General features: G+C 37.1%; 1 protein-coding gene and 1 pseudogene across 4 annotated transcripts; both read right to left on the bottom strand.

Annotated features, from left to right (window-relative positions):
* Positions 1–53,875: 53,875 nt before the first annotated feature.
* Positions 53,876–114,497, bottom strand: TMEM144 (transmembrane protein 144). Of its 4 annotated transcripts, XR_006380930.1 has the most exons (14): positions 114,176–114,497; positions 109,317–109,488; positions 107,011–107,133; positions 104,552–104,651; positions 102,854–102,934; positions 94,086–94,167; positions 92,112–92,188; positions 89,926–90,044; positions 87,049–87,168; positions 85,701–85,798; positions 82,498–82,551; positions 75,498–75,704; positions 55,502–55,576; positions 53,876–54,637 (listed from the first exon to the last, which is right to left on the bottom strand). XR_006380930.1 is itself a non-coding variant. In XM_044224707.1 (13 exons), the coding sequence occupies exons 2-12, from the start codon at positions 109,423–109,425 to the stop codon at positions 75,621–75,623; spliced, it is 1,047 nt and encodes a 348-aa protein (XP_044080642.1). In that variant the 5' UTR covers positions 109,426–109,488; positions 114,176–114,497; the 3' UTR covers positions 62,851–62,889; positions 75,590–75,620. The 4 variants fall into 4 exon arrangements, 2 of the variants coding, with proteins under 2 accessions (XP_044080642.1, XP_044080641.1); XM_044224707.1 differs by lacking the exons at positions 53,876–54,637; positions 55,502–55,576 and adding an exon at positions 62,851–62,889 and having other exon boundaries at positions 75,590–75,704; XR_006380931.1 differs by lacking the exons at positions 92,112–92,188; positions 94,086–94,167.
* On the bottom strand, positions 98,215–99,654 carry LOC122889508 (annotated as a pseudogene).
* Positions 114,498–140,819: the final 26,322 nt, after the last annotated feature.

The raw sequence follows: 140,819 nt of genomic DNA, 5'->3' as shown, positions 1-140,819 counted from the left end.
ATAAAAATAGTCCTCCAGTGAGATAGCAATAAGTAGTTTTGAAGGAAAACAATAAAATTTAAAAGTCAGTCTTTAAAATTCAAAGAGCAGGAAGACAGAATAAAACCTTTTTTATAAAATCAGGTTTATTTTCTACTTAATAGAGTCCAAGTAAGCCTTGGACTTTAAGCAAGCAAGCAAGTAAGTCTATCTACCAGCTTCTTCTTGTCTGTTTGTTTCTGATCTCTATTACAAAATCTTGGTTAAAATATACTACAGTATATTTCTTTAATATAGCTATTTCGGATGATCCATTCTTCAGGTTTATCTATACACTTCATGTCAGGAAGTCATGAGAGGTATACAACTATCCTATAGTCTTTTTTCTTCCATTTGATTCAGATTTTATAACTTAAGGTTTTCATGCTGAAATTAAAAAAATTGATATAAGATTTTCCATTTTCCTCTGTTCTTTGCTAGTAAAAAGTCTCATTGCTTAATGACTCATTTACTTTTTTCCATTTTTTTTCTAAAGTTATATGTCCTATAGATTACATTGTTTTTCCTAACTAAGGTATTTAAATATTAACTTCTAAAGATATATCATTTCTACCCAATGAGAGAAAGGAATCAGTGATCCCACTTCCAGATGGAATTTATTTAAGGAAAGCCAAACATTACTGTTAAAATCATTTAAAATATTAGAAGGGGCGAGAAGAATAAATGAAACAAGATGGGACTGGGAGGGAGACAAACCATAAGTGACTCTTAATCTCACAAAACAAACTGAGGGTTGCTTGGGGGAGGGGGGTTTGGGTGAAGGGGGGTGGGGTTATGGACATTGGGGAGGGTATGTGCTTTGGTGAGTGCTGTGAAGTGTGCAAACCTGGTGATTCACAGACCTGTACACCTGGGGATAAAAATATATGTTTATAAAAAATAAAAAAATTAAAAAAAATAAATATAATATGAGGAGGGGCACTTGAGTGGGTCAGTTATTAAGCCTCTGTCTTCAGCTCAGGTCATGATCGCAGGATTCTGGGATCCAGCCCCGCATCGTGCTCTCTACTTGGTGGGAAGTTTGCTTCTCCCTCTTCTACTCCCCCTGCTGTGTCCCCTATCTACCTGTGTTTCTCTCTGTCAAATAAATAAATAAATAAATAAATAAAATTAAAAAATATATATATGAGTAAACCTGCTACACATACAATTTTGGAGCGAGGAAAGGGAAATAAAGATTTAGGATGTTTGTTTTAGGTATTGAAAGCATACAGGGGGACAAATAGGTTAGGTTCTAAGTTCGTGAATACTGGGGTATGCTGAATAGGACAATCTGATAATAAACAGTAATTGAGTCATTTATTCATGATATACAAACAGTGTGGAGGTAGAAGAACAGGAATGGATGAGAATGTAATTCTTAGTGTCAGAATACACAAAAGGAAAATTAACAATAAGATTTGTATAAAGAAAAGATAACTTTATACCAGCCCCTCCAGGGAGCGAGAAGTCAAGATGAGAAATGGAACAAGATCAAAAAGGAATTAAAAACATAAGCTTATTTAGCAAGTATACCAAAGATCAAAGGAATATCAATTTAGAAATTTGCCAAGATTGTCTAAGCAAATGTCATTTAATAAGTATGAAATTGTATAAAATTCTAAATGGCATTATTGTTAACATGTATAGATAGTTGGAATGATTATAGTACCTTTAGCACATTATTATTGCATATTGTATGCTTTTGTTAAAAGTTAAAGATAATGCTTAATTTCTCCTATTATAGGTTTATATCAGTTCAGTTCTACCAAAGATGACAGAATTACTTTTGGGTTCCAGGTATTACAATGGCATTAGAAATACAAAACACTGTTGAGAAAAATTAAGGAAGACCTGAATAAATGGCAGGAGATACTATGTTCATGGGTTGGAGAGATTCAATATTTTTAAGATGTCACTCCACTGTTCTCACACAATGATCTACAGGTTCAAGGCAATTTCAATCAAAATCCCAGCAGACATTTTTGTAGAAATTGATAAGCTAATTCTGAAATTTGTATTGAAATGCAAAAGACTAGAATGGGTCAAACCATGTTGGAAAGAATAATAAAGTTGGAAGACATACATTATGGGACTTCAAAACTTGTTATAAATCTGTAGTAATCAAGACACTCTACTAATGGTGTAAAAATAGATGTATTATGGAACATAATAAAGATTTCAGAAATAGACTCACATATATGTAGTTGAGTTTTGACAAAGGTGCCATGGCAATTTTGCTGTAAAAAAATTTTTTTAAATATATACTTTTGAAATGATTAAATATCCACATGCAAATGAATGAAATTTTATCTGTATGTTGTACAAGATACAAAACTTAACTCTAAATGAGTTATAGACTTAAATATAAAGCCTATACCTATAAAATTTCTAGGAGAAAATTTTGTGATCTTGGATTTAGTGGCTATGACATCAAAGATGGTAACCAAATATTTCTTAGATACAACAAAAGTACCATCCATAAAAATACAAATTAATAAATTGGATGTAATCAAAAGTGGGTTTTTCTGCTCTCCAAAATACACCATTAATAGCAGGAAAATAAGCCACAGACTAGGAAAAATATTTGCAATACACATATCTAATGAAGTACTTCTACCCAGAATATTAAAATACGTTCAACACAGTAATAAGGAAACAAGCACTCCAAAAGAAATAGTCAAAAAGTTTAAGAGACTTTATTAAAGATTTATGGATGGCAAATTATCAAATGAAAAGATGCTCACTATCATGTAAATGAAAACCCATTGAGATAGCATTCTATAGTCACCAGGATTTCTATAATTAAAGACTCTTCTTATCATCTGTTGGCAAGGGTAGAACAATTAGGACTTTCATAAACTCCTTTGGGGATGGAAAATGGTACAACCATGTAGGAGAATAGGCAATTTTTTAAAAAGTTAAACATACCCTTACCTTATAATCTGGCCATTCCACCTCTGAGTATTTATGTGAGAGTGATGAAAGCTTATGTTCATATAAATACTTGAAGACAAACGGTCATAGCAGGTTTATTTGTAATAGCCAAAAACTGCAAACAGCTCAAATGTTCATCAACTGGTGAATGGATAAACCAGTTGTTGTGTATCTGTACAATAGAAAATACTCAGCAATAATACTGGTTCACACAACAAATGGATGAATCTGGAGATTATTATTATTTTTTTAGGATTCTATTTATTTATTTGACAGAGAAAGACACCGCGAGAGAGGGAACACAAGCAGGGAGAGTGAGAGAGGGAGAAGCAGGCCTCCCATTGAGCAAGGAGCCCAAAGTGGGGCTTGATCCTAGGACCCTGGGATCAAGACCTGAGCTGAAGGCAGATGCTTAATTACTGAGCCACCTAGGCCCCCCTCTGGAGGTCATTATTATAAGGAAAGAATCCAGACAAAAAAGACATCATATTTCATGATTCTATTTATATAAAATTTTAGTAAATACAAACTAACCTGTGACCGAAAATGGATCACTAGTTGTGTGAAGATAGAGGAAAAGCCACTGGAGTGGAACAAGAGAGTAGGATTACCAATGGGGCACTGGGAATATTTTGGGAGTCACATATTCTTTATAGTGGTGATGTTAAGACATATGAACTGTGCACTTTAAACACCTTAATAAAGCTGATTTAAAGCAAAGAAAGAATATTAGAATTATCTTTGATGTAAATAAATATTTTGTTTCTCAGATTATAAATGGGTAAATTACAATCCTATATTTTACTTAATAAAAAACCTGTTAAAGGAAACTCCTCATCCCTTTGATATAATGTTGACAGAGTCACCAAATTGGGTGTCTAAGAAAATATCTAGTTCTAGTTTTAAAACTCTTTACCCAGATATATGTTTTCACAAGGAAAAAAAAAATCTCCTGTTTGGTTTTTTGGAGAAAAACAAATTCTGGAGGGGAAAGGAGCCTGGGTAGTGCTCTTACTCTGCGTGCTCACCAAAACCGGGCAAATCTGGCAGAAACAATTTAAAGATGTTTTTGGTTATGACGATCAGAACTCAGCCAATATGTCATTCTGACTCTTTCTGAGTCTTTGAGAAACTTAAAGAAATATAGACTGTTTTGTGGGAAGACTCTAAATTACTTTGTCTCATGAGAGTCTTATGTCATGGGAACATGGCCAAGTCCTAGTCCAATACTGACTCAGAGAGAGAGAGAGGAGAGAGAGAGGCTTTCTCAAACATTTTAAAACCTTCAAAAATAAAATAAAAAAAGTCTTCCTCCCCACATCACACACCCAAACACAGACATCTGGGGTAGGAGTGGGGTGGGACTACTTCTTAAAAGAGAACAGCAAAGCTAAGTCGTAGTACCACAATCAAGTTTGCTGCGGGCAGAACCCGTTATTATCCAATTTTAACATAATGGAGCAAGAGATTCTACAGACAAAAGACATGGGATGCCAACAATGACACTCTAAAATAATTAGTGTGAAAAATTGAAGAAACAAAGGAAATTAAATGCAAAGATGTTTGGCATTCTAGCCAAGGGGAAAAGGAAAAAGGCTCCGCAAGTCTTAAGCTTACGGATGGCTAATATCCCTAAGTGTTAGCAGGATCCTAAATGAATACAAATACAGCATCTCTCCATATTTGAACTAATCTGTTTTGGAAAATTTAAGCTGGTTTATCTGTTACATTACACTCACCGTGAATTTTTTCCCTTACTTTTAATGTCTATGAAATATGTTTGGGTTGGCAGATTGCTGTTGTCATACATTGGGATGATTCAAACCATTCCTTAGCCTTCTGACAAGTTATGATCTAGCGTGAGATACATGAGAGTATGCACAGAATAACAGAGAAGAGGCAAAGGATAATGACACAGAAGAGAGAGAAACTAATAATGCAAAAGTAATGACTCTATAACGTGTCAGAACAGCATTGGTCTGTGTGATAGTCTGACTAAGCAGGTGTTGAAAGCATTTTGTGAAAGGTCCTCAAAAAATAATATGATAATTTAGAAAGAAGCTATGTGAATTTCCCCATGAATAATCTGGTAACCTAGAAAGAATCTGTATGAGTTTCCCCACACATGTATGTTTCATTTCATTTTTGAAATATTTTTTGCTTGATGTTATTTTTATTTTGAACTGCATGTGGTTTGATGTCATCCTTCAAATGTTTGTATTCTCTGAAGTTTTAAAATTTTCTTGTTAGAAGCTTATCCTTGCAGGAGCTAATGGAATAGGAAAAGAGAAAAAAATTGATTGAACCTAAAGTAATAAAGTTGTTTTACAGAGACAATAGAAGAGTGTGGGCAAGAAAAATTTATATGGTTGATAGAACCTAAAGCAATAAAGTTGATGGTGGTAGAAGTCACTGGGGATTTTTGGCTCTGTAGTAGCTAATGACCTCAGTATTTCCAGCACCATGAAGATCTTGTGCTTGATTTAAATTTAATTAATTGAACACTTGATTTATATTTTTATCAAATGGTCTATTTTCTTTAAAAAAAGAATATGTATAATAAGCACAAAGAGAATGGAGTGAAAAGTTATTATTCCACTATTTCTAGACTGTCCGTTCCCTGCTCCTCAAACACTAGAAGCTCTTTCTCTGTGTAGCCTGGAAAGTTTTACCTTTTAGTGCTCGAATCTAAATATTTTGACTATTAGCAGATTTTTCCCTGATTGTTTTCACAAAGAGTGTAAATCAAATCATTGGTCATGGCGACCCTGCTTATGTGACATTTATGCACATTTTATTTTCTGTTTCATAGCAACAGGTGATGGAGGCAATAAAAATTAAGTTGGGTAAAATGTTTTATGTTGAATAACAATCCATTTTTATGTGGAATATATCCTGTCATGGATGTAAGCATTTTAGAATGACGTCTGTTTTTCTTTTTTTTTTTTTTTTTCTCCCTTGAAACAAATTGAGAAAAAGTATTTTACAACGTCTTTGTCTAGCTTGGAGAATTGCATTTTTGCAGTTGTCTTTTCATTAGTAGCATGCATGCGAAGTGAATACTATTTGTGTACACACATATTTTTAATAGAGCCATTTGTGCCATATGACTTTCCTGTAAGTCACAACATTATTAAGAAGAATTAAAACCTGAAGAATGTGTAAATCCACTGAAGTTTTTATGCTCAATTAAACCAAACAATTACCAAGTTACCAATCCTCAGACTTCTTCCTTGGCTCCAAATACCATCCACACCCCGATGACTCTGACCTGTACCTTTGTTCTCAGACTTCCAGGAATCTCTTACATACAACTATCTACACAACATCTCTAGTTAGAATTGGAAGGAGCACTTAAAAACTTACATGTCCAAAAATGACTCTTAACTTTCCCCTTAAAGTTTCCCCCATTTCTATTTATGGCAACTTGTCTATCCAGATTCTTAAACCACAAACCTTAGAGTCAACCTGGACTCTTTTTTCTTTTTCCTTATATCAAGAAGTCAACCCAGACATGAAAGTGAGCTTTCAAGTCATATCTTGAGTCTGCCCACTTTTCACCATTTGTAGGGCAGTGTTCTAACTGCTCCGCCTACCCCCCAACCTTGCCCCATCTTCCATTTGGATTCTTCTTCTTCTTCTTCTTTTTTTTTTTTTTTTGTTTTAAAGATTTTATTTATTTATTTGACAGATAGAGAGATCACAAGCAGGCAGAGAAGCAGACAGAGACAGAGAAGGAAGCAGGCTTCTTACTGAGCAGAGAGCCCGATGTGGACCTCGATCCCACAACCTGAGCTGAAAGCAGAGGCTTAATGACTGAGCCACCCAGGCACCCGTTCCATTTGGATTTTTGCAATACCTTAATGGTCTTCCCCATATCCACCCTTGATCTCACAGTCTGCTCTTCATATAGCAGTCCCAGTCATATTCAATGCTTACAACCCCAAGGCCTCCCATTCATCACAGATGGCTTCCAAGATCCTGTAAGATCTGCCTTCCCAAAACTTTGTGACCTCATATCTATATCTCTTTGATATTTCATGCCAGCCTTCTTGCTATCTTTTGATTCTGCTACGGAACATTGTATATGCTGTTTCCACTGCCTGCAAAGTTCGCCTGCACATAGCTACATGGATTGCTGCCTCCCTTCCTTGACATCTCTGCTCAAATGTCACGTTGTCACAGAGTCCTCCCTGAACACTATAAAATGTTAACTTTTCCTCACTGTCCTTCTCGATCTCACACACACACATTGCTTAATATTCAACAGAACACCACCACCTGACATGATTTTAAATCTCTTTATCGTCTGACTCTCCTTTCTAGGTTGTAAGATAATTGAGACCAAGCAAGGTCTTGTCTTTTTGTATGCAATGTGTTGGAGGCTCACTCACTCACCCTGCTTGACCAGCAGCAGTGGCTTTGGGTTCAGTTACCCAGTTATGCTTGTGGGACCCAATAGGCTATCATGGCACAGACTCAGTCAGCTTTGCAAAATACACACAGGAGATGATGGGAGGCAGGCATCAAGAGTGTCTGTCATCAGTAGGAATTCCTACCATAGCCCTGGACCTTCCTGTCTACTTTCTCAAGTGGAAGCTCGGGTTTGTGGAGACCACATTAATAGGTGCAAGTACCACCCTTGCTTAGAAGGCCATGTCCCATAATAATTGTTGTATTTGTTCCATGAGAGTATTTTCTAACAATCCATGAGAAACAGTTCACCCATTACCAGAACAATAATGTCAGGGAAGCCCTAATGCCACATCCTCCCACTAGATAATTACAGTTCACTCCTGTCCTATCAGGAATCATTTTTGCCATGAGTAATGCTGATTAGTAACAGAGTTAGCAATTACCATTTCCAGGAGATAGTGTTATATTGTTAAGCTGTGGTGATTTTCCCATGGAAAGGGAGAAGCACTTATTTTTTATCATACTGTGATGCATAATAGGCACCCAACACATATTTGTTGAATAAATGAATGAACGAATCAATCAATAAATCAATGAAATAATAAATTAGAGAGCATGAGACCAGAGGGGAAAACTTCAAGATATGGTTAAGAAAATTAAAGGTCAAACTATGGCCTGGGAAAAATTTTTTGCAAAACATGTATCTGACAAAGGATTCATATTCAAAATATATACATAGCTTCTACAACTCAATAATAAGAAGCCCAAAAAGTTCAACTTAAAAAGTGGTTAAGAGATTTGAACAGATACTTTATCAAAGCAGATACACAAATGGCAAATAATCACATGAAAAGATGTGAAATATCATTAGCCATGCAAATTTAAACCACAAGGGGAAAATTCCGCACACTCGCTAAAATTATAAAATTTAAAAAGCTTGGAATTCTAAGTGTTAGCAAGTATGTAGAGAAACCTACTGTCATACATAGGAGTTCAAAATAGTTCAGTTATTTGGCAATACATTTTGGTAGTTCCTTATAAAGTTAATGACACATTTACCATATGACCCAAAAAACTCACTTCTGTGTATTTACTTAAGTGACATGAAAATATTTGTCTGCACAAACATTTATATGTAAATGCTCATAGCAATTTTATTCATAGTATTCATCATAATAGCTCCAAATTAGAAACTACCCAAATGTCTATTCATTGATGACTGGGTTAACAAATGTGATAAATTTACATAATGGAATACTACTCAGGAATAAAAAGGAACCAACTATTGATACAGTTATCAACCTGCATGAATCTTAAAAATACTATGCTAAGTGAAAGAAGTCAGTTGCAAAAGACTACATATTTTGTGATTTCACTGATATGTTTTGGGAAAGGCACCATGTAGTGACAGAAAGCAGACCAGTAATTACAGAGTTTGGGGTAGTAGGAGGGGATTGACTATAAAGAGGCTCAAGGGAATGCTTTGTGATGATGGAAATTCATGCTATGTTCACTTACACCTGCAAAGCAGACATTGAGAAGGAATAGGGAATAAGGTAATAAGAAAACATACTCCCTTGGTGGATTATAATTTGTGTAGGAAATGATATTATGAAGTAAATAATAATAAGCTTTATATAAAAATTTAAACTCTGGTCATAAGAATTTTGCTACAATTAATAATTTACAATTGCTTTCACTGCTTACTGTCCAACTGTTCATTGTTGATATGGACTTTTGTATAGTATAAAGAAATAGGAGGGTCTAGATTCTTTGCACTCCACAGTGCATGATTTGTGATGATCAAATAATAGCCTAAATACTTCACATAATAGCCATTTGTGATGATCAAGTAATAGCCTAATTACTTCAAAGAATAAACATTTACTTTTCCCTATGAATTATGAACTGAGGAATATACTCTCACACAAAGTCCACTCAATATTTTTTTTTCCAATTTATTTATTTTCAGAAAAACAGTATTCATTATTTTTTCACCACTCCCAGTGCTCCATGCAAGCTGTGCCCTCTATAATACCCACCACCTGGTACCCCAACCTCCCACCCCCCCGCCACTTCAAACCCCTCAGATTGTTTTTCAGAGTCCATAGTCTCTCATGGTTCATCTCCCCTTCCAATTTACCCAAAAGCACATACCCTCCCCAATGTCCATAACCCTACCCCCCTTCTCCCAACCCCCCTCCCCCCAGCAACCCACAGTTTGTTTCGTGAGATTAAGAGTCACTTATGGTTTGTCTCCCTCCCTATCCCATCTTGTTTCATGGATTCTTCTCCTACCCACTTAAGCCCCCATGTTGTATCACCACTCCCTCATATCAGGGAGATCATATGATAGTTGTCTTTCTCCGCTTGACTTATTTCGCTAAGCATGATACGCTCTAGTTCCATCCATGTTGTCGCAAATGGCAAGATTTCGTTTCTTTTGATGGCTGCATAGTATTCCATTGTGTATATATACCACATCTTCTTGATCCATTCATCTGTTGATGGACAGCTAGGTTCTTTCCATAGTTTGGCTATTGTGGACATTGCTGCTATAAACATTCGGGTGCACGTGCCCCTTTGGATCACTACGTTTGTATCTTTAGGGTAAATTCCCAGTAGTGCAATTGCTGGGTCATAGGGCAGTTCTATTTTCAACATTTTGAGGAACCTCCATGCTGTTTTCCAGAGTGGTTGCACCAGCTTGCATTCCCACCAACAGTGTAGAAGGGTTCCCCTTTCTCCGCATCCTCGCCAGCATCTGTCATTTCCTGACTTGTTGATTTTAGCCATTCTGACTGGTGTGAGGTGATATCTCATTGTGGTTTTGATTTGTATTTCCCTGATGCCGAGTGATATGGAGCACTTTTTCATGTGTCTGTTGGCCATCTGGATGTCTTCTTTGCAGAAACGTCTGTTCATGTCCTCTGCCCATTTCTTGATTGGATTATTTTTTCTTTGGGTGTTGAGTTTGCTAAGTTCTTTATAGATTTGGGACACTAGTCCTTTATCTGATATGTCATTTGCAAATATCTTCTCCCATTCTGTCAGTTGTCTTTTGGTTTTGTTAACTGTTTCCTTTGCTGTGCAAAAGCTTTTGATTTTGATGAAATCCCAAAAGTTCATTTTTGCCCTTGCTTCCCTTGCCTTTGGTGATGTTCCTAGGAAGATGTTGCTGCGGCTGAGGTCGAAGAGGTTGCTGCCTCACTCAATATTTTTTTTGAGTTGTTTATTTCATTTGTGGGTCCTAAATTTATACAGTATAAGTAATTTTAATTTAATGACATATGTATAAGAAAGGAATGCATTCAAAAAAAAAGAAAGGAATGCATTTGAATATGTATTCAACATATTAAGATTTTCCCCATCCATAAATTTTATTTTGACCTTATTTAATTTATTCTGACTGACATTTAGTTTCTATTCACTACATTAATAAAAAAAGAGGAAAAAATCCAATAATCTTTACACATGCAGAAAAACTATTTGATAAATTTCAATACCTATTTTTGACTTAAAAATAAATCCCTGGGGAGTCTGGGTGGCTCAGTCAGTTAAATATCTTTTTCAGCTCAGGTCATGATCTCAGAGTCCAGGAATTGAGTCCCACATTGGGCTCCATGCTCAGCAGAGAGTTTGCTTCTCACCCTCCCTCTGCCCCTGCCTCTCCACTTATACTCTTTCTCTCTCAAATACATACATACCTACATACATAAATGAAAAAAAATCTTAAAAAAATGAATCCCTTGAGAAACTAGGGTTTAATGGGGGACTCCCTTAACTTACAAAAACCTACAAGAAATAACACACTTTATGGTATAGTGATAAAAGCTTTACCCCTGCAACTGAGAAGGGGGAAACAATGCCTAATATACTACCTATTTATTTTCAACTCTTAATTGGTGGTGCTCCCCAATGCCAGCCCTCAGATATTGGGATATTTCAGGGCCTAGCAATATCTCTAGATCTCTGATGATACTACTTCTGCATCTCCCAGGAAGAGCAATCTTCTCTACTGCAAAATACCCTCGGATTTATCTTGAAAAGTAGAACATTTGCAGATAATACAACCCAGCAATTTCACTTCTAGGTATGCTATGGGGAAAATTTTGTACATATGCACCAGGAAAAATTAGAAGAAAGTTCATGGCAGCGCAGATCATGATATATATTTTTTTCTATTATGAAAATGATAGTTTTTAACAGAATTGATTAATAAATTGTGGAAGTTTTACATAGTAAAACATGAAGTCATGAAAATAAATAAAATTAAATAACCATCTAAGTGATTTATGAATGTTTAAGGTTGAATGCATGCATATATTTGTGATAAAAATTTTAAAAATTAAGGGAAATACAAAATTTAAGATACAAAGATAAGATAAATACAAAATTTAAGATACTGATTGGCGCTGATCCAGACAGGAAGCAGGGAAATGGGATGAGGAGAAATACATGAGTACAGGCAAATAACGTTTTATTTCTTGGTTGGGGGATGGGTTCATTGAAGTTCATTATACTGTTTTATAATGTATAGACTTTATGCATATATATATTCTTTCTAGGTACCAAGTCTGTATACCAAATGACTGCATCTTTTATTACAAATGATAGTAAATTGGGGAAAAAGGTTTGCTGTGGTGATGACTCCCTTGCTAGTATGGTACATGGCCACTCAAGTGCTGTGTCTTATTTTATTTCACAGATGAAGATCAACTAAAATGCCTCAAAACTACCAGCTGCCTCTTCTTACTTTTATGGGTAATACAAAGGCACCCAAAAAGAAAAAAAAAAAATTATAAGACCTGATTGAGGTCTTGGCAGACTTCTGTCATCAGATTACCATAGGTTACCAGCCACTGTATGGATGGGCTTCTTTTGGGTAAGACATCCAGTGAGCTGTGATTCCATCACAGGCCATGAGCTGAAGAAGCTTGTGGACTGTCAGGCATTCTGTGGCTTCTCTAGAAAAGAGAGTACAATCGGCTAGCAGCTTGTTCTGTCTATCCAGAGCTCGGAATGATCTCATCTAGCAAATATTAAGGCACAAAGTTCTAAACAGCGTGCCCTTTTCACAAGAGGGCAATTTGAATTTCAATATAATGTTTCTTGAGGTTTAGAGCTTCCACTTACTTTCAAAACATTTCTTGTAAATATAAAAGTTTTCTGGCCTTAAAATTTTATAGTATCTGAAAGCTAGAGTTGACTGATGTAATATTTGTGTTTTTCCTCAGACTGTTCTGGATAGTTTAATTCACAGCTGCAACTGGTACCTTGCCTTAGTCAAGATTTTAAAATCTTGTCTTTAGGATAAAACTGCTCACATGTAACTAAATAAGCTTGAGTGTAAACATTCATTTATTTAAAATTTAAGAGTTATAATTTACTTCTTTTTTTTAATAGAGAAAGCAATTTAGGAGAATCATTTGGTATTGCCTTTGTTTAGCAAATTATCTATTGTGTTATGATTTTGCAACAGCTAGAGTAAAACCTTCAAAACAGATAAAGGATAAAAAAATTATTTTTCTTATATTTTTCCTCATTTTCTTCCTTATTATATGTACTAAATATTCTAGAGTTTGAAGGTTAGTAAAAGCATTGCGGCCATTTGAGGAAAATCAGGTGGCTCAAATAAAATCCTTATTTGTTTCTGAAAGCACATATATTCCAATTGTTATCATGTAACTAAGAATAAATAAAAAATCACACAAATGTTAAAAATGCCCTGGATAGAATTAAAAATTCAGAATTTTAAAATATCAACCTTCTACTTAACTGGTGACTGGAATGGACTTATCTTACCACTTGGAAAAATGTTTTAATCTCAACTGGCTTTACCCAATGATAAATATTTCACAACATTGCAAATCACTTAGAATCTATAGTATGGATCGTTGCTTAAAAGTTGTAATCATTTTTTAAAAAGTTGTAATCATTTAAAAACTTTATCGATGATATGATTTTCAGCTTTTACTTCTACAAGGGCTATAGTCTCCTTTAAGAAGAAACACATAGGAGCGCCCAGGTGGCTCAGTGGGTTAAGCCGCTACTTCGGCTCAGGTCATGATCTCAGGGTCCTGGGATCGAGCCCCACATCGAGCCCCTTCTCTCTCTCTGCCTGCCTCTCTGCCTACTTGTGATCTCTGTCTGTCGAATAAATAAGTAAAATCGTAAAAAAAAAAAAAAAAAAAAAAAGAAGAAACACATAGTTAACTATAATACTAAGCTATGACCAGCTTGGCAAAAACTGTAAACATTTCCTGATCAAGCATACAGTCTAGCTTCAGTTTAGAAAGCGAATTATTAGTGATGTCATACAAAGTCTGAGGTGTGCAACCTGACCCAGGATGCGGGTCATAGAATCACGAAGGATCTTCACTAAGATGTTTTATTTTAGGCTTATGTTTATCCTGCAGCGCTTGCATGCTAAAAGAGGAAACTGACTTCTGTATGTAACAGTGCCATGCTCAGGACCAACACAGGGTAATGGCCTCAGGATACATTAGGACAGAATAAAAACAGCCATAAGGCCTCATCTGGCACATGCTGTCTTGATCCTGTGGTTTTTTGGTGTGTGTGTATTAAAGTCTTCTGAGTTCTTCTTTTTCTTTTTTTTTTTTTTTGGTACCAATTTGTGACTTTGTGCAATTAACCAGGACATAAAGATCTTTGACTTGTAGACTGGACCAGCATTGACAATAATACTTACTTTATTAAAATTTATACATATTTAGGTGAAAGGATTGGCCCGATTTTTTTGGTTCAACAGCTCAGTGGATTTGTTAGTGACATTATGACCCGTCCAGCCATATTCATCTCTGTTGTCCTTTAGGACAACAAGCAGATGTCAGGTCTGTCCCATGGATCCCTTGGTGTCTCCCGGTAATGAAGCCTGGCTGTAAGCCCGAGTTATTGCTACGTATTGTGCAATCTGAACACATGCATGGGAAAGGACTCAGTCTTATTAGAACCAGACTGAAGTGATGTGCCAGGAATTGTTTCCAGGTTTTAAAAGTCCCAATAAAGTGCAGTAAATAATAGATCAAAGGCATTAAAAAATCTGGTGGCTGTTGATAAACTGCACCAAGTTCCTTAAGGAATTTCTTAACTAAAATGTTTAGATATTGTAGAAATGGTTATTTAGTGATGTCATCATCAAGGGAAAAGGAAAGCTACAAAAGCTGTAAAAGTTAATAAAGTCACCTTGAATGAAATCTCTGGCCCAACAAACCCACTGAACTCTAACGAGGTAGGATGAAACAGCAGAATTAATGGCAGGTATCCTGAGACCATATTTAACAGTAAGAAAAGGAAAAAAGCAGTAAGAATTTTCTTCCTTTAGCTTACACTTGAATGGTTACATCAAAAGACCCAACGAGGAAGTCATGCCTGTGGTTCCTTTTTGGTACTCATCAAATAACACCATGAAAAACCATCTTCCTGTTCGGACGATGGTGCTGCTGGAGAAGTACGGAAAGGGCAAGAACAGGCTTGACTTCCTTGCCATTCATACCACTACTCTTGCCAGTTCCCCTGTTGCCCTTGAATGCAAGGAAGCTGGTGTCATTTGAGAGCAGGGAGTCAGACAAAAGCGAATTGGTTAATATGGGGTTTAATTCATGAAACAGACTCAGAACAATATACCCCCAATAAGTGATGGCAGCCTCATGAAAGCACAGTTGAATTTCTATTGAATTGCCATCCCTGTGTAGTTAGTCAAGGGGAGGGGAACGAGGGTATTATGGACACTGTGTTTTACAGCACAACGTTCTATGTGAGTAATTTTAAGGAGTGAAAGAGGACAAAACTAATGTTTGCAGAGAGGGTGGCACCTTACAGTTTTTCCTCCATTCTGTGATGGAGCCCATGATATCCTGTTTTTAGTAATGAGGAAATTCAGGCTGAGAGAGCCAAAGTACTTTGTCAAAGGTTATGTTTCTGATCAATGACAAAACTGAAATGACAAAGTCTATCTGTCTCCTAATATTTGTGTTATTCTGGACTAAGACCAGCAACAGAATCACCTTTGGAGATTTGAAAATATATGCATGCCTGATAATATCCTTTATGGATTTGAAAGGAGACAGGAGAAATAATTGATAAAATTTAAACGTGGACTATAGATTAGATAACTAATTTATCAATATTAAATTTTCTGATTTTGGTAATTGTACTATGAAAATTATATCCGTGTTTTTGAGAAATACACACTTAAATATGTGCCTATAGATAGATATTCTATATCTATATACAGAGATATTCTATATCTCTATGTAGAGATAGATGAACAAATCAATAGAGACAATGACAAAACAAATGAGGGATATATAAATAATTCTGGGTATGAAACATTGTATTTTGTGAAAATACTGACAATAATACCTTTCGTCCCATAGTTCTTTTACTAGGATGAGGGTGTATTCTCTCCTCCCCACTTGAATTTGGGTGGGCTAGATGGTAGAAGGCAATAGAGCTCCTGCCTCCTTCTCCTGCCTGCCCACTTTTAGACCTGAGGAAGCTCAAGCAACCCATCTGAAAGCCTGTGTGGAGAGGCCCCCCTAGCTGGGACCTCGGCACTGGCTGAGCCCTGATCTCCTAGCAACGCTGATTTGCCAGTCAAAGAAGAACCATCTTGCTCTAATGGCTCTAACCAGGACCTCTGCTGGTGCTGCACCAGGCAGAGCCAAGCCTTCCCTCTGACACCTGCCAAAGGTCAGGTCTGTGAGATTAAAATACAGCTTTTTTTTTTTTTTAAGTCACTGCTTTTTGAAATGTTTACTCTGTAGCAATAAATCACAAGAACTCTGAGTAAAGAGTATATGGCAGTTTGTACTATTCTTGTAGCTTTCTCATAAGTTTACAACGATATCAAAACCAAAGTTCAAAGTCCACATACTCAGCCTCTGCCTTCAGAGGTTTAGTGCATGGAGGCACGTATATTTTGAAACAACTAAACAAACCAAAACCAAACCAAAGGACTTCTCAGGAGATTCTGATAGATGTCTTTATTTATAAACCACCAGTCTAGTTGGAAAGGAGCAAATTCAGAACTATGATAAAAAATTATGTTAAGTTTCAAAATTAGGCAAATAAAGTTATGCTAGAATATAGTAAGAACTTTAATAAATTAATCATGTATATACACAGATGACTGGGATTTTTTTTTTTTTAGTTATTACCTGAACCTTTTTAAAAAATGTGATATTTCCTTCATTATTTGAAGTTTGAGGCCATTCTAATGAATATTTTTAGGTTCTTTCAAGACTAAATTTTTTCCTGTAAGGCTGTCAGGCTATGATTTTTTTTTTTCTTCTATTCTTTGTGTGAACTTGACATACTGAACATCTCTGTGGTGAAAATTTGGAGAACATCGGTATATTCTTGTTTTGACCTTTACCTTAACAAAGGTGACCAGCAATCTAGATCATATTAAAGTGACGTTTCACATTTTGAAATTTATATAGATTCATGTCCATATCCAAGTGGTTGAACTTCTTGAGTCTACCATGAATGTCCTCCTAAGCAAGTCACACGGAGGAGCAGGGGTTGTGTCATTTGTATCAACAAAGGACTTCCATGCAGTGGCTGAGTTAGAGAAATGATGTTCTTTGCCAAAGAAACAGGTCAGGACCCTAGACAAGCAGACTGAAGCAGGCATCCAGGGTTGACCTGGCATTGAGCAAAACCTGAAGCAGATATAGAAGCCCTTTCATATTGACCAGGAAAACACATATGAGAGTTGGGCAAGGTGGCCCTACCTTAGTGGGTATGCTCACACCGAGCGCTATACATTCATACTCCACATACCAGTTGAGAATGGCATCTTAATATACTGTCAGATTTATTTATCTTTGTGTAGGGGCCTCTATTATTTCTTCTCTTTATGAATGGCACAACAATCTATCCAGTATTTCAAGCCAAAATCAGAGAGAAACCCCCCTGGATTTCTCTTCTGTTCTTTATTTCCAAATCAGATTTCCGAGTCATTTGTTCTCACCTAAAAACGCTTATTGTTTTCCTCCACTCATCTTCATCCCCACCCTCGATGCTTTAGCTTGGGTCCTTGTGATCGATCACAAGGACTATAGTAGCTCCTAACTGATCTCCTGACTCTTAGTATTGACACCTTCTGATTCACCCATTTCTCGTTCCTGCCTGTCTCATTTAATACAAATAAACCACTATATATTACTCTTTTTTCTTAATAGATTTTTTTTTTTCTTTTAGAAAGAGAGAGAATGAACAAGCGCAGGAGGGGAAGAGGGAGAGGGAGAATCCTAAGCAGGCTCCATGCTCAGCTTGGAGTCCAACATGGGGCTTGATCCCATGACCCTGAGATCATGATTGAAGTTGATAGTAAGAGTCGGTGGCTTAACCAATTAAGCCACCCAGGTGTCCCACGTATTACTCTTGATCAAAGTTTTTCAGTACTTTTCATCATGTGCAGATTCAATTTCAGGTCTTTTTAAGGAATCACATGGTCCTTCTCAATATGCTCTTGTCTACCTTTTTAATTTAATCTCTTGCCACTTTCTCTTGAATTTAATGCTTCATCTCTACAAACCTACTTATATTCCTGAATATTATGTTCTCTTAGACTCCTATGCCCTTGAGCAAACTCTTCTCTGCCAAGAATACCCTCTCTGTGTTTGTGTCCTGCCTACCTGGCAATTTCCTGTTAATGCTTCAAGTCTCAATCCAAATGCCATCTTGTGGGTGCAGTTGTTAGTATTATCTCCATTAGAGCAATGATCATATTCATTCCACATCCAACACGTGTTTATTGAGCCAATGCTGTATGCTTGGCTATTGTTAGGCATTTGGGATAGAGAATTAAATAAGAATATAAAAAAATTTCTGCTCCGAGGAGGTGCGTTCTGCCACAATGGTTAATTTGCCCTCCATCTCCTCATGAGTCAATATATAACTTGAGAGCAGGGCATTCATTTTAAGGATCTTTGTATCCTCTGCACCAAGCACAGTATCCATCCCATAGCAGGAACTGAATAACATTTTATTATTGTTTAATGATTAACCTGATACTAGTTTCCAAAGGATACTTTGAATGAAGGAGAAAAGCAGTAGGTGTCAGAAGACAAACTCCTTTTCAAAATCCTTGTTTCACATTTTCCTCTTAACACGAGGGTAATGAAATAGTCCAATGATCTTGTGCCCTATGCAATTTCCCTATGATGCTTTTTTCTTTCTTTGCTATTGTTTTATTATTTGTTTTAGGAGATATTGTTTTATCTCCTTTCCTGAGCAGTCCAGGTATCCTGCTGCTATTTCTAGGATGAAGGGGTTACTTCTAAGTAGAGATGATCCCAGGAAAGTCGTGAGGGAATGAAGATTCCATCTCCCCTGTCCTCAGACTCTCCTTTATTCCAGGCAGACACTTTTTTAGAGACCCAGGATACCCTCTTTCTCCATTGCTACACTTCTTTTCAGGGAAGGTGCAGACATGACGGTATCATGTGATTACTTACCTCTTAGTGAGACTCTGAATATGTGAGAGTATATCAGCTCCTCCACTGAATTTGTCTTGATTCTAGTGGACAAATGGAAAGTTGCCCTTCTAAGAGAATTTCAACTAATAAGACATATTTTTGTTGAATAAAACTTTACCCTCCCTCTCTGAAACCACAAAAGAAAAATGTTTATATGCATATTATTATGTCCTCCTTGTTCCTTGTTTTTGGTGGTCACCCTTGGCAAATTCAAATATGAGTTGGTGGTACTTCTAAAGCCCGGAACTGAAAAAGCGTGTTCCATGCCCACCCTGAAATACGCAGACATATACACATAAAGTGGAGATCTGGATGCAGTTAGCACTCAGCTACTGGAAGGGGGAGGCTGGGCAGTGGTCCTGGAAATGGTTACTATAATGCTTTCTTTCTAGGAAAGCATACACAGGTTTGATTTCACTGAAATGATTCTAAATATCTTGAGAACAGAAAGATTTTCTCCTTGAACAGAACTACCGTGGGTTTATTGTTTCAGAGTTTCAGGTTGTAATGGTCCCATCCAGGGTAGAATTACTTGAAGGAAATGGCCGTAAAATCCTTTTAGTTCTTTTATTTACTAATGCAGTTTTATACCATTCAATCCACTGAGCTGCAGCTTAACAGAAACCATCACAGAGCTCCTACCATATAAAACAATAGCTATTGAAATCCTACCCGTGGAGCTCCTGATACCGTTCTGTGTTGAGAAACATTTTATTCTTTGGGTTCTCTGTGTTTTATTCGAAGCAAGTACACTGATTTCAAATATTAAAAAAACATACTTAAAAATATGTCTTTTTTGGCTCAGTGGACATAATCATGCTGAGAAAGTTGAGTTAATACCTGGAGCGGATTTACCTGGTACAACACAAGCTTATAGTTCGTACATGGAGAGGGTTATTTTAGTATCCTGTGACCTTAAAAATAATTGGAAATAAATATTTCATAGTCAGCCACTCATTGGCCCGGCATATATTGAGTACCCACCACGTATGCAGTAAGGTCTTTGTTACTGTCTAGATATTCAATGGCAAACAGAGCAGTCCCGTCCCCACCCTCACAGAGTTTACAAAGAGAGGGCAGGTTAAGACAGAAAAAGATGGCTCACAAACAGGTAGATAAGCACATGTTGTAATTATTGCTAGGAGAAAGACATGGACCAAATGATTATAGTTGATTCTAATTTACATTGAGTACATATAAATACAATCAAGGTCTTTTATTTAAACCCCCAAATGACTTTCTGTCACATTTAAAATCAAGTTCAGAGGGCTCACTGATACATAGAAGGCACTGCGTGGTTTTGTTGTAGCTCATCTGTCCAGTTTCCAGTTGTAACCCCCTTCTACCTCTCTCACATAATCTATTCACATGGGTCTTCATTCTATTGCTTCCTATTCCAAGCTTGATTTCTCTTCAGGGTCTATGGTCCTGTGTGATTTTTTTTTTTTTTTTTCTGGAATGCTTTTGCCTTAGATTTTCTCATGGCTAACTTCTTCCTGATGTGCCTTAGATAATAAGCCTTCTACAGAAAGTTGTTCCCTAATTATCCATTCAAATAGCCCCTTACTTCCACCTATTTTTTTTCACCATCACAATACCTTAGACTTAGATCACAGAGTTATTTGACATTCTTGGGGTGTGTGTGTGTGTGTGTGTATTCCTTTGTTGACTTGTTTATTTTGTGTCTTACCCACTGGAAGGTAAGCTCTGTGAGGTAAGTGAGACCTCAACACTCATCCCAGAACTTAGAGTTGGTCATGGGGAAGTTTTTAGTACTCTGTCTAGAAGCACCTCTGAGTCCATCCATGCTAAATATAGCTGAATCCATTCCAGTGATTTTCTGAGGTTTGCTGTCCAGCTTGAATCAACAGTTGGGGGGAGATTCAGCTTCTGATTTGTATCTATTGACCAATCACAGACACACATTCAAGTGGCCCACTTTCAAGTTATAGGGTGTTTTACCCAGAAGAGTTAAAGGAGTACCTTCAAAGTTTAATGTTAAGATACAGAAAAATATTTTATAGGAAAAAAATGTGGTGCTCCACTCTTAATCAGGACTACTATTTCCTCTAAAAAATTTCTTAATTTTTTCACATAATGGCTGATATTAACAACAACAGCAGCAAATGTTTCATTTTAATTGCAAAAGCATTTGTGTAAATGGTGGCTTCCTTAAGTTAGTATTATATAGCAGTAGCTAAGCTACATTTGGGAACATTTTTCTGGAATGTCAGCACATCTGTAGTGCATCTTTAAACTGATTGAAGTCAAAACAAAGAAGCTAATTTAAAACATTTTTAAAGTCTTTGTTGACACACAGTAGTACATTAGTCTTGGGTTTACAGTGAAGTGATTCAACTTCTCCATGCATTATACTATGCTCACCAAAAGTGTAGCTACCATCTAGCGCCATACAACTCTATTACAATACATTGGCCAAATTCCCTATGCTGTGTTTTTTATTTTCATGACTTACTCATTTCACAACCAGAAGCCTATATCTCACTCTCCCCTTTACCCATTTTGCCCATCCCCCTATCCCTCTCCCCTCTGGCAACCATCGGTTTGTTCTCTGTATTTATAGATCTGATTCTGTTTTTTGTCTGTTTGAGAAAACTAATTTTGGAAGATGAGTCTCCAGTTTCCTCATACACCCTTATTGTTTTATTTGATCTTAGTATTTTCAGAAAACTAAAGAAGAGCTAGAGAATTAACTTCTACAAAGAATAAAAACAATGGTATTAAAACCAAGGGACACTTGGGCCCATGGGAATCCAAACTTATTGACTCTCTCAACTCTTTTTTAAAGGGGAAACCAGTAATGCCCACTTGATGTTATATGGAGGGAGAGCTCCCACTAGTCTTCTTCCTTAGTTTTCAGTACCACAGAGAAGTCTATGTTCAGCGGGTATGACTGTATATCTCAGCTTTAGACAACTTAACAGTGCCAGGGAGCATATCAATGCAGCTGTAGGAAGAAGACCAGCAGTCCCTGAAATTAACACCCTTAGTCTTTATGCACTGTGGCGGCCTGTTTTGTCTTGATCAGCTGCCATTTTGGGCCTGCGCTGACAAGGCTCTGTGGAGATAAAGCAATGTTGGGTGGTGTCTTTTGTGTTAACAGGTGAGGACAGAGAAGGCTCAGGTGGAGTGCTGAAGGGCATTGGAAGGATTCTCCATGTGAGAAAGATATTTTCAATATATTAGGGAGCTCCAGCAATGAGGCTTATTTTTATTAACTTTTTATCAAAGACTTTAGTCACATAAATAAAATAAAATAAATAGAAAAAATAAATAAAGCTTGCAGCCTTCCTGTTGAGATCAGGAACACGACAAGGATGCCCACTCTCACCACTCTTGTTCAACATAGTATTAGAAGTCCTAGCAACAGCAATCAGACAACAAAGAGAAATAAAAGGTATTCAAACTGGCAATGAAGAAGTCAAACTCTCTCTCTTCACAGATGACATGATTCTTTATATGGAAAACCCAAAAGACTCCACCCCCAAACTACTAGAACTCATAACAGCAATTCAGTAACGTGGCAGGATACAAAGTCAATGTGCAGAAATCAGTGGCTTTCTTATACACTAACAATGAAAATACAGAAAGGGAAATTAGAGAATCGATTCCATTTACTATAGCACCAAGAACCATAAGATACCTAGGAATAAACCTAACCAAAGAGGTAAAGGATCTGTACTTGAGGAACTACAGAACACTCATGAAGGAAATTGAAGACGACACAAATAGATGGAAGACCATTCCATGCTCTTGGATCGGAAGAATAAACATGGTTAAAATGTCTATACTGCCTAGAGCAATCTATACTTTTAATGCCACTCTGACCAAAATTCCACCAGTATTCTACAAAGAGCTGGAGCAAATAATCCAGAAATTTGTATGGAATCAGAAGAGACCCCGAATCGCTAAGGAAATGTTGAAAAATGAAAAAGTAAATAAAAAGAAAAAATAAAAAGAAATTAGTTTTTTTTTTTTCTTTTTTTTTTTACCATAAGATAGTATAACACCTGCACTTTAACTGTAAATGTGTTTGGCATAAATAGACTTTTTATTTCTTCCCCTCAAATAAGATTTTGACCAGTAACAACTATGGGTTTGTTAAGGGAAAATAAGGTAATAATGAGAATCCTTTTACTTCTATAGGTAGCATCCATCAGCTACTCAAAAACTGACAAATTAGTATCAACTAAAGAAAAATGTCTTATTGCTTGTCATTTATGTAAGTTTTCTTATTGCTTATTAATTCTGCTTCACCAAGTTGCCAGAGGGATGCTGACATTGCCCTTTTATTTTCTTCTTAGGTACAAGGCATTGACAGAGTACTTTTCATTGTTATGACATCCTGAGCAGATATAGGAAATCCTTCTCAAGTTTCAATACATAAAAATTCCAAATAAAATATAATAACAGCAAAAACAAAAAAAAAAACTTTAAATATATACTTGAGCTCCACAGAAAGGGACTCCTCAGGTAAATGAATGGAGAGGGAATTGAAACTCCGTTCAGGGCGTTAGATGTGACATGTGGGCCTGACAAGAGAATGGGGACTCAAAGTGGGCTCTGTGTCTGCAGCAGGCTGGAGCTGAACTCCTCACATGACTCAGAACACCAAGAAAAAAAAAATGCACACAAAGTTGGTCCTAGACATGTGAGACCTAAGGGCTCAAAATTTAACCCTCAAAATTGTTCAGCAGGATTCTTCTCCAACCCAGGGAACATTGGAAAATTAACTCCTCCTCCATATCTAGCTAAAAATGATAAGCAACAAGTAGAAACAAGTGCCATGAAGAGTCAGAGAATGCAATAAGTGAGAGACTTTGCCTCTCACTTATTGCACAAATATTGTAGACATAAAACACCTGAGAGACCATACATTGCATGCCAGCAATAGCCCATCAATATATAAAACAATAGGTCACCTTGGAAACAAATTGAAAAAGAATATTTAGGAATAATAAAATTCACAGAAACTGAAGCTTTAAAAGTGCAACTAATTCAGTGAACAGTGTAATCATTGAATTGGAAAAGTTAATGGAAAGACTGATAAAAATAGGGAAAAATTAAGCATACAGAGATAAAGAGGTGAAAAATATGAAAGAGATGCTAAGATCTGTAGAGGATAAAATAAAAAGACACACCAACATATGCTGATAAAATTCCAGGAAAAAAAAAGAGAGAGAATACGACAGAGCTTAGTATTAAAAGAGATAATGGCTCAGAAGAATTTCTTGGAACTGAAGACAGCTCTCAGATTGAAGAAGTACACCAAGATCCAACAGGAAAGAGAAAAATAAATTACACCCAGAAAAACCACAGCAAAATTGCAGAATATCAAGAAGAGAAAAACTTAATCAGAAAGAGAAAAGCCAGCTAACTTCTAAAGGAACAATGATTACATTGGCAACAGATTTCTCAGCAGCGGCAATCAGAGCTACAAAAACAGTGAGATCATAGTTTCAATGTTCTGATGTAAAATCTTTGTCAACCTAGAACTCTATATAGGTCAACTATGACCCAAGAGTGAAGGCAAAATCAAGACATTTTGGGTATTTACCCCAAAGATACAGATGTCGTGAAAAGAAGGGCCATCTGTACCCCAATGTTTATAGTAGCAATGGTCACAGTCGCCAAACTATGGAAAGAACCAAGATGCCCTTCAACGGATGAATGGATAAGGAAGATGTGGTCCATATACACTATGGAGTATTATGCCTCCATCAGAAAGGATGAATACCCAACTTTTGTAGCAACATGGACGGGACTGGAAGAGATTATGCTGAGTGAAATAAGTCAAGCAGAGAGAGTCAATTATCATATGGTTTCACTTATTTGTGGAGCATAACAAATAGCATGGAGGACAAGGGGCGTTAGAGAGGAGTAGGGAATTTGGGTAAATTGGAAGGGGAGGTGAACCATGAGAGACTATGGACTCTGAAAAACAGTCTGAGGGGTTTGAAGTGGCGGGAGGGTGGGAGGTTGGGGTACCAGGTGGTGGGTATTATAGAGGGCACGGCTTGCATGGAGCACTGGGTGTGGTGAAAAAATAATGAATACTGTTTTTCTGAAAATAAATAAATTGGAAAATAAAATAAAATAAAATTCTCTTCCTGTAAAAATAAAAAAAAAATAAAAAAATTTAAAAAAAAAGACATTTTGAGCCATATAAAGATGGAGAAGACATGCTTCCCAGGCACAGGCATCAGCCTGTTATTGGTACTCTTCTTGAGAAGTTCAGGTATTTCAAGATAGATGTGGAGTAACAAGAGTGGGTGACATGGATTTGGTGGACGGGTGTTGGCCATCCCTTAATCTCTCTTTTTAGAGTTCCTTCCAGGATGAAGAGGCTAAAGGGGCATTCTTTTTTTAAAGATCTTTTTTACTTATTTGAAATAGACTGAGAGAATGATCGAGAGAGAGAGAGAGCGAGAGAGCAAGCGGGCGAACACACAATACGGGGAGGGTGCAGTGGTGGGCGGGGGCTGCGGCAGGGAGAGGCAGAGGGAGAAGCCGACTCCCTGCTGAGCAGGGAGCCCAATGTGGGGCTCCATCCCAGGACCCTGGGATCATGACCTAAGCCAAAGGCAGATGCTTAACCGACTGAACCGCCCAGGAACCCCCCATAGTAACATTCTTATACATCATCTATATTTCCCAGGCTCCTTGCAATTAGATTCCGGCAGTGATTTATGCTCATTCAGATGTACTCAAACAGGACCTGTGTTTGCTGTTTGTTTTGTCTCTGTTGGCAAGCTGAGCTGTGAAACTTTCATCCCCGTACTGGCTGGAGTGCTAGCAGAGGCCCCAGGGACCACAAGCTACTTTTTTTCATCCATATAGACAGAGAGTGTAGAGAACACCCATTTTTTGGGATGTAGTTGGAGCAGTTGGACTTGGCTCTCAAGACATATAGTAACAGAGTTGCAGGGATTTCTGTTTGTGGTGGCTGTGTGTGTGGTGTTTTCCTCATTGAAGGGAAAGATTGTAGCTGGGAAAGGACAGTTCTGGAGCAAGTGACTTTCTGTAAGTGGAAGAGGTAGCAAGTCTTAGTAATCCAGATGTGAAGTGTGGTCATCGTGTGGGCTGCAGTGCTGTGCCCAGGTCCTTTCTATTCACTAACACTCCCACGTCTCGACTGTCCTGAGTGTTGGCAGTCAGGAGCTCATAGCTACTCTTCTCTAAAGAAATGCCCTAGATGATGGGATCCAGGTTACCTGGAAATTTATGCATCATCCTCCAAGGGCGGTCCCCAGACAATATCTGAAAAGCAATAGAGCACAAAAGCCTGGTCTTCTTACTGCAAGCAGGGGGAGCGCTATGGTGATTTATACTCTGGAGTTTCCCCGTGAGATCAAGCTGATAACAGCTTGATAACATTTACAGAGACTTTCACTTGTGGTGGATTGGGATGGGATAGAGATGTAAAAAGACGCACTAGATAGTGTAATTAAGGATTCGAGAGGGTTGGGGAGAATAGTACCTGTAAGGACTGTGAAATTGGAGGTCTACTGCTAACTGCAAATCATTTATTGCTGGCGAGAAGTGGCAGGCTTAGATATATTAATTAACAACCTCAGGTTCAGTGTGATGTTCAAAAAACCTTTTTGACAATATGTTAAGAGACGTTCATCTTCTATAACCAGAGGGCCGTGTAAAACATGGATATGGGACTGAACTGTGCTATTGGAAAAGACTTTAGAGGAGGTTGAATTTTCAGCTTGAGTTAGTCTCCTATGTCAAATTCAGGGCTGTGCTCTGGGAGCAATGGGACCCCAGGACTTGAGATGGGTAGACTTAAATAGGTGCACTCGAGAATCTTGAATCCATAGATTCCCTCAAACCCTTTGCAAAAGAGGCCCATTTTCCTCGTATTTCAGGGCGAAGACCATTAACACAGTGCTTGTTCTCAGCATTCATCCTTTTATCCACTCCTGACTGCTAAAACAATAACCAGAGTCAAATCCAGCACAGTGTCGAGAGGGAAGTGATGGGTCTTCATCAGAATCAAAGATTAGAAACCAAATGAACAGCAGGACTTGGTTAGTTTTTATTGGCAGGAACCAGGAAACTATGAAGAATGTCTTGGGAGCCCCTGATAGATACACAGGAGTTTATCTATATGGGAGATCCTTCCATGGCACAGATTTCAACACTCTGCCATAAGCACTTGGAATCTTCAAGATTGGCACCCAAAACCTGGAAAACTTTGAGCTGCACTGAAAGAAGTAAGAGGACGGAACTGCTCTGGCAGATGGGGCAGGAAGGGATGGGTAGAGAGAAGTAGGAATGTGATTATTTATCCTCAGGAAGACTTGGAAGATACCATGCTCACCAAGTCAATAGGAAATCCACTGAAGAAGGGGAAGCCAGCTTCACTGAGAAGATCAGTGGTGCTTGTTTTCTCCAGGTTAGAACTTATTCCTCCGAATGCATCTATTTTTCAATATATAGTATCTTAGCAGGGGTCATAGCTACTACCAAGAGTTTCATTATAATTTAGATTAGCCAATTAACTGAAAAGGAAAAAATTCCTTGATAAAGCTGCTGCATTTGGCAATAGTTTCCATTTCCAGTAATATTTAAACCTCTTTCAAAAAAAATTAAAATTTTCCTCAAAAATTGGTATATTTTTATCATCTTAGGAAATTACAATGATAATTATTATTGTTTATTCTCATTCATTGCATTCTAAAAATGTAACTGAATAGTCTTTAGCTCAAACTTTGTATCTCAAGAGAAATAAATTGCTTAATTCTTCTTCTTCCTTTTTTTTTTTTTAACTAAGATTTTATTCATTTATTTGGGAGATAGAGACAGCACAAAGGGAGAGTGAGAGGGAGAAGCAGACTCCCTGCTGTGCAGGGAGCCTGATGTAGGACTCAATTCCAAGACCCTGGGATCATAACCTGAGCCAAAGGCAGTTGTGTAATGGATTGAGCCACCCAGACATCCATAAATTTCTTAGTTCTTAACAGAATTTCATGGATGGCCTCAAACTTAAGACAACTGCCTCAGTTTGACTAAACTATTTTTTCAAATAGACTGTCCTGGTTTTAAAGCTATCAATGAAGTGTTTTTGGAAAGAATATTTTCCCTAAAGTTTCAAGTAAATCCCTCATCCTTCCAAGACATCTTCCTAGTGGCCCAAAAGGAAATTATTTTTTATAAAACAAGATTAGGAAAATTCTGTTAGTGGACCAATTCCAAAGGAACCCGTACCTTCCCTCAGGAAATCTGAATTATATTTGGGGCACTTGCTACAGTAATGTACTACTATCATTTTTTTAAGATAATGACACAAATAAGTGAAGCAAAGTGATCTGACCTGATACATCAGCCCTGGACAGCAGTGGGACACTGCCTGGGCTCACAGTGCCCCTTAGCTCCTGGAACATGCTGTGGCTGCTCCCCTGAGTACAGGGTGGGGATGTTCTATCACATGACATCCAATGTGGTGCCTCTTACAGGGTAAGGAGTCAACACTGGTGCTTTCCATCTAATATAGAGAAATGTTCAGGAGTGACATTGGTCTCTAGGTCAGTGTAGTTGACCATTTATGTTTGGGACTTTATTTCATTTCATGCCAAGAGTGAAGTAACACTGGAAAATAAAGTGCTTTTTGCCATGTCTGGTTTGATTTGTGTAAATTAATAAATTTTTTAAAGCCATTACCTTTTTTCTCTGTGTGGACGAGGTTTTGATGTTTGCCCCTCACACAGGTTCCTCTAAAAGCTGAACATAATTTTAGACCTTAAGCATTTCAACATATGGAACTAAATTAGGTATCTTTAATGTAGTTGTGAAACCTTACTCAATTCACATCTAAATGGGTGCAGCATTTGGACATCTTTCTCCTCTTTGATTGAATTGAAACTGGTTTTTTTTTTTTTTAAGCCTAAAAAAGCCTTGAGAGACTGGAAGAAACTTATCCAATGGCTCAATAGATTCTGATTATGATGTGTTTTATCATCTCATAGTTATCTTAAAATATAATAATGGAGAAATCAGAGTTTTATGACAGGCTATGGGGAATTTCAACAACATGTTTGCATTTATTATTACTACTTCACAGTAAATACTACACTGAAGTCTGCAGAAGCCCTTGTTCTCTGAAAACCATACCACCACCTTCACTGCCAACACAACAGAAAGCACCATTGACTCTTGCTGCTTTCACTGTATCAGTGGAAACCCAAAGCAAAATATCCTTTGTACTACATATCTAATGTTTTTGCTCCCTGAAAATTACCAGGTTGCTTATTTTTGCAAGTTGTGTTCCATAAATTTTCAGAATCTGTAGACAAGAACTAATTTTCTTGTAAAAAAAAAAAACCCACAAAAACGAAAACTTTTCTGAAAGGATTATTTCATACATACCTTTCTTTAAATTCTAGTCTAGATTGAAAACAGAACTCATATAATCCCCTTTTTAAAAAGGTCACAAACACCGTTCCAAAAGGAAGACTTTAAACTGTTTCAACCTTATGAAACGTAAGCTATTTGAACTTTTAAAACTAAAATGTTTAATTTCCGTAATATCTATCAAAGCTATAATATATAAACTTAGAGTGACTGCAATACGTCACTGGTTTGCTGTGAAAACTAGAAACCAACTTGGCCTTCCCTTACCAAACTGTTTATATTTGTTATGGGATTATGGATTTACTCAATATAAAAGTATTTGATATAGAACATATCTATTCACACACACAGTAATAAGTTGAAACTGATGAGATGCTCAAGCTCATTACATCACGTGCCCTCCTTAATGCCTATCACCCATTTTCCCTATTCCCCCCGCCCCCAACCTCCCCTCTAGCAACCCTCAGTTTATTTCCTGGAGTTCAGCAACCCTTATGGTTAACTACTTGGCAGGTCTCTGCAGTTGTCCATTAGTTGTCTCATGGATACAAAAGTCTTTTCCTCACCAAGGGAGTATGCTGTCATCACGGTTGGATCTGGGAGGGGGCTAAGGTACTAGAGGTAGATCCATGCCAGGGTCTAATCCCAGAGTTCAAACCCCCAGCACAGAGGAGTGGTAGGACTTTCCTGTGCCCATGTGTTGGGATAAAATACCTTATGCAAATTTTATAGATTTGCAAATTAGGCAACACCAATGAGTTGAAGGTGATGAGATGCCCAGGCCAATATATCCCTGGAAAAGTCAGTGTTTTTATAAAGACTGCAACTTCTTTATCTGTATTTTTTTAAAAGATTTTATTTATTTATTTGTCAGAGAGAGTGCACAAGCAGGGGGAACCACAGGCAGAGAGAGAAGCAGGCTCCCCGCTGAGCAAGGAGCCCAACAGGACCTGGGGATCGTGACCTGAGCCGAAGGCAGACACTTAACGGACTGATCCACCCAGGTTCCCTCTTTACTTGTTGTCTTAAGAAAACTCAGACACTGACCTCAGTGAGTTTTAATGATCAGACTTTAATAACAGTTTTGTGAATGCTTGTCTTCTATTATAGGATTTGGCTCAAATGCCAGCTCTGCCACCACTAACAGTTCATTAGCAATTAGACACCGAATCTCTCTGAACTTCAATTTCCTATCTGCAAAATGAGAGGTTTAGAATAGATTAGATAATCCCTAAAGCTGCTTCTGGCTCTATTTCTCATTTTCTCACTTCCTAGCAGCAGCCACTATGATACATGATTCTTCAGGAACAGCACTGAACACATATCATTCCTTCCTACTTCAAACTCTTTCCTCCCAGTGAACTCTGTGGTCCCAGATTCCCTGGTTTTTCTTGATGCCTCTTTTCCTTCTCTGCCTCCTTCACTTTTTTTCCTTAACCCTCAAGTTTTGGCATTTTCTACAATTCATGGTATTATCCTTCTTTCTTACCCTATAACTACTCTCCTTGTGTGGTCTCATAAATTTTAGGCTATCCCTAGTTGTGTGCTGTGGACGCTACAAGTGTTTATCTAACTACCTGCTGTGCATTATCTTACTTCACATCAGCTCAAATCAGCGCGTCCTAAACAAATTCACCACTCGCCATTCTTTTTAAAGTAATAAGCTCTTTATTTAAATTCAATTTAGTTAACATTATTAGTTTCACAGATAGAATTCAGTGATTCGTCTGTTGCATAAAACACCCAAGGTTCATTCCAACAAGTGCCTTCCTTAATGCCCATCACCCAGTTACCCCATGTCTCTCCTTTCCCCTCCCTTCCAGTAACCCTCAGTTTGTTTCCTAGAGCTCAGCCTCTCTATGGTTTGCCTTCCCCTCTAACTTGATCTTATTTTATTTTTCCTTCCCTTTGCCTATGATCATCTGTTTGGTTTCCTAAATTCCACATGAGTGAAATCATATGGTATTTGTCTTTCTCTGACTGACTAATTTCACCTAGCATAATATCTTCTAGGTCCATTCACATCATTGCAAACGGCCACCTGCCATTCTAAATTTCTTCCTGTTTGTTAATGTAGCCATCACTCCCCTAAGTCATTCCTGTACTGAGCTTTGGTCCTCTCCTTCCTTCACTATTTCCATCTATCAGCTAACTCTTGAGCATTCCATTCTTCGCTGCCCTCATTCAGGATCTCTCAAAGTGAAGAGCTACCCCACCCTCCTTCTGCTCTCCTTGTCTGGGGTCTGGCTACATCATGCAGTTGGGGTTGAAGGCCTTCATTGAATTTTAATGAGCTGCAGTGTGGTACCCAGTTTGTGGCCCATAGACCCTTAGGAACATTTAAAAATTATGGTTAATGTTTGCAGAACTACGCTGGCTGCAACCTTTATTTTTTCAAATTTTTATTGAATTCTAGTTAGTTAACATATCATGTAATATTGGTTTCAGGAGTAGAATTTAGTGATTCATCGCTTATATATAATACCCAGTGCTCAACGCAGCAAGTGCCCTTCTTAATAACCATTGCAGTATTTGATTACAGACTGAACAAATAATATTTCTTACACATGTATCCATGACTATTTCCCAAAAGTTTATAGATACAGGTTATGATTAATAATATAAGTAATAAACTCCTAAATGTCAGTGAATTTGTAGTAACTTTCTGATTTTGTGTATTGTTAAATGCATATATGAATAGTAAAAGTATACTAATGATCACGTGGAAGCCCTAAATTCACCCATATTAAAAACGGGTGTTGATATTTGAGAAAGCTGGTAACCTTTGACTAAGAACCAAGCTTTTCAAAAGCGACTCACAGTTCTATGGCCAGACTCTATGGCTCTATGCTCATTTTCGTAGCTGCCCACCTGGTATTTTACAATCCAGGGACACCTAAGTCTTTGTGGTCTTTATTATACAACATGCTATTTGTTTTTTATGTGTCTTTGCCACTATAAACCCTTTCCCTGTTGTTTGACTTTTGTGGCTAAATTTTATTTTTTCCATTAAGACTTGAATCAAAGATTCTTTATCTAGGAAGTTTTTCTTTTATTTATTTATTTATTTATTTATTTTTACAGGAAGTTTTTCCTTATCTTAAGAACCTTCTCACTCCCAATTCTAGATGCATATCTCTGTCTTTATAACCAACAAGTTGTACTATACTTAAAAACTTAAGCATCCATTTTCCCACTGGATCATAAATTACTCGATGTCTCTACCATTATGCCTATATTGGTACCCCCAGACCTCTAGCCTTTTGCCTGCCATCAATATGCATTCAGTGCCAAGCCCCTCTAGACTTTTTTGAAACATTATTACCTGTTTCCTAATACATAATGTTTACAAGGTTATTGAAAAGATTTTAGCAGGAGACCTTCTACTATAAACTGCTGTGAGCCAACTGGGCCAAAATTATGACATTATTTTGGTAGATATTGGTAACCTCTAGAAGTTAAGGGTCACTGAGGGCTCCAGTTGTCCACAGTCTTGCTTACAGGTGAGGTATGATGACCCCTGTTGTCTCAGACCAAATTCCGTTACATATAGAAGTGTTTATTGTCAAAGAGGTAAAAAAAAGGGGCAAAGAGTCTGTAAGCTTGAAGTCTCAGCTTACCATCATCGTAGGCATTCTGTCAGGCACCGTGAATGAAAGTTTCATGAGGCAATTGCAACAGTATGGGGGCAGTTTTGTTCAGCCAAACTTCAAGTCAGATCAGGTGGCATGGTCTTTCAGAAAGGTTCTACAAAAGACTCAGAAGAGTCCTTCGGCTGAGAGAATGGCTTTGAGGATATTAGCTGTTAGCCTTGCTAAATCCTTCTCTTCTTCAGGAGTTGAGGTACCTGTATACTATTTTTAGTTGACCCACATCTTGACCATTTATTCTGCCAGTGGAGAAAAAGGTCTTATATTCCTTATGTTAAATAACAACCCCTTTAGCATTGGAGAAAAAGAGGGCTGAAACACTTCAGGGAGCTATCTGTGCAATGTGGGCTTCTGATTACTGTTTTTCAAATGCTAAGAAACTACTCTGAGTCCAAATTAAAACCTACATGCTCACATATTTATAGCCTATTGTCTGTGCTTAGACATTTTTAAAGTTTCACACAATAAAAGTTCCTTACAATAGATTATTATGAATGGCAACTACCAAAATCAGAAATCATTTTACATTTTAGTAAGCGAGGCACAAAGTAATTTAATGCAACATTATCTTTGCAGTTAATGTTATTTTAATAAAGGTTAGAAATGCACATGTTGGTTTGGTTTATAAAATAGACCAAAATGTCATTTTTAAAAAAGATTTTATTTATTTATTTGAAAGAAATAGAGAGAGCGAGCTAGTGATTAGGGAGGGACACAGTGGGGGGGGGAGAGAGAGAGAGAAAGAGAGATGTAGAGAGAGAGAGAAGCAGACTCTCTGCTGAATAGGAAGCCTAATGTGGGGTTTGATCCCAGGACCCTAGGATCATGACCTGAGCAAAAAGCAGGCACTTAACTGACTGAGCCACCCAGACATCCCCCAAAATGTCATTTTTAAAACCTCTGATGTCAATAATTAGTTTTAATGCCAGATATAATTTCCAGGTTCATGTTTAATAAAATTTACTTTGTATTATGAGAATGATCAGCAGAGCTCAATCTTTATGATCTCAGGATTGCATCTGATGGCTCTGAATTCAGAACGATGGGAAAAACCAAAACAAATGATTTCATGTAATTTGTAGAGATGGCTTGAACTGTACTTTTCCAGAGATGAAGGAGCTATAAATGGAAAAATCTCAGTTTTTTCCCCCCAGAATCACTTGGCTCTTCTTGACTATGATATTCTCTGCTGTGTGTCTCCTTTACCAGTCACATGAAACATTTTGCTTCTGATACCAAATGTGTGGAGGTTCCCTACTCGCCACCCCCCCCCCCCCCCCCCCGCCAAATAACAAACCAGTCTCTGTGAACTAGCTAAGTGTCCTACAATTCAACTCAATTCTGGCACTATCTACCCAGAGACAGCATCAGATTCCACAGGTTAAAGGCTCAGTCCTACAAGATCACCCCACCCTCAGCCCTACACAAGGACAACGCCAATTGCAAGCCCAAGTTGTCGCCTGTGCTTTTAGCCAACCAGCTACAGATCAGAAGTTCCAAAATCCTCTTCCTGGGCTCAGTTAATTTGTTAGAGCAAAACACTTACTTACATTTACCAGTTTATTAAAAGATATGACAAAATATACAGATAAACAACCAGATGAAGAGAAACATAGGGTGACATCTTGAAGGGTCCTGAGCACAGAAGCTTTTATTTCCATGGAGGTGAAGTACATTCCCCTCCCAGTGTGGATGTGCTCTCCAACCTGGAAACTCCCTGAAATGTCTACTAGTAAGTCCTTTCTCTGGAAAATGGGTAGAAGGGGGAGTGGAGCTGGAAATCCTAAGCTTCAGTGGCTTGGTTTTTCTGGTGCTTCCATCTTGGAGTCATCCAGAAGCCCACTCAGAGTGGCTTCATTATAACAAAAAAGTGCTCTTACTATTCTTATCACTTAGGAAATTGCAAGGACTCTAGGAACTCTGTTCCAGGAACTGTGGGCAGAGAAAATCTATATATAGATTTTCTCTTATCTCACAGAATCTCCCTGAGTTCACAGGTTTTTGGCTTCCAGAGAATGGCAAGGCAGGAGAGAATAGTTGACTGCCTGCTGTTTATGACTTGGCCCTATGATCACTCTCTTTTCTCTGCATTTTCCAGACTTTTTAAAAGAAGATTTTCCTTCCATTTAGACCAACCTACCCATAGTAGCATAGATCCATCCTTAATGGGGCAGATCACATCCTTTTCTTCTAGAAACCTTAACAGATCTCTCAAAAGAAGAAAAAAAAAAAAAAGACTTTCTTCATAAAGAAGAAAGTTTCTTTCCATAGCTCCATATTTTGGTCTCCATTATATTAGCACTACTTAAGTATACATCTTTCCCCCCTGCTTACTCTTCTTTTAAAATTTGACCTATGTCTTTTAAGACATAAGACTTAAAATAAGACCGATGTGTTATCTGCATGATCTTTGATACAGAATCAGAGAACAGTCTTTGCCCACTAAAGGTGTTCCACAAAGGATTCATAGATTAAATTGACAGAAGAGGTACACTGGTATATATTAAAGAAAAGACTCATTCTTCCCCCATCCACAAAAGTGTTTCACATTTTTGAGTCTTTATTCTTTATTGAATGCATAACTACTTGGTCATTACTTCCTGGACAATCTCATTTATTTTATTTTATTTTTAAAAAATTAAAAAAAATTTTAAAATAAACATATAAAGTATTTTTAGCCCCACGGGTACAGGTCTGTGAATCGTCAGGTTTATACACTTCACAGCACTCACCACAGAAACCCCCCCCCCGCCCCCGCTCCCAAGACAATCTCATTTTGAATCCAGAGCCTAGAATACTGTCTGGCTCTGTAAATAACAAACTTGCAATATATTTGTTGAATATTTAAAACATTAAACTCTAGTCTTTATTATTATTGTTTTTTAATCTTTACCAGACATTGAGAACTATTTAAAAATGACTTTCTTCCTATGAATTTCAAGTATAGCTATTGGAAATCTACAGAATCAAATAATTTTAAGAATAAGACATTGTTAACAAATGAAAATACTATATTGGGGGATGGCTTAATGGAGTCTGAAATAATGAGGTTTCCAGTAACTTTAAGATTTTGATACAGTGTTATGGTAGTGGAAAGGCTGGAAAGTGCGTGCAGAGAAATCTATATGCGCATTGCCCAAATTCCTTAATTGTTAGCCTTCTAGCACATTTCCCATTGTCATTCTTTCCCTTTTTCTCTTTGTGTATGTATATGTACATGTACATGTAATATGTATCAAAATTTCACTCTTTGATGTGTCTTGCCTTGAATTAAGTGTTACGGTCATGGCTGCCAAATGGTAATTTTTAAATTCCATCTTTCCTTCAATATTTATTGGTAAAGCTCTAAGGTAAAGTTTTTCCTCTAGTTTAGGTATTATTTATATCAATATGGATTCTTGTTTGTTAAGTTCTTTAATTCATTTACATCTTTATTTTATTCAGTTCTAAAATTTTATACATTTGGCCACTTAAAACCTCTTCAGATTGTCTCCTGGGTCTTTTTGGTAGGTTCTCATCATTCTCAAGAATTTCCTTATTCTCTGGCACAAGTTGGTCTAGGATCATCATGTACTTCCCCTGCTCAACCCCTGGATCAGCTATTTCTTTAAGAATGCCTGGTTCTGGGGCACCTGGGTGGCTCAGTGGGTTAAAGCCTCTGCCTTCAGCTCAAGTCAAGATCCCAGGGTCCTGGGATTGAGCCCCACATCGGGCTCTCTGGTAGGCGGGGAGCCTGCTTCCTCCTCTCTCTCTCTCTCTCTAACTGCCTTTCTGCCTACTTGTGATCTCTATCTGTCAAATAAACAAATGAAATCTTTAAAAAAAAATCCTGTTTTAACTTCCTAGTAGCTTGGTAATATATATTTCTTTGGGTGTCATGACTTATCAAGGGGGAGAAAAATGGCACAGCACATTTTTTCCCATCACTTAGGAAGTTCAGGTCATTTTACCTTTAGAAAGTAAAAGTTACAAGAACAGTTAAACTTTTCTTGCTTCGAAAGTAATTGCCAGTTCCAATTTATTCTACATTAATATGTGCAAAACTAACTACCAACTTAATAATAAACATTTGATAATTAAAATTGACAGGGAAGACTTGTCTGTTCCATTTTTATTTGTCGCTGTAACATCTATTTTCATAAGCGTGTTTCTATGAGAGACTGATACTTTGATGTGTTTGAAAAGTATAATTATGCTAAGGTGGTTCAAGGCATCTTTGACATCTGTTTAGACATACAAAAAATAGATTAGTTTTTCAAGTGAATATTTTTGGCAAAGGTAAACTCAGACTTTCCCAAAATGTATTTTCAAATTTTGCAAGCAAATGCTTGACTTTAATTACAGAAAGTGGAGTACATGTGAAAATTCTCTTGACTTTGTGCTCTTGTGACCTCCTTAACTCAGTGCAGGCCACTTGTCTCTCTCTGACTTTAATTCATCCCAAGACTCTGGAATGATCAGGGGTTTTATGAGTCCTACAGGATGGTCTCAGTGGCTCCTTGTATCTGCTTTTCTGCTGAGGCGGCTCTGACCAATATCCGCCTTAAGAATAGGAACCTGCCAGGTCTATTAACTGGATACTTCTCTTGCGTCCAGTGCTGAATCTTTTTTTAGTTTTTCCATCACTATAATAATATAAATGTCAGTAAACTTAGACTAAACATATTTTTAAAATATTTGGGCAGATTTCAGTGTGAAAAATTTATCTCTGAATTCCAGGGTAAATATGAAAGTTTGCATATGTAGCGGAAAAAAAACTTTTCCTCTACCCTCCTAGGCTCAGTAGCTTAGTCTATGAAATTGACAATAGGTAGATTAATAGGAGAACATATATACACATTCATTAATTTTAATATTATGTGCTTGGGGTATCGCAGGAAAACAAAAGTGAATTGGAAAAAAACAGTGATATTGGGGCTCTTATCTTTGTCTTAATAGACACAGGGGAAGGGAGGATATAGGCCACTGGGGAAGAGTAAATGCTTTTTAGGAAAGATGTAGGGCCCTTAGTGGAATAGATAAGAAGTATGATCATCTGGGCCAAAGTTCATCTATCTGGGTGTGGTGTCAACTTCTAGCATCCTCTCCTGTAATTAGAGGCATCTTCCCTGTTTGGTGAAACTCCTGGGGAAGAGATTATGACAACTGAGTTCCTCTTCAAGGTTCTGTCTTTAAACACCTACAAGGAGTTCGGAGAAATCTTTCTGCATTTGTTCTTTCTCAAGTGCCTTCAGCTCAAAGTAATCAATATATCAAAGTGGTATATTTTGGCCTGGCATCCTGAACATCTTCACATGTTGTGGGTATACATGAAGAGAATCTATCAATATATGGTATGTTTCGTCTGAAGAGATTTAAATATAGTATTATCCAATTTCCTCGCATTATAGATTTGTAGACAAAACGAAGATGTAGCTTTATTACACAACTCACAACTCATAATTTCTTTTCAGTAAAGTATAAAGTAACCCTCAAGTTCTAAATCAACTAACTTCAGAAACTGTTTTGCTATGTTTTGTAATGTTTTACCATGCAAGTAAGTACACATTTTCCTCTCTTCTATTGTTCTTCTTTGTTCAATTTTCTTCTCTTTTAATTAATTTTTAATGGCACTGTTAATTTCAATGGCATTCTTATTAATTTTACTTACCAATAACTTCAGTCTTTTTCTGCACTTTGGAATTTTGCTTTGTTCTATTATTCCTCATTATATTTTTTTCTTTATGCTACTTCAATCCTTTAAACTTTTTGGAACTTAAGAAACATTTTGCATGTCAGCGGAGGGGGTAGGAGAGAGTTTAAGCTTTGTTTTCTTACTTCCTGGATTGAGTGCAATTGAAACAATGTAGAAGCTAATATAAAAAGTTTAAATTAAGGTAATTTTAACTTAACATGTAAAAGCTCTGAAGACAATATATCCACCTGAAAGAAAACTGAACTAATACCAACAGTATTCCTCACAGAACTAGAACAAATAATCCTAACACTTGTATGGAACCACAAAAGACCTTGAATGTCCAAAGCAATCTTTTTCCCCCAAAACAATCTTGAAAAACAAAACAAAACAAAAACCCGAAGCTGGAGATACCAGAATTCCAGATTTTGTGTTATACTACACAGCTGTAGTAATCGAAACAGTATGGTACTGGCACAAAAATAGACACATATATCAGTGAAACAGGATAGAAGGCCCAGAAACAAACCCATGGTTATATGGTCAATTGCACCTTGACAAAAGAAGGATGAATACGTATTGTGAAAAAGACTGTCTCTTCAACATAGGATATTGAGAAAACTGAACAGCTATGTGCAAAAGATGAAACTGAGCCACTTTCTTACACCATACACCAAAATAAACTCAAAATGAAGTACCTACCTACATGTGGGACCTGAAACTATAAACATTCTAGAAGAGAGCACAGGCAGTAATTTCTTTGACATCAGCCATAGCAGCTTTTACCAGATATGCCTCCTGAGATGAGAGAAATAAAAGCACAAATGAACTACTGGAACCACATCAAAATAAAAGGCTTCTGCACAGCAAAGGAAATAATCAACAAAACCAAGAGACAGCCTACTCAATGGGAGAAGAGGTTTGCAAATGACATAACTGATAAAGGGTTAGTATCCAAAAATTTATAAAGCACTTCTACACCCCAATACCCCAAAAGCAAATAATCCAACTTAAAAAATAGAGAGAAGACATAAATAGACATTTCTTCAGACACATTAAAAGATGCTCAATGTCACTCATTGTCAGGGAAATGCAAATCAAAACTACAGTGAGATACCACCTCATACTCATCAGAATGGCTAAAATCAAAAATACAAGAGGGACGCCTGGGTGGCGCAGTTGGTTGGACGACTGCCTCCGGCTCAGGGCGTGATCCTGGAGTCCAGGGATCGAGTCCCACATCAGGCTCCCAGCTCTATGGGGAGTCTGCTTCGCTCTCTGACCTTCTCCTCGCTCATGCTCTCTCTCACTGTCTCTCTCTCTCAAATAAATAAATAAAATCTTTAAAAAAAAAAAAAATACAAGAAACAAGTGTTGGAAAGGATGTGGAGAAAAAGGAACCTTTGTGCTCTATTGATGGGAATGTAAACTCGTGCAGTCCCTGTGGAAAATACTTCAGGGGTTTTCAAAAAATTAAAAAAATTGAACTACCCTATGATCCAGTAATCACACTACTGGATATTTACCCAAAGAACATGAAAACACTAATTCAAAAGGATATACGATATTTACAATAACCAAATTTTGAAAGCAGTTCAAGTGTCCATTAATAAAGAAGATATGGTATATACATACACATAATGGAATATTAAGTCATAGAAAAGAATGAGATCTTGCCATTTGTAGCAACATGGATGGAGCTAGAGAGTAACAAATTAAACAAAATAAGTCAGTCAGAGGAAGACAAATACCATATACTTTCACTTACATGTAGAATTTGAGAAACAAAATGAAGGAACAAAGAGGGGAAAAATAATAGGCTCCTACCTACAAAGAACAAACAGAAGGTGACCAGAGGGGAGGTCAGTGAAGGAGTTGGTAACATAAGTGAAGGGGATTTACCATGAAGAGCACGATTAATATATAGAATTGTTGAATCACTATATTGTACATCTGAAACTAACATAACACTATTTTAACTATACTGAAATTAAAATAAAAAAAAAACTTAATAGAAAAACCGAACTGAGCTAAACACAAAATTCTGGTTAGCTCTAACCTACTCATTTTGAAAGCCTGATAGAAATTAAATCACATACGCTTTGTTGTTTGAAATACCTTTTTTCACCTCAGTAACTCAGGCTATATTGAATAAATCAAAATTCATAGAAATAAAACAATTGATGAAAATATTTAAAATGAAAATATAGCAATGACACATACTGTTACTGAGAAAACACTTAAAGATGTCAAGTTATTACTGAAGCAGTGCATAAAATTTTTAGTAAATTTGGTCTTAGAATAATAAAAAGGAATGACACACAATATTCTCATATTCAAAGCTTCAAAAGGAATTTAAAGGAAATTTTTGATGGCATTAAGGTTTAAAATGTAGACTTCCTTTTAGCCTTACCTCTCCCCTCAAACACTGAGCATGAATTTGTCTTTAGTTTCTAGCCAAAGGACAACTGCTTATCTTCCAACTTGCTTCAACTTCAACTTAATTATTGCCAGATATAATGGAGCTCAACTTATTATCCACAGTAATGTCCATTTTTTCGCAGTGTTTCTATACTGTGAATTGATAGTTGTAATGGCTTGTCTAAATGTTGACATACAACCTGCTTTGTGTTCAAACTCCTGAGAACAATTTAAAAAATATCAGAATTCATTCCACATAACAATGTTTTTTTCCAAAATTCTAGAAACAGAGCTACTTCTGTGAACGGTTTGGTATTTATCATCAGAGATGTTTCGCGGAAAGGAAATTACTTGGATTGGTTATAATCACACACAGTTAAAAGAAAAATGATCTTTCTTTCCACAATAAAAGACAATCATGTTTTGCTGAAATGAACACTATACATAGTAATGAACTATAGATCGGTAAGCCATAGTTCTAGAAAAATACTGAAAAATATAGGAAAATTATCATGCAGGGAATGTTGCGTGATAGCCTCTCCAAAGTCTAATTCACTCCTAACGAAAGCTGTATTAATTCTTTCAGACCAGTGCAATGCTGCAAATCAAGATTCAACAGTGTGTGGCTCTCAGCCCTACTCAAGAGATGCTCTTTTCTGGCGTCAACCTTCAGGACTCAGGGAGAGAAGGGAAAGAAAGATAACATGCAGGACTATAATCATGAAGAGTATGTGGTGGAGGTAAGAAAGAATATAGAACCTAGAGGAGTTGGTTAGAATGTTCTTGAAGTCGCTTGAGGTGTTACAGAGTGGCATGAATTGCATTGAATTCTTGTCCGCAAATTAATTTGTACTTTTCTAATTTGCAAAAATTAATGTGTTTCCAAATGTGTTTAATAGTGTCTGAGAGCATTCATAGATAAAAATACAAATGCTAAAAAAACGCATTTACACTTTTCAAAAATCAACAAATGTTTATTAGGTATCTGTTATATTCCGGTGATTTAAAAACATGCATACGAAAGATGCAGGTGTCTAGACGGTGGCTGTTTGAACTTAATTTGTACTGTGAGGGAAGTAACAAATTAGCAGAATGAATGAAGCATTGCTGGAGAGCAGTTAATTCCTCTGTAGTGCCTAGGTAAAGTTTTCTTCAGAAAAAATATCTCTATTTGAAATGATTTGAAATGGTCTTTGAAGACTGAATCAAGTTATGCAAAACAGCGAAGGAGCTACAGCAGTTAAGAATAGTCTATTGGTGTTGAAATACTGTTTATCTTTTCCTTTCATACACTTTAACAAGGGTTCTGAATTCAAATACCCACAGAATCTGCAAGGTAATTCATCAGGGACACCTATTCAAATCCTTTAAATATTTAATTCAATGAATATCCTGTTTTATTGTCTTTTAAATGTTTCTTCATAATAGTCGAAATGTTTTCAGGCAGTTTCTTTCTTTTTTTTTTTAATAGATTTTTATTTATTTATTTGACAGATCACAAGTAGGCAGAGAGGTAGGCAGAGAGAAAGGGGAGGAAGCAGGCTCCCCACTGAACAGAGAGCCCGATGTGGGGCTCGATCCCAGGACCCTGAGACCATGACCTGAGCCGAAGGCAGTGGCTTAATCCACTGAGCCACCCAGGTGCCCCTTCAGGCAGTTTCTTAAAGTTTGTTCATGATCAGGTCCTATAAAAAACAGAATCTACCATGACATCATCAGAAAATGTGTCCACTGTTGCTATCACCTTATTATTACATTCACTTTGCACTGCTTGCAGGAGATGGATGCACTCTACATTTTGGTTGGTCAATAGTGAGAATAAATCTCTAAAATATGCTGCTATATCAAGTAAGTCCCAGTCAAGTTTGTGACCTCTCCAGTCGAATGTTCTGCCCCGAAAACCTTGAATGTCTTGACATTGCAGCGGGCCAGTAAGGACTTTCTGTATAAAACACTGGAATGGGGCTGTTGGTAGATAATGCCAGTATCTATAAAAAGTGGAGGAAAAAGTTAGAATGCAGTGACCTATGCAAAACATGCTTGGTCATTTTAATAATACCAGGAAGAAACTAATTATTTTTCTTGAAATTTCATGGCTATCTTGGGTGGTAAGGGCTCTCTTTTATAGTCCAAGTAGCTTTGGTTTCCAGTGCAAAAGCTTGTATATGTGAATCAAACCATATTTTTAGAACCATTGTGGTTTTTAGTACTATTCTCTATATCATACGCTACCCTCAAATAGTGATGGTGCAAAGTTCAGTCACTGAAAATTACACATGTTCACGGAGCATGAATAAGGAGTATTACCACAATATATATTACCATTTTATATATTCATATCTATCTCTGTATTATCTACATGTTTCTCCATCAAAGATATATGATGCGCTTTTAATTTCTGTATTTATTCAGTACTTATTCATATTGTGCACTTCTAGATCAAAGTAGATTATTATTACTTAGAGCAATAATTGCATCAGTTCCCTTGGTACCAGTTCTTGCCCTTTCTCTAGCAATGTGAGGAGGACCCCATGGGCAGACCAGTGTGTGCAAAGGGAGGGATTTTTTGGTCATTACAGGAAGGGACCCTCAAAACTGGGAGCCTAGGCACTTATACAGGGGAAGTACAGTCTCTGAAGAGACAAAGAGAAACCCCATCTCCCTAATGTAAATAAATTCCATTTGGGAAGAAAAGAAAAGGTCTCTGGGTTCTTGCCTATGGAAATCTAAATAATTGTCTCCAGAGGGAAGATAAACATTTTAGAGTTTTTACTCCAGGTTTTTATAAGTGTCTAAATGAAAATTTGACTTTTTTTTTTTTTCAGAGAATCATTAAGCTAGATATTTAGATATTTCCCTCACTTACAAGTAGCCTCAAAAGTCGCCCACCTAAGGAGAATAAAGTCTAGTTTCCTTTCATAATGAGTATCTTTAGTGACAATGTGAGGAAAGACTTCACACTTCTGTAGGTGTAAATGGTTTCCTTGCTGGCGATTCCCATTTGTCTGGTTCCACTAAGGTCCCCTATTTGCTACTAGCATCCCTAGCGTGGATGCTTCAAATTGTGCAGGTTTGGACCTACTGAGTCTATCCTCTGCACCCTGGCTTAATGTAGTCTGTCCATGGCCTGGGGCATTGGCCCCTTAAATACCTCATTGGGAGGCCGAAGCCTACCCAGTCTCGAACCCTCCCAGCTCCTCTCAAAGCGCTCGCTTCTTCTTCTTCTTCTTCTTCTTCTTCTTCTTTTTTTTTAAAGATTTTATTTATTTATCTGACAGATCACAAGTAGGCAGAGACACAGGCAGAGAGGGAGGGAGAAGCAGGCTCCCCGCTGAGCAGAGAGCCTGATGCGGGGCTCGATCCCAGGACCTTCAGATCATGACCTGAGCTGAAGGCAGAGGCTTTAACCCACTGAGACACCCAGGCGCCCCATTCGCTTCTTTTTTTGAGGCTTATTCCTCTGTTGATGGATTTGTGGTCTTCTGTTCACAAGAGTTTCTTGCTTGTCTACCAGCCATTGGGCTTCTCATTAGTTAATCAATACATCAAAGACTAAAAGAAGAAAATGTTCTCACTTAAAATACAGAAGCAGTTAAGAGGCATGTTTTATGTGCTGGAGCTTGTGGTCAAACAGCTGTACAAATGAGCAGAAATGTAATGGAGACCACTATTCATCACTGTTGAGAAGAATGTCTCCAGAGGAAAACGGTAAGTAGTTTTTACCTGTGATTTTGAAATATTAAAAATGCGTTTCTCTTTGTGCCTCATCCTTTCCATATCCCATTTTGTTTCTCTCTTTTTAACATAAGTAGTGAAGGAGAAGAAACAAACTGCTAAACAAATACTATGAATATAGCTGCTCTTGATTTCTTTCCTGCTCTTCCTCTAAAACAAAACTCCTTTGAAAATACTCTTCTCCAAGTTCCTAAACCTATCATCAGGGAAACTACAGGTATCCTCAACTTTTTGAAAGTTCATGTTTTCCTATGTCACTTTTATAAAAGACCTAGATGGCAAACATGTTTTTGGCAACCAAAAGAAATCCAAGGGAATTTTAACTTTTACAAAAAAGAAAAAAAAAAAAAAGGAAAAACAGCATTTCGTGTGGGTTTTGCTCCAGCTTATAGAGGCAGCATGTGCCTGGAGCCCAAGCCCCGCCCCCCCCCCCAAGCTCCTTCCTTAGGAACGACACGCAGCCTCTCAGCCTCAAGCTGCCAGAGCTCAGAATCGTGTCTGTGAACATCCGTGCTTTATCTCCATTTTATTTTGTCCATTTGTTAGTAAGATGTGTTCTAAGGTATCTGAAAAGCTTAAGAATGGTAGTTTTTTGGGTCTGGGAGTGCTCAAACATTTTTCATATAAATTGATGGTGATTTCTTCTTCACTTTATGCCATTTTAATTTTTGGAAGTTTTCATCGGAACATTCTACTTTCTCATAGTAGGAAAGACCTGCATTTTATTTTATTTTTAAATTTAATTATTTAAAAGTTTTTATTTATTTATTAGAAAAAGAGAGACAGAGAGCACTGCAGAGTAAGCACAAGTTGGGCAGAAGGGCAGAGGGAGAGGCAGAAGTAAGCTCCCGCCTGCTCACCATGGCGTGCCATCCCAGGATGCCAGGATCATGGCCTGAGTCAGGGCAGCCACTTAATCCACTGAGCCACCCAGAGAGACCTGTGTTTTAATATGCTGTTAACACTGAGGAGGTTTACCTGATAGGATGATTGAGTAGCAGCTGCAAAGCAGTTTGGGTAGTTTTAGTTTTCGCTAATATCATTTGAGAGAATATAATGAGATGGCAGATAACTGAGATGGCAGATAAAATTTGACTTGATTTCTTTGATGTAGAGCATGTTTATAAATAAAGATAAACTCATAATGAGGAAAAATTTTTTTTAAAAAACCCTAGCATTTATCAAATACTTACTAAATACCAGGTGGTATGAGGTAGGTATTATACTTAATGCTCTACCATGAACAGAGGAATCCACAAAAAACAATAAAGGGAGAGAAAGAAGACCATCTCTTGAGAGTTTATCTACAAAATCAGAAAAAGTGTCCTAAAAAGAAAGAAGAGCACTAGACTTAGAAGACTCCTTTATAAAAAAAAAAAAAAAAACAAAAAAACTGAAGGTTAATATGCCTTTCTTTCTTTCTTTTTTTTTTTTTAAAGATTTTATTTTATTTGACAGAGAACACAAGTAGGCAGAGAAGCAGGCAGAGAGAGAGAGGAAGAGAAGCAGGCTCCCTGCTGAGCAGACAGCCTGATGTGGACCTCAGTCCCAGGACCCTGGGTTCATGACCTGAGGGGAAGGCAGAGGCTTTAACCCACTGAGCCACCCAGGTGCCCCTAATATGCCTTTCTTTATGTACTGTATCAATCAAAAGGTAAACTGATTAGTAATGGAGACTTAGGGGGGTATCTTTGGTTCAGGTGAGGCTCCCAGGGTCCTGGGATCCAGATGTGTTGCATTCTCTGCTGAGTAGGGAGCCTACTTCTCCCTCTCTTGATTGTGCACACACATGCTCTCTGTCAAATAAATAAAAACTTTGAAAGACAAAAAAAGTGATGGAGACTTGGAGGAAAAACAAAAAGTGGAGGCCAATTTTAAGAATGCCCATCTATGAATGAATCAGGAGCCCTCTGGACTGGAATAGTATGGCAACATGACAAATATAGCTATAGGGGAGAAAAGACGTTTCCTAGACCCTCTTGGGTTCTATGTCCAAGCCTCTCATTAAACTGACAAATGACAGACTAGTAGTAGAAAAGCAGTATTCGATGTTAATATTTGTACATGTACACAGAGCTTTCATAGCTAAGAAATGAGAACTCAAAGAAGCAGATGGGCCTGAGAGCTTCTATACCATTTTAATAAAGAGCATTATCTTGGGGAGATGTGGCAAGACAAAGAGAAAAGGTGTGTGCACTAGGGTCGGTACTGTGGGAAAGTACCTGGCAGGTATAGGGGAAGACTAAAGGAAGGTAAGGGTTACTTTAGTAGGCTTGTTCATATAGATGTTCATCTTGGTGTTATCTCCTCCTCTCCAGTCATGAGAATTGAGAAGAATATTCTCTTCTGGGAGAGGAAATACTTTCCACAGGAAATTTATGTCCCACTTTTTAGGTAGAAAGGAGAGATCAGAGAGCCTTTTTTTGCATCTGCTTTTCTTCAATTGCCTTAGGCTCAAAATAATATACCCAAGTGGCATTTTGGGGGTGGTATGTCGATCACAGACATATAGTGGAGAAAGATATGCCAGCTATGTTGTATGCCTAAATCAAACAACCAACCCACTTTCCTCATTCTGATTCCTCATTCAGCAAGAACCTTTCTGTCCAGTTGGCTTTCCATGTAGCGTACTTCCAGGGATAGAATACACCAGAGGGTTCACATGGCAGAGGCTCCCATTAAAACTAAAGTACAACAAGGTATACTTGTCTCTTCTGTGTAGGTAGGTTGACTCAGAATTGCTGAGGCCAGTCTGTCTAAGGTCCCGATGGCTTTTAGTTTCTGTGCTTTCAGGACTGAAATCCAGACTCCAACTGTTATAGAATCGCTGAGACCAATGCCATTTGTGGACACCTACAAGGTGGGGCAACTCGCTAGCATTGACCCAATGACACCCTCTTTCTACTATTTCATTCATTCTTTGAACTTCTGTAGGGACGATATTCTCCATTTTACAAATGAAGAACAAATTGAAACTTAAAAGCTATAGTATGATAAGATTTACGCAGGTGATATGTGGTAGGATTGGGATTTAACCCAGTTGTATAAAGTGTCAGAGCCTATTCTTATCAGTCATTATATCATGTACCCTTATAAGCAGTCCTGAGGTATCTAGAAGCAATAAGAAACTAAATCACTACAAATTATTATTCCATGTTCGACTTTGTCATACATGATTGTTGACCTTTCATATAGTATAAGGAAAGCTCAGTTGCTATGTATTATGAAACAAATAAAAGTAAATATCCATCAGAGACATAAAAATACTAAACAATATAAACACATGTGCATGATTTCATGTCTACTCCTGTTTCACATATGCAGCAAAGATACTCAGAATAACTATTAATTTGACTACTACTTAAATTTATATTTTCTAGGATAATGATGAAAGCAAAGCCTGTCTCTTAAGTATACTTGATTAGAACAGTATAGAGCATAATAGTATAGAACAGTATAGAACATAAAAATGAGCACTTAATGTTACAGTACATTAGTTTACACGATAATGCTTCCGTTTGCTTTATTTCCCTTGTTCCTCCAAATAACCATGTGCCAGACAGGGCTGATTTTTATTAAAATTTTTATTTTATATTATGAAAACAACTCTAAGTTGTGAAATAAAAGGTTTATTTCTTGTTAGAGGCATTTCAGGCAATAGCATAGTTGGTTTCATTAAGTATAATACATACTATGTTCCCCTGGTGATTATATACCCACAGGCAATATAAGGGAGTGGATGGATTTAAAGCAAGGAGCTAGACTAGCTGGGCTTGAACCCTGGCTCTGGCACTTACTAGCTCTATGTTCCTAGGCCTGCTGACCTCTTTGTGACTCAGCTGTTTAACCTGTAAAATGGAGGAAAAATTGATAGTAGCTATATTATAGGCTTATTGTGGGGATATGTGTTATATAAAAGCATTTGGCACACAGACTGGTACATGGGAAATATGCAAGGGTAACATGACCACTTGAATTGAAAAACCCAAGGCACATGCACCCTCATGTTTACAGCAGCATTATGAACAATGGAAATTGTGGAAAGAGCCCAAATGTCCATTGACTGATGGATGGATAAAGAAAAGGTGAGATTACATATATATATATGTATACATATATACACACACACACACACACACACACACACACACATACATATATTTATTTATTTATTTCTCAGCCATCAGAAAGAATGAAATCTTGCCATCTGCAACAGCATGGGTGGAAACAGAAGTATAGTGCTAAGTGAAATAATGTAGTTGGAAAGCCAAATACCATACCACTTCACTCACAAGTGGAATTTAAAAAGCAAAACTGATGAACATAGGGGAAGGGAAGGAAAAATAAAATAGGATAGAAACAGGAAGGGAGACAAACCATAACAGACTTAACTATAGAGAATAAACTGAGAGTTCCTGGAGGGGAGGGTGTTGGGAGCCTTGGGCTAAATGGGTGATGGGCATTAAGGAGAGCACTTGACGGGGTGAGCATTGGGTGTTTTGCGTGGGTGACGAATCACTGGATTCTACTCTTGAAACCCATGCTGCACTATATATCAACCAACTTGAATTTAAATAATTAAAAAAGAAAACCCTGCAGAAATGTATTGAGCATATATACTGAGCTTGCCTCACACTATGCACTTTCCCCCTTGATCTTGCTTTTGTCCCTCGTGCTTATGGATTTAGTAGGTCAAGTATGAACCCTATGTTGACCCATTCCCTGAGATGAGTAAGTTGTTTAGACCTGTGATGTCAAATATGATCATCAGCAGCCCCATATGGCTATTAAAATTAAATTTTACATTAATTGAAATAAAATAAAATTGAAAAATTCTGTTCCTTAGTCACACTAACCACATTTCAAAGGCTCTATATTCACATGTGGCTAGTGCTTACCTTACTGGATGATGCAGATACAGAACATTTCTAACTTTGCAGAAAGTTCTATTGTATAGCACTGAGGGAGAGTTTGGTAGTGTGCTAACTTTCTTGTAGCTAATATAAATAGCTTCTAACTTACAAATGAGATATATTCTGAAAGTTCATTTGCAAGTTGGTAGGGACTTTGAATAAAACTCCCTGTGGACCAATTACATTAATATTACAGAAACAGAAATCATATGAAGAGACAAATGGCTAAAAATCACAAGACAATGTTCAAGCGTATTTGAAATGGAAATGCAACAATGAGCTTAGTTTTGATTATCTGACTGGAAAGATTAAAATAAGGGTCAGGTACAATGCTGGTCAGTGTGCAGTAAGGCAAATGCACATAGGTATATTTTTGGTAGAACTTCTCTTTAAAACGATTTGGCAATACATATTAAAAGTCTTAAAATTGTTTATACTCTTTGGCCCTGTAATTTGCCTTCCAACATTTTAATATAAGAAAATAGAGATGCTTATATGATTCAGTACAAAGGTGCTCTTAACAGTATTAACTGTAGTAATAAATGGAAACAACCAATTGGGAGAGGGTTAGCTCAGTTATGACTTTGACATCTTGGAACACTGTATATTAATTAAAATGTTTTTGTGGCATATTTGACAATATAGGAAATATTCTTGTAGAAATAAATGAGAAAATGATATTTAATACTGTATAGTATGATCTAATAATTAATATATCTTTGGGAAGCACTTGAAAATTAACTAACCTATTAACAGTAGTTAATCTAAGTTTTATGGTATGGTGTGTGAATTTTTATACTCTCTATTTTTGAGTTGTCTACAGTGTACATGTGTTCCTTCTTTTAGAAGAAAAAATGCAAGAGTACCTCAAAACTATTTAGGGTGAATTATTGGTAGTGATTCTTATAGTATTATAAATACAACAATCAAATCACAACAGTCAATAATAACTGGAAACATCATCTGTACTTTGTCCTGTGTAAGATGCTTGGGTTAAAAATCAGGACTGAGCAATGAATAAAATTAATGGAGCATGAATAATTAATCTGATTAGGGTTTTCAAGTGAGATGCAGACACATCCTCCTAGGTTATGCTGTGGAAACAAATGCACCCCAAATCATAGTTACTTACAACAAAGATTTATTTCTGTTCATGCTACACGTCCCTTTTAGGCTGGCTGTAGCTGTGATCCATGTCCTCTTCCCTTGAGGACTAAGGCTGAAAAAGGAGTCCCCACATGGAAAATTGCTGATCTTCCTGGCATAGGGAAAACAAGAGAAGGTGGAAGCACTAACTGCCTTGAAGCTTCTGCTCTGACAAGAGCTTCACTCCAATTACATTTCATTGGCCAATGCAGGTCACATGGTTAGACTACCTGTCAGTGGAGTAGAAAGTATAATATTTCTACAGGAGGCACCAGAAGTGGAAGTTATTGGATACTTTGATATTATCACATTCAGCCAGACTCACTCAGATGTGGGGACTTAAATTCTATAGATAAGGCTCAGGAAGCTGTACTTTTAACAGTGCTCTTTAAAATTTTGATGAGTCCAGTGAGGGGACCCATATGTGGGAATAAATAAATTAGAATATACAAAAATTATTTATTACAATCAATGGAAATCATGGGATAAAAGTAGAGTGATTGTTAAGTCCTGACTTGCTAAGGCTTATGAATTGGCCCAATATACTTATCAAAAATTCCCCCTCTATACTCCAAAGTATCCCACTTTATGTGATACAATATGGCCATCCAAAGAATAGGCCACTCTTCCCTGAAATAGGGAAGACATATATATAGCTTCTCCTTCTTCCTTTCACATTTGCCTAGCTCAGTATATTCAATGTTTCCCTAGACCAAGCATATTAACAATATCTCTTTGGGTCCAATGGGTGGTGTTTCAGAGAAACTCTAGCTATGATATCCCTTACAATTTACTGACACATGATTCCTAGGAGTCTTCAGAAATAGCTTATATATCCTCAAAAAAACAGTTCTCTTTGTCCTTTTAATATTGTGGTCAATTGTATTACTGAGAAAATAATTTGCTGGATTTCTCTACTGAACCACTTTCTACCCTGCTACTCTACCAGAGACTCAGCTGTCTCTGCTGAGTGAATATACTTTTTACCCTGTTGATACCAGGTTTGGCCAGGACACTGGCATTGACCAGGGAAAAGTGAGTGTGAGTCGAAGTAATGGTGACACTTCAGAAATTTTAGGCCCCATCATGTGGTTCTGCTTTCTCCCTTTTCTCTCTTCCAGGAGAATGGAAAGCTCCAGATGGAAGCTGTTTCTTCAGCCTTGGTCCTGGAATAAAGACAGTGTGTATCTCCAGAGCTCAAAGCAAGACAGGGACCCTGCTGTGTGAGCCACAGTGGTTCTGGGATTGTTTGGAGATGCAGCATGACTTAATCTAGTATGAATGATACAATTCTTGGAGCTTCCCACTTTCTTTTCTGTTCTGGCTCTCTCTCAGGGTCAGTTTCTGATGCCAGGAAGCCACATATGCTTCTGAAGAGCCATTGATATGTTGGATTAACGGATGCTGCAACATTGGACATAGTGATCACAATACCAAAATGTTTGCCTCATATCTTCTGGGCCAGAGGTACCGCGGTTATAAAAGCTGAGCTGTAGTGGATACATGCTATTTTTGTTTGATGTGCCTCTTCCCTCCAGGTCTTTTTCTCTCTTCATTCATGTTCTATTAGGGGTGCCACTCACAGATTCCTTCCTCCTTACTTGGGAATAAACAGTCCACCCACTCATGGTAGTCCATGCCCCCAGTCTAGTGATTGCTCCAAGGGTAATCATGTGCCTGGCGTTCTCTTTTGGGACTCTCCATTTTCTAGCTGACATGGAAGGCGTTTTTCTTAAGAGATGTTAGAGCAAGAATGGCAGGTAGCTGGAGCTGCTTGTGGAGTCTCACTACCATGTAGAGATAGCCTATATAAGAATAAGGAAAGCAGAAGCAAGCAAGGATATGTGGGGCTGAATGAGAGTCCTAGAAAACGTAGGGGAGCAGAGGGACACAAGAACAAGATGGGACTAGGGACAGAGACTGAGAACCCTCTAATTCTCAAGTCATGCTTGAATACCATTACACTTACTCTCTCCTTATTTATCTAAATGGATACATTTCTATTTATCTCAAGCTGGTTTATGTTGTTTTTTTTCCTCTTGAAATTAAAAGACTTAACACATGAGCTGTGCTAGATGAAGCCAAGCAGAAGTTATCTTGTGGTTTCTGCTAAAATACATTATTAGAAAGACCAAGAAGTAAGAGTGAGGGTAGCCACAGGAAAAGTTGGAAATGCCTCTGTTGGGGCCTCCCCTTTGCTGTAGAAGAGCAAGGAAAAATGCAGAGGTGTCCTCTCTACTCTTTCAGATCTAGACTCTTAGCCCAGAGAAGCAGGCTGCTGAACAATGTTGGAGGGATAGAGATTAATAACCAGATGAACAGCTATGAGCTACATGCTTTCTCTTTTGAGCCATGCCCAGCTGTTGCCAGGGGCATCTTCTTCCTCTGAACAGGAAGTAACAGAAGGTGAAAGGAGGTAACTCACTGGGACAGGAACACAGTAGACATGAAAATTTCTGAAAGGAATTGCTGAAATTAAAGCTATAATTTTCTAGGTCCAGCCCCTTCCCCACAATATTCTTGAGCAAACTGCATATCTAAATATAACAGCCTCATTAAAACCGTGATATTTAGAAAGGTCTAACATGTGGCCTTTCCTTGGATAGTACAAAACAGCAGAAAAGAAGTGTGGGAAGTAAATGACAAATGAAAAATACAGATAAGTAAAATGATTTCTCCAGTATGCAAGAGAATTAGACAATTCTTGGTTTCTAAATGTCATTTCCCAGTAAAAGGAACTAATCTTGTTGAAGAAAGGATTGATAATGGTTTGGGTAGGAGAAGTGCAGGGTGAATTAATGTACCAGAAAGCTAAGAAGTACACAAAGACTGATGGAACCCTCCCTGCTGGCTGAACCGAACTATTAAAAACAATGACGCTTGCAATAGATTTTGACCCATTGAACAACAACAACAACAACTAGTTTCCACGCCCATAGAAAAAGAGAGAAAGGAGGGAGAAGGAAAAGTTTATTTTCACAGACGAATACTGGGTAGAAAATGTACAATTCATGATAAAATTACAAAATCACCTTTTTGCAGTCACTGACATAATTTATTCAGGCAGGGATCATCACTGGGTGCCAATGCGTGAAAGTTGGGTGGGGAACAGGGTATTAACAAACTCTCAAAGTATTTTTTTAACAATGTGTAAGTCTGATAGGAAACACTTCAATCAAATTATCAAACTCAGCACCTCTCTTGATATAATGGGAAGTCTATCACATTAACTATTGTAGTCTGACAAAAATATCTAAACTACAGCTATTCATAAGGAAATAATCAGACAAATCAAGATTACAGACTATTTTATAAGACAACAGGCTGAGATTCTTTAATAAAAAAGTCAATATCATTAAAGATAAAAACAGCTAGAACAGGGAATTGGTATAAATAAAAAGGCAGTAAAGAAACATGATAACTAAATTCAGTGTGTAAGTCTTGAATGGATCTGGATCAAAAAAGTGATAAGAAGCTATAAGGGACGTTATTTTAACAATCAGGGTAATTTAAATATAGACTAAGTGTCAGATAGCTATTGCTGTGTAACAAATTCAAATTCAGTGGCTTAAATAATTACTGTTTCTCAGGGTTCTGTAGATGGCTTGGGAGGTTCTTCTGTTGATATTGTTAGCACTCGCTCATGCAGCCGGAGGGAACTACTGGATGGCTGGGATCCTCTCTTCACAGGTTCTCTTACTTTCGAAGAGGGCCAGACCAGTGTTCTCAGTGGCACCAGCAGCCTTCCATGAGGACAGGCCCTGGTCAGCATATGCTTATCTAGTCTCTGCTTGCAATGGGTTCTTTTGTTAATGTCTCAGAGGTTCACAGTGCCTATCAATGGAACAATCAACCACAGACGTCATATTAGATAATGGGTTTGGATCAATATTAAGCTTTTTGGCTGTGTCAATAATATTGTGATCATGAAGCACAGTTTTCTAGTCTTCAGTAATAAAGGCTGAAGTTGTTAAAATAATGTGATATGATTTGTTACATGATTGGTGGAATCTACCTTTCGGAACTCTGGGGAGGGAGGGCAGGAGAGAGGGAGGAGAGACAGAGCAACAGAGAGAGAGAGCACCAGCTAAGGGAGCAAAATGTTCACAATTATTAAAGTTGGATGAAGGGGATACAGGTATTTCTATTAGTATTCTTTCCAATCTTCAAACCTGAGTTTGTCACACAAATTTTCAGTATGTTTGATATTTTGCAAATAAGACTGGGTTGAGTTCAAAAGAACCGCAGTAAGCTTGTGAAGAGCACACGGCTTGCTCCTCTCAGGTTCTTGATTCAGGAGCCCTGGGATCTGCCTGTGTGACAAGAACCGAGCTGACTCTGTTAGTCACTGGTTCACGCTTTTAGAGACAGTACACCACACCAAAAAGTGAAGAGGGATCCACACGCTTCGTAATTACAAGGACAGAGGGTCAGAAAATACAGATTAAACAGAAAAAGAAGGGGAAAGGGAAGTTACAAAAAATGAAAAAATAACATAAAATAAGATGGAAGAAAGGAAACCAGACAGGATTTGTAGGGATAAAATGATAAAGCATAAACTCTCTGGTCAGGTAAAAAGACTCATATTGGGTCAAAAAGCAAAGCTCAGTTATATGCTGTTCACAAGTGACTCATCTAAAGGTAGGTCAAAAAGTGCATTCAAAAGACACAGTGAAACTTTATAAAGATAAATTTTACCTTCTGTGACGAAGATCTAACTGGAATAAATTTCTCTGAACTAAATGGTATAACATCAGAATTCAAGAAACAAACCTGTAAGAAACAGAAAAGGAAATGAATAGGAGAACAATCCTTTTAGGAAACATTAATGGACAGATTAGATTTTAAAAAAATAATTATTTGGTTTAAAGGGTGCGAAAAAGAAAATAAATGGGGTTGATTTGATTTGTTTATGCAGAATTTAAATGCTTGAGAACAGTCATGGCATCTTATTTTCAAGCTTCCATTAAGCATTTATAGAAATTGATCCTATCTAAGTGCACAAAAACTGCTTCAATGAATTTTATTAACTAGAAAGAATATGGATTATATTAATTTTATGAAGAATAAAAATTACAAAAATAAAAATTTAAAAACTTTAGCCACTTGGAAATTCTAAGGATTTTTTTATTTATTTGAGGGAAAGAGAGAGAGAGAGAGGGGACAAGCAGACAGTGGCGGGGGAGAGAATCTCAAGCAGACTCCCCACTGAGTGCAGAGCAGGGCACAGGGCTCCATCTCACCTGAGACCAGGACCTGAACTGCAATCACGAGTCGGCACTTAATGGGCTGAGCCACCCAGGTGCCCCAACCATCTGGAAATTTTAAAATGCGATCTTAATTATTCTTGTGAAGAACATATTTTAACTGATTGTACAGAATGTCTAGAAAATGAAGATAAAAATTAGATATATCACAATTTAGGTGACTTGTCTAATATTCAGAGAAAAATTAATAGATGTAAATACTTTACTACAGCAGATAGAATAAAATATTGAATTAAAAACTTATCTCAGGGGCTCCTGGGTGGCTCAGTGGATTAAGCCTCTGCCTTTGGCTTGGGTCATATCAGGGTCCTGGGATCGAGCCCGCATCGGCTCTCTGCTCAGCGGGGAGCCTGCTTTCCTCTCTCTCTCTGCCTGCCTCTCTCTGCCTACTTGTGATTTCAGTCTGTCAAATAAATAAATAAAACCTTAAAAAAAAAAAAACCAACTCAGATTAAAAATAGAGGATTAAAATGATTACAACAGAAATATAAAACACAAATCATAGAATGAATAAATAAAAGCAGTAACTGTTTTTCTTCCCCAAACTGGCATTTTAAACCAATAAAATAAAATATAAAACCATGCAGTAGCACAACCAAAACACTAAAAAACTTGAAAGCTGTAAATCACCCTGGAATTAAATTTACAGATTTAGATGGTATCCAATCAAAATACCAATAGATGGGGGCCCATGGGTGGCTTGGTTGGTTAAGTGACCAACTCTTGGGTTTGGCTCAGGTCGTGATCTCAAGGTTGTGAAATCAAGCCCCATGCCAGGCTTCATGCTGGGCATGGAACCTATTAAGATTCTCTTCCTCTCTGCTCCTTCCCTCCTCTAAAAAAACCTCCAAAACCACAAACAAACAAACAAAAGATGTATTGTTGCTGCTATTTGTTTGCTTATTAGACTTATTCTAAATTTAGCTTGAAATGTAAACATATAAGAATAACCAGAAATAACCTGAAAGGGAAGAGGAGTCACAGTGAATAAGTTAACCAGTTTTAAGATGTACTATTAAGACACAGTAATTACAACTCTTTGTTCGAGCACAAAAAATGATTACATGATCTAGAGATTGACTCAAGTACCTATAGGATCTTAGCATACATTAAAAACATTTCAGAACATTGAAGAAAAGCAGAATTATTCAACAAATGGTGCTGGGAAAACTTAAGGGGTTTTTAGAAAAATTACCTAGGTAAATCTTCACCCCTTGCTCTAATATTAACTCAATATGAACTAACACTTTAAATATAAGACATGTAAATAAAAGTGTTAGGAAAAAATTACAGAGATTGATAAAAATTATTTTGAGAGTGTGACCATAATCTGTTAAAAGGGAACACTTGATATGTTTTACCTTGTAAGAATTAAACATATGGGTGGTAATCATCAACAAAAGCAAAATGAAAAATAATTAAGAAAAGTATTTACCAAAAAGTACACTACAAGCAAAGAGTTTAATTCCCTTAATATACAAAAGGATCCTACCTATTATCATTTTACGTCCCCAAACTTCCTAGAAATAGTTGTCAAGAGATAGGAACAAGAAGAAATTTCCAGAGAAATGCAATACAAGGAGTTAGTAATACGTAGAAAGAAATGATCAATTCTGCTCACAAACCAATACACACCTAGACACACTTAGATGTTTAGATGCCATATTTAATCAAATCATATTGGTAAATAATTGAGAAACTGATAAAAATCACTTTGAGTACCCAGAGAAATCTGTTAGCAGGGTTAAAATACAATTACAACTTTTGCAGAGTATTACGGCGATTATCTATCAAAATTTAAAATATGTATCTATTTTATGATATCATGATTCTACTAGGAATATGACTTATAAACATATACACAGAAATGCACAAAATGTACATGCAAGTATATTAATAACAGCATTTTGTTTTTTAGTAACACATGTAAGAAATAATCTTTAAGACCGAGTGTGTGCCTGTGTGTGTGTGTGTGTGTGTGTGAAAGATAGAAACTGAGAGATTGGGAAAGAATGATAGAATGAATCAAGATGCTGTTTAATTTTGTTTTATACTTTTGTTTTTTTCATTGTTTTAAAATAAACTCTTTTTATTGGTAAACCAATTTAAACAAAACCTATGTCTGCTTCAGTGAGAATGTAGAAGGGCATCGTAAGTTATGATAAAAAAAAAAGTTCGGGCGCCTGGGTGGCTCAGTGGGTTAAGCCGCTGCCTTCGGCTCAGGTCATGATCTCAGGGTCCTGGGATCGAGTCCCGCATCGGGCTCTCTGCTCAGCAGGGAGCCTGCTTCCCTCTCTCTCTGCCTGCCTCTCCATCTACTTGTGATTTCTCTCTGTCAAATAAATAATAAAATCTAAAAAAAAAAAAAAAAAAGTTCTTGTTCTTTAAAGAAATTTCTTTTAGTGTAGTTTAAACTCCAGCTAATGTGAATAACAATTTATGTTGATGTGCTTTTCTCCCTCTTTCTCTTCCTTTCTCTTTCTTCCACAACTGAACTGCCTAAGGAAGGGCCATAGGAAAACCCTGTTGGATTCTGTGAGACTTTTCTGAAAAGTTCGCCTGACTGAATAGTTAAGTCAAACAGCTGGGGCTACAGAACCTAGTAAAACCACACAAAAGCTGAGGGAAATTACGTTGTCTTCCTTTGATTTATAATTTTGAAACATCTTTTCAGGAGGAGAAATCAGTTCCACAAAGCATTGAAGTTCAGAAATAATTAGGCATTTTGAATTTTTGCAACAGCCACAGAAAAGAGACCCGCATTTACATAAAATGGCGCAGCATGTAGAGAAAGCCTGGTTTCTGCAGAAAATCCCTCCTACAAGAAAACATTTAATTCCAAGTTGCCTTCCGATTGGCTCCCCCAGACCCCACATAAAATACACAAGAAATCTCTTGGAATATGTTGTGAGATTTAGATTTTTACATATTTTCTTACCACTTACTTAAGAAATCTGTAACACTCCCATATTAAAATTGACAGCTCTATTACCAGGACAAAACATATATGTGATTTTGAATTTCAGACCTGAGGTCCTCAATAAGAAGCATCACAATTAAGATGATACCAGTGAAGAGACAGGATTTGAAATGACTTTTGTTGTGTAAATGAAGAGAAATGAAGAAGGTTCTGGGAAATATCTCAGCTTATGATTTGAGTATTTTAGACACGTCCAACTTTCCTATCTCCATGGAATTTGCTTCTTGGTAATTTTCCACTAAGCATTTCAGAGCTGAAACAAACAGGACTGTTTGGTACCCGACTTCACCTCAGACGTTTACCTTAGTAAAACATCATTTTGTACCCAGGAAATAGGAACTGAGGACACCCCTTCCTCAAGCCACTCCACCCGGTGGTGGTAAGAAGCTGTAAGAATCCTTATTCAGAATCCATCCAATTACAGCAAATGATTACTTAATAGCCTATTGGGAAAACATTTCCGCCTCTGGGTTGCAAAAAGGTCTTCAAAAATAGCAGGGCAAATAGTCCCAGGTCTTTGTGACCTAAAATGTCTAATGAAGCTGAAGAAGAGTTATTAGAGCATCATAGAGAAACCTGAAACTATTCAGCCTAATGATGTAGTAATGATGTCTCTCTGTCATTAGGTCAGAGAATAATGTGACTGCTAGCTCAGTATTTATTCAGCCACATTCACCACTGCGGGTGGCACTGGCTTTGAGAATTTTCCTATGTCCTGAATATTCTCAGGCAACACACTCTCCTGTTTACATAACTCTAAAAATGGATTTATTTTGTGATGTGTTCCACTGCTAGGAAATTAAATGATAAAGACTAAAGTCAAAAAGTAATAAAAACCCAAGACGGAAAATCAGATGTCATATTGACAATTCAACTGACTGTATGGTGTGAGATAGAAAGTAAGGTTTCTCAGTTCAGATTTTAAAAAATCCATAAATGACAAAATATAAACATTTCAGAGGAGAGATGCAGGGGGGAAAAAAGAGAAAGAAGTCCAAACTTTTTTTTAAAACATAAAGACTATCACAATTAAACCTACACTGTCCTCTGGTGGTCAAAATTGAAAATGTATTTTTACAGAGAAATTAAATGAATGATTATTTAATACACATTAATAACTAAAGGTGAGGCAATCAGATGCTTCACTTTGAGTGAATGTTTCGTTAACCAACTCACTTGACTACAACATTTCTCCTAATTATTAAAGTTGTATGGCTTCTCTTCGGAGAGGTCATAATTATTCTAAACTTTCCCCTGTAATGCAGAGGCTGTAAGTAGTAAGTTGTATTAGATGACACAGCCTATATACTTGGAATTTAGGTATTCATGTATATTACAATTTATGTAGAAATAATAGGAAAGAATGTTTTTCTAGATTTCTTGGCTACTTCATTTTAGGGAAGTAGGCTGTGACTTATTTAATGCCTTATTTTATCATGAACATTAAAATGAAAATTTTAGGAACACAGATACATACATGATTGTCAAAGAATATCAGGATATAGAATCTCACCCAGCAACCAAACCTAGTGCTTTTTGGCTACAGTATACAAACCTTAGACATATCTTAGAGTATGGATCCTTAAGTAAAATAGATAAATAGATAAATTATTTGGAATATTAATTTTTCTATCTAGAGAAAATTAAAGCCTGCATTTTCTTGACTGTTTAGTTTTAACATCATCTTGTATAATTTCATACGAGAGCCAACAAAATTTTTTACTGCTGTATTCCTTGAGCCTCAAAACGCCCCATCCCTAAAATGTATAAATAATTTTATTTGGTTCCTCTTTTTATTTTAATCATAAGACATGTTTTTAACTAAGGAAGATAGGACAGAATCTATGTTTTACTTTTGTTCTTTCAGATAGAGGATTTAAAATTTCCTGTTAACTTTGTATATTTTATCTACTGTATTAACTAGATGTGAGCTCTTATTAAAAAAGTCACACAGTGAAATTAAAAATGGTCTTGAACTTTAGTATCTCAAACTTTCTCTTTCTCAAATAAACGTCTTTCTTTTTTTTCTTTTTTTTGGGGGGGTTCTTTTTTATAAATTTAATTTAATTTTTTCCAGTGTTCCAAGATTCATTGTTTATGCACCACACCCAGTGCTCCCTGCAATACGTGCCCTCCTTAGTACCCACCACCAGGCTCACCCAACATCTTTCAATATAAAGCCTAAATATGTGATAGAAGATCATTTTAGCACCAAACAAGGTCTTTGGGATTTGGCTTATTTTAATTCATTCAATAAATATTCGTGGTGTACTTTTTTTTAAAAAAAATATTGTGTTGGCCACCTAATTCAGTGAGGGAGAGCTACAAAGATAAATCAGAAACCTATCTTGAGATTAAGAGGCCTGGAGCTTTGCGAAGAGACACGAAGGATGGAGGGAAAGTGAGACTGTAAAGAGGAGGTGAAGACATGCACTTGTATCACAGAAATGACAAGGAGTGTGCTTAAGCTGAAATAAAACTCCTTGAGCAGATGGGCAGATGGTAAACTAGAAGGAGGAGTTGTTTTTTTTTTTTTTTTTTTTTTTCTTAATGTGGAAGGCATGCAAATCCAGAAGAAAACATTAGTATTTTAACAGATCAAAGGATTGTGGCACAAAATGTCAATTCATGGAAGAGAAAACTTTGACAGAAAAATGTTAAAACAAGTAATAAAAGAAAGGCAAATTAAGTAAATGACAGGCTATTTTTAGTCTACTGGATATTAACTTTAAAAAATGTTTTTAATTTTTTAATAGGGAAAATTTCAAACACTCACAAATGTGCAAAATGATAACATACCACCACCCCAAGTACCCATCAACCACTTTCTGTGACTTTCAGTGAACATCCAGCTTTGTTCTTAAAAGACCCACCCACTTAACCTTACCCCTGTAGCCGTTTCTAACAAATCCCAGACCTCATTTGCTTTGACTCAGAAGTAATTCTGTTTGAATTTCTAAAAAAGGACACTTTTAAAAAGTAACCAAAATACCATTATTCAAAATACCATACTTCAAGGTAATTTAGACAGTTTTCAAAATTTCAATTGCTTTATTCTTGAAATAAGGATTGAAATAAGGTCCACAGACTGCTTTTGATTCACATGTCTATGAAGTTGTTTTAACTCTATAGATCCTTTTCTCTTTCTGTCTCTGAATGTCCACCTCCACACACATGCATACATATAAACAGCTGAATATATATTACATAGATGTACAGAAATACGTATGTACACACGCATGTGTATTTGTTGAAGGAATCAAGTCATCATCTGTCCCGTACAGTTTCCCACACTTGGTATTTTGCTGCTTTGATTCCTGTGGTGTCTTTAACATCTTCCTTCTTTCCCTATTTTGTGTATATTGGTAATTACAATTAGGGTTGAGACTCTGTTAGGTGGTTTGGGAGAGGGTTTAAGAAAGTGGAGTTTTGCTCTGGATTGGATGTTGTCAGGAAGTGGATAATTCCATGACTGGGTGTCTTTATAAATCTTGTCTAGGAGTGGGGAAGACTAGAGAGAGGCCAAAGCTGTCCGTTGGTAAAGCAGCCAGTCACTCATTTCAACCAGAAGGGGTATTTTTTGGCTCGAACAATATGTTTTGTCTGTGTTGCGACATGATTGTGAGTTTTTCTCTTGATCCATTTGGTTACTGATGTTGTTCTGTGAACTTGTTTTTGTTCAACCCAAGACCTGAGAGTACTGGACCCAGTTCCTGGCTATCAGGGCCGTTTTTCTCAGCGTTCACTCACCTCCACCCAGCAGCTTGTCTCCTCAGTATATGTCTAAAGGAAATGCCTGCATATATCCATAGAAAGTCTAGTACAGGAATGTTCGTAGTCTATGAACAGAAGAATCGAAAAGCAAATTGTGGCATATTCATAAAATGTGATAGATTACTACTCACTAACAAAGACAAACAACAAAATATCTAAGCCTCAAAAATATTATGCAGGGAGAAAATAACCAAACACTGAGAAACATTTTATGGTTTCACTATATATATTATATGGACAAGCAAAATTTATAGTGTGGAAGAACAGCTATTGCACAGAATGATGTGCATGGGGAGGGGTAGAAGGCCTAGGCCTGGGGAATTGACCACAAAGTGTCATGAGGGAAATTTCTTGGGTGATAGAGCAAGACGTTATAACTTGATTTGTGTCATGGCAGGTCACATGTTTAACTTTGTAAAAATTGATCAGGATGAGCATTTATTGTATATAAATTGTGCCTCAATAAAGTAAATGTCACATTCAATTACAATTTTTCTATTTGTTGGACTATTATTGTCTCTTCAACTCTTCTTATCCATGTTCTATTTACAAGCAAACTTCATAAATTGCCTCACTGAAAGTAATCCTCAAAGTTCCCCCAAAACCTCTTTGTCTTACTATATCATATTTTGAACCAAATATAGACATTGTTTGTGAAAATAGTCTAACATGTTTTTAACCTCAAAATTTATGGAATTTTATATATAATAAAACATTTTAGGTATTTTAAAAACTTATCATGAATGAATTGACCACCAGACTCATAATGTGTCCAGTCAAGTAAATGACAATTTACTTTACTTTGTCTTTCAAGTGAAATATGTCATGTTTCAATCAAGAAATACATTATGTATGTGGAGAGGCTATATTTGTTTCCTTCTTCAGGCTGTGTGTAATTTTTTAAAAAGTTCTCACCATATTTTTTATTAGGTTCCTTACTTTCCTGCTTCCAACACCTTTGCTTAATTTGACTTCAATATAAGCAAGTGAAATTCTAATTACTGTCAGATCAGGTATAAAACCCAGAGGAGAACTTCCCAAGAATTCCACGTTCTTCTGTGTGTTTATAATAAACATGTTTTTATAGTCTCAGACACATTATAAAACAATCTTCACAGAATTGTAATACCAAGCAGTGTACTTAAGGGTTTAAACTCAAATTCTTTTTATGATTAAAGAGCTAATTACCACAAAATGCGTTACCATACTGGTGATAGTTAACTGTATGTGTCAACTTGACTGGGCCGCAGGGTGTCCAGGTGTTTGGTTAAACATTATTGTTGGTGTGTGTATGAGTGTGTTTCTGGAAGAGATTAACATTTGAATTGGTATACCAAGTAGAACAGATTGTCCTTCCCATGAGAGGCCTCATCCAATTCATTAAAGGCTGGATAAGAGTGAATTCACTGCCAGCCTGAATGTCTTTAAGCTGGAATGTGGGTTTTCTCCTGTCTTTGGAGGACCTGGACTCAGAGTTGAATTTAGAGCATTGGCTACCCTGGTTCTTAGGCCTTCAAATGTAGACAGCAGTTTCCACCATCAATGCTTCTCAGGTGTTTGTTTGACTTGGACTGTAACTATAGCTCTCTCCAGACTGCCAACTGCAGATCTTAAGAATTCTCAACCTCCATAATAATGTGAGTCAAGTATATAAAGATTACAGTAGCATCACGGTAAATAAGTGATAAGTAGGTTACAACACACATATTAAAATCCTCTGGTCAATTTTATTTTTCACTTTCCTCAGGATGCTTAAAAAGATAGGAGTTTAACTGTTGTTTTCAACAAAAAGTGAGACACATTCCCTCATGAAGACTTCAGTAGCTAAAAAACAACAGAGTTAGCTTTGGTGTCCTTTGTCTGTAAGAAGAATCTTCCTGTCAATATCAAGAAAGTTAAAAAAAAATCACATTCCTTTTATTTAATTCTTGTCACAGCTTTTTCTATACAAAGATATGTGCCTAAAAGGCTTTATGCAATATTCCAGGTGATTTGGTTCTTTTCTTTCTTAAAAATAAACAAATAAAAATCACCTGACATATTCTTTTTTTTAATTAATTTTTAAAAAATTTTTTATAAACATATAATGATTTTTATCCCCAGGGGTACAGGTCTGTGAATTGCCAGGTTTACACACTTCACAGCACTCACCATAGCACATACCCTCCCCAATGTCCATAACTCCACCCCCCTCTCTCGGCCCCCCTCCCCCCAGCAACCCTCAGTTTGTTTTGTGAGACTACGAGTCACTTAAGGTTTGTCTCCCTCCCAATCCCATCTTGTTTAATTTATTCTTTTCCTACCCCCAAACCCCCCACATTGCATCTCCACTTCCTCCTATCAGGGAGATCATATGATAGTTGTCTTTCTCCGATTGACTTATTTCGCTAAGCATAATACCCTCTGGTTCCATCCACGTTGTCGCATATGGCAAGATTTCATTTCTTTTGATGCCTGCATAGTATTCCATTGTGTATATATACCACATCTTCTTGATCCATTCATCTGTTGATGGAAATCTAGGTTCTTTCCATAGTTTGGCTATTGTGGACATTGCTGCTATAAACATTCGGATGCACGTTTGTATATTTAGGGTAAATACTCAGTAATGCAATTGCTGGGTCATAGGGTAGCTCTATATTCAACTTTTTGAGGAACCTCCATGCTGTTTTCCAGAGTGGTTGCACCAGCTTGCATTCCCACCAACAGTGTAGGAGGGTTCCCCTTTCTCCGCATCCTCACCAACATTTGTCATTTCCTGACTTGTTAATTTTAGCCATTCTGACTGGTGTGAGGTGATATCTCATTGTGGTTTTGATTTCTATCTCCCTGATGCTGAGTGATATGGAGCACTTTTTCATGTATCTGTTGGCCATCTGGATGTCATCTTTGCAGAAATGTCTGTTCATGTCCTCTGCCCATTTCTTGATTGGGTTCTTTGTTCCTTGGGTGTTGAGTTTGCTAAGCTCTTTATAGATTTTGGATACTAGCCCTTTATCTGATATGTCATTTGCAAATATCTTCTCCCATTCCGTCAGTTGTCTTTTGGTCTTGTTAGCTGTTTCCTTTGCTGTGCAAAAGCTTTTGATCTTGATGAAATCCCAATAGTTCATTGTTGTCCTTGCTTCCCTTGCCTTTGGTGATGTTCCCAGGAAGTTGCTGTGGCTGAGGTCAAAGAGGTTGCTGCCTGTGTTCTCCTCAAGGGTTTTGATGGATTCCTTTCTCACATTGGGGTCCTTTATCTATTTTGAGTCTATTTTCATGTGTGGTGTAAGGAAATGGTCCAATTTCATTTTTCTGCATGTGTCTGTGCAATTTCCCCAACACCATTTGTTAAAGAGACTGTCTTTTTTCCATTGGACATTCTTTCCTGCTTTGTCGAAGATTAGTTGACCATAGAGTTGAAGGTCTATTTCTGGACTCTCTATTCTGTTCCATTGATCTATGTGTCTGTTTTTTTCTTTCTTTTTTTTTTTTTTTTATGTGTCTGTTTTTGTGCCAGTTCCATACTGTCTTGATGATGACAGCTTTGTAATAGAGCTTGAAGTCCGGAATTGTGATGCCACCAACTTTGGCTTTCTTTTTCACTATTCCTTTGGCTATTTGAGGTCTTTTCTGGTTCCATATAAATTTTGGGATTATTTGTTCCATTTCTTTGAAAAAAATGATGGTATATATTTTTTTTAAAGATTTTATTTATTTATTTGACAGAGAGAGATCACAAGTAGGCAGAGAGACAGGCAGAGAGAGAGGAAGGGAAGCAGGCTCCCTGCTGAGCAGAGAGCCCGATGCGGGACTCGATCCCAGGACCCTGAGATCATGACCTGAGCCGAAGGCAGCGGCTTAACCCACTGAGCAACCCAGGCACCCAAAATGATGGTATTTTGATAGGAATTGCATTAAATGTGTAGATTGCTTTAGGTAGCATAGACATATTCAGAATATTTATTCTTCCAATCCAGGAGCATGGAACATTTTTCCATTTCCTTGTGTCTTCCTCAATTTCTTTCATAAGTACTTTATAGTTTTCGGAGTATAGATTCTTTGCCTCTTTGGTTAGGTTTATTCCTAGGTATCTTAAACTTTTGGGTGCAACTGTAAATGGGATTGTCTCCTTAATTTCTCTCTTTTTCTGTCTTGTTGTTGGTGTAGAGAAATGCAACTGATTTCTGTGCATTGATTTAATATCCTGACACTTTACTAAATTCCTGTACAAGTTCTAGCAGTTTTGGAGTGGAGCCTTTTGGGTTTTCCACATATAGTATCATATCATCTGCAAAGAGTGACAGTTTGACTTCTTCTTTGCCAATTTGGATGCCTTTAATTTCTTTTTGTTTTCTGATTGCTGAGGCTAGGACTTCTAGTACTATGTTGAATAGCAGTGATGATAATGGACATACCTGCCATGTTCCTGACCTTAGTGAAAACCTTTCAGTTTTTCTCCATTGAGAATGATATTTGCATTTGGTTTTTCATAGATGGCTTTGATGATATTGAGGTATGTGCCCTCTATCCCTACACTTTGAAGAGTTTTGATCAGGAAGGGATGCTGTACTTTGTCAAATGCTTTTTCAGCATCTATTGGGAGTATCATATGGTTCTTGTTCTTTCTTTTATTAATGTATCACATTGATTGATTTGTGGATGTTGAACCAACCTGGCAGCTCTAGGTTAAATCCCACTGGTCTTGGTGAATAATCCTTTTAATGTACTGTTGGATCCTATTGATTAGTATTTTGTTGAGAATTTTTTCATCTGTGTTCATCAAGGATATTGGTCTGTAATTCTCTTTTTGATGGGATCCTTGTCTGGTTTTGGGATCAAGATGATGCTGGCCTCATAAATGAGTTTAGAAGTTTTCCTTCCATTTCTATGTTTTGGAACAGTTTCAGAAGAATAGGTATTGATTCTTCTTTAAATGTTTGGTAGAATTCCCCTGGGAAGCTGTCTGGCCCTGGGCTTTTGTTTGGAGATTTTTGATGACTGTTTCAATCTCCTTACTGATTATAGGTCTGTTCAGGTTTTCTATTTCTTCCTGGTTCATTTGTGGTAGTTTATGTGTCTCCAGGAATGCATCCATTTCTTCCAGATTGTCAAATTTGTTGCCATAGAGTTGTTCATAATATGTTCTTATAATTATTTGTATTTCTTTGGTGTGGTTGTGATCTCTTTCATTCATGATTTTATTTATTCGGGTTCTTTCTCTTTTCTTTTTGGTAAGTCTGGCCAGGGGTTTATCAATTTTATTAATTCTTTCAAAGAAACAGCTCCTAGTTTCATTGATTTGTTCTATTGTTTTTGTTTGTTTTTTTTTTTTTTTGGTTTCTATTTCATTGATTTCTGCTCTGATCTTTATGATTTCTTTTCTGCTGGGTTTAGGCTTTCTTCGTTGTTCTTTCTCTAACTCCTTTAGGTGTAGGGTTAGGTTGTGTATTTGAGACCTATCTTGTTTCTTGAGAAAGGCTTGTACTGCTATATATTTTCCTCTTAGGACTGCCTTTGCTGTGTCCCACAGATTTTGAACAGTTGTGTTTTCATTATCATTTGTTTCCATGAATTTTTCCAATTCTCCCTTAATTTCTTGGTTGACCCATTCATTCTTTAGAAGGATGCTGTTTAGTATCCATGTATTTGGATTCTTTCTAAATTTCCTCTCGTGATTGAGTTCTAGCTTCAGAGCATTGTGGTCTGAAAATATGCAGGGAATGATCCCAATCTTTTGATACCAGTTGAGACCTGATTTGTGACCCAGGATGTGATCTATTCTGAAGAATGTTCCACGTGCACTAGAGAAGAGCGTGTATTCTGTTGCTTTGGGATGAAATGTTCTGAATATATCTGTGATGTCCATCTGATCCAGTGTGTCATTTAAGACCTTTATTTCCTTGTTGATCTTTTGCTTGGGTGCTCTGTCCATTTCAGGGAGGAGAGTGTTAAGTCCCCTACTATTATTGTATTATTGTCCATGTGTTTCTTTGATTTTGTTATTAATTGGTTTATATAGTTGGCTCCTCCCATGTTAGGGGCATAGATATTTAAAATTGTTAGATCTTCTTGTTGGACAGACCCTTTGAGTATGATAGAGTGTCCTTCCTCATCCCTTGTTATAGTCTTTGGCTTAAAGTCTAATTGATCTGATATAAGGATTGTCACCCCAGTTTTCTTCCAATGTCCATTAGCATGATAAATTGTTTCCCACCCCCTCACTTTAAATCTGGAGGTGTCTTCGGGCCTACAATGAGTTTCTTGTAGGCAGCATATTGATGGGGTTTGTTTTTTTTTTATCCATTCTGATACTCTGTGTCTTTTGATTGGAGCATTTAACCCATTAACATTCAGGGTAACTATTGAGAGATATGAGTTTAGTGCCAATATATTGCCTGTAAGGAGACTGTTAAGGAGATAATCAATTGTCTCTGTTCCTTTCTGATCTACTACTTTTAGGCACTCTCTTTGCTTAGAGACCCCTTTCAATATTTCCTGTAGAGCTGGTTTGGTGTTTGCAAATTCTTTCAGTTCTTGTTTGTCCTGGAAGCTTTTTATCTCTCCTCCTATTTTCAATGATAGCCTAGCTGGATATAGTATTCTTGGCCGTATGTTTTTCTCAATTAGTGCTCTGAATATATCATGCCAATTCTTTCTGACCTGCCAGGTCTCTGTGGATAAGTCTGCTGCCAATCTAATATTTTTACCATTATATGTTACAGACTTCTTTTCCTGGGCTGCTTTCAGGATTTTCTCTTTGTCGCTAAGATTTGTAAATTTTACTATTAGGTGATGTGGTGTGGACCTATTCTTATTGATTTTGAGGGGGTTCTCTGCACCTCCTGGATTTTGATGTTTGTTCCCTTTGCCATATTAGGGAAATTCTCTACAATAATTCTGCTCCCCTCTTTCTTTCTTCTTCTTCTGGACTCCCAATTATTCTAATGTTGTTTCGTCTTATGGTGTCACTTATCTCTTGAATTCTCACCTCATGGCCCAGTATTTGTTTGTCTGTCTTTTGCTCAGCTTCTTTATTCTCTGTCATTTGGTCTTCTATGTCACTAATTCTTTCTTCTGCCTCATTTATCTTAGCAGTAAGAGTGTCCATTTTTGATTGCACCTCGTTAATAGCTTTTTTGATTTCAACTTGGTTAGATTTTAGTTCTTTTATTTCTCCAGAAAGGGCTTTTATCTCTCCAGAGAGGGTTTCTCTAATATCTTCCATGCCTTTTTCGAGCCTGGCTAAAACTTTGAGAATCATCATTCTGAACCCTAGATCTGACATATTACCAATGTCTGTATTGATTAGGTCCCTAGCCTTTGGTATTGCCTCTTGTTCTTTTTTTTTTTTTTTTTTTTTAAAGATTTTATTAATTTATTTGACAGAGAGAGATCACAAGCAGGCAGAGAGGCAGGCAGAGAGAGAGGAGGAAGCAGGCTCCCCGCGGAGCAGAGAGCCCGATGCGGGGCTCAATCCCAGGACACTGAGATCGTGACCTGAGCCGAAGGCAGCGGCTTAACCCACTGAGCCACCCAGGCGCCCCTCTTGTTCTTTTTTTTGTGGTGAGTTTTTCTGCATCTGACATATTCTATTGCATTTTATAGAGGAAGAGAGGTATGCCCCATCCTGTATTATCCAAAGATAAAATACTTAACTCTGTTAAGACAAAAAGCCACTTTTCGAGACCTTCACAACATGTAATTTTCCTACTTATTCTGTGTTTGCTTTGCAGCTCGGCCAACATCTTTATCTGGATAGTAGTATTGCCAGTATTAAAGGTTATGGGTTGCATTTGTGTGTCTTATTTTGTAAGATCATTGGATTAGTTTCCTAGGGATGAGACAATAAATTATCACAAACTTGAATGCTTAAAACAACAGCAATTTATTTTCTCACAGTTAGTGGCTAAAAGTCTGGGACAGTTGGTTCCTTCAGGAGATCTGAAGGAGAACCACTTTCCAAGCCTGCCTCCTAGCTCACTGTCTTCCCACAGTCCTTGACCTTCCTTGGATTGTAGTTACATCACTCCAATCTCTGCCTCCATCTTCATGTGGCTTTCTTCTCGTGTTTCTGTATCAAATAATCTCTTTCTTTTCTCTTATAGGGATACTAGTCATTGCATTTTGAGTCCATCCTAAATCCAAGATGATCACATCTTGAGATCCTTAATTTAATTACATCTGCAAAGACCCTACTTCCAAATAAGGTCATACTCACAGGTATTAGAAATTAGGACTTAGACGTATTTTGGGGGGAGACATATTCAACCAACTAGAATGCCCAATTATTCTTTGATGTTGCTATTCATGAAAATGTGATGGAGAAGTTGAAATTAAAATATAACAAAATGCTACTCAGAGAATTTCTAATTCTTGTAAAGATGGAGTAATAGGAACCATGTTAATCTTTATACACTGAAGAAACAGCAAAATGAACAAAACGCATGAAAGATTGGACCAAATGCTGGACACGACCATGATCCCTGTCAGAAGGGGAATCGAATAAGCTGAGCACTGTAATTTTTCAATTTTACTGCCTACATAGCACAGGCTGCTGTGCTGTACGGAGGAACACAGAGCCCAAAGTCTTCCTGAGTTAAGTAGATAGAAATAAGAATTTTGGGGATGGCATGTGATTTGGTGAGTGCTGTGAAGTGTGTAAACCTGGCAATTCACAGACCTGTACCCCTGGGGATAAAAATATATGTTTATAAAATTAAAAAATTAAAAAAAAAGAAATAAGAATTTGGGAAGATCAAGGAAGGTAGAATATATGTATGTATAATTGGAGATACAGTAAAAGAGGAGGGGGTGGAGAATAAGAGCAAGTTAAAAAACTTACAAGAAACAATAAATAATAGAGAACACAAATCAATGAAATTGAAGAGAAAAACAGGATAGAGAAAACTCAAGTAAGTCTACAGCGAATTTATTGAATAGATGAATAAAATTCATAAACTTTCAGCTAGAATGTTCATAGAAAGAGAAGGAACAAATTATCAATATCAAGAATGAGAAAATGGACATTAGGGGCACCTGGGTCGCTCAGTGGGTTAAAGCCTCTGCCTTCAGCTCAGGTCATGATCCCAGGGTCCTGGGATCAAGCCCCACATTGGGCTCTCTGCTCAGCAGGGAGCCTGCTTCCTCTTCTCTCTCTCTGCCTGCCTTTCTGCCTACTTGTGATCTCTGTCTGTCAAGTAAATAAATAAAATCTTAAAAAAAAAAAGAAAGTGGATATTACTACAGAGCCTATAGATATGAAAAGGGGAATGAAGAAATATTATAAACAATACCATACTAATAATCTTAATGTATATGAAATGAGTAAATTCCTTGAAAGAAAAAAATTAAGAAAATTCAATCAAGAAATAGATGATGTGAATCAATCTATATATATTAAAGAAAATGAGCCTTAGATAGATTTACCTTTGAATTCTACCAGACATTTAAGGAAGAAAAGTACCAATTTTTTGCAAACTTTTTAAAGCCATTACCCTGATATTACAGAACAATATTCATCATGAACAGAAAAACAAATTAAATCCAACAGTATATAGAAAGGCTAAAACACATCATGACTAAGTAGTGTTTACCAGAGGAATCCAAAATTGGTTTAATATTTGAAAAGTAATAAATGTAATTCACCATATTTACAGAGTAAAAAGAAAACCATGATTATCTCAAAAGAGGCAAAACATTTTTTCATAAAATATAGTATCCTTTCTTGCAGTAGGATGTATCGTTCCTGATTATGTAGCCTCCAACATCAATTCCATGGTCCTGCTGGATATTCTGTGACCTACCTAAAACACTTGTTTCAGAAATTTGGCCTCATTAAAACACACACACACACACACACACACACACACAAAGATAGCCTATTTTAATAAACTTTTAATCAACTTTAATGAGGTATAATTTGCATCCAGTAAAATTCTCCCACTCAGGTGGAGAGTATTATGAGCAAATATACACACTCATGTAGTCACCACTAGAATCTAGATACAGGACACTTCCAGCAACCCATAAGTTTCCCTTATACTTTTCGTAGTTAACCCTCATGTCTCAGGCTACTATAATTTGTTTTCTGTCATTCTAGATTACTTTGTCTATTTGGAGGCTATATAATCATGAATGACACATCCTACTGTAAGGGAGGCTAGGAAGGTGAGTTTCTAGATTCTATCCTTAGAAGGTGGGACTTTTAAGTTGGAAAATTTCCTAACTTTGCCTTGATCTCTTTTATTTGCCTGTGCATGTGCATGCTTGCTTTGAAATTAAAAAGTACTAAAAAAAATGAGGAAAATAACATACACCCATATTTTCCTTACCTAGTGTTAATTACTTCAACATTTAGACATGTGGAGTTCTTTTGCTACTGACTCTTGAACAGATATTAAAGAAAAAAATATGAATTCATTGCCATAAAAATTAGAGTATTACAGATAATGCTCAAGTTCACATTGACCCCAGTGTTGCCATTATCTCATTTATCCTCACTAGAGGCAAACATTATTATGAGCTTTGAATATGTATTTTTCTGATTTTCTCACATATATAAGTATTTATAGAAAAATATAAACTATTTTGATTCTTAAAATTTTACCTAAATGGTATCATATTTGCACATGGTTCTATAATTTGCCTTTTTAACTCAAATGTGTTTTTCAGCTCACAAATATTGATACATATAGCTAGTGCAAATCAATGAGTACAAGAGGAATGGAGATTTATTTGTTAACTCTGGGGAAATGTTGTACTATTAATTCCATAAAACCCACTAGGAATTTTGAGAAGTCAGAAGTTTTTATTCTGATCATAAACAATTCCCATAATCTGGATGCCGGCCTCACTGGCCTGCCACTCCCCTACTTAAGGTAGTGCCTGCCTTCTCTGTACACATAGACAGAAAGCGAAGCAAGAAAAAGTTAAAACACAAGAATCTGACCATACTAGACAAGGAAAAACAAAGCCTTAGAGATAGGTGTTAATTTCTTAAATGAGCAAAGAAAGTAGAAATTTGGTAATCACTTGTTTAGACTAATCTCTACATAGCAAGTTTTCTACATGGTAACCATTTTGAAAAGCTTGTCCCCCCGCCACCCCACTACTCTAATCTCTTAACACTCTTAACACTAAAAGCATTGTGTGGTAGCAGAAACTGTATAGTGGTAAGAAGATTTTTTCCTCATTTTTCTTCTGCAATTGCTTTACTTCACATTTAAAATTTTGTGTATAAATTGGTATTCTCAACTACAGAATAATTAAATGCTTCATTAAATAATTAAATTAAATCAATATGAAATTTGAAAATATATTCAAGTAAGCAAAATAGCTTTTCTGTCATGTCAATTTATTTAAAGTCATCAACATAATTAGTGATACTTCCAGTTAAAATTCAAATGAGTTTTGGTAAGGTGTTACAATCAAAGAATTCAATAATGAAATAGAGATTCCAGTATCATTATTTAAATTGTACTCAAATAGAGGAATGAATAATAATTAGTTGTTTGGATTGGTTGGTGGTGAGACCATTGATTGGTGGTAGCTCTTACAAAATATCTTCCAATCTATAGACATATCTTCTTTCTTAAACAATAGATAATAATTATAGCTAAGAATTATACAATGTTTGCCAAGTGCCAGATACTCATGAACATGTTATGGATTTTAATTAATTTGAGCCTTACAATAACCATTATCATTATCATTATGTCCATTTTGTAGATGAGGAATCTGATACAGGAGGCTCAGGAACTTCTTCAAAGTCATACAATAAAGATGAAACCCACCTGGGTTAGTACCAGATAAGTACCACAGAAGCACAATGCTATTCTGTCTCTTTTGATATATATATATAAAAATAACATGTCCATTAATTTTCTTTCCCTAATGGAAAGCAACAGTTAAAACAGAAAGAAAACTTCCAGTTTAAAAAGGGATTTTAGAAAAGTATAGTTCAGAAAAATAATAATAAATTTTACATTCAAAGTGTTTGACCCCTGCAAATTCTAATAAGCTGGACCCTCACTATAGCAACTCTAGAGTTTCCCCCAAGTTTAGAATCATACAGACATATACGTGTGTGTATTTACGTGTGTCTACCTGCATATGTCTGTATGTGTATTAGACACATATTCTTAATGGTTGGAAATTTTTGTTCTCTGAAGATGGATTTTATCTGGAGATAATCAAAAGCATTTTGAGCTAAGATGAGGGGATGATGTAGAGTTGAGCAATATTAATTTGAAGTAAAAATAAGTTTGGGCAAAAAATGAAACGGCCTTTTTCATATTCAATTACTAACTCTGACATTTACTTTTTCTGGCAAAGGATCTAGATAGCCTTGGAATCTAATTCTATTTTAAGGAAGATATTCTTTCCATTTCTCTCCCCAACATTTTTCTGCCTCTTTTCATTAACGAGGGTAATACGTTGGAAACTTGGACATGTACAAAATTCTTTGTGTATATGAACTTCACCGTTTTGCTGATTATGCAACACCGAGTGTGTATTGTGGTAAAAGGAGCACGCTTGACTATAATGCTGTAAGAAGGTCGGCATTTTAGTCCCCCAGTAAAGTCCTATCATCATAAATATTTCATTAGAAAAATTTTCCACTTTTTTACTTGACTGAAACTTAGTTCTCCTTTATTCTCACGTTTGTGGAAAAAAAAAAATCATTTACCCAATCCAAGACGGGTTGAGATCCCTCTGCTGGAAGAAAATAAACTCTGTTCTCAGCATAATCACTCAAGTCCTGTAGCAGGGTTCTCTTACCCACTGCTGCCATCTGCTGGTCTTGTGATTGTTAGATTTTGGAGAAAGCCGTGCATAATGCTCCAGACAAGATGATGAAAAATGCAAATATCATCAATAGGTAGTTTCGTAGACCCTGAATAATAATTAAAAAAGTAAGTGTAATTAAGGAAACATGAATCAAACATGCAGAAAACACAGAATGTCAAGATTTCTAGGGACCTTACTAACCATCTGCTCTAGCCACCAGTATGCCTTTTGCTATCCTGCCAAATAATCACCCAGAGTCCCTCAAAAATCCACTAGAACCTTCCTAATTCATCCACTCAGTAAATACATGTGGGCACCCACTTTGCAGCAACATATGCGGGGGTTAAAATGCTCAGGAAATGTGCCCTGATGGGAGATAGAAGTTAATCATCACAGAAAGAATGCTAAGAAGGAGAGGGGTGTTAATAAGTAAATGACCATGATTGTTTCTGAGGGGGGCTACAAAGGAATCTTAGTGAGGCTGGTCTGGAGGGTGAGGAATTAAGCTTCTAACCATAAGTACCAATTAATCGGGTAGGGAAACAAGTAGGGGTTCCAGGTAGAAGGAATTTTATGTGCAAATCTCTGTTCTAAGATTAAGTGTGATACTTGCCAGGGATTGAAAGGAAGGCAGTGTGCCCACAGATTATGAGAGTCAAACAGAGCAAAACCAGGTTGGAGAGCTATGGTCAGAGCTTACGGGGATCTCATAGTCCATGTACACTTTGGGGTTTTATTTGTTCAAGTCATGGGCAGAATTTAAAGAAACAGGCAGCTGGATGTGGTGAAAAGATGGGATTCACCTTTCATAAAGTCTACCCCTTTTTTGCAGATGGTGAACAGACTGGAAGGGTCCAGAATGTGTGTAAAGAGATGATGAAGGAGGCAACAACAGGCTTCCTGGGCACAGGTGCTGAGGTGCAGATGGAAAGACAGACATGGATCTGAAGGGTGAGGAAGAAACAGAGACTAAGTTTGCTTTGCCCAGCCAGCTATGGATATGTGCACTGGTCTTAAAGACAGGAAACACTGACAACTACTTCCCAATGTAGCCAGTCCACCTCTGATTAACAAAGAAGTATCTAATTTTTTTAATGATTTATTTATTTATTTTAGAGAGAGGGAAGGGACAGAGGGAGAGAGAGAGTCTCAAACAGATTCCCCACTGAGTTCAGTGTTCGACCACCAGGCTCCATCTCATTATCCTGAGACCATGACCTGAACTGAAATCAAGATTTGGATGCTTAACTGACAGTCCACTCCAGTGTCCCTAACAAAGAAGTATCTTTCTGTGTTAAGTAGAGATATTTTATTTACTTTAAGTTCTCCTTTTCGAAAATTTATTTTTTTATTTGAGAGAGAGGGAGGGAGCATGAACGTTGTAGAGGGGCAGAGGGAGAGGAGAAGCAGACTCCCCACTGAGCAGGAAGCCTGATGTGGGGGTCGATCCCAGGACCCTGAGATCATGACCTGAACCAAAGGCAGATGCTTAACCAACTGAGCCACCCAGATGTTCCTATTTACTGTTAAGTTCTATCTATCTCCAGGGGTACAGATAGATCGATTTTAATCTCTATCCCACAAGATAAACCCTCAAATATTAAAAAAAAATAACTGTCTTATGCTCTTAAAGCTTATATTTTCTGGATCATTATTTTAGCTTCTTTGACCATGTTTCATATGAAATAGTTTCAGGCTCCCTGGCTGTTTCCATCTTAATGGTTGTCACGTTATGTCCCTCTTTAATTGTAAGTCCTGATGCTCTAAAGCAAGGTTTGAACATTACAGAGTAAAACAGGACCAGTACCTCCCTAACTTGAGATAAAATTCTAAAACAACGTTGAGATCTCTTGACAGTCAAATCATATAATATTATTTTTATCTCTTACTAACATTAGTATCAATTAATACATAGCCAAAATTCCAAAAGCTCACATATTTTTTCTTCAACTTCATAAAGAATTGGGGGGGGGATAGATGAAATGATCTGTATTTGATGATAGGGAGAGGTCTTTTAAGTTGGGCTTGGGCCAACTGAAGTTTCTGATTCACTGAGTATGAGTACTACCAGAAGTCACTCCAATGCAAGTTCCACAAATGAAAGCACCACAAAGCCTTGCCAAGTACAGAGCAGCTTATTTACGTGCTTGGGCACGTGTGCGCACGCACTCAAACATCTCTCTCTCTCTCTCCTTCTGAGCTTTAAGTTTCCCTGACATCTTGTCAGTTTTAAAGACTGCAACCTTTACCTAGATATCAGCACTGATGGAGAGTAGGCACTCAAATATATGCTCAAAGAAGGAATACAATCAGGTGATTCCCAAATCTCCTTTGTGAATTAGACAATTGATACAATGACTTAAATAAGAAAAACAGGGGTGCCTGGGTGGCTTAGTCATTACGCATCTGCCTTTGGCTCAGGTCATGATCCCAGGGTCCTGGGATCAAGCTCTGCACTGGGCTCCCTGCTCAGCAAGAGGCCTGCTTCTCCCTCTCCCACTTCCCTTGCTTGTGTTCCCTCTCTTGCTGTCTCTCTCTCTGTCAAATAAATAAAACCTTTAAAAAATAAGAAAAACAATTATCAGCACTTTATACAACCTAATTATGTGAATACTTTGTTGGGCTTTCTCCTTTACTGTCTACGTAGTCAGAAGAATGATGTTCTCAGAGATTAAAATATTTTTCCCCTTTAAGGTTAAGAATCTGTCTAAACTGCCCAGTCTCCTAAAGAAAAAGACCGGTTATATTTGGGCGATAGCAATATTTTCCCTTTGTCAAAAGTGAATATTAACACTTAGAAGGATCATGCTAACATTCTACCCAAAGCAAAAAGTTTTAAACTTGGATCTCTGAAACAGCTACTAAGATAACAGATAATCCTATTCTTTACCTGGGAGTAGCTACTGACCTATAAACTGTTGTGGTAGTAATTCCCTGCATTGTTACTTCTGTAGACATTGTGTCTGAAGTTTGTTTCTAAAGATAATAATCTACATCTAACTTAAAATAGCTAAAAGTAAAATTCTAAAACAAACTTCCCAAAAATGAACATATACCAGATATAAAAGAGCATTGTGGAAAGTGGAAAATCCTCCAACTGGAAAAGCCTGCATGGCATTAAGACTAACTAAAATCATTAAAACTCTTTAGCACAAAAAGTGCTTGGATCTCAGGTGAAGTTCTTACTGCTGTAGGTTGTAGACTTTCAAATATGTGTCTTCAAGCACTGCTTCAAGACATAACTAATAGGGCCTAAAAGGAAAGATACACGTTTTGCTTTTGTTTTTCTCTAGGGTCCTATCTTGTTTCTAAGAAAAATAATTCAAAATATTCCGATAGGGGGCGCCTGGGTGGCTCAGTTGGTTAAATGTCTGCCTTCAGCTCAGGTGATGATACTAGGGTTCTGGGTTGGACTTCCACATTGGGCTTTCAGTGGGGAGACTGCTTCTCCCTCTGCCTGCTTCTCCCTCTGATCCTGCCTTCTCTCTTACTCTCTCAAATAAGTAAAATCTTAAAAAAAATTCCAATAAGATTTTGGTTTCAGTGTTTAGTTCCTAGCTCTTTCTTAAAGGAGTTGGCATGTAGAGTATTTAAAACTTGGCTTTAAACTACCTGTTAAGAGGCAATTAGGCACCTGCGCTTTATTACAAGTCTCACTGGATATTTCTTAAATTTTGAATTTTGTTTGTAGACAGATTTGTAAGTAGGTTATTTTTTTCCTTTTTTTTTTTTTTTTTTTTAAGTCCAGAAGTCAATAAAAGTCATTATTTGCTTCCAGCTTGGTCTTCTTTCTCTTTATTTATTTTTTTTTAAAGATTTTATTTATTTATTTGACAGAGAGAGATCACAAGTAGGCAGAGAGCAGGCAGAGAGAGAGAGAGGAGGAAGCAGGCTCCCTGCTGAGCAGAGAGCCCGATGCGGGACTCGATCCCAGGGCCCTGAGATCATGACCTGAGCCCAAGGCAGCGGCTTAACCCACTGAGCCACCCAGGCGCCCCTTCTTTCTCTTTATATTTACATACAAACTTGGCCAAAGTTTAGAACACACTTTCAAAATTCTAGATAGAACTCCGTTGGAATTTGGTTGGAATCACACTGAATGTAATTGGAAACAACTGCCTACTAACAATTGTGAGTTGCTCTGTCAGGAATGTGGTAAGTTTCCCCATTTTTTCTGATATTTTCTTATGTTCTATAGGAAACTTCTGTGGTGAAGTGAATGATTTTCTAAATCTAGCAATTCCTTGGGGATTATTTTCTTATTTTTTATATTTTTTGTAATATTTAATAGCATTTATTTTCATTTTCTGAAAAAAGATTTATTTACTTATTTGAGAGAGAGAGAGAGAACTAGCAGGGGAAAGTGCAGAGAGAGAGGGAGACAGAGAATCCTCAAGCAGACCCCCTGCTGCTAAGTGTGGAGCCCTACATGGAGCTTGATCCCAGGACCCCAAGATCATGACCTGAGTTGAAGTCAAGAGCCAGACACTTAACCTACTTAACCATCCAGTTTCCCTTATTTTCCTTAAAACTGGTTATTGGTGGCATATTAAAAAGCTCTTGATTTTATATTTATCCTATTTCAGAACTTACCAAATGATCTTACTAGATCTCGAGATTTTCAGCTGATTCACTTAGATTTCTAAAGCAGATAATGTTACATGCAAATGACAGTTTTCTCATTTTTCTTTCCTACATCTATTTCTCTTCTTTCTTAATTTTATTTTACCATACTGGCTAGGATCTCTAGAAAATACTTAATAATATGGAGAAATCTTTGACTTTCAACTTACAGCAAACTTTTTTCCTCAGCTTTACTGAGGTATAATTGGGAGAGAACTTTTAGGTTTTATCTTAACTATGTGTTTCCTATTGTTTTTGATAGACAGATTTCTCCTATTTGTAGCACTTCTAAGAGGTTTTCTCTTAATTAAAAACTGGTTTTTAATTTCAGCATATGTCTTTTGTTTTATTTTTATTTTTTTTTAAAGATTTTATTTATTCATTTGACAGACAGAGATCACAAGCAGGCAGAAAGGCAACAGAGAGAGAGAGAAGAGGAAGCAGGCTTCCTGCAGAGCAGAGAGCCCAATGTGGGGCTCGATCCCAGGACCCTGGGATCATGACCTGAGACAAAGGCAGAGGCTTTAACCCACTGAGCCACCCAAGCGCCCCAGCATAAGTCTTTTGAATATATATTATCACATAGTTTTTCTGTTCACCTAATATTATAATATTCTGATTAATTTGCATATTATAAACTTTCCTGGCACTCCTGAATTAAGCCCTACTTGGTCATGGCTTATCATTTTCAGAAAATTCTTTTCTATTCGATCTGAGCTGTCTTTTTATAGGTGCCTTTAAAAAAAAGTTTTCTTTAAATGACTTTTAGTATCATTTTAGAGGACTCAGGAATTACCATTAGCTGAATGGCTAGAGGTTTTTTCTCTCTCTCAAGTTCTTATAACTACGGATGTGGGTTTTTTAAGTTTGTGTAATTAATACAGTAGTAGTGACTAGAAGAATTTTCCAAATCCTTTATATTAAATCTATTCTTCGTTTGTGCTTCTTTCTATCTGTAACTGCAAATAAGCTATGCTCACTTGTGGTTTTCTAAGGCTTCAGGATGTTATACTGGTTAATAAAAACCTAATTCTTAAATAGCAATAATTATCCCTTGGGAGGCAGAAGAAATATTTGCAAAGAGATTATGGCATATTTTGGACATATAATTATTTTTTGTGGAAAACAACCTTAACTAAAACAAATGAGAAATGTGGATGGAAGCAATTTATGGGTCTATAAATGTTTTAAGTTGTCTTTTGTATTTTAAAAAGTACAAAAATTAAGATCTTGGTGCATATATCCTAAGCAAATTTATTATTTTTTAAGTCTGAGAATCCTGTGTTATCAAATTATGGCTTTCTAAATCAAAACATTCACTTAGGATAAATGAAATGATATTTTAAATCTAAAATTGAATAATCATTTTAAGAATTATCCAGGTACACAGGTTACTTTGGTTCCCAGAGATTAGAAACATCAGATCTTTTTAGAAGCAGGAATTATTTGTTATTACAGCTGCATATGAAGACAGAAAATATATCTATGCTACCTTGACAGACTTTGATTTATATATTTTTATAATAAAAACTATTTCAAAATACTATTCACATATATTCCTCAAATAAAGGTTAATGGGAAAAATTCTAAAACAATTAAAAATATTTTGAAAAATATTTTGTTTTTAAGCAATCTCTACACCCAATCTACAACCTGAAGATCAAGAGTCCTATGCTCCACCATCTGAGCCAGCCAAGCGTCCCTAACAATTTTTAGTGAAAATACACACACATATCCTAGAGCTATTTAATAAATGAAATTTTAAATCATTATCATTTACACTTGAAAGACAAGGGGTAGTAGTTACCTGCTACCATACTATTTTCCTATAAAATTGCTGGTTTAATATGGAGGCCTTTGGGAGGCATGAGAACCAACAGAAGAATTTATTCCCAAATTCCATTTACCTCAAGGATATTTTAATCTTTAGGAAAAAACACTTTCATCTTGTTTATCTATCATATTTTACATTAAATAAAATTTCCCTTTATCATATTTTATTGGATTATGTAACCAAAATCTCTTATGGGAAATAAAAAGTCAACTAAATCATTTTCTCACTGGGTACTGGAGTGAAGAGAAACATGTTTCATAATACTTATCATATCTTTAGTATTTTCTTTCCTTGTTAGGGATGATAACATTTTGAACATCTGAGGCAGAAGTGCTTTGGGGTCACATACAGTTTTCAGAAAATGACACAAACATAGTACGAAATACTTTTCTTACCTGACTCTACACCTGTTTTCTTAATTTGCCCCCTTTCTTATACATACCTGTATTTCCTTAAACATGAAGACACCCCACATTGCAGCTATAAATCCTGGACCCTTGAACAAAAAGAAAAACTGTAATTAAATTGGTTACTTTTTCTGTGACCTGTACTCTACATAAATATAGTATATTGGAGAGCTGACCTAATACTTCCATTGAATAACTTTCTACTGTAAAAACAGTAGAACAGTATTGTCAGGGAAAACTATTCATAATCTCAACACTAACTCAACATTAAACTAAGGTAGCAGCCAGTAAAAAAATAAAGATTTTTCTTGTTTCTTTATAGTTTTCATATTTATTACATTGATGATGTCATATTATGTGATTTACACAAATAAATGTGATCTATTTATAGTAAATTTTATTAAGCAAATGATTTATTTTTTTTCTAGTGAGCTTAGGACACTAGAAATGGGATTAATAGGAGAAAGTGTAGGAATAATTTATCTTAAAGATTTTATTTATTTGAGAGAGAGAGATAGGGAGAGAGAGAGAGAGAGCATGAGCAGGGGAGAGTTGGAGAGGGAGAAGCAGACTCCCTACCAAACAGGGAACCTGGAGTGGGACTCGATCCCAGGACCCTGGGATCATGACCTGAACTGAAGGCAGACATTTAACTGACTGAGCCACCTAGGTGTCCCCAAAGTGTGGGAATAATTTATAACTTTATTTGCCATATAGCAATCTCATAACTGAAGAAACTGAATCTCATAACTGAAGTATGTTATTTTGGACCTGTCAAATACTGTACTCTTAAAAAAATTCTTAAACTGGTACTATTGCACGGTGGTGAAATATATCTGACATTAAACTCCAATGGATGCTAAAGACAGTATTATTAGGCTGATAGAAAAGCCATGTAAGGAAAAGTAAACAAAAGGTTTATTCAGACAGGAATGAAATAATCTAGGAAAGGTAAATGAGAAGAAACGAGGTGGAAAGAAAGAATGATTCTGCAGTTTGAAACTTGAAGCTATTCAAGTTTATTAACTTTTTTTTAGCTGAGAAGGAAAAAAAATGGTATTTGGATTAATCATGGTCTTTGTGGAGAAAGTATATTGTATCAGCATTTTTATGATTCCTTTTCAAGCCCTGCACAAACTCTGGAAGGGTTTCTTATAAACAATTCCAACAGATTTTTTGCCCTCCACTACTCCAACTGTCTACATGACTGGGTCAACAAAGTTTGACTCCACTCCAGGGATGTGAGCGAAGCAATAAAAATACATTACTCTCTGTTTATCAGTGTCTGGAAAATTCAACATCAAAAGTGCCAGAGAAATAGGTCAAAGGAACTGTCTTTTATCAATGACGTAAGATGTTAAGCCTCAAAATCCAAACCAAACAAGAAGCATCTGTGTCCTTAGGCAATTCCATACTGACTTTGGACAGGATGGAAGGAAACAATAGAAAAGGAAATATAATACTAACGGTATCAGGCCAATCGCTCAAGAATTTTATCCTCTCTAATCTGGAAATTTATTTCTCTTCAGAGAACATGATAGAAGACAATGCCAAAAGGTATCACTGACCTCTGAGGCTTTTTGGCTGATCATTTCCTAAATATTACTTTAGACATGGTCTAAGGGTTATTGTGAGGAGTAATGTGGTTATAGAAAGTGACACTTTGCTAAAAGTAAAACAAGCATAGGTCAAAGTGTGTACATACTCTTTGATTCAGGCGAAAGAGAGCCAAATAGGAAGGACATCTTAGATAAGAGATAGCTGTTTTGGCAATTAGGATTGCATAGTTTCCTTTCGTAAACTGAATATAAATTACATATTTGTAAATGAGCCTTTGAAAACAAGGTGAGCTTGAGCTACCTTGAGAAGCTGAACTTCTGGATAAACTGAGTCAGCTTTTAGATTTATCAGTGAAGACTTGGAGCAGAGGTATCAAGCCCTTGTTGCTGCTACATCGTTTCTTCTGTTTTCTTTCTTTCTTTTCCCTCCCCACCTCTTCCCTCCTCCCCTCCCATTTCCCTCCCTTTCCCTCCCACTCCATTTCCTCCTCTCCTTCCTCCCTCCCTCCCTCCCTTTCCCGCCCTTCCTTCCTTTCTTTCTCTCTCTCCTTTTTAATTAAATGTTATTTGTAATAAACTATAGATGCTACCTTCAAGAAATTCACAATCTAGCTACCAATGGGTATATAACAGTGGAAATAGATGTACCTGGGAAGAACAGTGCTGCTAGAATAACAAAAAATGTGCTCTTTTGATAAAATAAAATTGACCATATTTATCCCTGTTGAAGCTAGATGATGGGTATGTTTAAGATTTTCCACTAGAAAAAGTTGATGTCAAAAAAAAATCCAGTCTCACAAGAACTGGCTGGAGAACTGGGTGGCTGGAGAATAGTTAATCTGACAGGCAAGTCTCCAAGAGCCACGGTGATTACTTTCATCGACTCTCTGCCCATACTTCACCTACCTCAGCAATTTATTTCCACGGAATTAGGCATTAATGTTTTATCCTAAGTCTTTACCATAATTTAATACAAGAAGCAGTGACAGAAAAACCAAATCTTGTCCATTACAAGTTTTTTTTTTTAAAGAAATAGTATTTATTGTTATTCAGTGTCCCTTGTAAAAGGCCCCATATGGTACATCCTATTAAGAATTTAGTGCTAGAAAATAAATAATATCTTCTGAGGAAATAATGTTACCAGTTAAAAAGAATTACTACCCCATTGTATTAACTCCCTGTTGTATACACAAAGCAAAACTTAATCTTTAATCACATGACTCATCCAGAGACAATAGTTTGCTTTAGGACTTTCTGAAAGCCTTTAAAAATACCGAAGGATCATATGAGGAGTCTGAAGTCCTTTCTGTCTCACAAGGTTGTCAGGAGATTCAGAATATACACAAAAGCATTTTTAATTTTCAAATATTACATAGAGATAAGTATTGTTATAGACAGAAAATTACAATGTATCCAAAATGACAGTAAGTAAAATGACCAGATAAAAACTGCAAGGATATCAAGGATGAACAAACCTGCTAAAATGAGGTTAGTGATGTTTCCTGAGCAATTAGGGACGTGAGATGAGAGGGTGTTGGTGAATCTACATGAATCTGTCATACAAACTGTACTCCTAAAAAATCGAACTCCATGATAGTCCCCAGTGATTCACTAAGAATGCTTCAGAGAAATCAGATTTATATTTGAAAAACAATTTGGAAAAACATTCAGCTACTTACAGCAGTGATTATCGGAAAACTGACCACAGCACTGAGAGCATGGTTAGCTATGAACCAACAGCAGGTGGCTATTGCCCAAAGAACTCCTGACAGGAATCCTGAAACACACGCAAACAGCGCACACTTATAAGCCATGTTCCTCTCCTGAAAAGTCCACATTCTAGATACAGTGGGAATATTAAAGTGCTCCTATCAACACATTCTTTTTCTTTTTTTTTAAAGATTTATTTATTTGACAGAGAGAGAGAGAGAGAGAGATCACAAGTAGGCAGAGAGGCAGGCAGAGAGAGGGGGTAAGCAGGCTCCCCACTAAGCAGAGATCCCGATGTGGGGCTCCATTCCAGGACCTTCAGATCATGACCTGAACTGAAGGCAGAGGCTTAACCCACTGAGCCAGCCAGGCACCCCCTATCAAAGCATTCTTATCGACATATTTGGCCAACATGGTTTTAGGATCCATTTGGAAACCAAGTCATTTTTTTTTTTTCTTTCTGATGGCTGTGGGTATAATTATCAACCTTTTCAGTTTATTGACATTAAATAAAATACCCAAAGTTGTAGTTGAGATAAAGATTTTGTAGTGGAGAGGGACCTAGGGAAGATATTAGATCTGGGCATGCTCTGAGAACACCATTTAAGGGGGGAATCTGAATGGAAATACCAGATAAAATTTTCAGGATACTTATCTAGGTGTTCAATAAATACTCTATCGATAATTTTTTATAATGGTACACGGGCATACTTTGACCTAAACAAATCAGGTATTCAAAATGAATTCTGACATATGCTTTATTTTGTTCTTAAAATTTTTTCCTTGTGGACTTATATTCCATATTGCTTTATGGCAAACTTCTAAAAAATAAGAAACTATATATATATTTTTTACCACCAGTGCCAAATGGATTAAGTCCAAAGCATGTGCATTTATCATATACCCTTTTCAAACTCTAAAATGGATTTCTCCTTCCTTTTCAGAGAAAATGTTTGTTTACCTAAGTGACTGCAAAGTTCTATTGACTCTGACTTTTAATAACCATCCTTAGATAATGAAGAAGAAATAATAGAGTCTGATTGTCAATACACAAGATATTTTGGCATAGGAAATCACCTTAGATTCATTTTTCAAGTTTCAGGTTCTATAATAACTGGCATTTCATATCAAGTTTCATGGTTTTTAAATCTTTCCCATTTACTAGTGAGTTGGGCCGGATCAACTAGGAAATTAACATATATACACAGACAAAGTCACATAGAGTGGCTTGGTTTCCAGGAGATGGTTATTCAAGCTAAGTGAGTAGAGAATACTTTCATAGAGTAAGAAGATTTTTTTTGTAGTAAATATTCTTACCTGGCAAGACTGCTTCAGGATATAGCTTAAGGTTATTTTTCATGACTATACAGTAGGCCAGAAAGTAGACTGTGCTTGTAAAAAAGATGCCACTGAAGTGTGCAAAAACGTAGTCTAAATCTGAAAATACAGACCATAAGACTCTCAAATGTATCCTTTATTCATTTCAAATATATTTAGGGTTCTAAAAATAAAACAAACTCACCAAAATTAACCTCAAAAGTAAAGGAGCTATTAATTATATTTTATGATTTTAGGTTTCTATATGCTGTTTATAAAGAATATTAATTAACATATCTAAAACTTAGAAATATTAAGTAGTAAATTAGTTACTATAATCAGATGTAGAAGGCTGATTTTTATGGTTATCTTGGAAAGATAAATAAGAAACTATAACTATTATGTGAAAACCATCTTCTTTTTAAAAATAGATTGCAGGCTTAATTTTACTAATGCCAATGTAGCAAATCTCCAGGTAGACAGCAGTGGGAGTGGTGTGAAGAATACGGGACTGCTAATTTTATATGGTGACCAATCTGGAGACGAGCATCTCTGTTGCAGACGACAACTATGTGAGAGGATATTCAGGAAGTTTTCTCAAAGAGAGTTTTATTTAGCTGTTTACTATAGGCCTCATTACATGGGGGAGTTAATGACACATGATGGTGGTATCATATCTGAGAAACCCCAATGGCGCCGACTGAGCAGACTGTCCTTTCGCCATACAGATGTGTCTATGATAGGTTCTTGGCTGGGAAGGTCATACTAGACTCAATGTTTCTCTCAAAGGAAATTCTGGCAAAGGTGTGGGGTCATGTTTAAGGAGAAAAGCTTGAAGGTTAACCAGTGTGTCTGTTCTTCTAAAATCTTAAACCCCACTTCCGGATCATATAAGAACAACATGTGGAATCCATGAAACAAGATGGGATAGGGAGGGAGACAAACCATAAGTGACTCTTAATCTCACGAAACAAACTGTGGGTTGCTGGGGGGAGGGGGGCTGGGAAAAGGGGGGTAGGGTTATGGACATTGGGGAGGGTATGTGCTTTTGGGTAAATTGGAAGGGGAGGTGAACCATGAGAGACTATGGACTCTGAAAAACAATCTGAGGGGTTTGAAGTGGCGGGGGGGTTGGAGGTTGGGGTACCAGGTGGTGGGTATTATAGAGGGCACGGCTTGCATGGAGCACTGGGTGTGGTGAAAAAATAATGAATACTGTTTTTCTGAAAATAAATAAATTGGAAAAACAACAACAACAACAACATGTGTATGAACTACCACTAGGGACAGCATAACATCGTTAATAAAAGCACATACCACACGAGTGGGATCTGCAATCCACTACTTGCTAATTTTGACAACTGGGCAAATGACCTAATCTCTCACAGTCTAAATTTTCTCAACTGTAAAACAAGAATAATAATGGTACCTAACTAATAAGGTTGTTATGAGGGTCAACTGAGTTATTATTGTAATGTGCTTAGAAGAGTGCTAGCACAGTGCATATAATACTGATGTGTTTGTTAAATAAATGAAATAAAAAAATTGCACCTCCCTAGAATTATGTTTTAATAAAGTGGAATAAAGTGTGTTCCTATTACATGGCATTAAAGTTGTCGTAAGAAAGGTCCCTAAGGATTGATTGTACTATTTATGTAAAGAGATTGTTGAAATTATTTATTATGGCCCAGGACCAAGAACAACTGTACTCCTGGATGATTAGTTCTTTTTATCTTGTGTTCACTGAATTGTGGGACAGATTTGATTTCCCTTGTGTCTATAAGAAATCTTAGAGCCAAATTTATGGCTCATTTCTAGCAAGTGTAAAAATATGTTACAGTTTTTAGACTCATTCCCGATTCTGTTTTACTTTTTTCACTCTTGTTTTTCCTTCTCTTTTAATTTATCTTATGTTATTCTATTTTTATTGGTTCTTATACTTTACAGATGAAAATATTAAAAACCCAAAAAATATTTGTAGAATACCTTAAAAAAAAGACAAGTTCATAAAAGATTTGAATGTTATTTGGACTGAATATAAAAAAGAACGAAGAAACAATGGTGTCTATACAGTCTAGCCACTCAATTAAAGTCTTTTAAATCCCAGTTTTGTCGTCAGTCTCTCCCTCATGACTTTTGCCTTCCAAATTTCTCCCTTATCTGAATGTAGATCACATTAATTTTCTGTTCCATCCAATTTAGAACTTTATTTCCTATGATCTCATTCCTTTATGAGTTCATGGGTGGAAGCCATGTTTCAACAAAATGATAAATCCCCTGAAGTAGACCTTCTTTCATCTCCTGATGAGTCTGTACAAGGGCTGTTGCACGTGGTGTTGAGTTTATACCTGACAGACTCAATCTATCCCTAGAAACTGAGATAATCTGGGGGCATTATGTTGGGCTTTTCAATATACTACTCTATGCTTTAAAAACAATATCCTCTGACTAGGCTATACTTTGACCTTTAGGCAGGTTATACTTTGGCCTTTACTTGATTTTAAAGTGGTATGTACTGCACTTTAGCTTTTTTAAAAAGATCAGAAGAATACATATTTTCTCAGAGATTACCTAACTGGAAAATAATCTCCAAATCTTACCGTAAATCCAGGAACTGTGTGTTAAGATCTAAGTAGCCTATATCAACCCTGAGTAGAATAACGTTGATTATATTTGTATTTTGACGATCATATGAAAAGACTCAAACAGTCCTTTATTACTTCTAGTCTTCGGTGGTTTTCTAATCTACCACTTCCAATGAAAAAGTAAGTCGAATCTATGTACCAGGATTTACTATGATCACATTCCTTTTATATGCTTAAATAGAAAAACAGGTATTGAGTTCATTTATAAAGGAAAATAATGTTTTACTCTTACCATACTGGCTTGCCCCTGCGTATATACTGTCATTTCTTTTGCTGTGGTCCTTGATATAAATGATGGGCACAAATGTAGACCCATAGAGTATTCCAGATATCACTGCAAGAGTGCAGCCCCTTAAAAAACAAGCACATCACTGTTAATCTTGGCCCACAGCAATATTTCTGACAAGCACACAAATGGAATCATAACTAAAGCATGCTTCTAAGTGTGAATCACAGGCAGTTATGCAGAAATCACACATCTATTTCAAGCTCTATGACTGTCAAAAAGTCAATGCAATATCCTCTAGGGTCAGAGCAGCATCAGGACTGAAAGTGCAGTCTCTGTCCCCCACTTCCTAGTTTTAGCAGTATACGATTTACAGAAATTATAATGGGTTATCATTATAAATGGTGCTTACATAGACGTAACCATTGTTATCATTATACCGTCTGCATAATGAACTTGGCTCTCTAAATACGAACTATTTGTGGACTGACTATATGCCTTACGCTTCTTTTTTGAACACTCAATATCTAGTACAGGGCTAGGATAGACAAAATACTAAATGCATGCTCGTTCAAGAACTGTTGATATCCCTGGACTTGCCTATGCCTTCATTGACTAGGGTATGGTCAGGAGGCACTGAATTAATCAAATGATTTGGCTATTTTGGGTAAAACATTTCCTATCGTAAAAAGAAAATATTTCATCTTAAGCAATGGAACCTTGTGGACTCCTGAGACTTGTGCTACGTTTGCATGAGGCAAGTTTCCCAATACTTTTGGGGAGAGATGATTAATATTTTGGAACAGTCCCTTTAACTTAATACAAAGGGCAATGGCATGAAACAGGAAAGAGTTTTAGGCAAAAACAAACAAACAAAAATTCCTTTTCAAGCTTAAAAAATTCTTTTTTTTTTTTTTTAAAGATTTTATTTATTAATTTGACAGAGAGAGAGAGACAGCGAGAGAGGGAATACAAGCTTGAGGAGCGAGAGTGGGAGAAGCAGGTTTCCTGCAGAGCAGGGAGCCCCACCAGGGTCTTAATCCCCGGACCCAGAGATCAGGACCCAAGCTGAAGGCACACGCTTAATGATTAAGCCATCCAGGCACGCTATAAAAACAAATTCTTAAAGTTTATTTCAATAGGAACTCACAGGGCCAACCTGACAATCAGTTCCTTCCACACTGGAAATCCGTGTGTCATGGGGAAGCCTAGACTCCATCGTCCTGAAAGGGGTGTCCCAGACACAGACCAGACTAACACACCAGGTCTGGCTAATCATGAGACAATCAAAAATGTTTTTCTTAACAAATATTCCCTTAAAAGGGAGACACTTTGTGAAACAATGTTCTTGTTTTTGTTGTTGCCTTTTTTTTGAGAGCTGTTTTACTCTAAGCAAAACCAGCAATGTATTTATCTTCTGAAGCTTGTTTGTGAGCTCATTCTTTCACTCAATTGATTCAAATATCGAGCATTTCTTAGGCACCAGGCACAGCCTCTTCCCCACTGTGAGTTTAGTGTGGATACTAACAGAGGAAATGCTTTATATTCTTAAAGCGCTTATGTGTGTCACCACATAAAGTTCAAAACAGTTACCGATTGTAAAATGCAAGGTACCACTTACATATTTCCATATTTCTCTGCTAATCCAAAAACATACCACAAGAAACTCTAAACTACAGGGTCTCCTGGTGAGCCAAACTCAGTCTTTATGACAGTGAGGGGTATAACTGTTATGGACCCAAAATACTCTATTACTATATTTGAAAATGAATATCTTGAGCTTATAAAATCATCCAATATGAGTATAGGGATTTCCAGTGGAGGCCAAGCAGTATTAGAGAAGTGTATTGCCTAATTTGACTATAATTGCTGAGAGCCTGTTGATTAATATATGCTGCGGCCTGTATTACCTCTTTTACTTTAGGCACAAAAGTGCTGCAAAAGGAGATTGGTTTTGTCAGCTACTTATTGGCTAGAGATACTGCAGTGGCTTAGGAATTTCTCAAAACACTGAGATCACGGACCTCCCTACCTAAAAATTCAGCAGGAAACAAGAAAGTCTGTCCACCATGGAACTATGAGGGTCAAAGCCTATGTTACCATTTGCTTCTTGAACTTAGAGGACTACCTCTTCACTCCGGGAATCCTTACTTTACCCAAATAAGAAAGAGGGTAACAGAACCTCTTCTTACACTGTGCGCTGGTGTGCTGTAGAAAGTTTATCCACCCAGGAATAGTCAGGGCAGGAATCTTGAGTGCTGTTGATCACCTATGGAAAATAGTGGCACAAACCAAAACAAAAACAGCATTCAACTGATAATCACCCTGGTGTCAAGAAGATTTTCAATGTTTTTAATCTTTCTTTCTCAAACGACTTTAAAATAGGAGCACGTGACACTATGCATTCTGATCCTGGGCCCATCTTCACACTCGAACGTTTGTGATTCTGTTACTCTTTCATTCAGAAAAGGCTGGGCAGTTGGCAACTTCTCTGTTTACATTTTTTCAGTTTAACCTATGGCTATTTTGATACACCTATCAAAAGTAACATAAGTTAACAATGTTTGTGTTTCATCTGCAAGTTTTGATAATCTATAAAAAAAATTAGAACCAAGGAAAACTCATACTCCTCTATGGAATACTAAAAAATTGACAGGTACTTTTTAAATTCAGTTTTCTTTAACTGAATTAGTTAATAAAACATTTCCAGCCATGTTTCTTGATGAGGTTAAGATTCATTTTTAGGTTAATATTCTAAGTCAAGAAAAATTATAGGCCAATTTATAATAGTTCTAATGTCAAATGTAATCATTTTTGCATTTGAGCTGAAATCACTTTAGTGTGATACTCCTGATGCCTTTGTAAGAGCTAAGATATTGGATTTGAATTACTTGTTATGTGTTCACGCAAGTTTGGCAACAATGCTTTCTTTCAATGATGAGGAGCTCATAATATATGGCTGCATATTACCCAATCATGCCGTTTATGTATCTTTACACTTGGTTTGCTTATACCTTTCCACTGTGCCTAGAAAAACTAAGGCAGTTAACCTATTATGTATCTTTTACAGAGTTGCATTTTTCTTTTTCTCTCACTAGGTGTGAGGAGTGGTTGGTCAGGAAGTATCTGAATCCCCAGGGGAGGTAAGGAATATTGGACACCTTCACTCTGTCTCAATTCCTCCATTCTCTCTCTGCAACATTTTCCAGATTAGATATGTCTATAGGTTAATAAATCTCTTTCCTTTTATCCTGAAGCTAATTATTAGTTAACTTTAGTGTCAACTTAACTAACATTTCAGTCTCATTATTCGATAAGGGTTTTGAGAGGGGAAGAAGGAAGGGAGAAGAAAATGTTAATTTTGAAGTAAGGAGTAGAGCCAGCACCTTCCCGGGAGACAGTGTGGCTGTGGGGGTGTAGGGCTCTGGTTTTTCCGAGGGCAGTCGGATAGCACTGGACCCACAGCAGACAGAAGAGAGACTTGAAACAGGAAGGACTGGAGTCTGGCTCATGGCCATGGGGGTTTGCCCTGCAATCACTTTTGTATATGTAGCCACTGGCCCTTGTGCTTTGTCAGATCTCTTATAGGTTGTTCCTATTAATATGGATTTGTTACCCCAGACTAATTCAGGTTCTTCAAGGTCAAACAACAACTTCTTACATATTTCTTGTCATTACCTTTGAGTGGAACGGGATGTGATGAAAAAGAAAAAGGAAGAAAATCAAGTACTACTCTTCCTTTCATACAACTTGATTTTTCCTTTCATTGGTTGCCTCTGAGCTATTCCTCACTGCTCTCCCCTGGCCTACTTTAAGACCTCTCTCCTCCCTCTTTCTTAAGTAACTTTCGTATTGCCCTTTTTTACTTAGGGTCCTCCCACTGCAGAAATCCTTAAGCCGTTCCAAAATACGGGCTTGTATATACACCTTCTAGTTGAGATCTACCATTAACAGATATAAATAGACCTCTGAATTTTCTGAGAAGCTTTCCTGTGGCAATTCTGACTGGTTGCCACATAGACCTAACTATAATAAATACACAAACATAGTGTCAATGGCCTTGAAAGAAAACAACAACAACAACAACAACCTTCTCATCTATTTCAAATCTTCCTTTTATCTAAATTTTATGTTTCAAATCATATTGTTTCTCACACTGTACTCACATGATCTGTCATTAATGGTGTGGTGTCCACAGAACACATGTTATTTGGTATTTCACTTTTGATGAACAAAAATATGAAAGCACTGTGAAGAAAATAAATTTTAGTGATGTTTATTATAACCCTGGTTCATAGCAAGCTGCCTGCATTTTATGAGAAAACACAGCTTAAATCCAGTTCTAATGTTCAGACGATTACTACCACGCTGCTTCTCCAGGGGTCCTGCCGTTTCTCTAGGATGCCATTCTCTTTGACATCTCCTGTGTCCTTAACTACAACAAGTTAGACACCTAACTCATGAAATTTGCCCTCAAATCAGATCTTTCTCTTGATTTTCTTGTTTCAGTCTATAGCTGCATCTTTTATTCTTGCTTAATTAACTCTGGAATCACATGGTTAAAAAAAAATACAAGTGAAAACCACCTGTTACACTGACAAAACCCTAGACGTTTAACAACATCCTTGATGGACAAACTTCAGCAGACAGGTACTACGGGTGTGAGCAGGAAACTGCACAGCCCCCAAAGAAGAGATGCTGTGGCCACTACACCCACACTCAGATGAGGCAGTCTTCATGGTCACACAACAGAATGCTTCATAGATCTAAAAAAAGAAATGAGGACACCCTTTGTGCTCTGATATGGAAAGATCTCCAGAGTATATTTTAAGAGATGAAAACACATGCATCAGCCTAATGACTTTCCCCCTTTGACATTCTTTTTTTTTTTTTTTTAAGATTTTATTTATTTATTTGATAGACAGAGATCACAAGTAGGCAGAGAGGCAGACAGAGAGAGAGAGAGAGAGAGAGGAGGAAAAAGGCTCCCTGCTGAGCAGAGAGCCCGATGTGGGGCTTGATCCCAGGACCCTGGGATCATGACCTGAGCCTAAGGCAGAGGCTTTAACCCACTGAGCCACCCAGGCGCCCCCCTCTTTGACATTCTTGCATATTGCATTTTCTATTCATGTCCAGTATCTTTGTAACAAATGCTTTGCTTACCATTATTGACTTTTGAACCACGCAAATAGGCTAAAGTGTGTTAAAATATTAAATTAACTTAAGGAAATTAACAACTCTGGTAAACTTTTGACATTTCTTTTTAAAAATATGCTTACATGGGGGCGCCTGGGTGACTCAGTGGGTTAAAGCCTCTGCCTTCAGCTCAGGTCATGATTCCAGTGCCCCGCATCGGGCGCTCTGCTTAGCAGTGAGCCTGCTTCCTCCTCTTTCTCTGCCTACTTGTGAACCTTGTCTGTCAAATAAATAAATAAAATCTTAAAAATATATATGTTTGCATGGTTCAAAAGTTAAAGATATAAGAGGAGTTTTCAAAGTACAGAGGAGGCTGAAATAGTGTAGGTATCAAAGTGCAGACAAGTGCTGATAATGTTTTCTTAGTTAGCTTCCTTAGTTCAGCCTCTTACTTGCTTTTAAAAGTTGAATGGTTCCATATTCCCTTCTATGGCAAATGTAACTGTCCTTTTTGAGTTTTATTACTCTCTGCATTATGTTCCCCATAACCTACTCCACATAATTCTCCACAGCGACTTCCGTCTCTGACCTGTCCCTGTTCCACAACCACCTGCTTTTGCTTGTTTCTCTTTCTTAGTTGAACACAGCACACCCTCTCCTCTTCTTATCCACACTAAAGAAGAACTGAAGGCTGAATGTGACAAGAATCCTCCCCGTTCCCAGGTTGGTCCTCACTGACTCTTCCTCTTCTCTGAATTCCCACAATACTAAGAATAGTCATCACATAATCCAGACCATTTACCACAAGTCCTTGTGAACTTTTTTCTCTACAGATTTTCTAATTCAATGGAAGGTAAGATCTCCTTCAAGATCCTCAAAGCTCTTAACACTCAGTAAAAATGAATGCATGAAACCTAATTAAACGTGTGTATCTTAGTTAAATGTGTGCTTACATAACTGCTAATTTGCAAAGCTATTATTACACATCTCAATTGCATTTTCTTCTCAACATTATCATGAAAACCCTCAACTTTGTATAGATGAGTATGTTTTCCTAATGACAATATAAGATGGTATATTAGAAATACTTGAACGGTACCAAGGAGAAAGTCTTTGAGTGTTTCTTCAGACAATTGTATGACCTCTCCCAAATCACTTAGGCTCTCTAAGTCTCAACTTTTTCTATCTAAAGAAATGGGGATGGGCCAATTATACTGAAATGTGATGAGAATTAAATAACAATGCATGCAAAATTCTTAGCGTACTTTTGGGAACATGGTAAAATCTCAAAATATGTTAGGAAATAAAGAGAATATTGGATGGGAGGGGGGTTTTGAGCATGAGAAAAAAAAAATCAGGACCAAGAATTCAGTGGTTTTGAGCTCGTGTGACTAGTGTTTGTCACAAAATAGGTAAGTCAGATCAGTTAGGTCAAGAGGGGGTGCAGGGCACTAAGTTAGGACAAGGTAATGAAATTAATCTTATGTATACAAACATAAAACCAAATAGATCACAAGGCCTTTTGGGCTACAAACTTGCAGAACTTGGTACAGTGTCTAAGACACAAAGATATATGATAAAGTCTGTGAATATTGTCAAAAGCATGGAGAATTAAAAAAAAATCAATGCTATACATAGGAGTGCTTCTCTACATTTTTGATCTTTCCAGTTGCCCTAGATTTGTACCTCTATATATCTTACTATTAATAGAACTTGTTTGTATGTGTTTACCCTGACAATTTAACAAGCCTTTATTGAGCATCTTTTAATTTCAAGCACTGTGTGGCAAAGTCTAATGGTGATAGTGGGAGAGATGGTATTTTAAGAAAATAACAGACTTCTTCCTTCAAAGGATCTCACAGTTCAAGGATAAAGGAATTGTAAGAATAATACAAAACAGACCCTTGTATAATAAGAGTTCAAGATGCAATGGAAGTTTAGGAGCAACTCACTCTAATTAGGAAGAAGGGAAATAAAGAAAATAACACAAGAAAACAACCCAAGAATTCTCAACTGATATTTATAGGAGGCCAAGGAAGCTGAGGAAAGTGTCCTTGGACTGGGGGAAGTGTCTGGGGTATGGTGTGATAAATAATCTGGGTCAATGAATTGATAATACAGGGAGAAGGCTAATCTAGGAAGGGTTGAATCTGTGATGGTGGAGGACATACCAGACTAAGGAGACAGATTTATTCTGAATCCAATGGGAGTCTTCCAAGGTTCTTAATTAGAAGAGTGATGACTGATACAAGATACAAAAATGTTACACTGGCAATAGAAAAAAATGAAACTAGGTAAAGTAGATGTGAGTTTGTTTTTAATTATCTCATTTCTATTACCTTTTGAAGGTTTACAGTAGTTAAAGTATTTTTGATTCTATGTATATAGGTTAAAAAAATAATTTTCTTTCATAAAATAGAGGAACAACCAATTTTACCACCAAGTAAAAATTACAACTGGAATTCTTTTCTAAATTAGTCCAAAGTGGCATTTTAGGAACTTAGTTCTAGGCTGCTGCAGTGACACCATGACAAACCAAAGTGCAGGGTAGGGTCTGGTTTTGTTTCAGTTTTCTTCTCAATATCCAATGCTCATGGATTAAGCTCTGGAACTGTTTGAGTTGTAAGGCAGATATCTGCACCCCTGCGACCCAGGAATAAACCCCATTTGATTGCGGTGAAAAATTTAATAATTATTAATTAATAAAAAATAATTAATAAATTAATAATTTAATGTACATTGAATTCAATTTGCTAGTATTTTATTAAAAGTGTTGCATCCATGTTCATTAGATATATTGGCCTCTTGTTTTCCTTTTCAGTGGGGTCTTTGCCTGGTTTTGGAATTAAGGTAATGCTGGCTTTGTAGAAGGAGTTTGTAAGTTTTCTTTCCATTTCTATTTTTTGGAATAGTTTGAGAAGAATAGGTATTAACTCTTCTTTAAATGTATGGTAGAATTCTCCAGGGAAGCCATCTGGCCTGGAGCTTTTATTTGTTAGGAGATTTTTGATTACTGATTCAATTTTTTTGCAGGTTATTAGTCTGTTCAAATTTTCTGTTTCTACCTGTTTCAGTTTTGGCAGTTTGTAAGTTTCTAGGAATTTGTCCATTTCTTCCAGGTTGCCCAGTCTGTTGCTGTATACATTTTCATAATATTCTCTTATATAATTGAACTGTTTGGATTCCATCACAGGTATGCTCCTTGGGTTGCATGCTGGAGGGTGAGACACGTTTTGCCAGACCCATGTCAACTACCTAGTAGTCATCAAGGTCAAAAAATTCATCATCTCCTCCTTGGTATTCCATTTTCTGGAAATCTACTTGGTACTGCAAGATAACCTTCAATTCTACCAAATCCCTTCACAAACTGAGATCCTTCTTGTGACTTATCTGTGACAATCCAATACAGCACCGGATTTTTTATAGTTGGTAGCAAACCATTCCAGCAGGGGTGTGCTCTCAATCAGCTCATGTTTTGTCTGTCTCTTTGTCTGTGAAACGAGATTTATCCTTTTCTTGCTCTGGAGTTAGATAATTTTTTCCTCTTTGTGCTTTGGCAATGAAGACTGTATCTCATTATATCCAGACTTTCATAGACTATTAGAATCTCTACAACTTCCATTTCTAAAGTCTTTAGTGTATCTTGAACTCCCAAACAGTACTTGCCTGTGTCCTGGCTGATTTCATCAAAATCTTCTCTTGAATGAATTTCACGTTGGAGAGGGCTTCAGTACATAATAGCTTGGTTGAATCTATTTTCACAACCATAGGAAATATCAACTAATTTTAAAACTTTTGATTGCAACCTCTGATCAAACATATCAGATTGATTTAGTTCAGTTTTAAAGTCAGCTGATTTAGCTAAAACCAGACCAGCCACATTCACTTTGTCCCCAGAAATAAGCTGCTGAACAGCAGTCTCAGCTACTTTCTGAACGTCACTTTTCCACTCTTAAAAGAGCAAAACACAAGGCTGATTGACTTCCTCTACCATGTTTCTTTGGGAGATCCACAGTGAATTTGTGCACGACTTCTCTTGTGTTTCCTTGGAGTGTGCCAAAAAGTGCACCACTACCATCTATTACAATGAAGCCAAATTTGCTGTCATCTAAAAGGAGCACTGTGAGAACCTCTGTATAGAATTTGTTGTCACACAAATACAATGATGTGTTAATTGGTTTGAAAGGTTCAAAGTCAATGTTGACTTTCTTTTCCTCTCCTTCTTCTGTTACAATTGTACCCCAGTAAACAACCAGGCCATTTGGAGGTACTTTGTTTAAAGCTTGTGTGTCTGTTGTACAGATGTAATGGCTCCCAGAACTAAAAGACATTTTACTTGGGACTTAATGTTAGATACAGTTCCAAACTCATCTGCTAACATTTTTGCAGCTGGTGGAGTCTGGTCTTTGGGAGGAATAATCAATGATATCATGCTTGTGCCATTGCTGTGGGCTGCTTCCAAGCTCCTGATGAGCTTCTTGATCTTCCAGACCTCCATGTTCCTGTTGGCAGCACTGAGGTCATCTGCTAGCTCTCCTCCCTAAAGGCTTAAGCCTTTAGGGTTGCTACTCCCTGGCAGTGGCTCTGAGATTTTTTTTTTTTTTTAAGATTTTTATTTATTTATTTGAGAGAAAGAGAACAAACAAGCAGGGTGAGAGGCAGAGAGGGAGGGAGAGAGAGAATCCCAAGCAGACTCCAAGCTGAGTGTAGAGCCTGACTAGGGGCCCTATCTCATGACCCTGAGATCATGACCCTGATATCATGATCTAAGCCAGAACCAGGAGTCAGATGCTTAACCAACTGAGCCCCTCAAGGGCTCCTAGATGTGAGATTTTTACAATCATATGCAGGTGAATTTATATTAAGGAACTGGGGGAAAGGAGGGAAAGAACCTGTGAAACATTAGGAAAAAAATGTTTACAGGATTAGATATAAGATGGGATATGAAAGGGAAAAAAACTCAAGATGACTAGGTTTTGAATTTGAGTAAGTATGGCTATTACATTCTATGAGACAGGGAACATAGGAAGAGGAACCAGTTGACAGGGAAGGGGAGAACAAGAAAAGTAATTCTGACTGGGAAATAATGAAGGTAGAGAGAAAAGAACTAATGGCTAGTGTCTGCAGACTGCCGACCATGTCCTGACCCAGCAGGGTTCTCTCTTCCACTGGTTATCTCACCTCAGGCTGGGGAGGAGGTGCCTGGGGGCATCTTGGTAGAGATGCGGAGTTTGACCCTAGTTAGACATAAGTCTGTGGCTCTGAAGAAAGGTAAGGGCTGGAAACAAAAACTGGTTTCCTTATACACAACTCTCCAGGAACAACAAGTTGAGAAAGAAATAGAGAGCAGACTCAAGGATAATCCAAAGCACTTTTTTTTTTTTAATTGGAAAATAAATTGGCTTTTTTATGAACTCTGACTCCTGGATCTTCATTTAAGTTTGTTTTAGAGAACACTGTTCTTGGTGTCTGCTTCACACCCACTCTTACATATTCTCTCCTGAACCATGGAGGCTAGAAAGCTGAAAACCATGACTTCCTAAACTCTATTAGCAGCTAAGTTTTGCCAACAGGAGGCATAAAAATAGGCTTAAAAGTTGGGAGAGACTGTTTTGTTTTGATGGTGGCTCCAGTAGTTTCAGCAGTGGTGGTAACTCTGGGCAGAGGCAGCTGGGCTGGCTGGAACATGGGCTCCAGGGCTTTGGGCAGAGCGCCCTTCCTCCTTTTGCACCACTGGGCCTTATCACAATTTTGTGAAAATTTTCCTGTGTGAAATGCTTTGCTGTTTAAAATACCTGGAGTTGGGGTGCCTGGGTGGTTCAGTCTGTTAAGTATCCGATTCTTGATTATGGCTCAGGTCATGATCTCAGGGTCATGAGACTGAGCCCCTCATGGGGCTCCATGCTAGGCGTGGAGCATGCTTAAGATTCTCTCTCCCTCTGCCAACCCCCTTCCCGAATAAAAGAAAAGAAAAGAAAAGAAAAGAAAAGAAAAGAAAAGAAAATACCTAGAGTGATTTTAGTTGTAGAAACTGAGTGATACCACATATAGGAAAAACGTAAGGCTAGAAACACTCTATCTCACCTATCCCTTTAAAAAGAATAGCAATAGGAGGTGACTAAACAAATGTGACCATATTCTAAGTTTCCTTCTACAGGCCATGAAACTCCAAGCTTATTCAATGAATGCCTTTTGAACTAACTGATTTAATGGAGTTAAAATAATGAAACAAAAGCTTCCAGAGGTCCTTTTGGTAAAGAAACCCAGAAGGGAGTTGGAATGCCCTACAGGAAGAGATAATCACATTTCTGTGCCACAGACTAAGCTCCAAACCAAACCGTATGATCTCCAAGTGCACTGACAGCTTACTACAGAGCTGAGTAACACACCCCCCAGGGGAAACCAGTAATTGAATATGAACTAGCTATTGATACAAATAATGATTACTATAATACAAATTACCCAAATTTTAGAGCGTTAGCCATCTACCTAGCAATATACAAAGCACTTAGCATATTTCTTTTCATTTCAACCTCAAAATATTTTATAAGGATGACACAATTATTTCCCTCACTTTAGCCCCAAATGAAGAAACTAAGACTTGGAGAAATTAAGTGACTTGCCCAAGGTCATACAGATAGAAGTGGGTAGAACATGAATAATTTGCGATTTTAGAGAATGGACACTTTCTAAAGAAAGAAGAAATATGGAGAAAAACAATGCCTGACAGACTGAGTAAATTGGCTTTAAATTACTATTAAGTCAAAACTAAGGCATGCTACATAACAATTTTGGGGTGTAAAAATTGTTTTTGGGAGAGCTATTCAAAGCTAGGATGCCATGTGAATTGTACAAAATACATAAAATTGCCTCTAACCAAAAATGTCAGGAATCTGCTTTTTTAGAATAATCTATGTTATTTCTTCTCCAATTGGCCTGGAACCACTCTCTTAGGCAACATTTCAATGACAAAGAGATTGTTCCTGAATGTGGCAGGGAAAAAGCCATCATTGCAGGAGGAAGAGAAATAGAGTGTTCTTTCCCTGAAGAATAAAAAAGTACTAAAATCTTTCCAGGCACGGCTATCCATTATGTGAAGCACTGACAGGGAATATAAATGGAGACTAGAAAGGAAAGGGGACTGAATTTAAGGTGACCTAATTCCTGCAGGAGTTTTATTGATTGAACACTGACCTATGGAGATTTAAAGTCATTTTCATCTTCATTCACATAGTGCATATGACTAGACACAGATGCATCCCAAAACACATATTTAAATGAATACATGTTTTCATATGTGAGAGAGTAGTTATCAGACTGGGATGAGCAGAGATGAAGTGACAGCAGGAATGTGGAAACGGTGGGCAAAGAGGAAGTGAGTAATGAGAGGAGATAAGAGGAGAGAATCAAGGACTATTCCAGGGGCACTGGGGAGACAGCATAACATTTATTTATAGAGTATAGTTGAGTTTACAAAATAACGTGCCTTTTTTGATTCTAATTTAGGAGCTATGTACTAAGATTTTTCTAAAGATCACAGATAAATGAAAATGAGCTTCAAAGCGGCTCAATGATTTTCCAGGGGTCTCAGAGCTTTTGAGAACTAAAGCTGGGGCTTGGGACCCAGAGCTGACACTTTTGTCCTCGAAAGCCAAATCTGTGAATATAAATGAAGAATCAGAGGGCAAATCATGGCACTTTTATGAAATGCAGGTTTAAAAAAATGTAAACACATTGGGATCTCTAAAAGGCGTTCTAAAGTTTTAGAAGAAGAGTTAAGTCCGAAACGACTGTGTACCTCACTACTGATAATCCAGCTCCGACGTAATTTAGCACCGGTTTTGATACTTCTTCTGCATCCATTCCAAACCAGCCAAACCTGGAGTTGAGAAAGCTGCATCAGCGTAGCTATTTTTGAAAATGTGTTCATCACAGTGTTCAAGAACATGGACTCAGGGTCAGATTCCTGGATTCAAATCCTACATCCCTCTCCTACTAACTGTGACTTGAACATCTCTTTGCAGCCTCAATTCCTCATGTTTAAAATGGGATACCTATAAGGTAGGTATAATTGTCATATATATCCCTTTCTTCTTATGAAGATATCTAAAATGAGTTAGTATACATAAAAGTTCTTGTGAGTGTCCTTTCTTATTAAGATTAAGGAAGAAGGAAAACAAAATACATTAGTGGCTAAGTGAATCCTAATTAATTGGCTGCAATTTTGTATGGTGTTTATTGAGACAGACGTTTAAGTAACTGCTTGGTTAAAGATCACAACGTTTTGGCATCACCTTTTTTTTTTTTTTTTTAATGCCTTGACATCAACTGTAGCATTTGTTACTAACAATTACTGTTGGCACTGTTGCCCATTCAGGGCAAGAATGAAAGAGGCAAGTAGAAGAAGCAAAAGAAAATAGCACCTGTAAGAAGCTGGTGGAAGAACGGGGAAAGGCCAGGAAAGAACAGATTGGAAGTTAATTTGTTTTATTATTACTGAGGTTGTTATAATGCTTTGAGAGGGAAGAGGAGCCTCCAAATTAAGGTAAGAGTGACACCCTCCTTTCTATTCCTTTTCCCAAACTCCACTTGAGTGTTAATTTGAATACCGAACAAGGGTAGCACAATCAAATAGAAGTTTCTATGATAATGGGGGGGGGTCTTCTATAGGTGCCCAGTGTAACAGGGTAGTTTCTGGCCATCTGTGGCTATGGAACACTTGATCTATGAGAAGTGCAGTGTGGAACTGAATATTTAATTTTATCAAATTTTAATTTAACTTGAAATATAAATGGACACCATGTGGCTTATGGTGACCCTGCTGGACCCCTCCAGAGCTGGGGCTGGCAGGGGCCAGAGAGTAGATATTTTAGGCTTTGTGGGCCAGATGATCTCTTGCAATTACTCAGCTCTGCCACTATAGTGTAAAAGCGGCCAGAGACAATATGAAATGGATGGGTTTGGTTGTGTTCCAAAAAACTTTATTTACAAAAGTGGCTGGGAAGGTGGGCCATAGTTTTTTGACCATAGCCCAGGCTCCAGAAGTAATATGTGCTTTAGAACTAGAAGACCTGGGTTTGAAGCCTTAGCTTATTCATTCCATGACATTCAGCAAGTTACTCAGTCTCTTTGTCTCTCAGCTCTCTTATAAGGTAGTGTTTACCTCATTTTTGTGAAAATGAGAGGAGAATGATGCATATAACATGTCCAAGAAATTGTCACACAATAAAAAAAGGAAAATACACTTCAGTTTCCCTCCTCTCTTCCTTCTTCTGTTCTGAGGAGCTAATTTTTTACTGTATCTTAACCAAATATTTAGATGGGATATTAGAATTTCAGGCAAATAATAATTAAAAGTAGCATATTTCATGTGTATGTCTTACCAGCTATAATCTCTGTGAGGATAATAACCAGGTTATTCCCCTCAGCTAGCCCAATCCCTAGGACTTGCCTTACATCAGTGTAGAGAATCTTAGTTGAAATTGCTTTGTGTTACCTTGAGCTTGCCCAGCCAGTTAAGGTATTAAATGATCCCCAGATTAAGATTCCAAGGCCTAAACCAATGGTTTTGATAATTGGGACAACAGTAATGTTCCCTGGAGATAAAACATACAGAAAAAAATGTTATTTCTAATACAAAAATAAATTTATAAATTGAATTAATTTTTTAAAAAAGATTTATTTATTTATTTGACAGAGGGAGAGATCACAAGTAGGCAGAGAGGCAGGCAGCGGGAGAGGGGGAAGCAAGCTCTCTGCTGAGCAGAGAGGCTATATCCCAGAACCCAGAGAACATGACCTGAGCCGAAGGCACTGAGCCACCCAGGTGCCCCAAATTGAATTAATTTTTAACTTCAGATGAAGTTTATGGGATTTGAAAAAATTTAGGAAACCACAAGCACAATTCCTCATTTTTTGAATAAAATAACTACACTTTTGGGCATTAAACTCAGGCTGATGATTGCTAAAAGAACTAGGCATAAAACAAAATCCTACAGGGGCACCTGGGTGGCTCAGTGGGTTAAGCCACTGCCTTTGGCTCGGGTCATGATCTCAGGGTCCTGGGATCGAGTCCCACATCGGGCTCTCTGCTCAGCAGGGAGCCTGCTTCCTCCTCTCTCTCTGCCTGCTTCTGCCTACTTGTGATCTCTCTCTGTCAAATAAATAAATAAAATCTTAAAAACAACAACAACAAAAACCAAAATCCTACAAAGAAAAATGATGAATTAGCTCTTTGCCTAATTACACCAGCACTCTTTATCCTTAACATAGGTCTCTATAACTTCTTGTAGAAAGTTATATGATAACTTTCAATGATAAATCAGTGGTGACTGTCCTCTTAGACTAGAACCAGAGCCAAAGACTAGAAGTCTTTGGCCCAATATGGTCCCAGACTATGCTCTCCCATGCTCACTGACATACCTTCTAGAGCCCTGTATTCAGGAAGGTCACTCAAGGCCAAATGCATGATTTTTTTTTTTTTTTCAAGAGTTCTTAACCACTCAGCAGTCTGGCCTCAGTCCTGCAATCTTCTCTTGAAAGATTTCCTCTGGTGGCTCCCAAGATGCCTTCATTTCCTGATTCCTTCTTGTCTCTCTCTGTCACAGGCTACTCTTTCTTGTCATACTGTCTGGATCTAGGTGCCCCCTAAATATTTCCCCTTGAACACATTTTTTCTCTTGCTATATAGCCTTCTTTGGACACTTGCCCTTTCAAGATTTCAGCTATCAATTAGAGACACATACTCCCAGTGCTATTGCTCTAGCCTGGACCTTCTCCACAGTTTTAGTGTCTGTTCCCAACAAGAGATCTCCAACCAGATGTCCCCCAGTGTGGGAACAACAGGAACTTCAGTCTCAAAAGGTCCCAAACTGAACTCATCATTTTTCTTTTTGGACACATACTTCTATTGTCATCACCTGTATCAATGATACCACCAGCCTCCTAATCACCTATGAAAAAATCCCTACATCATCATTGGCTGCTCCCTTTCCTCTACTCCCCATCTCCATTCCATTACTCTGACCTATAGCATCCACATCTGCAACACTTCTCAAATTACAACCCTCCCCACTGAATCCCAATAGAGCCTGCTGGGTAATTACAAATATTATAGTTGTTATAAAGAGCTGTTTGATACAGTGAGCTTTCTGTTTCTCTCTCCCCATTAGATGTGATAAACATAATTGTACCAAGGTATAAATGAGATATAATAATTTAAATTCCAGTGGAAATTTAAAAGTGAACTCTTTTGTCCTCCAACTCAGAAACTTCACTAAATCATTTAATTCTGCAAAGATTCAAATTTAGTGGGTACCCAATAAGCTTTTAATATTTTAAAATTTATTTGCTTTTAATCAAATTAACCTCAAAAAATCCTTGATACTTGGAAATCTTTTTGCTAAATAGAATAGAATTCTTCTGGGATATATTTATATTAATAGAAGAAAAACTGTCCTGACGGGCCAAAGGTATAAATTCCAGTTATATAATTTCAGATATTGATAAAGCAACAGAGGGAAGATTTTTGTTTGCCCCCCCCTTTTTTTTTTGCCAATGCTTTTGAAATGAAAATGTGTCTGCCTACTTTTAAGAACAAGTCTTAAATACTATATTAGTAGAGACTACTATTTAAAAAGAATATTTTCCAATTAACATAGAGAAAAGAAAGCCTGGAGCACTTAAACTAATATATGAGTTATGCTTGAACAGAAAGAGAGCAACTGAAACATTTTTGCCATAATTTTTATCAGAACTAAGAAAGAAATCATTAAGAGGAAAAAGTCAGAAAATATACCCAAAATATTTATTGAGCATCTGAATGAAATGAGTTTCTAGTATCTATGTCTAAGTATTATTCAGAATTGCTGTTTGTGCTATCTCTTTTTATTATGAACCAGAGTTATTTTGGTCATAGTTTTAAGTGATTACCAAATAAATTAAATCATGCATTACCTGTTGCCCAAATGCAGCCGCCAACCATTGCAAAAGGCCAAAATTTAGGGCAATGTAGTATCAGATTGACCACCACGGCAATCAACCATATGGCAGCACAAAGTACCCACTGGAGAAACATTCCTGGAAATAAAAGAAATCGGTTTCAGTGGTTCAAACTGATTTGAGTAAATTAACCCTTAGGGGTATCAAAGCAATATTACTAGAGGAATGGTCACCACTTACTGAATGCCTATGTACAGGTATTTTCTACACGTAATGTAATTTTTACAATTACTATGCATCATCGTTAACCCTAGTTTAAAGACGGAGAAAATGAATGTGAGATGAAGCAACGTGTCTCAACAGCTAACGGTTTGTAGAGCTGGAATTTAAACCTACTGTTTACTCCAGAGCTTGCCAAGGAAGTGCATTCCTGCTTAACATTCTTTCGTTTGTTTCACCTGTTAGACAAATCAAGAATTTTCTACCGAAGAGTTTTGGTAAGCCTAAATCTATATATTTTTATTCGAATGCCACACCTAGTGCCTTCTTTCACCAAAACACAGCATTAAGAACTTCAGAATAGCACAATGGTAATTTAGACCATTCGGGATCATTTATACCACCGTTGGGATAAAAACAAAGCCACTTATGGCCACAGGTAGACCCCTCACAGCTAGAGTTGAATGCCTGTCATGAGCCTGCCAGTCCAAACCTGAGAATTAGCATTCTGGGTTGGAGCACTCTCCTTTCTGTGCTCTGGGTTGCCATCTGCCAGGTAGCGGAAGATAGGAAGTCTAGCTGTAGCAGGCTTCTGTTCCCTCAAGGGTTTAGGGATTCATAGGTTAAAGAAATAGTCGATATAGGAAGAAATACTAGGGCAGGGATAACTCAGTGTAGCACTTCTGACTACCTGTGGAAGATTTTTGCCTATTTCAATTCAATCTCATGGTGGAGGAGAGAGAGAAAAAAAAAGTGGCTGTTAGCCTCTAGGGCAAAAAGGAAGATCACAGAGATAAAAGCAAACTTCATTTTACAAGTTCTTCATTTTACAATTCAGAACTGAGAACAGAAGAGCTGGTGAGACTTGCCCAGGATCACAGTTGTTGGGAGATACCTGAAAACCAGTTCCTCTACCCCTCGGTATAGATTTTGTTCTTCTTTTAGTAGTTTCCATTTCCATCCTAATCCCAAAGAAAAAGAGGAGAAAAGCTCTGGGGGAAAAGATTTGTAATTCTATTAAGTAGTAGCAAGACAAAAGGAACAGAGGTGATAAAGTAAGGGCTTCCCACCAGGTGTTCAGCATAACATCTGAATGTCTTCTTCTCCTGGCTATATATAGGCAGGTGGATTAAAAAACAAAAAACAAACAATAAACCTCCTGCTTCACTTTCCTGAAGTTCACATTACAGTCAGGTCAACTTTAACATGCCACGTGCATTCCTAAAAACAGTGCACTATGCAAAATCACATAATAAAAACCACAGTTTTTATGGGGAAAAGGGAACAACACTCAAAAAACATTTCATCAACAATGTGTTTAAAGAAAAAGACAGGAACCTAGTTAAAAAAAAAAAAAAGACAGGAACCCAATTAAAAAAAAAGTACAGTTTTACACTGGCTAAGTGGTTAAATTCACAGGTATTACAATAAATATGGAATCTCAACTTGAAAAAGACTTGAAGGTTGCTTATGGAAGTGGGCATCAGAAGTGAGGCAGTTTGGAGCTATTGTGAAGCTGGTGGATGGGGGGGATCCTAACACCAGATGTGAACAGGTGTGGTACTGAGGGAGCCTTGGAATGTTGAGGGGTGTGTGAGCAAGCACATCTCATGCTTTCCTATGTACCTTTATTCTTCTGGGTGCCATTTTCTGTGCTCACCTAGTGTTGTATCAGAATCAAAATGGCACATAAGCACAAAATCCATGTTGTGCTCAAACTGTTCTCTATTATATGAAATGTGTTTGCAATTTGTGTTTTCAAAACAAGTGTATATTGGTAGAACTGACTAACTTTCTTCTTCTGTAAACACAATAGATAAGGCTAAAAGTCTTTCCTGATAGTCACTCTCCCAGCTTTACCATGAAACATAACCTTAAGACTAATCTATACTGACTAAATCTCAGAAAAAATAAAATGAGCATTATCGAAGGATTTATTCATAAGTTCTATTCATGTGGTGCCAGGTGGAAGAAAATCTGTAGTCATCATTAAAAACAAACAAACAAACAAACAAACAAAAAAACACACAAAAAAACCACCAAAAAAGAGAACTTCACATTTATACATAATTTAAAGTTAACTATGAAGGAAGAATAATTACCATCACCAGTATCGTATTTTTTAAGTGGTACAAAGTTTGAGCCAAACAAAAGGACAGCTACAGAAGAGGACACAAAACCAACGGTCAGGTCTGTTCCGTTACTGCTCATGGTTCCAGTACTGCCTGGGAGTGAGCTGATTCACTTCGCACTTGATGTCCTTTTCAAGAGCTTCTGAAATAAAATAAAAATAAAACCAGTAAGAAGTTGTGAGACGATGAATAAATTGTGATTACTATGTGATATTTATTGAGCTTTTCAAAAAATAATGCTAAAATTCCTTCTTCCAGATTAAAAAGTTAGGACACTATGAAATTATGTATTGTGTTCATACTCCATGTTCATTTGTTTTTTTCTTTTATTTTACCAACAAACAGTTTTTGATCATTAAACTACAATTAAAAAAAAAAAACTTTGTCTTCAGAGCTTGAAAATCTAACTTCTTCCAAAATCTGGAGACAATTTTTTTTTTTTTTTTTAAAGAGTCATTCACTGATTTGAGAAAAAAAGAGAGAGTGGGGATGAGGGGGAGAGGAGAGAGAGAGAGAGAATCCTTAAGCAGCCTCCCCACGGAGCTCAGAGCCCAACTCAGAGCTTCATCCCAGGACCCCAAGATCATAAACTGAGCTGAAACCAATAGCTGGATGCTTAACAAACTGAGCCAACCAGGCACTTCTGCAGATAATTCTTATTATATTATAAGAAAATTATCTTGTGTACATGGACTGGCATAATGAAAAGATTTGTGGTGGACCAGGACTCAATTTACTTCAAACGGTTGTTGTGACAATTAAAAATGAAATGACAATTAATGACAATTAAAAATGTGAAGATGTTCAGAACTTACAGTCTGGGGAGCCTGGGCTGCTCAGTTGTTTAAGCATCTGACTTTTGATTTCCGCTGAAGTCATGATCTCAGGGTTATGAGATCGAGTCCCATTTGGTGCTCTGCCTTAGGCATGGATCCTGTCTGAAATTCTCCTTCTGCCCCTGCCCCTCTTTTTTATATAAATATATAAAAAAAGAACTATCAGTGCTTCAAAAGCCAAAACTTTTTAAAAATTTCAGACAGGAGATTAAGGGTTGTGGGAGGCCATGGTAAGCCTTGAGATGAGGACCAAACCAGGTCCTGACTTGTGCCTCCTTTAAAGGCTGAATAGCCGAACAAAAGGCTTAGGTCGATAAAGTTGAGTAGCATTAAGAAAGGGTCTGTGCTATGTGTTGTGCGCTCTCCTCCGTGACTTACCACACGCTTTCTAGTCAGATAGAGACGATTTGGCTGGGGTCAGAAATTCTTGGCTGGTCCTTGCTGTCCCTGCACGGGCTATAGACTACACCACTGTAAGACTGTGCTGTGCTTACACAAACTATGTCTTGAGTGGCCTTGAAGTCAGTACATCTGGCGCTAGAGGGTCTGCTATTGTTGCTTGGGAAATAGATCATGGGAAAGCTTGAAGGATTTTCTGTGCATGTTGCAAACACTTTAGTAATCAGCTAAAAATACTTTCTTATGATTGTTTCTGTTAGCTATATAATGCCTCACAGTCTTGAATAAAATTGGCACTATTGGACATCCTCCTTGGTGTTCCTCCTGCCCCCATCTCTTTGTCTCTTAATTTCTTTTCACCATCCTCTTACCCTCCCGTTCCTGGTCAATTTGTTGTGCCAGCTGCGACAGAGGGCACGTGTAGATTGTGTTGCTGCTATAGATTCAGGGATTACGTACAGACAAAGGCACTGTCCTCATCGGTAGTACCCTCATGGTGTGTATTAGTTGAAGTAGGTCATAAAACCTTATATCTTTTTGACTTAAAAAGAAAAATAACTAAACAGATAAAAGAATCCTTTAAAGATATCTTCAAGAATTTCTTAAATCTCTTCAAGGTTTAGGTCCTTGAGGTATCCCTTCAGGAACCTCCTAAACTCTTTTTTTTTTTTTTTTTAACATTTTTTCTTTAAAGATTTTATTTGTCAGAGAGAGAGAGAGAGAGAGAGCGCGAGGGAGCGCACAAGCAGGGGGAGTGGCAGGCAAAGGAAAAACAGGCTCCCTGCTGAGCAAGGAGCCTGATGCCGAACTTGATCCCAGGCCACCCTGAGCCACCTAGGGATCCCTATCCTAGGCTCCTAAGGATAGAGAATAAACTGAGGGTTGATGGAGGGAGGGGGGTGGGGGGTGGGCTAAATGGGCGATGGTTAAGGAGGATACTTGTGATGAGCACTGGGTGTTATATGTAAGTGATGAATTACTAAATTCTACTCCTGAAGTCAATATTACAATATATGTCAATTAACTAGAATTTAAATAAAAATTTGGAAGGAAAAAAAAAAGGAATCTCCTAAAATACAAGAACGACAGTGGTATGGGGCACAATACTATCACCTGGTCAGCAGAACAATGTAAGGCAGCTAACCATCTGTGCAATCTGGTAGCCACTAGCCACATGTGGCTAACTAAATTTTCATTAAAATTAGGTAAAAAAAAAAAAAATCAGTTCCTTAGCCAAGCTAATTAATATGAAATGCTTGATAGTCACATATAGCCAGTAGTTATCTGAACAATGCAGGTGATAGAATATTTCCGACATTAGAGGAAGTTCTATTGGAGAGCCCTGCTAAGCTTATCAAAAAGTTCTGGTTCCCTTTGAAGAAAATGATCCAAACCACAAATAGCCAAGAATCAGACATTCTTCATAACATTAGAAAAGGCTATTGAATATAATTTACTCTTTCAGTTGTATAATCTACCTGAGGAAAAAATAACACAAATGAGTCATTTTATCATAGGAGGTAATCAGAATCTTCCCACAATATCATTTTGAAATCATTTTTTGTGCACTGACTTTTTGGTTCACTTCATCTCCTTAAGCCCTTTGGAATGGAAGATAATCAATCCAGTCTTTTTTTCCCCTCCAAATTTAAAGTTATGATGACTTCTTGGGGTATGTGTTGAATAAAGTATACCTGAAATCAGCTTTCCTTGCTGTTTTATTTTACAATGATATTTACCATAAAGGTATTTTAGGGCACCTGGGTGGCTCAGTCAGTTACACGTCTGACCTTGATGTAAGTTCAGATCATGATATCGGGATCCTGGGATTGAGCCATGCATTGGGCTCTATGCTCAGTGGGGAGTCTGCTTGAGATGCTCTGTCTTCCTCTGTCCCTCCCTGCACCCCCCTCCATGCTCCTGCTGGTGTACTCTCTCTCTCTCTCAAATAAACAAATAAATCTTATTATTATTTTTTTTTAAGAATTTTATTTTTTTGACAGAGATCACAAGTAGGCAGAGAGGCAGGCAGAGAGAGAGGAGTAAGCAGGCTCCCTGCTGAGCAGAGAGCCCGATGCGGGGCTCGATCCCAGGACCCTGGGACCATGACCTGAACCAAAGGCAGAGGCTTTAACCCACTGAGCCACCCAGGCGCCCCAACAAATAAATCTTAAAAAAATAAAGGTGTTTCATTTTTCCATGTATTGTTCCTTATGTGTTCTTGCAGAGAATATTAAATATAGAACTGCCTATGACATATATCCTTTGGCATTATTAAGGATAATTTAACTGAAAACAGAGATAACTTCAAAATTACTCAATAAATCTTAGTAAGAAAAATATCTATTTGAAATTGTATGTGGTTTCTTAAAACAAACCAAAACAAATGCTGGAAAGACAATATCTTCCTTGGGGACGTAACTGAGGAAGAGGCCCTGAGACATACTGAAACGCTGACATGATAACACTACTTCAATAAAAAATAATACTCTTATTGTTAGACACAAGTCAGGTTTAGCCCTGCAATGGCTTACATGGAATATCGCTCAAGGTTCAAGCAGGTGTACTGCTGCTAAAATATCAGGACCATAATAGCTCAGAGGAACTGGAGTTACCTGGGAAGGATATCACGGGACTAAGAAGACACATGATTTGGTGATAGCTAAGAAATTAGTTTTTTTCCATTTAAATTAAAATAAGCAAAGTGAAACAAAACCTCTATAAACACAAACTGATAAGAGAATGCCTAACTTTCAGAAGTGGCAAATTATTTAAGTGAAAAGATGGCTTTATTAAAGACCATTGACAGTCCTCTTAGATTTCATTGCTATTGCAGTAATAATTTGAAGAGCTAATCCGAGTGCATGAACTGCATTTTGACTGCTGAGTGAACACTATCAATATTAAAGTTATATCCTGCAAAGAACTGAAATTTATTGCATACAGCTCCAGTACATTTCAGAAAGCAAGTGACCTAATTTCAATGTGGGCTGGCAAGTTGGCAATACGCACCATCGTTAAGGAAGAATCTACCTTCCTAAATCAATAAAATTTATATGCAAAAGTGAAGCAATATCACTTTTAGCACATAACTCCCAATTCTTTTTAGTGCAGACTTGTTAACAAGTCTCAAACCACTTAACTAAGAGTTTTTAAGTGCTTGCCTTCAAGTGTCCTCTGATATTTTAGTCATTCATTTTTATTTTTGTACTTCTATTTCATTTATTTGTAAATGTTTTTCCTCTCAATTTTCCCTAAGTTTTCTCAATTTACACTTCTATGTAGACCTTTTTTTGTTAGGACTTGGCACGTTCTAATCAATAATGCTTCTTCTACTGCAACTAAGATTTCAGTTTTAGTTTCATGTTGATTTCCTCAACTCTCCTGGCAAGATCTGCCCACATCCTCGGCAAAATTCTCAGTGCTTGAACATAATTGTTCTGAGCTTTGATCTTTCTTTTTTTCTTTTTTATTCTGAGCTTTGATTTTTTTTTTTTTTCTTTTTTCTTTTTAATCATCAGCGCATTCTGAAAACTCAGGAGACGCTCCACTGCAAAGCTACCGGGTTCCTTGGAGTCCGTTGCTCGTACTCACTGTGCTCGGGGCTGGCGCAGAAGCTCCCTCCAGCTCAGCACCCTCTCCGTTGTCTCCCCTGCGCCGCGGCGGAGCCCGCACCCGCCTATTCCCCAGCAGCTGGGACAGCCCCGCCGGCCTTTACTTCCTGCCGGGACAAATTATCTATGACTGGGCGGGAGAAGGGCGGGCTCTAGCACCTAAGACCCAGAGGTCTGTGGCCTCCGCGCGACCCGGCTGCCCCGCCAGCCATTATTTCCTGCGGGGACAATTAGGGCACAGCGCCTGGAGAAGGAGAGAGCACTGCAATAAAGGAGACGTGGAGGCCGCCCAGGGCTGCAGGTTGAGAAACACCTTCTCCAACTGCTGCTCGGTCTTGTGACTCACGTGACCCTGAGGCGGTGTCCTCCGCCCTGTGTGGATCAACCAGCAAACTAGAAAAGCTTTTGTGTATTTTAAGAGATAATCCTTCAGGGAGCTCTGTGCGAGTCACCCACTAAAGGTGACAGAGTTAGGTGGTATTTGTACTAATTATGAATGAAACAAAGGGCCAAGGAATTTCATACAATCATAAAAGACTGCCTAAAGCTGAATTTGTTATCACCATCAAGAAATCCTTCTGAATCACTAATGTCAGTAACATCTCTGGGGCATCACAAGATTTCACTCGTAATCACTGATCATTTCTAAATGCACACAGACCGGTTTTTCTGTGTATTTATCTAATAGGTACTGAGTACCATGTGAGAACATACGTTCTAGGCCTCTGAAACTTGATTGTACATGATGATCACTGAAGAGGTTTTCTGCTTTAGTGTTTTTTTTTTTTTTTAAGGTTTTATTTATTTGACAGTCAGAGATCACAAGTAGGCAGAGAGGCAGGCAGAGAGAGGAGGAAGGAGGCTCCCCGCTAAGCCGAGAGCCCTATGCGGGCCTTGATCCCAGGACCCTGGGATGCGGGGCTTGATCCCAGGACCCTGGTATCATGACCTGAGCCAAAGGCAGAGGCTTTAACCCACTGAGCCATCCAGGAGCCCCTGCTTTATTTAGTTTTTTTAAATACTAATACCTGGACCCCACAGCAGATCAGCTGAAATAGAATCTCTGGGAATGTGGCTTAGGAATCATTTTCTCCTCCAGATGATTCTAATGTGTAGCCAGTCTTGAGAATCACATTCTAGATCAACAGTCAAATTTTATTGGTGGGAAGAATTACCTGGAGAAGGAGTTAAAATACTGATTCCTGACATTTCAATTTCGATTTTGAGAAACATTGCTCTAGTCCTCTACGGTCAGGGATGTAGCCATTAACTGCATATGGCTATTTGAATTCAAATTAGAATAAACATTCAGTGGCTCATTTGTACTGGAAAATTTTTAAGTGCTCAGTAGTCACATATGCAGATTACAGAATATTACTATTATTGCAAAAAGTTCTGTTGGACAGCCCTGTTCTGGACTTAAGAGCCCTGGGAGTACAGCAGTGACCTATAGGAGTCCTGCCTTGATATGGATTCCAGAAGAGCAAAAAACATAGATATGAACAATTAAGTTCAGAAAAGGGGAAGTGCTGGGTTTTGTCCTAGTCTAAGAGATCAAGGAAGGCCTCTCTGAGGAAGTGACAGTTAACAGAGACAATTCAGTAGTTGGTAATGACTGTAGAGTTATAAGAGGAAGAAAGCATAAGGACTGCTCAAAGATGAGGTATCCTGGAAGGAAGTCCTGCTTTAAACAGTACTCATGGGGCACCTGGGTGGCTCAGTGGGTTAAAGCCTCTGCCTTTGGCTCAGATCATGGTCTCAAGGTCCTGGGATTGAGCCCCGCATCAGGCTCTCTGCTTAGCAGGTAGCCTGCTTCCCTTCCTCTTTCTCTGCTTGCCTTTCTGCCTACTTGTGATCTCTGTCAAATAAATAAATAAAAATAAAATCTTTAACAGTAGTCATATTTATAAACAATAATGAAAAAGCAGGGGTGCCTGGATAGCTCAGTTGGTTAAGCAGCAGACTTGGGATTTTGGCTCAGGTTATGACCTCAGGGTTGTGAAACTGAGCCTTGCCTCAGGTTCCATACTGAGTGTGTAGCCTGCTTGGGATTGTCTCTCTCTCTCTTTCTCTCCGTCTGCCCCTCCCTGCTTATGCTCTCTCTCTCTCTCAAAACAAACAAACACACCCCCCCCAATAGTGTAAGCAGCAGATGGGAAGGAAAAGTATCACATCATATAAAGAATTAAGGAAGCTAAGGCTTTTCACCTAAGGTAAGAGATTAATTCAGAAATTCAGAGTTCAGAAAAATTTTGAGGAAACAAATTCTCCTTTCCTCACAAACCCTCTCTCCCCCCAGATTATGAGTGAATGCCTAAGTTCAACTTTGAATTGTTTCACTTCATGATTTCAGGAGACCTCAATGATCATGTGGTTCATTCTTGCTTCAGATTCACACTGAGAAACTGAGACTCACATTATTGTGAATTTCCTAAAATCTTAAAGTGAGTTGGGGGCTGAGTCAGGATTGAGGACATTTATTAAAGGATGTCTCAAGTCCAGTGCTTTTCACATCATGCCATAGACCTAATCCAAACCAGGATGGTTCTCTGCTTAAACTAAAATTCTTCTTTCCAGTTGTTTCATATGCATTAATGTCTAAACATAAAAGCCTATATCGGAAAAGTTTGGGAAGGCAATAGAAGATCCAGGTTAGCTGCATATACTAGCCATTTATCTCTAGAAAATTTATTTGCTCTCTCTAAACCTGTCTGCCTTTTTATGTTATTACTGACATAATAAGATCTGTGTACCTCACCCTTTTATGTGGTCGAAAGATAAAATGTATTAAAAAATATCATTAGAATTCTGGTTTCTGCTATGGCATTTGAAGACCTTGGGAGTTATCACTCCTGTCATGCAGATAAGAAGAAAGCTGAACACACTGAAAATCAGCAACTCTTCCTACATCTACCAGATAATTGAGGTCACAAGGTAAATCACCTTCCTGAAAACTGCAAAGGTAGGTGAATGCAGAGAATCATACCTTATGACCTCACTGGAGCCAGCAATGGGTAGAGGGCTCTTCAACAGTAATGGTGAGGACCCAGTGACCAGGGAGCACCCATACCTTCAGGAGTTGACCTTTAGGAGTCTTGCTAGGTTCTCACAGTAAAGATCGGAGAAAAATTTCCTCTTGCCTCAGGCAAAGGGAGGGGAAATGTAGCCGTTATGAAACATGCCCAGAACCTCCGTTCTCTGAAATAAAGCCTAGTCTTCTAGATAAACATCTTTATCAGAGCTTTATCAGACTTGGAAGAAGAATAATTGGGTGATCTAAGCCCCTTCTAGTTTTCCTGTCTCTCATGAAGAAAAAAAAAGGGTTAGGAAACTTCTCTGAGGGTTACAGTTCAGGGATCCTGGCTCACTAAAAATGGAGATTTACTCATAAGAGTATAGAGTGCTTCCACTCCCCAATACCTTATGAGCATATTAAAAGTGTTCCAACAATAACAGTGGATTACAACTGAGAGGGCTGCAAGACACAGACACAGTTTAAGGAGTTTCTAGGAAAGCTGAAAGACAAAACAGGAGACAGAAAGAAGGATATTAGGAGAAACTGAAACCTATGACATCTACAGCTATAGCAAATATTAAACACAACCTAACTCTGGCAAGGTAAAAAGAAAATCTCACACTAAAGGCCTGCTTACAACAGTGCCTATTATTTGATATATCATATCTGGCTTGTAAAAAAATTACAAGACATATTAAAAGGCAAGAAAAAACACATCTAAAGAGATAAAGCAAGCCTCATAACCAAATTCAGATATGGTAGAGATTTTGGAACTATCAGACTTCGGATTTAAAATACCTATTATTAATATGGTAAGAACTCTGTTGGAGAAAGTTAACATACAAGACAGAATGTGTAATATGGGTGAGAAAACTTTAAGAATGAAAAGAAAATGTTTTTCATTCATTTTAAGAATGAAAAAAAAAAAAAACCAACACTGCAACTGAAATGAAGAATGCTTTTTCACAGCCAAGAAATAGTCAGTGAGCTTGAAGATTTGGCAATACATAAATGTAAAGAGAACATAGTATTGAAAGAACTCAATAGGATATCTGAAAACTGTGGAAAATTACACACAAAAAAGTGTAACACAAGGTAATGAGAATACGGAAAGAAAAAAGAGAAAGGAAGAGAAATATTTAAAGTAATAATGGCTGAAAATTTTCCAAAACTAATGACAAATGATACCAAATCAGAGGTCTAGGAAATACAAACACCAAACAAGGTAAAACCAGAAAATATTTACATGTGGGCATATCATATTCAATTGCAGAAAATCAGATGAAGAAAAATGTTGAAAGGAGCCAGTTTGAGGGAAAATACCTTATCTATGGATGAACAAGGGTAAGAATTTTATCAGCCTTTTCTTCAGAAACCATGCAAGCAAGAAGAGAATATAGTGAAATATTTCATATTGAAAGAAAAGTCCATCAATCTAGACATCTGAATTAAGTGTAATTATTCTTTTAAAAGTAAAGAGGAAATACAGACTTTCTCAGACAAAAACTAATGCATTTTTAAAATTAATTAATTGATTAATTTATTACCAGTAGGCCTATCTTGGAAGAAATGTTAAAAGAAGTTTTTCATAGAGAGGAACAAGTATAGTTCAGAAAGTTGGATCAAGATGAAGAAAGGAAGAACGTTAGAAAAAAAGTAAATGGAGGCAAAACTAAGATCTTTTATTTGCATCCTCAATTGACCTAATAGATAACTTCAAAACAAATAGCAAGAACATACTAGGTGGTTATAGCTTACATGGTTATATAGCTTATAGAATAAGTAAAATAACAGTAAAGTCAGAAGGGACATGAGAGAAGAATTGGGAATAGTCTACTATAAAGTACTTGCACTATCTGTGAAGAGGTATGGTGTTATTTGAAAGTGGGTTTAAATTGGTTGTAAATGTATACTGCAAACTCTAAGGCAATTGCTTAAAAAATGGTAAAAAAAGAAGTTTAACTGATAGGCTGAGAGAGAGAAAGTGGAAAAATAAAATGCTTAACTGAAACCAGAGGAAGTAGAAAAAAAGGGGAAGACAAAGGAAACAAAGAACAGGATAAAAAATAGTAAACTATAGTAGGTATTAATCCAATTCTATCAATAATCATTTTAAATGTGAGTGGTCTAAATACACTAATTAAATAATAGAGCAAATAATATACAGAACCCAGATGTATGCTATTAACAGGATACCCACTTTAATTATAAAGACACAGATTAAAAGGGATGGAGAAAGATGTACCATGCTAACACTAATCAAAATGAAACTGAGAATAGTTATTTTAATTTCAAAGAAGATTTCAGAACAAGGAAATTATCAGGGACAAAGAGAGACATAACAAAATGATAAAGGGGTTGACTTTCCAAGAAGACATGGCAATCTTATCTATGCACATTACAGCAGAGTGTCAGAGTACATGAGGCAAAACCAGTTAAAACTGAAAGAAGAAATCAACACACATTTACTATTGTGGTTGGAAACTTCAACACCCCTGCAATAGTAATTGATAGATCTAGTGGGCAAAAAATCAGTAAAGATATAGTTGAATTGAAAAGCATTATCATCATCTGGATCTAATTGACAGTTATATAATATTTCATCCAATCATAGTAGCCTAGACATTCTCCTTAAGCTCACATAGAGCACTGACCACCATAGACTACATCTTAACAAGTTTAAAAGAATAAATATCATAGAATGTGTGCTCTCAGGCCATGGTGAAGTTACACTAGAAATAAATAACAGAGAGATAGTTGGTAAACCCCAAAATATTGGAATATAAACAACATGCCTAAATAAGTCATGGATCAAAGAAAAGTTCTCAAAATGAAATAAAGTTCAAACTAAATGAAAATGAAAATACTCTTTATGAAATTTATGAAATGAAGTGAAATCAGTGCTTAGAGGGCAACTTATAGAATTCATACATCAGAAAAGAAAGCTTGAGATAAATAATCTAACTGTATACAGTAGGAAACCAGAAACAAAAACAAATTATATCCTAAGTAAGGAAAAAAAAAAGGTTAGAGTAGAACTTAATAAATTGAAAACCAGAAATCAATAAAGAAAATCAATGAAACAAAAAACTGATCATTTAAAGAGATCAATAAAATTAATAAACCTCTAGCCAGACTAGTTAAAAAAAGAAAAAAAGAAGACACAAATTACTATTATTAGAAATGAAAAAGACATATCACTACTGATCTCCTGGATGTTAAAAGGATAATGAATATTCTGAACAATGCTATGCTCAAATATTTGATAATCTAGATAAAATAGACCAATTCCTTGAAAGACACCATCTGCCAAAACTCATTCAAGAAGAAATAGATAATCTGAATAAGCCTATATCTATCAAAGAAATTGTGTCAATTAATAGTAGCCTTCTAAACAGAAAGTATCAGGTCCAGATGAGTTCACTGGTGAATCATACATTTAAGGAATAACTAATACTAATTACCTATGATCTTTTCCAGAAAACAGCAACAAGAACATTTCCTAAGTCATTCTGTGAAGCTAGCATTATCCTAATACTAAAATCAGATAAGGAAATTACAAGAAAGGAAAATTACAGACCAATAACTCTTATAGATGCATTTATGCAAAAATCTTCATCAAAATATTAGCTAATATGAGCTATGTAACAATGTATAAAAACGAATTATATGCCATGACCAAATGGGATTTATCTCAGCTATGTAAAACTGATTCAACAATAAAAAATAAGTTTCTGTAATCTATTAGATCAGCAGGTGAAAAAGGAAAAGTGCATGATCTTATCAATAGATGCAGCAAAAGCATTTGACAAAATCCAATACCCATTCATGAAAAAAATACTCAACAAACTAGGAAAAGAGAGGGAACTTCCTCAACTTGATAAAGAACATCTGCTAAAACCTACAGCAAGCATACATAATGGTAAGAAACTAGATCTTTCCCCCTAAGATCAGGAGCAAGATAAGGGTAACCCCTCTCACCACTGTTTTTAAACATTATCCTGAAAGTCCTACTTAATAAAATAAGAGAAGAAAGAGAAATAAAAGGTATACAGACTGGAAAGGAAGAAATAAAACTGTCTTTGTTCAGAAATGATATGATTGTTTATATAGAAAATTCCTAAGAATTGCCAAGAGAACTCCTGGAACTAATAAACACTTACAGAAAGGTTACAGGATACAAGGTTAATATAGAAAAGTCAATTGTTTTCTTGTATACCTGCAATGAACAATAAAATTTATAATAAAAACTATTCTATTTATGTTAGCACTCACTAAAATAAAAAAATACTATAAATCTAACAAAATACTTGCAAGATCTATATGAAGAAAACTACAAAATTCTGATGAATGAAATCAGTGAACTAAATAAATGGAGAGATATCCCATGTTCATGAATAGAAGAATTAGTAATGTTATGATATCACTTCTTCCCAACTTGGTTTATCAATTCAATGCAATCCCAATAAAAATCTCAACAAGTTGCTTTGTGAAAATTGACAAATCGATTCTAAAGTTTATGTGGAAAGGCAAAATATCCAGAATAACTAACACAGTATTGAAGAAGAAGAAAGTTGGAGAAATGACACTACCCAACCCTATAACCTGATCAAGACTTATGATCAGATATTGCAATGAAGATAATGTGGTATTAATGAAAAAATAGATACAGATCAGTGGAACAGAAAATAGAGCCAAGGAAATAGATTTCCACGTATGTAATCATCTATTCTTTGACAAAGGAACACAGGCTACTCAATGGAGAAAGTATAGGCTTTTCAATAAATAGTGCTGGAACAATTGGACACCCATGTTCAAGACAAAGTTAGATACAGACCTTACACTTCTCACAAAAATTAACTTAATATGGTCCATACCCTAAATTTAAAGCACAAAACTTAAACGCTTGCAGAAGATAATATAGGACAAAATCTAGGTGAACTTGGGTTTGGTGATGAGTTTTCATAAACAATACTAAAAACACAATCAATGAAGTAAACAACTGATGAATTTGACTTATTAGAATTAAAAAAGTACTACCCTGCAAGACATTATTAAAAAAATGAAAAGGCAACCCTCATACAGGAGAACATATTTGCAAAATACATACCTGATAAACAACTTTCATCTAAAATTATTTAAAAGACTCTTAAAACTCAACCATACGACTTGAAAAGTGGAATAAAGATTCAAACAGATGTCTTACTAAAGAAAATACAAAAATGGCAAACAATCATATGAAAAGATGCTCAGAATAATATATTAGGCAATTTCAAATTAAAACAGCAGTTGCAAATTAAATTGCATTTTAAAGCCATTTTATACGTAATGAAATAGCTAAAATCCAAAAAAACTGACAATGTGACCTAATGGTCAGTCTGTGGAGCAACTAAAACTCTCATTCCTTGCTGGTGGGGATGCAAAATGGTATGGTTCCTTTGGAAGACAGTTGAGGGGTTTCTTCAAAGTTAAACATCGTCTTACCATATTATGCAGCAATCACATTTCTACGTATTTGCCCAAATGAATTAAAACTTATGCCTACACAAATGTTTATATTGGTTTTATTCATAATTTCTAAAAACGAGAATCATCTGAGGATCTCTTAATCGGTGAGTGGGTAGACAAACCATAGTACATCGTACAATAGAATATTGTTTAAAAATAAAAAGAAATGAACCATCACATTACAAAAAGACATGGAGGAATTTTAAATGCATATTGCTAAGTGAAAAGAGCCAATCTGAAAAAAAAAACGACACACTTTATGATTCCAACTGTTGTTGTTCTGGGAAAGGCAAGACTATGGAGACAGAAAAAGGCCTGTGTTTGCAAAGATTTCAAGGAAAGGAGGGGATGAATGAGTATGTGAAGCACAGAGATTGTAAGGGCAGTAAAACTACTCTGTATGATACTGTAATGTGGATATATGGCCTTACACATTTCTCAGAACCCATAGAACTGTAAAACCTAAAAAATGAGCCTTAATATAAACTATGGGTTTTAGTTCATAATAATCTATCAATATTGGCTCATTGATTGTAATGATGCAACACATCATTAATGTGCAATGATATATACCAAATGCAACATGTTAATAATATGGGAAATCTAGGAGGGGAGAGAGGTGGTATATGGAAACTCTGTCCTATCTTCTCATTTTTTCTGTAAATCTAAAACTGTTCTAAAAATTAAAATCTATGAAAATATCACTTTAAGTTTGTGATTATTTTATAGCAGTTATATTCTTTTCTCAGTCAGATGAACTGTGCCAAGTATATAACATTTAAAATATGGTTATATACATACATATGTATATATATTATATAATTTATATATTATTTGTTGATCTTTTTCGACTATTCACTATGAGAAGTATTTACAAAGTGAGACATCTACTGTCAAGTACTATTTTACTTTCCTATAGAATCAAAACCAATTGTTACCCATATGTAATCTCTAAACTTGTGTTTATCATTTTATGATCCATTGGGGTAGGTATGGATATAGCAGCTTTAAAAAAAATCTCAGTTATTTTCTCTCTTTGCCCTAGTTGCTAAGTGATCCTAGAGAATCCTGTAGGGTGTGTGCTCCTGCTCCCCATTTTGAGGGTCTTTATATATAATGAAAAATTATGAATTGTAGGAAGACAAAAAAAAAAAACAACCCTGCTGATTTGTCAGATAGTGTAATCCTGTACTTTAGTGTTTAAAAGAACTCTTCCTAGATTCTTTGGAAAAGAAGGAAACAATTTAACACAAATAATTTTCAAGAAGAGTTTTATTATATAATCAAAGCAAATAAAATTTTCCAAGAATAATTTGAAATTGGATAAAATTTACTACAGTACTCAAAATTGTTGACTTAATGTTGAAATAAGTATTCTTGTCTTGACTCAAAGCATATTTGTCAGTAAAATATTTTACAATAAAGTTTATCTTTATGAATAATAAAACTATTACCTTATGCTGACTTTTTAAAAGGGTTCGCAAAAGAGTTAAAGCTTTGTTCCTTAAAAAGTTCGTATTTCCATAAGTATAGTAAACCAATGATAGTTTTAAACACCTGTTGTGAGTTAAAGAAAACAGTATTTACTTATTTGTTTTTATTTATATTAATTTCATAATGTCTTTGAAGCAGTGTAGAATGGGAACACACTGTGAAATAATAAGAATGAAGGATAAAACACAGGGAACTTAAAAAAAGAAAAACAATCAAGATGAAACAAAAGGCACAGACCCTAACGACTCACATAATTACTATAGTTTAATTTCAATTTTTGTCTGAGTTTTACAAGGAAAAAGGCAAACAGTTGGTTTGGATAGTTTAGCATTTAACTGCAATTTTTGATGAAATAATTATTTAGGAAAGAAAAGCCCTTTCCAGCGGTAAATTTTAGAAGGAGCTTTATAAAGTTGGAGTGGGTCACAAAAGGTCTATGTCTGAAGCATTTTTAAAGCTACTATTGAGTATCCTTACAGCCTTAACATTCATATACTCATTGGACAAATCTTTATGGAGTGTGTACTATAAGAAATCAGTCACTGCCCCAGGCATTGGAAGTAAACAAAATTCCCTGCATTGACTCAGCTTTTGCCTTACTAAGGGGAACCAGATAATAAGGAATATATATAGTATATTAAATAGTAATATATGCTGGGGGAAACAAAACAGGAGAAAGGGATAATGCAGAATGTGTGTGGGTGTGAGTGCATGTAGGGATGCTATGTTTTTGGAAGAGCAGCCAGGAAAAGGCTCACCCAGAGAGAGACATTTGAGTAAAGACCTGAAAGAGGCAGGGGAGAGGGAGAGGGAATGGCGAGCACAGGCCCTGAAGCATATCTGAGGAATGGTGAAGAGGTCTCTCTAGCTGGGACTGAAGTGAGAGAGGAGATGAAGTTGGAGAGGTAACGATGAATAGGATGTAAGTCATCAAGAGCACTTTGGTTTTTTTCTCTGAGAAAAATTGGGAGCCACAGAAGTATTTTGATCACAGGAGATGTACTAGTTGTCTACTGCTGCACAACAAATTATTCCCAAATGGAGTGGCTTAAAGAACACAAAACATTTATTATCTCTCACAGTTTCTGCGAGTCAAGAATTCAGGAGCACCTTGGGTGGACTCTCACTGAATGTCTCCTAAAGCTGCCACAGGTGTTGGCTGAGGTGCCAGACATCTGAAGATGTGGTTCTAGAGGCTCTGCCTTCAAGTTTCCTTCCTCACGTGACTGTCAAGTTGGGTGTAGCTGGTGGAGGAAGACCTCAGTTCCTCTTCACATGGGCTTCACCCTGGGACTGCTTGAATGTTCTCATGACATGATGCAGCTTTTCCCAGTGTGAGAAATTTAAAAAGTGGAAGTATCATTGTCCTTTATGACGTAGGTTCTGAAGTCACACACTATTGCTTTCACAGTATTCTGTGGGTCACGTGGTTCTTCCCTGATTCAGTGAGGGAAGAGATTACATGATGGCATAGATACCAGGAGTGGAGATCGCTGGGGACTGACCAGGAGGCTGACTACTAGGGAAAAAAAGAAGCAAAATACTGGAACACTACCCTTGAATGGGCATGAGCAGGTGGGATCTAGCAAGAGAGCAGAAGGGATAGCCTTTGTTAGGTGCACAGAGAGGTCACCCATAGTAATAGTATCCAGGTGCAATTGCAGGAGGGTGGGAAAAAGTGGTGGGAGTTGGAGCATATTCTCTTCTGTTTGTTGTTATTGTTGTTTTCTGCTTCTCAGTTAGCTAGAAAATAATGTCATAGGTCAAGAATGAGGACTGGGAGGAAGGTTTTTGGAGGTACATATTTCAAGTTTATCAGTATCTCTCAAGTGATGCAATGGTCATATCCTATTACTTGCTTCATCATATTAATAAGGAGAAAACCCCCTCTTGTTGGCCATTGCTGTATTCTAAGAGGCACAGCCTGAGTTTTAGCAAAGTGAAAGGAAACCAACTCTGTTTTGTTTTATTTTGTTTTCATTTTAAAGACTGATTTTTTTTTTCTGTCTCTGGTCTTAAGAATTTTTTATGTTTATAACATGGAAACTTTCAGCTATAAACATACTTTGATTTGCAACCAGATCACTTTTTTACTTCTGCTTAAGGAATAGGATAAAATACAGATAGTTTACTGTACCTAAAATCGAAGACATGGTGTTTTCCTAGCCCAATACACCTGAGAGCCTGTGGGAAAAACCTGTAGACTAAATAAATCCAGTTTACTGACTCATTGCGATGTGGGGGATTGCACGTCAAAGGAATCCATGGAGTGTTTCAGCAAAGGAAGGAAAAGAGTTAAGGACTTTGCAAAAGAGTGGAGTTTAGGTGTAATGTAAATGCATCAGAGTTTTGATGGGCTCAAAGCAAAGTGGTGCTATCTGTAAAGAGGCCAAAATCAGTCCGGAACTAAAATGGACCTTTCTTGGAAACATTTTAAAATAGATGTCAGATGTTATGTGCAGAGACCTACTATCTGAAACTCTACAGATGGCCTGGAAATCAAGGCTGCTTTGCTGCCTCACAACTTAACTCTTCCAGACAAGAGTGGGATGTTTTTTCCTACTGAAATCATTTAAAAAAAAAGTGTTTCTGATAATCTGTGATTTTAGAGAAGATTTCTCAGTAAGATATCAAGAGATACTCTAAGAATTGGGCTCTTACAGTACCTTATGGTTGCATCGTGTATTTGGGAGAAATATTATTTTCTGATAAAGTTGCATTTGACTTTATGGCAGAGAAGATTTTTGTGTTATTTTACTTTCTTAGTTGACATTATTAAAAGTTCCTAGAGCTTAAAATATTGATGCACAAGTCGTGGTCTCCTCCTGGGTAATCTTGTTCAAGACACTTAGTTTGTACCTAATAAGGAAGTTGGAAAAAATACTCACCAGCCTTCATATATAAAATTAAACCTCTTTTATTTTTAATACCCAGATTACAATGTCTCCCACACTATGTTTACAAGACCTCAACATCCAAGAGTCTTGCAGTTTTGTCTGCCAATCTCCAAAGGGAGCCTCCCAGGTGTTCACACTCCCAGTGTGACATCTTTCGTATTTCTCCTTTCTTGTTCTAGCTTCCCCAGGCTAGCCACCAAATAGTCTAAAAAAGATCTCCTGTTGCTGTGACTGATGAGTATGTGGCACCATAGCCATGTTCTCATAGCTATAGCTCACCAAGGGAGCAGAGTGTTGTTGGTTCTAAAAGGACCTCAGAGGATATCTCTTCTCACTATGATATCTTCTGGGTGTTGGAGTATTCTGTTCATGCTATCTTCTAGGAAAGCTACTTCTGTCTTCTGTGACTCATCTCTTACAAGTAATCCTCAAAAATTATAATAAACAAAAAAAGCCCCCAAAACAAAATCAAAGAAACAAGTCAACCAGTAATAATAATAATGATATTAAAACTAATAAAAAATGAAATCCATATTCTCACAGATCTAGCTCTGATTCTACCTTACATACTGACTGATCGAACCACAACACTTGACTTTGGCCTACAGGTCATCACAATTTTGTTAAGAACAAAGGACATGCCTTAAATTTGTATTGTTGGAGGGCTCACCTGTTGATTATCTAAAAATAAGGGAACAGTTTATCTAGGTAATTTAAAGTCTACATCTTTAGATGATGAACAACTTATTACAGTGCCACATTCAATTAAAAGTTTTTACTTAGCTTTACTCATCAAAAATGTAATATCTCTTGAGCCCGATCTTAGCCAGGATATCCTTTTGCATAAATCATCTTTAACATATCCTCCAATGGACATGTATGGCCTCTCATACCTTGATGGTTGGCATGACCATGTGATTTTTCTCAATAATATCTCACAGGGTCTCACAGTCAACGTAATACTTATGGTGGAATGCCAAATGAGAAGTGTCATTGGGGGTGTAGATGAAAGTCACAGAAAGGAAATGAAAAACTGCATGATCTCACTTTATATGGAATCTAAAAAAATCAAACTCAAGGAAGCAGTGTAGAATGGTGGTTGCCAGGACCTGGGGGAAATGTTGGTCAAAGACTATAACTTTTCAGTTATAAGATGAATAAATTCTGGTGATGTAATGTACAGTGTGGTGACTAGTTAATAATACTGACTTGTAAATTTGAAATTTGCTATTGAGAATTTAAGCATACTCACCACACACACTCACAAAAAGATAACTGTATGTATGGTGAGGGATATGTTAACTAGCTAGATTGTGGTAATCATTTCACAATGTGTATGTATATCAAATCATCACATAACCAGAAATATATGCAATATTTATTTGTCAATGATACCTTAATAAACCTGGAAAAAATATAATAAAAAGAACCCATGAAGGTGAAAAACTTAACACAGGCAACAAATCCAATATGAGAATAAATGTAGTTCCTTTAGTTTTGTCCTTACTAGATTTGATTTTTTCTCTCCACTGCTGATAAGAAGGAAAACATTAACTTTGATTTAAATCTTAGTCTGATTGTTCATTTAAACAGAAGCTTTATCTAATACCCAGTCCCTCTTAGCAAAATAAAAGCCATACCAATAGTGCTCAGTTGATCAAATAACCTCCCCAAACCTGATTTTCTCTCTCCCATGGTGTCTCTGTGGATGGGGGGATGTTTCACCTTATGGGACATCATGAACATGGATAAGTCCAAGTCTTAAGATGTTACATCCTATGCATCCTCTGGTTTCCAGAACTGTGTCCCATTTAATTTCAGTCTTTTCTCCTGGCATCCATGGCTAAAGTGTTACTTTCGTCTTTTGCTTCCATCACTTAATGGAAACAGTCAAAATCACCAATGGCAGCCCCATTGCTAAATCCAACAATTACTTCTCTGTCATTATTTATGTGACCCTTCAGCAGGATCTGTCACAGCTGATTTTCCCCTTCTATTTGGTGTTTCTCATTGATTTGGCTCTCAGAACACCACATTCTCCCAGTTTTTCTTCATCCTCTGAAGACTCCTTCGTCAATCTGGTTTCTCATTTTATCCCTGACCCTCAATATTGGAAGACCCAGATTGCTCTTCTGAAATCCAATAACTTTTTTAATAGCTTACCTGACATATCCACTTAAATATCGGAGATAAAACTCAAACTTACCCCAACTCTGCTCTACTCACAATCTTCCCATTCTTGGTCAATGGCAATCTCATTATTCCAGTTGTTCAGACCAAAAAGCTTGGGGTCCCAGGGCTTTGTTAGTTCATGACCTTGTGTCTTGGTCTCTTGCCCAAGAGAGCAGAGACATAGATAAGGATGTTTTGCTCCTAAGGTCTTTCCTTTCTGATTCCCAACCTTTTCTCTTCTCCTACCTCACAATGCCACTATAGCACATAACCATATTGTCTTGAACATTGAAATTCTAGGTAATCTTGGGGTAAAATTATACATAAGTTATAGTTTAAATTTGCAATTTATAGTCCAAAGGGATCTGTTTCATCAGAGTCAATGATATCCAGACATTGTCCCTGATAGACCTGATTGATAATTTTAACAGGCCATACTTCCTTGGTCGCCTTTTGGCCCTGCACAGGCCCCAAATTCAATGTGTTTAAAACATCATCTTCCAGTAAGGGACACTGATAGCTATATTTGTCCTTCTTCTGGGAGTACTACTTCATTCTTCTTGGGATTGTTCCTGTGCCTCCTCCTTAAGTTTCCCTGAGTGTTGCTATTTTCTTACAGGAATTTGCCCCATTGGCCTCATTTGATTGGTTCAGGGATGTCAGCCTCGCCCATATTAAGTCAAACAGAATATTTCAAAACCCTAGTTACCATTGATTGGTCTATTATTCTATGACCTGAAGTGGGTCAATTAGAATCCTTTCTTAGAATTTTTGAAATTGGAAGCACAGAGACTAAAAGGCAGAGAGTAAGACTGCCTTTTACTCTCTGTGCTTCCAAGTTCAAAAATAGGGATAAAACCTATTTAAAAATAGAGATAGAACTAAGTTCAAAAATAGAGATAGAACCTATGGAAAGTAAAACCAGGGAGCCGTTGTGGTCACATTTCTAACGATGTAAATGAAAGTGGTCTGTAGTGAGAGAGAATGAAACCAATGTCCAGAGAAAGGCAGGTGAAAGGTGTAGGACTAATGATATTTCAGTCCCTGGATGTAGTTTTCCTGAGGCCTCATTGTATTTCTAGGCTTTTGGAGGTCTTAACGGAGAATCTTACTCTTTATATCACAGAGACCCATTGCTAACTAGCTTAGGGGAGAAAAAAGAATTTTTTATCTTATATGTCTACTTATATGTCCCTATAAAGTGAGATTTATCTTATATGTCCACTTATATGGTTGGGAGAGAGATTAAAGTAGCTAACATGATCATTTAAATAACTGCATTAACCAGGCCTCTGTTTATGCCTGGAAGTGACACTTCAGAACTGCTGGATCTCTCTCTCTCTCTCTCTTTTTTTTAATATTATTTTTTTATTTGAAAGAGAGATAGAGAGAATGAGAGCGAGCATAAGCAGGCAGAATAGCAGAGGGAGAGGGAGAAGCAGACTCCCCGCCGAGCAGAGAGCCCAACGCGGGGCTCGACTGGATCTCTTTTTATCCATCTCTCATCTCTGCTTGTTTCAGCGTTTCAGTTAGTCTCAATTGAACTTCATGCAATTAGGCAATTTCTAGGTTGCTGAGAATGAGATTTGCAAGCTGCCCCAGTCTTTCATCCTTCCTACACAGTGACCCCAAAGACAAAAGCTCTCTGATAATTTTAATAAAAAGTCTCATGAGGGCCCTTGATTGGCTCAGCTCATGTCTTATGAGCTGATAAGCTAATTAGCTTCTGAGCTAATCACTCTGGCCAAAAGCATGGGGTACTCTAGTATTGGCCAGACCCAGTTCACATGGTACATCTGTGTGCATGGGTAGGTCAGATAGGGCTGTGCTCAAAAACCTGAGAACCTTATTAGAAGGGATATTAAAATATGTCCTAAGAAGACAACACTGTAGCTATCATAGTTCACTACACTATTGTCGTACACTACTACACTATTAATCCTTTCTTAGATTTCATGCAACAAGAAAAACCACTTTTTCCCCTAAGCCAATTGAGTTATTTTTTTTCATTTGCAATCAAGATTCCTAATGAATATACACTTCCTCATCTCTTTTTCTTCTGAGGTGCCCATCGCCCTGAATGCAAGTATTTGCTGAATCACCTTTTTTGGACATGTGGCAATCTTCTTCAATTTCTGCCTATTTCTCCCTCTCCATATTCAATCAAATATTCTATATGAGTTCTAACTCTAAAATATTTCTAAAACCAACCTCACTATCCCACCTTATTGTCACAGCCATTGTTCACGCCTTTATCGGCATCTGCTTCATTTGCTCCCTTACTTTTCTGCCTTTCAGTCTTGTTTCTTTGCATTCTATCCTCCACTCTATTTTGCAAGTAGAATGGTGGTGTCATTTCCCTGTATAAAATTTTCTCTTGGCACTCACTGCCATGAAGCTGAAAACTTCTTGGTGATGTGTACAGGAGTTTTTATGTAGTTTTGCTAAGTGTCCCTTATGTGTCTCTTAGTGTTCAGGTCTCAGTTTCAGTTCTTGTGTATCACATTTACTTGGCTGCCATATTATCTTTGCTCCATTCTTTTCAGGTATTGCTATCCTGGTCCTAAACTCTAATCTCATAATTAGGTGTCTTTTATTTTGTCTTGGAATGCCTTGATAACCCGAGTCCTCCTGCCTTTATCATTTACCAGGTTAAAGCTAGTAATAAATATATATATATCACTTATGGAACTTTTAGGAAGGTCCTTACCCAACTCAGACACATTGCATTATAAAGATCTTTTAAAATGCCTTTTGGAGATTCAGAAGCAAATGGTTTGGAGAAACACTCATTTGACAAACACTATGCTTGAGCCTCTTTTGCTACTGCCTGCTCTTGAAGTTTTCTGATTCCTCTCTGCTACATTGACTGCATTCCTCCACTTACTCTTGAGACTTCTGACTGGCTGAATCCTGCATCCTAGTCATTTCTGCTCTGGACCTTTCTTCCATCAACCAGGAATCAGCTATTTCAACCGCTGACCTCTCCTATACTTTTACAACCCCTTCATTATTCCACATTCTTGATTTTTTTCTGTCTATTCTTGCTTTATCATCTATACTTCAACTTCTAGTTCAAATGCAAATTATTTTTCCCAGCTAGTTTGGCTATATCTCCAATCATAAATTTTTCTAATTTGAGAGCCCTGGATTACCATTGCTAGATATTCACTAGCATTTAAAAATCATTATAAAGGTTCCAATTAGTGGTGTGCTATAGCTGAGGGCAAACTGTGTACATCTCTTCTAAACTTCATATCCAACAAAACTATGTTGTTTGAAATGGGCAATGGTGAGGATTTTTGCATCACAGAAATCAACGAATGCTCAGAAAATGCTACTTTCTTCCCCACTGAAGGACTGGTAAATGTTACCAGCATGCCACTATTTCCAGTGGAAGCTGAAACTGTGGGAGTCCTGGTGCCAACCCAGAGTAGCTGGTTTAACCCTTGTAGGTAAAAAATGTATATACCATGAACTAATAGCAGCTAAAGGCAAATGTGGGCTGAGCCTGGATGATTAGTGGTCTCTAGACCTTAAAAAGTAGAAAGATAAGCTTCTAATGCTGTTCCAAATTCATTCCACTCTTACACTGATCCATCTGAGTTAATGGCAACAACATTTACAAGGACCTTGCACAAGTTATTTAAGCAATCTGCATAGCAAGTTCCTCATCTATAAAATGGGAATGCTAATAACATCTGTCTCATAGGGTTATGAGGATTAAGTGAATTTTGATTGGCAAAAGGCTTAGGATAATGCCTTACACAATCATGATTTCCTGAAATAGTATGTAAGTGTTTAAATATTTGTTCAGTTCAAAACCTATAGAATCAGCCTTCCCTCCATTCTTTCTTTCATACCCTATATTCAAACTGTCAGGAAATTCTTTCAGCTTGACTACATATATTTGGATCTGACCTCATCTTATCACCTCTATTGTGACTGGTGTGGAAAACAAAGACAAAAGAAAAATTCAATTTCCTTACTATTTACTGCCTATTGACAAGTCCTTGAAATGGGCAGAGTGACATTCCTCTAGCAACTCAGCTGTCTTAACATTATTTCTTTGCTAAGGGCAAGAGGCAACCTTAGCCCAACCCCAAGGATCCTGTAAGTCTACTTCAACATATAAAAATTCCTTTGGAAACTTACTTTATCTCTACCCCTCAAGATGCATGTTGGCAATCAATCTTCAAGCATATGGCCCACTGATATACATCTGAAGAGTCTCATGACTGAGTGTTTACTAAACAGTAATAAATCACCTTTCCTAACAATAGATAGCTCCCTCAGGATCCTGGAAACCATGTTTTTAATCAACCTGGGAGGCTTATGCTATCCCTAACCCCCTCCCAACTTGAAAGTATATGATGGGCCACTCTTCATGACCTGATTGCAGCTCTTTCTGCCCACGGGTCCTGTCACCATGCTTTGATAAAACCAGCTTTTTGCACCAAAGACATAAGAAGAATTCTTTCTTTGCCATCAGCTTTGAACCCCGACATCTTTTCTACATCATGACCACCTTGGATCGAGACTCCATCATTTCAATCTGAATTATTTTGGTGGCTTACAGATGGTTTTCTGGATTTCACTCCTGTGGCCCACAGCCCCTCAGACTGTTCCTAAAATAACAACCAGAGTGATTCTTTTCCATCATTTTTAGACCATGTCTATTCCTTATCTGAATAATTTCCAGTAGCTTCCCATTTCCTTAGGAGTAAAAGCCAAAGTCTTTACAATGGCCCGTAAGGCCTTGAGCTGTCCTCTGTCATCTCCTTCTACTACATTTCCTCACTTAATCCAGTCTAGCCTCCCCCCACCCCAGCCACTATATAATAGACTAAAAGAAGGGAGTGGAGTGGGATTGTGAAAATAAGAAAGGGTGATAAAGCAAGAATGGACATAGTGAATGAAGTGGTGGCATGTGTGAGGGGTTGGGTTTAAGTAGTATAGGGCAAAAAAGAAAGGGGTAGAGAAGGAGCAGGTCAACAATTCTGTCCAAAGCAAATCAAGTAAGAACAAGATCTGTACCCAGCCACCTGGAAATGGGCCTAGTATGAAGGAGCCAAGAAAACAGCCCCAACTAATACCCTGCAGAGAACCTGGCAAACCTGAATGCCCCTGAGTCCTAGATAGAAACGGGCCAAGTGTGGGCTGGCTTTGTTGTAGAAGTATTCAGTGTGAGAAAGCCTATGCATGTCTTGACAAAAAATATTTCCAAACCTGGTGGTATGTAGAAAACACTCCACTAATAATATTGACCTCCTTCTTTCCAGAAAAATGATGTGAACTGAATGTTCCTTGGGAGCAGCTGGGAGGGGGCTAGGATGAGAGCAAGTGTTTACACAGCAAAGAACAAAACTGTGGCGAACAGGGCAGTGGGAGAATGAGGCTTGATCTAGCTCATGGTTACACTTCCCTTTTGAAAGAGACAGGGAAGGCACAGACCAAGAACAGACAATACTGAGTGTCATCTTTAAAAAATCATTTTGGTAGGGCCAGGACTGTAAACCAAAGAAGTAGACAGTTAAAAACAAAACAAATTCTACAAACAAATCTTTTGCTTCTCCAACTTCAAAATATGGCATAAAGGAATCTATTGGAATCCTACAACAGAATCGGGGGTATCCTGACTATTGTCTTACGGTCTAAACTCACTCCCTGGCTCTACTTTTCTGGTGCTGATTTCAGTCTATATACCCTGTTCCAGTTGGTATGTGTATTTTTTTGTTTTGTTTCTCATCCATGTGCTCACTGTTATCTCTTCATTTCTAAAAGATTCAATGCCCCTTAGGATTAGTAGGCTGTGCCTTTTCTACTCACAACCCACTTTGCTTAGTTCACTACACTTTAGCTACTGTCAATATCATTGCATCTAATATTTTAATCTTTCTCTCACAGCCTTGTCATCACCTGCATCTTCCCCATTTTGGCTTCTTCCGTTCCATGTCCTAGAGTTAAGCCAGGTTACCCACAGATATATACACATAGAGATAGACTATGTAAACATGTATCTCATGGAAGGATGGAAAATTCCATCATAACAAATATGTCCACCAAATAAAAGATTCTGGAGTGCTGACAGGTCAAAACTTCATTTTACACTATGAAGATCAGTTCCAGCCGAGAGCTTAGGACCTGGTAATTAACCATTTCTGCTTATATACAGTCAGTGCTGTTGGTTCCCCACCTAGCTTCCCACATAGCCAATGTATCCTTCTCCCAGGTGCTGAGAGTACTAAAGCTAAGGCTTAGATCTATACATTTTCCAGAGAAAAGCTCTTGGCTGATGGGAGTTGCCTCAGCAAGATATACTTGGGAAATTACGCTCCTCTTCCTCTATCAGTCTACCTGGATTTGATTCCAAACCTCACTTTTTGTGTAGGGTGGAGATGGGAAAGAAGCATCTCACATAATCACCACACTTGGTTCTCCGACAAAGGTTATGTGTCTGTGACCTTGTGCTGAATGAGTGGTGCCAATTAAAATGATTCTTCCTTCCATCTTGAAAGAAAATTTACCTGTGTCAATTCAGGCATGAAAACCTTTTTCCAGCTCTGATTAGGGGATTATTTCCAGATGAGAGCTCTGATACATCTCTTGGACAAGCGGTCAAGCCCATACTTTATTGAGTATGCCTTACCCCAGTAATGACTTGCATATTTTGAGTATTATATCTCCAGACTTATAAAATACAGGTAGGAGGTAGTATGTTAGTCCCCCACATCAAATTGCATTGATGTGAGGCTCTAGAGAGAGGTATTGGATTCCGTTTCCATGGCAACTGCTTCACTGCTCAAGGGGAAAACAGGACAGGAATTGAAGTCTGTGTTAATAGCAGCTCTAAAAATAATCGGTAATGTGTTGAAACAAAGTGAAACACCCAGAAAGCAATAGGTAAAAATTATAACCATGCAGGGTGGGATTGAACAATATGGTGTTGTGCAAATATTATTACAACTACAATACGTTATAAGAATTATGAGATGGTTGATGACAAATACATTTCTGAGAAGAATTAGTTATTAGTTATTTTAGTTGTTCATTCATGCAGGTGACTATTGAATACAGATTACATATGCCAGCTCTGAAGTAGGACCTGAAGATACATAGATATGTCAGTACTGTCTCTATCTTCCAGGTTGTCATGGTTTTATAGAGACAATAGAAAAAACAAAATCCACCACAGTTATAATGGATGTTTTGCATGTCTACATAACGCCATTTTGTTTCCCATTGTGTAGCAGCCAGGAGATTAAGGATTTGTGTGGGATGAATATCACACCCAGCTCTAGAGGCAATTCAGTATCATTTACAATGGTTATCATTTCAACAATAAGCATGTAACCAAGGTGTAAACCTATATGACATTCTTTTATCTATAGTGATTGTTTTCTGTACAGACCTGAGAAATCTTGTTTGATGGCTGTGAGATGCTTGTTCTTTTTTACCTAGATGTGAAAGAGGGATCAGGCAGAGTCCATTGCTTGCTTCATGAAGCCACCTTGTGATAAGGAGGAAAGTCAGCCAAGGATGTAGCCAAAAGGACTACAGAGAAACTTAGCCAGACATGAACGAACTGCATGGAAGCCTACTTTACCTCTGGATGTTTGAGTGAAACTAGTCAATAACATTTCTTTTTGTGGAAACTTCAGTAGGGTTTCTGGGTTTTCTGTTGCCTGAAACCAAGAAAGCAACCAACTAATTTCAAATGACAATACCAGTGGGATGAGTGAAAATAATGGAAATAAGTAGAGGGAATTACTGAATTTACAGAGGAAGAATATATCAAGGGAGGAAGAGGAGGTAATCTTTAATCTTGGAGAAAAGAGTGCAAAAAAAATCAATTTTCCTGTATTGTGTGGTAGACAGTTCAACTTTTCTGTCAGCATAGTGCCTGATTATCTAACTTTCTAAGATTGCTAACTACTGGTGAAATGGGTCTCTTCTAAACCATGAACCTAAAGAAGCTTCAGCTCAAGTGCCCGTCACTTACACTTGCCCCTTTGGGCTTGGGGTCAGAGTAGCAGCCCCAGCTGCACATTAATGATCTGACTGCTCTAACTTAAGGATCACTCTTTAAAATCTGGCAGGGTCTCTGGGCTGTGGAAAGAGCCTAGAAGTCCATTAAGAGATGAATGGATAAAAAAGATGTGAGATATATATTTCTCTCTCTCTCTCTCTCTTTCTTTCTCTCTCTCTCTCTCTCTCTCTCACACACACACACACACACACACACACACACACACAGGAATATTATGCAGCTATCAAAAATGAAATCTTGCCATTTGCAATGACGTGGATGAAACTAGAGGGTATTATGCTAAGAGTAATAAGTCAATCTGAGAAAGATAATTATCATATGATTTCACTTAATATGAGGAATTTGAGAGGCAGGGTGGGGCATCATGGGGCAATGGAGGGACAAATGAAGCAAGATGGGACCGGGGAGGGAGACAAAACACAAGAGACTCTTAATCTCAGGAAACAAACCGAGGGTTGCTTGAAGGTAGGGGGTGGGAGGGATAGGGTGGCTGGATGACAGACATAGGAGAAGGTATAGGCTATGGTGAGCTCTGTGAATTGTGTAAGACTGATGAATCACAGACCTGTACCCCTGAAACAAATAATACATTTATGTTAAAAAAAAAAAAAGACAGTGCACCACTGATATTAAAAACCAGCAACATCAACAAGCTGGATGTGAAAAATGCTCTGTGATTGGAAGTTCAATCATCTGAATTTCTGTCCCGTTCTACCTTTAACACAAAGCAGCCTGAGTGAGTGATGAACTTCGAATTACTTTTTTACGTTATCAATCTGTTTGGCAATATGGAAGTCAGCAAGAAAGATTTAAAAATAGTTTAGTTAACAAAGTATAATTTTAAAATGATAGGAGGATCCATATCTTTGGATAATGCTGATGACATATAAAGTTAAATAAAAGAGAAAGTCTTGTATAGTGAAAACATCACCTAATCTAAATTCAAGAATTCTGATTCTGGCTGTGCCTTATCTGTGCCTTTCCTTAGGTCATTTGCTTGTGCAGTTGTTGACCTGCTTCCTCTTTAAAATCCATGTGTTATGATAGTTTATCTCTCAGACCTCTCCCAGTTTTAAGATTGCATTGTAAAGTACAACTATGCTTCAACTGCTCAAACTTTATAGTGCTTCCTTTATATAAAATGTTTGTAATAATCCTTCCTGAGGTTTGTAGCATTCCTTAAATCTGAAAAATCATAGCCATTTTATTTTCAAATACTGCTTTAGTCAGATTCTATCTCCTTTCTTTTACACCTCAGGTTATTCACAAGAATAAATCTTAATTAATTAATTAATTAATTAATTTATTAATTTTAAATCTTGTCTCATCACTATGTCTACTGTGTTTCATATCGTCCTTTCTATATTTCCCATCCTTTGAGCTGTTTGTGCTTCTGTTCATCTGTCTTTGACCCCCCCCTGCTTTCAGTTTATAAATTCTCAGCGCCATCTGGTCTCATTTTTGGTAAGTCAACCATGAGGTGTTTATTGCGTTTTCTTTGACATATCTTTTCTTGATCTCAGTGCATTTTTTTTTGAGCTTTGAATTGATGTCTTTTGCCAGTTTGAAAATTCTCTGTCATTATCTCGTCCAGTATTGTTTCTGCCACATTGTCTTTCTCTTTTCTTCTGGACATCTAGTTATACATTAAATCTTTGAAGTTTGTCCAATGTATCTCTTAAACACTGTTTTTATTTTTCCCCGTTTTCCTCTCTGACACTTAGTTTTTTTATATTTCCTAGGGACCTCTTTCCGATTTTAGAAACCTTACATATATTTTATTTAAGCCCAAATAAATTTTTTATTGGATATATATCATAATTATATATGATATATGCATATATGTATATATATGTATATATAAATTTCAGATTAAGAATGTCCATTTGATTTCTTTTTATAGGTCCCAATTTCCTGTCAAAATTTTCTCACTCCTCATCTTTTGCTTTTTTAACTTACCAATCCTAATATTTTAAAGACTGAGTCACTTGTGTATTCTTTATTTCTCTCTCTCACTCTTTTAAAAATCATTATCTCTGTTTTATAGCTTAGGAAAATAAGACATGTCATGAAAAATGAAATCCGCTGCATAAGTAATATAGTCACAGGTCTTGATATAGAATTTGGTTCCTAACCATCATTTCCCACACTTTTAAAGATAATTTATTTATTCATTTTAGGGAGAGAGGTGGGGCTGAGGGAGAGGGAATCTTAAGCAGACTCTGGCTGAGCATGGGGCCTGATGCAGAGCTCTATCCCATGACCCTGAGATCAAGACCTGAGCCAAAATCAGGAGTCAGCCACTCTTGGGACCCCTTTCATTTCCCACATTAAATCAATAAACATTATTCCTCTTCCTAAAATGTTATCCATATTAAATATACTGAAATAAACATTAAATACTATTAAATGATGAATATCTCTAAATCTCTCTAATCTCTTTGTATTCATTAACTAGCACTCCAGAGTAAAAATAATCACGGTTTCCTATTTCCTTAAAATATTGACTGAAAAAGATTTCCAATTCTGGAAGCAAATTAAAAACTAATGGCATGTGATTTTAAACAGAAATATACCTTACTTATCAAGCTAAAGCCATAACAAAAAAAAAAATGACATTGTCACTTGATGTTTGTTTAGCATCGACTCAGACACTCTTAAATTAATTCCAGCAGAAATTCTGCTAGTTCATGGATTTGCCCACAGCACCTCAGGGAACCACTAATATGCTGGATGGGTGGGTAGAAAGAACAATAGCAGCAGAGCATCTTATTTTATACAGAAGCGGGAATTGTTTTGAAAATTTTTTCTTGTTTCAGCAACAAGATTATAATCTTTCATAATATGGCATATTTTATTGTTTAAAAAACAAAAGAAGCACGTGAGCACCATACTACAGTTGAAATAAGAAAGACTGCTATAACTTTCAGAGGAATAAAGTTCCCATTTTAAGCACATCTAGTAACTCTCATTATTCATTAGGACTATTTCATATACGTCAGCTTACAAATAAAAGGCTCTTACTTACTACATAGATCTCAGGATAAATGTGTTTATACTTTGAACAGTCATGTGGATACCATAAAAACTATAGCACATTATAGCATTATAGTCATGTGAATACTATAAAGATTCCTATACGTGGTGAGATTTCTTGCCTTACCTCATAATTTCTTTAATCTCTTTTTACAGTGAACAAGTAATTCTAAAAAGTCTGAATCCTGTAAATATAGGTCATCTCCTGGTTAAAGCTGGAGCACCTCTCAGCAATTAAAAATGTGATGGACAGCCATTTTCCCCCTGCCTTCTAATGTATGGTCCAAACAAAATTTATATAAGTCTTATTGTATAGGACAAGGTTTTCAAGTCTTATTTTACAGAACTTATTTATGCTGGCCAAATTTCTTCTGACAAGAATTTTCAGTTGCTTTTGGGGTTGATGACCACTGGCAGCCTACCATCGGGGCCATTTTGGTGCAGGAGGGCC

The sequence above is a fragment of the Neovison vison genome, chromosome 11, assembly GCF_020171115.1.
Source record: "Neovison vison isolate M4711 chromosome 11, ASM_NN_V1, whole genome shotgun sequence".
NCBI classification, from domain to species: Eukaryota; Metazoa; Chordata; class Mammalia; order Carnivora; family Mustelidae; genus Neogale; species Neogale vison.
Note: the sequence above shows the minus strand (reverse complement) of the source record. Positions and strands in the feature narration are given on the sequence as shown.

Excerpts from the sequence above, each read along its gene's own strand:
- TMEM144 (XM_044224707.1), bottom strand. The coding sequence starts at position 109,425 with ATGAGCAGTAACGGAACAGACCTGACCGTTGGTTTTGTGTCCTCTTCT. Across the intron at positions 85,799-87,048 it reads TCCTGAAGCAGTCTTGCCAG|GATTCCTGTCAGGAGTTCTT; the intron begins GTAAGAATATTT and ends CGTGTGTTTCAG. Across the intron at positions 82,552-85,700 it reads GTTTTCCGATAATCACTGCT|GGTCCAGGATTTATAGCTGC; the intron begins GTAAGTAGCTGA and ends TTTTTGTTCAAG.